The sequence below is a fragment of the Martes martes genome (assembly GCF_963455335.1).
Source record: "Martes martes genome assembly, chromosome: 10".
NCBI classification, from domain to species: Eukaryota; Metazoa; Chordata; class Mammalia; order Carnivora; family Mustelidae; genus Martes; species Martes martes.
The window spans coordinates 71,064,700-71,194,916 of NC_137898.1; the positions used below are offsets into that span (position 1 = coordinate 71,064,700).

General features: G+C 38.8%; 2 protein-coding genes across 3 annotated transcripts; both read left to right on the top strand.

Moving 5' to 3' along the window:
- The first annotated feature begins 12,522 nt into the window (after window positions 1-12,522).
- On the top strand, window positions 12,523-51,139 carry HIKESHI (heat shock protein nuclear import factor hikeshi). The gene is made up of 5 exons (XM_080817826.1): window positions 12,523-12,789; window positions 16,608-16,845; window positions 42,518-42,669; window positions 49,981-50,099; window positions 51,059-51,139. Exons 1-5 carry the CDS (start codon window positions 12,760-12,762, stop codon window positions 51,111-51,113), a joined length of 594 nt encoding a protein of 197 aa, XP_080673952.1. The 5' UTR covers window positions 12,523-12,759; the 3' UTR covers window positions 51,114-51,139.
- A 25,417-nt stretch (window positions 51,140-76,556) lies between these two features.
- CCDC81 (coiled-coil domain containing 81) lies at window positions 76,557-118,907 on the top strand (the record flags this gene model as incomplete). Of its 2 annotated transcripts, XM_080817514.1 has the most annotated exons (15): window positions 76,557-76,635; window positions 85,105-85,166; window positions 87,242-87,398; window positions 91,125-91,381; window positions 94,183-94,262; window positions 96,518-96,639; window positions 99,839-99,962; window positions 102,792-102,879; window positions 103,315-103,461; window positions 104,299-104,403; window positions 106,794-106,966; window positions 108,385-108,463; window positions 108,693-108,913; window positions 117,700-117,825; window positions 118,766-118,907. In XM_080817514.1, 15 exons carry the CDS (start codon window positions 76,557-76,559, stop codon window positions 118,905-118,907), a joined length of 1,962 nt encoding a protein of 653 aa, XP_080673640.1. The 2 variants fall into 2 exon arrangements, with proteins under 2 accessions (XP_080673640.1, XP_080673641.1); XM_080817515.1 differs by lacking the exon at window positions 91,125-91,381 and having other exon boundaries at window positions 87,242-87,385.
- Window positions 118,908-130,217: the final 11,310 nt, after the last annotated feature.

Consider the following 130,217-nt stretch of genomic DNA (forward strand, 5'->3'; position numbering starts at 1 on the left):
GTTTGGTTTTTTTGCTTTGTTTTGCTGGTATAACCCCAGCACTTAGAACACGCCTTGCACATAAGTACTCAATAAATACTTGAATGAATGAAATGAATAAAAGCTGAAATTACAAAAATAAGCAAGCAGTTAGAGAATACTAAGACTGACCAGGAGGGTTGTATAAAAGAAACAAGTAGAACTTTCAGAAGTGAAAAATGATTGAAGTAAAAGTGAATGTTAATTAGATTAGACACAACTGAATAGAGGTTAGTGAACTGGAAGAGATCCTGAGAAATTACTTGCAATGTGTTAAAGAAGGAAATGGAGAATATGAGGAGTTAAAAACTATAGTGCATAAAATGAAAAGGTCCAGAGGTAATTGCATATCCGAAAAAAAACAAGGCAATGTTTGAAGAAGTAATAATTAGACTTGGTACGAGTGGGTGGGGAGAGAGTTGGTGCTTTGGGCATGTTCTTTTTTCCCCCATTTTTCTTATTTTACTTTCCTAAATTATTTTTATTAACATACAATGTATTATTTGCCCCAGGGGTACAGGTATTTGAATCATCAGGCTTACACATTTCACAGCAGTCACCATAGCACATACCCTCCCCAATGTCCATAACCCAACCACCCTCTTCCTACCCCCCAGACCCCAACAGCCCTCAGTTTGTTTTGTGAAATTAAGAGTCTCTTATGGTTTATCTCCCTCCCAATCCCATCTTCTTTCATTTTTTCCTTCCTTAACCCCACAGCCCTCTGCCCTGCCTCTCAAATTCCTCATATCAGAGAGATCATATGATAAATGTCTTTCTCTGATTGACTTATTTCGCTCACCATAATACCCTCTAGTTCTATCTATGTCATTGCAAATGGCAAGATTTCATTTTCTTTTGATGGCTGTATAATATTCCATTGTATATATACACCACACCTTTATCCATTCATCTGTTGATGGACATCTAGGTTCTTTCCATACTTCGGTTATTGTGGACATTGCTGCTATAAATGGGTGCATGTGCCCCTTCGAATCACTACATTCATATCTTTAGGGTAAATACCCAGTAGTGCCATTGCTGGGTCGTAGGGTAGCTCTATTTTCAACTTTTTGAGGAAACTCCATGCTGTTTTCCAGAGTGGCTGTACCAGCTTGCATTCCCACCAACAGTGTAGGAAGGTTCCCTTTCTCCACACTGTTACCAACATCTGTCATTTCCTGACTTATTAATTTTAGCCATTCTGACTGGTTCCATTCTTCTGCATGTGGCTGTCCAAATTTTCCCAACATCGTTTGTTGAAGATACTGTCTTTTTTCCATTGGACAGTTTTTCCTGCTTTGTCGAAGATTAGTTGACCGTAGAGTTGAGGGTCCATTTTGAGTTATCTATTGTGTTCCATTGATTTGTGTGTGGGGTGTGTGTGTGAGTACCATACTGTCTTGATGATTACAGCTTTTGTAGTAGAGCTTGAAGTCCAGAATTGTGATGCCATCAGTTTTGGTTTTCTTTTTCAACATTCCTCTGGCTATTTGGGGTCTCTTCTGGTTCCATACAAATTTTATGATTATTTGTTCCATTTCTGTGAAAAAGGTTGATGATATTTTGATAGGAATTGCATTGAATGTGTAGACTACGTAGCATAGACATATTCAGAATATTTGTTCTTTCAATCCATGAGCATGGAACATTTTTTCCATTTCTTTTTTTTTTTTTCTTTTCATTTTTCCATTTCTTTGTGTCTTCCTCAATTTCTTGAGTACTTTATAGTTTTCTGAGTACAGATCCTTTGCCTCTTTGGTTAGATTTATTTCTAGGTATCTTATGGGTTTTGATGCAGTTATAAATGGGATCAACTTCTTAATTTCTTTCTTCTATCTCAGTGTATAGAAATGAAACTGATTTCTGTGCATTGATTTTACATCCTTCCACTTTACTGAGTTCCTGTATGAGTTCTAACAGTTTTGGGGTGAAGTCTTTTGGATTTTCTGTATAAAGTATCATATCTGCAAAGAGTGAGAGTTTGACTTCTTTGCCAATTCATATGCCTTTTATTTCTTTGTTGTCTGATTGCTGAGCCTGGGACTTCTACTATATGTTAAACAGAAGTGGTGAGAGTGGATGGTCCTGTTGCACTACTGACCTTAGGGAAAAAACTCTCAGTTTTTCCCCATTGAGAATGATATTCGCTGTGGGTTTTTCATAGGTGCAAGCTTCTTGCTTAAAAAGCAGGGAAAAGGGGCACCTGGGTGGCTCAGTGGGTTAAGCCTCTGCCCTCAGCTCAGGTCATGGTCTCAGGGTCCTGGGATCGAGCCCTGCATGGGGCTTTCTGCTCAGCGGGGAGCCTGCTTGCCCCCTCTCCTCTGCCTGCCTCTTTGCCTACTTGTGATCCCTGTCAAACAAATAAAATCTTAAAAAAAAAAAAAAAACAAAAAAAAAAAAACCAAGTTCTGGTTGAAATTGAAAGCACAGCTTCTTGGGGTTGTCAGGACCCCTGCCTACTCAATTTTAGATGAAACACACTTGCACTCATTTTGAATCTAATAATGGAATTCTTTGCTCATGAAGAATTGAAAATGCTACATATGAATAGAGAGGAAAGGAATGGAGGACAGATACGCGTATTGCATGAATCCCCTCTTCACATACATGCTGTCTTGTTCCACTGGACTTAGAAAATGCAAGTTCAAAGAAAACAAGAATGTGGAGATGGGAACAGAGGAGGCATTAAACTACGCATGGGGGGGGGGGCGCCTAGGTGGCTCAGTGGGTTAAAGCCTCTGCCTTCGGCTCAGGTCATGGTCTCAGGGTCCTGGGATCGAGCCCTGCATCGGGCTCTCTGCTTGGTAGAGAGCCTGCTTCCCTCTCTCTCTACCTGCCTCTCTGCCTACTTGTGATCTCTGTCTGTCAAATAAATAAATAAAATCTTTACAAAAAAAATAAAATTAAAAAAAAAATAAACTATGCATGGGTTCTTTCTGAACCCAGTGCCCTGTACTGCTTACTGCATTGATCACACACCTGTGAAGCTGATCCTGTCTGGGGCTGACCTGAGGTCCTGTGTCCCCCTTTTCTGGGAAGCTCCTTTGGGCACTGACCACTCTGTAAATGGGTTCTCATTTTTTCCCTAAACTATTTAGTCTTGTTATCGTCTCTTTCTGGCTCTATCTTGGTCTTCTTTGGTCCTTTCAAGTAAAATGAATAGAATGATTTTCCACCTTCTCCCCTTCTCCCCACATTTGCCCTCAAAAGAAAAATAACAAATTCAACTATAGGAACGAAGGCAGAGACTGGGAGCCATATTGTGCTCTGTGAGCAGGGACCTCAGTTTAAAGAAATCTATGATGCAGAGTAGATGGTTGCTGTTGCAGAGATGACAAGTACAATGGAGTCTTGGGGCCTTTAGAAGGAAAACAAAATTGGCTACGAAAGGACTGGGATGTGATTTTAGGTGTATCATCCTACAGAATATTGGAAAGGGGCTGGATAGAAATTAAATGATTTTAAAGTTGTTGTTTTTTAAGAAAATGCCTGAGAAGGGCAGAGGTATAAAGAACTGGTCGTCTGGTTGTCCAAAACTGCCCAAAGAATTAAAACTCTCACTTGAGCCAAAGGTGATAGACATTCTGCTTAATCGCATCATCTAGGATTTTTTAAAAAGATTTTAATTATTTGTCGGAGAGTGAGAGGGAGGAAGAGGGAGAAGCAGGCCCCCCGCTGAGCAAGGAACCTGATGCACAACTTGATCCCAGGACCCTGGGATCATGACCTGAGCCAAAGGCAGATGCTTAACTGTCTGTGTCACCCAGACATCCCCTAAGACAGTAGTTTAAAAAAAATTTTTTAATGAAACACACAGTAAGAAATAGACTATAGGGACCCCTGGGTGGCTCAGTTGTTAAGTGTCTGCCTTCTGCTCAGGTCATGATCCCAGGGTCCAGGGATCAAGCCTCACCTTGGGCTCCCTGCTCGGCAGGAAGCCTGCTTCTCCCTCTCCCACTCCCACTGTGTTCCTTCTCTCGCTGTGTGTCTCTCTGTCAAATAAATAAATAAAATCCTTTAAAAAATAGACTATAATATCCCAATCACACAAATATATATGTACATATATGTGTACGTATGTGTGTGTGTGTGTGTACACACACACACACACATATGTGTATATATATAACTAAAACAAAAAGTTCCGTGAAACTACACTTACCATGTATGACCAAGGAAATTGGGAGCAAGACTCGTATTAGGGGTTCCTGGCTGGCTCAGTCGGTAAAGCATGAACTCTTGATCTCAGGATCATGAGTGCAAGCCCCATGCTGGATGTAGAGCTTAGCTTAAAATTAAAAAAAAAAAAAATTGCTAGATGATCTCTTTAGCCATAAAATATAGCTCTAACACTATAAAATTTGTAACTTCGCCTACTTTCATTTGTTACCTGTAGGTTTCCCCTGTTAGGTAGAAAATGACTATCATTTTGTTATTGAACTGATGGATTTCTATAAAGATTCTTGGTATTTTGTGTTTTTTTTTCTGATACAGAATGAAACTTTAGATGAATGAAAGCAGATTCATTTCACTTTCCCTGCTTCAGTTACCCCAGGCTGATGTGAAATTTGACAAGTTGGGTGATTTCTGTTACATTGTGTGCAATGAGTTGAGGGAGTGTGTATGTGTTTAATTCTAAAACTATTACGTTGTAGGTTGTCAGAAAGTCATTGATTTTGAGTATTGGCCATTATTTGATTTTTTTTTTTATTTGAGGCTTTAAAACTAAAATTTTTAGAATTTAAGCTGGTAAAATTTTGTATAAAAAATTTTTTTAAAGATTTTATTTATTTATTTGACAGAGATCCCAATTGGGCAGAGAGGCAGGAAGAAAGAGAGGAAAGGAAACAGTCTCCCTGCTGAGCAGAGAGCCTGACGTGGGGCTCCATCCCAGGGCCCTGGGATCATAACCTGAGCCCAAGGCAGAGACTTTAACCCACTGAGCCACCCAGGTGCCCTTGTATAAAATTTTTTGCCAGGTTGTTTTCTTTGAAGTTTCAGGATGATTGATTACTACAACTTCAGATGTTATTTTCAGTTATGTCTATGTACAGAACGAAAAAATGATCATCTCTTCATGTGATTTTCTTAAGACCGAGAAACCTGTCCCAGCAACCACCAGCAGATTTCCTTTCAGTTTCACTGATCGGAATTGGGTTATGGGATTGATCCTAAACCACTTACTGCAAAAGGGCAGGAAAATAGATTAAGCAGGGCCTTCCTCTGGGGCTCTGAGCCTCCTGGGGAAGGGATGCATTCCTGAACAAAAATGGGGTTCTGTTAAAGAAGGGTGAAATGAGTGTTAAATAGATAACTACCAGTAATTGTTACAGGGAAGGAAAATTAATGAATAAAATGCAATCACAAATTGTGAATGAACTACATGGAAGCTAGCTTTTGCTGCATAACAAAACATTTCAGATTTTATTTAACTTCTGATTCTATTTTGGCTGAGCATGGCCAAGAGGTTCTTCTGGTCTTGACTGGGTTCATTAATTTCTGGTCTGCTGCCAATCAGCTTTGTAGCTCTGTTCCTAAGGTTTGACTGGTTGTTGGCAGAGGCAGGGGGTGCCAGGTGTCTTTCATTATCTAGCAAACTATCCTTGGCTTGGTCCTTTGTTAGATTGGCAAAGTTCCAAGAACTAGAGCCGATGCTTGCAAATATTTTTGAGGCGTAGGCTTGGAACTGGCACATAACTTCTGCATTCTTTCCATCAAATCAGGTAAGAAGTCCAGGAGGGTGAAGAAATAGACACCATCTTTGCATGTCAAAAGATGCAAAGTCTCATGCTGCAAAGCCCTAGACACAGGGAGAAGAAGAATTTGTGCTTTTTTTTTGGCATCTGCTATCTGTGATAAGATAGGCAACGGGAAAGCCACTCAGATCTCCCTTCAAGAGAGCTATCAAATAAACAATATGCCTCCGAGCTGAAATTCTTATACTGGTGTGATTTTTACTGATGATTTCCTGATAGGGTTTGTTTTAGGCATCAAAAGTTTGGAGGCTGTAATGGGGGTGATTTAAAACAACAATGTTAAGAGACATAAAACCATGGCATATTCAATGCAAGGAATTTTAGAGATTAGTCCAATTCCTTCATTTTCTTTCACTTTTATAAAATTAGATTTTATTATCAAAATAATATGGGCATATAGTTTAAAAAGTAAAACAGAGTAAAAAAGGCTTTTAAGCAAACAAACAAACAAACCACCAAAACCAAAAAACAAACAGTAGTTTTCTGCTCATGTTCTATACCACAGAAGCAAGCACTACGTTTTTAGCTATTTCTCCCTATGTTTACCTAATCATTCTAATATGTAGTTGCTGTTGTCTTTTGGTTCATTCATTCATTTTGATATATATTGAGTATGAGGAGGATTTCAGCTGTCCATACCTCTTCTTCCTCTTCTCTCATCTTAGTGTAGTTAAATAATGATTTTTATTTAATGCACATTTGGAGATTTTATTAAGATAGTGTAGTAGGCTGAATAATACCCTCCCCAAATAGGCCCCCATCCCTGGGACCTGTGACTGTTACTTTCTACGGAAAAAGAGGCTTTACAGGTATGATTGTTAAGGCTATTGAGATGGGGAGATTATTTTGAATTATTCTGGTGGATCTTAAATGTGATCACAAATATCTGTATAAGAGGAAGGCAGAGTGATATTTGACAGAGAAGAAGGCAATGTGAGGTCTGGAGCAGGATGTTACATTGTTTACTTTGAAGGTGAAAGAAGGGGGCTATAACCTAAGGTATGTAGCTCTAATATCTGAAAAGGCAAGAAAATATAATTTATTCTAGACCCTCTGGAAAAACTGTGGCCCTGCTGACATTTTGTTTGTGGCCAGTTGATGATTTCTGACTTCTGATCTCTAGAACAGTTAAAGAATGTGTGTTCTTTTAAGCGACCAAATTTGTGGCAATTTCTTATGGCAGCCATAGGGAACAATACATTCATGGGTATATGGTTTTGTGCTAAGTCACTTTATTGAACAATTTTATTTCTATTGGCCTAAATAATGGCCCCTTTTGATTATTCACCACGACCAAGTGGGCTTTATTCCAGAGCTGCAAGATTGGTTCAACATCTGCAAATCAATCAATGTGATACAATACAGTCATAAAAGAAAGAACAAGAACCATATGATACTCTTAATAGATGCTGAAAAAGCATTTGGCAAAGTACAGCATTCTTTCTGGATCAAAACTCTTCAAAGTGTAGGGATAGAGGGTACATACCTCAATATCATCAAAGCCATCTATGAAAAACCCACCGCAAATATCATTCTCAATGGAGAAACTGAGATCTTTTCCTCTAAGGTCAGGAACACGGCAGGGATGTCCATTATCACCATTGCTATTCAACATAGTACTAGAAGTCCTAGCCTCAGCAGTCAGACAACAAAAAGAAATTAAAGGCATCCAAATAGGCAAAGAAGTCAAACTATCACTCTTTGCAGATATGATACTTTATGTGGAAAACCCAAAAGATTCTACTCTAAATCTGCTAGAACTTGTACAGAAATTCAGTAAAGTGTCAGGATATAAAATCAATGCACAGAAATCAGTTGCATTTCTATACAACAACAACAAGACAGAAGAAAGAGAAATTAAGGAGTCAATCCCATTTACAATTGCACCCAAAACCATAAGATACCTAGAAATAAACCTAACCAAAGAGGCAAAGAATCTGTACTCAGAAAACTATAAAGTACTCATGAAAGAAATTGAGGAAGACACAAAGAAATGGAAAAATGTTCAGGATTTTTTTTTTAAAGATTTTTAATTTATTTACTTGACAGACAGAGATCACAAGTAGGCAGAGAGGCAGGCAGAGAGAGAAGGAGAAGCAGGCTCCCTGCTGAGCAGAGAGCCCGATGAGGGGCTCGATCCCAGGACCCTGGGATCATGACCTGAGCTGAAGGCAGAGGCTTTAACCCACTGAGCCACCCAGGTGCCCCCAGGATTTTTTTTTAAAGTTTCTTTATTTGTTTACATTTTGTTATACCCAAGGTGGGGCTCAAACTCAGGAACCCGAGATCAAGGGTTGCATGTTCTTTCAACTGAGCCAGCCAGATGCCCCAGGAAATTTCTTAAAATAGTATTTCTTTGATAATTTACTGTCTGCTGTTTTCTTTATTCTCCCAGGAATTCCCATATTGAACCTCCTGTACTGAATTTCTTATTTTATTCTCTCCTGTTTTCCATTTCTTTCTTTTTGCTTTCTTCTCTGAGATAGTTTCTTGACCTTATCTTACAACAAAACTAAAAACTGTCTCTTCAGTTCTCATACTTTTAAATTTCATGGGCTCTTTCTTGCTTTTTGATCTTCTGCTTTTATAGCATTCTAATTTTATTTTAATGGTACAATCTCTCTATTTCTTTCTCTCTCTCTTCCTGGATAATAGCATAGAGTTTTATTAATTTTTTTCTGCATCTTGTATTGTTTTTGTATTTACTAAATTCCTTCCCCCCCTCCATTTGTTTACTTTGGTCTCTCTCTCTTTTTTTAAATTTAAATTCAATCAATTAACATATAAGGTATTATTTGTTTCTGGGGTACAGGTCTGTGATTCATCAGTCTTATATAATACCCAGTGCTCATTACAACACATACCCTTCCCAATGTCCATCATCCAGTTACCCCATCCCCCAACCTTTCTCCCCAGTCACTCTCTTACTTGATAGTGATTTTCCTCAAATGTCTGATGATTCTTAGTGGCATGTTCTATTTATAAGCATAAAATATGGGGAGAGCCGTTAAGTGGAATGTTTCACTATAGTAGGATTAGGCAGCCTGTCAGTTTTGTCAACAAAGATTTCAAGATAATGGTATCTCCGGAGTGTTCAGTTTTTCCTGAGAAGGCTCTTCCTCAGGTCTTCTATCTGGGGGATATGAGCCTTGAAGGCAGTATTGAGGAGCTAGGAGTGGGAAGGCTTTCTTATAATTCCTCTCTCCCATTCCAGGATGGCCCATTTGCTCATAGGCACTTTTACATAAAAATTTTTTGATGCTATTATAAATAGTACTAATTTGAAAAACAGTTTAATTGAAATATAATTCGCATACCATACAATTTACCTATTTAAGATGTATAATTCAATGGTTTTTAGTATATTCAGTACATGAGCAACTATCACTACTGTCAATTTTAGCACATCTTCATCACCTAAAGAAGTCTGTGGGGGAGGGGAATATGGAAATTGTTTAATAGGCATAGTTTCAGTTTTGCAAGATAAAAAGAGCCACTCAGTTATTGGTAATTTGTTCTGGCAGCCCTAGGAAACTAATAAAAATCCTTTGTCCATTTTAAAATTGCTTTAAAAATTTTTTTTGAGCTGTAGGAACTCCTTCTATATTTTGTTTATGACTTCATTACCAGATATATAATTTGCAAATATTTTCTCCCATTCTGTGAGTTGTCTTTTTTTTTTAGATTTTATTTATTTATTTGAAATAGAGAGAGAGCGAGCATAAGCAGAGAGAGGGGCTTTGGGAGAGAGACAAGAGGACTCTCCACTGAGTGGGGAGCCTGATGCCGGCTTCTAGACCAGGACCCCAAGACCATGAGCTGAGCTGAAGTCAGATGTTTAAGCAACTTAGCCACCCAGGTGCTCCTAGTTCGGCCCTCTTTAGTTACAAAGAATTGTATGTAGAAATAATGGAGTTTGGTGAATAGAAGGCTGGATTTTATAATCTGGAGAAAAGGTATTACATTCACTGCTTCTAATTCTTTGTCCAGTGTTAGAACTAGAAATTCACCAGCAAAATGAAGAAAAAGCTGAAATCCCTCATAACAAAGACTGGCATAATTAATAAATAGCAACTTTAGTTCATAAAAATATTTCTAAGCTAGCCAGCTCTCAAACCAATAAATAAAATTGTTGTGTAAAATAATGTGTGACTAATAATCAGGTAGATCATGGAAAAATTCCTGAAGAAAATATTTTGGGGCACTTGGGCGGCTCAGTTGGTTAAGCATCTGCCTTTGGCTCAGGTCATGCGTCAGGTCCCCTGCTCAGCCTGGAGTCTGCTTCTCCCTCTCCCTCTGCACCTCCTTCTGCTCATGCTCTCTCATTCGCTCACTTTCTCTCCCTCAAATAAATAAAATCTTAAAAAAATATTTTGGGTCAAGGGGGAGGTTGCCAAGTGTCTATTACAGAAAGATAAGACAAGTGTGTAAGTATGAGTTGTTCAGACAATCAAATGCATAGTAAGAGTATGTGTAGAAAAAAACCTGGTCTTTCTTCTGTGTTTCTCCTCCACTTTCACACTACTACCACACTCACAACACCTCTGACACCAAATGTGTGGGTTTTTATTTTCTTTCCCCCACACCAAACAATTCTGTGATATAAGCTGGATGTCCTAACAATTAACTCAATCCCAGTACTACCTAGAGATAACACCAGATCCCATAGGTTAGGTCCCACAAGACTCAGTCTGTGGAGACTGCCCCAGACTTCAGATGCCAATTGCAAGTAATAGGTCCAGGTTACCCACAACTTCTGTCTGACATGACTACAAACTGGAGGTTCCCATGACCTCCTCCTCCTTGGATTCTATTATTTGCTAGAACAGCTCACCGACGTCAGGGAAACACTTATTTATGTTTACCAGTTTGTAAAAGGATATGATAAAGGATACAGATTAACAGCAGATGGAGAAATACAAAGGACAAGGTCTGGGAGGGTCCTAAGTGCAGGAGCTAATGTCCTTAAGGAATTGGGGTGATCACCCTCCTTATTATTGGCCTTTTATGGAGGTTTCGTCGCATGATCAAGTATTAACTCCATTTCCAGTCCTTCTTCCTTCTCTGGAGAATGGGGAGGGTGGGGCTGAAAATTCCTAGTCTTTAATCCTGGCTTGGTCTTTCTGGTGACCAGCTGCCAACCAGGAGTCTACCCAGAGTCAACTCATTAGAACAAAAGTTGTTCCTAGTGCTCTTACCACTTGGGAATTTACAAGGGTTTCAGTGCCCTGTGTTAGGAACAAGGGGCAGAGACCAATATATTTATTTCTTATTTCAATATTTTTATTTCTATGAAGACACAGAAAATCTGTCGGGAGAGGTTAATAATGCTAAATGCTAACATTTTATTAAGCCATATTCTGGCTGGTATTTAGAACTTTTCATGCAAGAACCTTCATAACAACCTTGTGATGCAGTTGCTATTATCCCATTTTACAGATGGGGAAATGGAGAAATGGGAGTGTTAGGTTAACTAGCCTAAGATTATATAGTTAATAAATGACAGAGATGGGCTCTGAACCCAGGCAGTGTATCTGCCTCTCATGAAGTGATCTTATCATAAATGTCTTTCTATTTTGAAGGTTCTAGGACTTTTTAGGTAGAAAGTTGGAGACATCTTCTATCTCTTCACCTTTGGCTCTAAAAGGAATATCTGAAAGAATATAAATGGTCGCAGTTTATGAAGCCAGAGTGGAGGACAGAGGATTGTTACAAACTTTTTGATCCTCCACGTGTAACCTGGGTTTGGAAGGACAGACCTGCTGATTGATGTCTGGTGCAGGACAGAGACCGTTGGGGAGGGGATATCCTACCTTTCTATCTAAGAAGATAAAGCTGTGAACGGAGAGTGAATATTGGTGTCAGTTAGTAATTGATGTCAGTTTCTTTGGGCTATTTTTTTTTTAATTTTATTTATTTGACAGAAATCAGAGCTAGTCAGAGAGGCAGACAAAGAGAGGGGGAAGCAGGCTCCTGCTGAGCAGAGAGCCCGATGCGGGGCTTGATCCCAGGACCCTGAGATCACGACCTGAGCCGAAGGCAGAGGCTTAAACCACTGAGCCACCCAGGCGCCCCTGGGCTATTTTTTATTTCCTACGAACCTTTACTGCAAATACATATAGAAAAGTAAGACATTTAAAAACCCCATAAATTAACTGCTGCCACTCCATTCTGTTTTATATATACCAATTCATTTTATCTTCTCAGCAACCCTATAAGATAGGTACAATTATTATTCTTATTTTACAAATGGGAACATTAAACCACAAATTTATAAAGTTATTATAGTATCTTGCTTACAGTTTTACAGAAAATAAATGGGGGAGTTAAGTGAAGCTGAAAAGAACTACAATAAAGTCAGTAAGTACTAAATGGCTGGTTAAAAATTAGTACTTTGAGACATTGTGTAGGAGAAAGAGCCCTGGATTTGGATCAGGACTTGGATTCAAGCTCCAACATTTAGTGCTGGGTAAAGACAGGGAACTGGTCATTCTAGGCAGTTTCTTTGCATACCTCATAAGGTTTTTGCCAGGACCTAGAGAAGTGATTATTGTAAAGCGCACTATAATTTCTAAAATGTTACACAAATGTGAGAAACACGTACTGCCACCGAATTTGAAAATCTGTGGTATAGATAGTCAATCCGGAAAGGAAAGTCCTCTTGACTCTCCTCCCGGAAGCCGGCGCAGGGCAATATGGGACTTGTAGTCTTGTTCTGGCTCCGGGCTGACTTTCTCCCTTAGGTGGGGAGGCTGGTGTAAGCCCCGGAAGTACTCGCTGTCTGAGACGCGTGCTGGTTAAGAAGTAGAGTCAGAGGTCGTGGGGCCAGAAGGCGTTCCTGCCGCTGGCCCGGTCGCTATGTAGCGGAGGGGCAGGCGTCCTCCTGCATGTTCTGGAAGGTTCTTGTGTTCAACTAGGGCAGTAGCCCCAAGACTTGTAGTCGCCGGCTTCGGGTCCCTGGCGGCTGAGCGGAGTCGCCGCCATGTTTGGCTGCTTGGTGGCAGGGAGGCTGGTGAGGATGGGGCCGGGTGGTATCAGGAAGGGGGCAGGACGCCCGAGGGCGAGGCCCCGGGAAGGGGAAGGTGCTCGGGTGCAGGAGAGGTGGGGAACCCCCCCTCCTACGTGTACTTTCCAGCTAAATGTGAGGGTGGAGCGTGGGTGCTGGGGTGATCTGTTTCTCAGCTCTTTTCAGTCATTTGAATAGTAGCCACATTAGCTACTCTTTATCGAGTGTGCATTATCTATATACGCAGGCGGTTCTCGCCTTTTGTCAATTTCTGGTAGTTTGAGCCTTCTAGGTAGCGCTTATTTAGCAACTCAAATTTAACCTAACTCGTGAGATGGTTATTATAATTCTTATATTGTAGTTGAGGAACTTAAGCTTAATCGTCAAATACTTGCCTGAGCTAGCTCATGCAGTAACTTAAGAGGTAAACCTGGCATTTGACTCTCGTGTGTAACGTACTGTTTCTAAAAGGTTAAGGTGCTGGGGCAGTGTATACATTTGGGGTCCTTTTGGAAGGACCCCAGTAAAAAAATATGCTTAAAGTAATCGGAAGTTGACTGATAGAAACGCCTAAACTTAAGTGTGAGTCATGGCCGAGATACCCCACAAGGGTATGAGCTGCGAAAATCTTTGTTGGTCAGAAGAGATAATCAGCCTTGCCAGATTATTAGAGTTAAATGGGATCAGCACCTGGAATTGTTTAGAAATGATTTAGAGGATGAATCTTGCTTACCTCCTTAGAAACCATCCAGAAATCCCTTTTAGACTTAACTCCTTTAACCCAGAGTTCTTTTTCTTTCTTTTTGCTCCCTGCTTTGTTAACTTTTGCAGCCCATTTGTTGAATTAAATTTTTCATCAACTTCTGGTAATGTATTCTGTACACAGTTCTAAGAAACCACAAAGATAAATTGGAGACTACTAGCCTCAGATTCTGTTTGTCTCTTGAATGACTGGGAGGCCGCTTTGGTGATGGTGGTAATTGGTAATTGATAATATTGGTGAGATAACTTTGGATTGCTCCTGCTGTTGGCGGGGAAAATGAAAAGACCGGCTGGGGATAAGTGTGGTACTCAAATGAGTGAGTGTCATCAATGAATGACATTTAAAATGTGTGTGTGTGTGTGTGTGTGTGTGTGTGTGTTTTATTTTACTTTATTTATTTATTTTTAAGTAATCTCTGTGCCCAGCGTGGGGATTGAGCTCACGACCCCGAGATCAGGAGTCTCGTATTTTGCAACTGAGCCAGCCAGGTGCCCCTGTGTGCATTTTTTAAAGAAAAGGCCACATGGATTCCATGTATCCCATGTTGTTAACTAATTTGGAAGAAAATTTAATTACAGCAATACCTGTGGCTACTTACCTAACACCTAACCTCTGTGATAGATATCCAGTAGAGGTTCTTTAAAGATAAGACTTTTAGGAGGTGTCTGGACTCTGTTAGTCAGAGAACATGTTCAAAATGAAGGGCAGATAGACCTGGAGATATCCAAAACTTAACTTCCTTATTCTCTAACTAGAAAAGTCCAGTCATCTAATGTTATGAGTTTAATTCCTCAGTTTAATTCCTTGAAAATTTTTTCTTAAATACAAGAGTTATCTTTTTCCCTAAGGTTAAGTATTAGTGTGTCATAATACACATTTATAGAATGTCTGGTGCTTGGTAGACTTGACATTTAACTGATACTTATTTTGCCTAATGGTTATTTCATGGCTTGTAAATATCATCATTTTATATGTTTTTTAGGATTATGTGCATGCCCAAAGCTGGTGAAACTGAATTTAATACTAATATAGGCAGTTTGGTTTTACATTTATGTTTTTCTTTTGTTTTATTCTCTGTTTGAAGTGGACAGTTTTGTTTTTTTTTTAAGATTTTATTTACTTATTTGACAGATCACAAGTAGGCAGAGAGGCAGGCAGAGAGAGAGAGGAGAAAGTAGGCTCCCCGCAAAGCAGAGAGCCCGATGTGGCTGGATCCCAGGACCCTGGGATCGTGATCTGAGCCGAAGGCAGAGGCTTTAACCCACTGAGCCACCCAGGTGCCCCATAAAGTGGACAGTTTTTAATGAGGTTGGAAAACTTCAGAAGAGAGAAGTAGAACTTGATTTTAAGAACATTCATTCTTGGTCTCTTGGGAATAAATTTAGGACAATTCATATTTATTGATAATACATAGCTATAAATTCTTTTAAGTTTCTTTGTAGTAGTAGAGCTAGGATGTTATAAAAGAAAAAAGTAAGCATTTTAGTAACAACAACAACTATTAGCGAAGGAAAAGAAATTGCATTCTAGGTAATAAGATTTGACCATTTAGAGTCTTAAAATACTGGTAGTAATTCAGATTTGGTGTTTTGGTGAATGGAGTGGCAATAGCAATTAAAAAGAAAACCAGAAAACTGTGTGATGTAAACTCTTGACAGCCTTTTGACCTGAGTGCCCTCAGAAGTAATACTTCATTTTTGTTAATGGATGTGATACAGCAATAATCAGTAATTTTCTGAAAGTGGAATAAAGAATTTTCTCTTTGGAAGTAGATTTCTCAAACTTCTCAAACTTCAAAATAAGATAAGATCTTATTCTAGAACTGACATTCAATTCTAGAACAGAAAATTAGATTATGAAATGAGTCAAGAGGAAACTTTCACAGGTTCCCACTTAGCACATTCAAGGTAGGATTTTTGCTTCTTACATACAGTTGATTCTTGTTATTCCTAGTAGTTCGGTTCTGTGAAGTCAGTGTGAATACTCAGTTCCTCAGTTAGTAAATACTGAATCATTGCTCTTAGGGGAAATACAGAGGTTTTTTTCAAGCCTCTGATGTCAGTTTTTATTAGCCTGTCAGTACATAACCTTGTTTTCTGTATGTTTCTGTTTAAGTACATCTTACTTAATATGTTTTGTTGATTCATTAACATTGAACTTAATAGCCGAACACCATAACTCATTTCTGAATGAAACTTACATAACATATTTTCTCAGTAAGGCACATAACAACTGTTTCAGACTTAGGATTACTAGCCAGCATTTCAGTTTGGCCATTTTAAACATCGGAATCACCAGCAAAAAGCACAAAATACAAACAAACATGGCACTAAATTGACTGCAGAAAAACACATTTGTTTACACTATGAGAGCTGAAAGAAAGAAGGCACAGCTAACTTCTCCATCTCAGCTAGGAACGTGTACATTAGGCAACCTAAAATTTTTGCTGCTCTGCACATGAACATGCCCATGAATGACCACCAAAGTGCAATGAATATTGATTTTGTGCATACAAATAAATTTTAGTGAGTAGGCAGATTAATAAATAGGGAATCTGCAAATGAGGATTAACTAATTCTTTCTGTATTGCTTACCCATTTTAATTTCCTGTACTTTGCATACTAGAGGATAAGGCTTTGGTGGTGTGGTATTTTGAACAACCTTTAATTTCTTTAATATTCTGAAGCCGTAGTGATTTACTTATGTAAGTAAATTCTTTTCAGGGCACTTCTGAAATAATTTAGTTCTATTTTTTAAAGGTTACATTCATTAAATGATTATTTTAAGGCTGAATAATATATATATAATATATATATTTTATATATATATAATATATATATTTTATATATATATATATATTTGGATTTTCTTTTATAAATTTAACACTGAAATATTTGGAAATTCCGTACAGACTATCAGATTAACCCAAAGTTATACTGGGTTTAATCATTATAATTGACTATAATATATATAATTGACTTGATAACAGCTTACAGAAATACTATAAGGGTTGTAGAAACTCCTCAAACTATTAAACTAAGACACGTCTCTTATTTTCTAGGTGCAAACAGCTGCACAGCAAGTGGCAGAGGATAAATTTGTTTTTGACTTGCCTGATTATGAAAGTATCAACCATGTTGTGGTTTTTATGCTGGGAACAATCCCATTTCCTGAGGGAATGGGAGGATCTGTCTACTTTTCCTATCCTGATTCAAACGGAATGCCTGTATGGCAGCTCCTAGGATTTGTCACAAATGGGAAACCAAGTGCCATCTTCAAAATTTCAGGTCTTAAATCTGGTAAGAAATAATATTAAAATGATTACGTAAATAAGCTCTTTTCTTAATAGCGTACATAGGATGTAGCTCTTTTTTTTTTTTTAACTTTCCATTGTTTTACTGGTTTCTAAAGTGATACATTATTTAAAAAAAAGTTCAGATGGTAAACTGATATAAACTGATAGACTTGAAAAGTAATAAGCAAAAGACCTCCTTGGCTCCTCACATTTCCACCCTCTGTCCCTGGAAAGAGTATTTACTTTAGGGATTTTGTATACTTCTGTAAAGGGATTTTATTATGTGTTTTAACAAATAATAACAAGGAATCTTCTCAGAATTTGTAATATGCACATCTGTGTATTAGATAATCATATAAAGCAAGTAGTCTTGTATAGGAATTAAAATGAGAGCCCCCCCCCTTTTTATCCCTCTGATGTTTTTCTCTTGGTTGTATTGACAGTGCAGGCGTCAGACCTATTGGGGTACAATTCTTGCTTTGATACTTTGAAGTATTTTGTGGAGAAATATGAGACAAAACTAGATAGATGGCCATTTACTGCCATTGAATCTCTAGTTCCCTTGAAAATCTACATGAAAACAGACATGATAATGTATCTACTATGAGGATTTAAAGATAACGATTAAGTTCTTGCTGGAGATAACTGATATTCTGATAAAGGAAGATAGTTTTGTAGACCACTAATTCGAAGGGTGAAAGGTCATAGTGGATGTTTGTACAAGATGCTGAGAGAGAATAGAAAGGGGAGCAACTAACTCAAGTGGGTTGAGGTTTCCTGGAGGAGGTGGTATTGGACCACTTGGGAAGAGAAGTTAATTAGGCCCGTGAGAGGCCTATTGGGCATTCTTTTCTAGGTGGAGGTGGTATGTGTACAGTGAAGAAATTTTGAAAGCATGGCCTGCATAGGATGGTGTAAGGGTAGGTTAGGCAGGCATGGATCAGGAAAAGCTTTATGTGCCATACCGACTCATTTGAATTTAAGTTAGTGATTTTTAATGGACTTATCTAATTGATTTCACAGACTTATTAGATGGTATTATAAAAAATAATTGTAACATAATGTAAATACTCAAAAATTTGCATGTCCTCTAAAGCCCATCCATGTATCCTTCCTCATAAAGAACTGCTCCTGTGGGTGTAGAGGAGCCAGTAAACAACGGTTTTGGGTAGCGGAGGTGATATGAACAAGTTTTGATTTTAGCCTGAGAGCTGTGTGAAGAATGAACTGGAGCAGTTCCGGCTGGATGATGGACTGTTAAGCATTGTTATGTTATGTAGTTGGAATTCCAGAAGAAGAAACAGGAGAGAGCAGTATTGAAAGCTAAATTCTGTTTCGACTTGATGAGAAATACTAATCTCTAGATTTAAGAAGCAGGACAAATCCCTGTGGTCCTTATCAACTGGGATTCCGTGAGGTAATTATCCCTAATCCCTGAGACAGTGTTTTTTGTTTTTTGTTTTTTTTCTTTTAAAGATTTAATTTATTCATTTGAGGGAGAGAAAATGAGGAAGAGAGAGCAAGCACAACTGGGGATAGAGCAGAGGGAGAGGGAGAAGACTCCCCACTGAGCAGGGAGCCTGACTCTGGGCTTGATCCAAGGACCCACATCATGACTTGAGGCAGATCATGACCTGATTGAAGGGCAGACACAATCAGCTGAGCCCCCCAGGTGCCCCACAACAGTGATTCTTAAAGCATGATTATGTGACCACCAGAATTAGCATTAGCATCCCCTGGGAACTTGTTAGAAATGCAGATTCATGGCAAGATGCCAGACCTACTGGATCAGAAACTGTGGGTGGAGTCCAGTTCCCCAGGTGTTTCGCGGGCTCAAGTTTGAGAACCACTACCCTAGGGCATCCACTGCATGTAATGAATTAATGTCTCACACATTTAATATGGAGTTAGTTTTGAATAATCTTTGGGAGAATTAAGAAAATAGTCATTCTCAGATCATGTTTTCTCTTTTAAGTGACTGTGCCTAAAAATAAAAAAATAAGCAATCTATAATTAGAAGGAATGTAAATGGACAATTCAGTACATTCTAGTGAAAATTCTGGGCATTTAATGTAAAGAGAGAGTAATAAAGGAGCCAGAGAGAAAGACAACCCAATTATAACTTGATGGCAGTTATACCATGAGGATGAATAGAGGTCAGAACCAATAGATTAATATCTTCAAGGAAAAATAAAAGATGATGGAGAAATAAATATATTTTCCAGATGGAGATGGGAAGTTTACTACTCATAGGCCATTACTGAAAGAACTACTGAAGGTAGTTATACTTTGTAAGAGGAAATTGAACTCAGGATATAGAAGAGCATGCAAGATGCAAAGTTAAAGAATTGGTAAACATGGGACACCTGGGTGGCTCAGTAGATGAAGCGTCTGCCTTTGGCTCAGGTCATGATTTCAGGGTTCTGGGATTGAGCTCCTCATTGAGGGGAGCCTACTTCTTCCTCTCCCCCTTCTTGTGCTCTCTCGCTCTCTCAAAAAAAAAAAAAAAACAAAACATGTATCCTAATCTGGCTATCTGCTTTATAAAAAACACAACAAATAAGTGCACACAATAAATAACTTAAATGCATAAGAATTAAATATTGTACTAGAAAATAATGCATAATTCAGGAATGGTACTGATCAGAGTTAAAGCTTTCTGAGATCTTAGTATTTAGAAAGAGAATAGTGATACTAATTCTACTTTCAGGTAATCTTGTTAAAAGTTTAAGGAAGAGTTAAAAAAAAAAGAAAGGAAAAGTAAAGTCATAGTATATAGGCATAGTATATTAAAAATAAAATGGTGAAAATAACTTCAACTATATCAGTTATCAGGAGAGATGTAAACAGAATACACTTGCCAGAGAAAACTCCAGGATAGGATTTCTTTAAAAGGGAGCAAATGAATAATTACATTGTTGCTTATGAGTAAGGGTCTAAAACATTTTAACACAAGCAACCAAAAAATAGCTGTTATAGGTATATTAGTTTTAAGAAAATTTAGACTAAGACAAAAACATTAACAGGGATTGAGAAATTCATTCAGACAATCCATTGGGAAAACAAGTATTTCTGGGAAAAGATAAGTCATGAATTTGTGTATATAACTTCAACATATATTTAAAATTGGCATTTAGAATGATAAATGCTCTTAATATTTACCTCTTGATAATACACTTAAGTAAATATTAGTAAAATGGAATTTGGATAAAAGAGTTAACAAGTTTGAGCCAATGGACATTCAGAGAACCTGCATCTAATTATTAGATCATACACATTTTTTAAACATTTATTTTATTTTATTTTTTAAGATTTTTATTTATTTGACAGCGAGAGAGAGCACACAAGCAGGGAAAGCAGCAGGCAGAGGGAGAAGCAAGGAACTGCTGAGCAGGGAACCTGATGCAGGACTTGATCCAGGACCCCGGGATCATGACCTGAGCCAAAGGCAGAGGCTTTAAGCCACTGAGCCACCCAGGCGCCCTGATCATATACATTTTTAAGTACACAGAACATTTATGACATTAGACCACATACCAAGTCATGAAGCAAGTTGCAGTAAATGGCAAATAATCAGTGTGCAGCCTGTGGTGCTGTGTAATTAAAAGTCAAAAGATAAAACGTTATTCTGTGTGGGAATCCTCCCTTCATCGTGTAGCTGTCAGGCCCAGATGGTTTAACAAAGTTCAACTAAACTTCTATGAAACAAATTGTTCATATCTTATCTAAACTTATAAAGAGTAGAAGACGGTTACCCAGATTATATTTCTAAACTAATACAATCTTCATATCAGAAAGGACAAGGACAATATAAGAGAAGAAAGTTGACCCATGCCAATTTTATTTATCTAGGATTTTTATATTGATGTACATAAAATAGTTACAAAGTAAATAAAACAAGGTATCTTATTTTTTATTACTTTTCATTATACAGAATTCAAGTATATACAAAAGCAGACCAAATGGAATATTAAACTGTTCTCTACTCTCACTCAAAATGACCAACTCATGGATAGTGCTATTTTTTAAAAACATTTTATTTCTCTCCTTAATTTTATTTATTTATTTTTAAAAGATTTTATTAGGGAGCTAGAGAGAGAAAGCACATTGGGGAGGGGCAGAGGGAGAGGAGGAAGCAGGGAGCCTGATGCGGGGCTCCATCCCAGGACTCTGAGATTATGACCTGAGTCCAAGGCAGAGGCTTAATTGACTGAGCCGCCCAGGCACCCCTGTTTATTTATTTTAGAGAGAATGAGCATATGCACAAGCAGGGGAGGGGCTGAGGGAGAGAGAATCCCAAGAAACTTTGAGCTATTGTGGAGCCCAAGGCAGGGCTCAGGACCCTGAGATCATGACCTGAGCTGAAATGAAGAGTCGGACAGTTAACTGACTGAGCCACCCAGGCATGCCAGTTTTACTTCTTTTATATTCCTACTCACTTCTCCCTTCTTGTATTATTTGGAAAGAGATTCCAGAATCATAACATGTAATTCATAAATACATTAGTGTCTTTAAAAGACGAGGCCTTTTTTTTTTTAAAGATGTTATTTATTTATTTATTTATTTGACAGAGATCACAAGTAGGCAGAGAGGCAGGCAGAGAGAGAGGAGGAAGCAGGCTCCCTGCTGAGCAGAGAGCACGATGGGGACTTGATCCCAGGACCCTGAGACCATGACCTGAGCTGAAGGCAGAGGCTTTAACCCGCTGAACCACCCAGGCACCCCTCTCTGCTTTTTTAAACATAACTATAATGTTGTTATCACATCAAAAAGCAAACAATAATTCCTTAGTAGGGAATTGAATGTCTAATTAGTGTTCAGATTTCCAGTAATCTGAATTTTTTGTTCATATATTTTAAAGTTGTAAGTACTTTCAGTCAACATTGCAGCTGATTGATGTCTCAAGTTTTCTTTCATAAAAATTAAAAGTATAGTGTATTCTCTGTTCTATTTCCAGTAAATTAGTTGGACTTAGAGATTTGGTCAGACTTCATTTGAGTTTATTTTGAAAAAAAAACAAAAACAAAAACAAAAACAAAAAAAAAAGTGGTGGGATTATTATAGGTAATGGTATGTTCTTTGATCAGGAAATATATATATTTGTCTCTTTTTGTGAAATTAGCAGCCATATATATGCCATGCCCATATTTGTTAATTCAGTAGGGATTTGAATGATCACATTCTAATTGTTATTTCATTTATTAGCTATAAAGAGACTCTTGAATATACTATTGGTCACCCAGAGGTAGGGTCATAGGAAAGGCATGATAATGCTTGATTGTTCATCTTCATATACCAAGGTTCAGAAAAGAGTTGATTTCCTAACATTTGCCTAAAGTAATAAGTTATTTTTAAAGGATTATAAAATCTTGGAGATATGTCTGTATATATTTGTTTACATTTGATGTGTTCTAACTATTTGTATACCCTCAGAATCCACTGGACCTAATTAAAAATTTTTTTTAAAGATTTTATTTATTTATTTGAGACAGAGAGAGGGAGAACACAGCAAGAATGAGAGGGAGAAGCAGACTCCCCACTAATCAGAGAGACCCACACGGGGCTCCATCCCAGGACCCTGGAATCAAGACCTGAGCCGAAGATAGACACTTAACTGACTGAGCCACCCCGGCACCCCTTAGATTTTTTTTTAAAGTAATCTCTACATCCAGTGTGGGGCTTAAACTTAGAACTCCAGCATCGAGTTGCATGTTGCACCTGCTGGGCTGCTCAGTGCCCCTAATACTAATTTTTTATTTTCTTTCTTAGGCAGATGCTGTTATTTTGTAATTTTTATCCTTTCTTAAGAAATCTTCTAAAGAACAGAAAATTTACTTTTTATTAACAATTTTAATAATTTATTGAGATACAATTAACATACAATAAATTGCACATATTTAAAAGGTGCAGTTTGATGAATTTTTATGTATGTATACACACCTGTGAAACTCCATTCTGAAGATAATGAACTTATCACCCCTGAAGTTTCCTAGTGTTCTGTTGTAATCCTTCCTCTTGTCTCCTCTCCTACCCTAGGCAACTACTGATCTAGTTTGTTTCACTAAAAAATAGTTTGCGTTTCTGGAGTTTCATATAAATGAAAACATACAGTGTGCTTTTTTGCCTAGCTTCTTTCATTCAGCTGAGTTACTGTTTTTAGAATCATCATGTTCAGTAGGGCCTGTCTTGTAGAATCATCATGTTGTAGTATTTATCAGTAGTTCATTCCTTTTTATTTCTGGGTAGTATTCCATTGTATGAACGTACCACTGTTTGTTTTTCCATTCACCTATTGATGGATATTTGGATTGTGTAGGAGTTTTGATTCATAAAAATAAAACTGATGTGTAAACATTTCTATGCAAGTCTTTGTGTGGACACACGCCCCCCTTTCTCTTGGGTAGGAGTGGAATGGCTAGATCATATGGTACTTGTATGTTGAACTTTTTAAAAAAATGACAAACTTATATTTGTCAGTTCTATTTTCTAATATGGATGTTCCATTTTACATTCAACAAGCCGTGTTTGAAAGTTCTAGTTTCTCCACATCCTTGCTAACGCTTAGTTTGGTCAGTTTTATGCATTCTAATAGGTGTGTAGAGGTAAACACTGTGTTTTAAATTTGTATTTCCCGGGGTGCCTGGGTGGCTCAGTGGGTTAAAGCCTCTGCCTTCGGCTCAGGTCATGATCTCAGGGTCCTGGGATCGAGCCCCACATCGGGCTCTCTGCTCCGTGGAGAGCCTGCTTTCTCCTCTCTCTATGCCTGCCTCTCTGCCTGCTTGTGATCTCTGTCTGTCAAATAAATAAATAAAGTCTTTAAAAAAAAAATTTTGCATTTCCCTAGTGACTAAGGATGTTGAGCATTTTTTTCATGTGGTTATTTGCATATCTATATGTTCCTTGTTGAAATGTTTAAGTCTTTTGTCTGTTTTTTTTTTTACTGGGTTGTTTCATTATTCAGTTTTGAGAGTTCTGTATATATTCTTTTTTTTTATTTTTTATTTTTTATTTTTTTTAAAAGATTTTATTTATTTATTTGACAGAGATCACAAGTAGTCAGGCAGGCAGAGAGAGAGAGGAGGAAGCAGGCTCCCCGCTGAGCAGAGAGCCCGATGTGGGGCTCGATCCCAGGGACCCTGAGACCCTGACCCGAGCCGAAGGCAGAGGCTTTAACCCACTGAGCTACCCAGGCGCCCCTTCTGTATATATTCTTGATACAAGTTCTTTATCAGATATGTTATTTGAAAATGTTTTTTCCCAGTCTTTGACTCATCTTTTCTGGTAACAGTATCTTTGATAGAGCAGAAGTTTTTAATTTTGATAAAGTTGACAGTTTTTCAATTTATTCTTTTATGGATTATGCTTTTGGTACTAAGCCTAAGAAATCTTTGCCTAATCCAAGGTCAGCAAGGTTTTCTCTTCCTTTTTAGTGTCAGATTTTATGCTTCTATCTGGGATCTGGTTTGAATTAATTTTGTACTTAGTGCAAGGTTCAGATTGGAGTTCAGTTTTTTGTTTTCAAATGGATAACCAGCTGTTCTAAAACCATTCGTTGAAAAGACAAAGTAATGGCACATTTTTCTGCATCTATTATCAAGGATGTTCACTTTGGTATTCAATTGGGGGCTCCCAAAGTACTCCATTTTAAAAAACAAGCATATATAAATGAATATTTATATATTGATTTAAAAAGATAAAGAGATGGAAATAGATACTTTTTTTTTTTTAAGCAACAAATTACTAGTTTGAAGACATGCTAGAAGATAAGATGGGTGCTGGTAAATATTTAGCAATATAGCTAATTGAGGGGAAGAGAGGTGATATTTTTGGTTTGGATTTGAGGAGCCTCTGGGCATGATAGCAGTGCCTCAAATACAAAGTGGTAGGTTTTGTTTGTATAGCAATAGGCTAGTAGCCAACTAACTGTTAACTGTTTGCATAGTTGTAGAGTGCAGGTTTATTTTGTACGCAGACTCTTATGCATTGATAAAGTAAATTTTAGCCACCAGCCAGTAGACCAGGACACATTGTTTATTTTGGAGACATACCAGTTATCTTGTCAATTTAATGCCCACCTTTTTCTCTCTTCTCTTTGCCCCAATTTTGCTAACATGCTGTGTTTTTTTTTTCATTTGTGACCGTCACTATATTCCTTGCAGGACATGGTTTTGGGAATAGAGAAGAGTGATTTCTTCTATCCTTTTCACATTGCCTTTGGCTTTCTTTTCCCTTTTCTCTTGTGATACCCAATGGGTTGGAGCTTGGGATGAGATTGGCATTTGGGGTCATAAGAACCCAGATATTTCCTTAATGTGTTATTTCATTGAATTTGGAGGATATTCAGCTGTCCAAAATGGGTTAATCCAATTGCTATAACTGGAACAATAATAACTCAGTGAGATATGTTTTCTGTTGTGTGGAGTTAGGTAAAATAGTCTAAAACTCAATCTCCGAGTAATACCTGATTCAGTACAAGAAAATGGATATATTTCCATTATGATAATAAGATTAGTTCTGTATTCTCCTGCCTTTTTAAAAATAAATGATTTGGTTCATTTCCATTATAACATGATTATTGATAATTTTATCCATTAAAACATTTTCAAGGCAGTATTTATGATGGGTAAAGCACAATGTTTTATTAAAGAAAAATAAAGCAGCTTAAAATGTTTAGAGACTTAGTGCATATCAGCATTAAGCAAATGATAAAATGTTAAGTGTTTTTGGTCGGTTTTTTATTACTAAGTTTGGAAAAGCACTTTTTGGATGTCTAAAGTATCAGAATTCTAATTTCTTTAATTACTGTTCTTTTAAATTAACATATAATGTATTATTTGATTCACGGGTACAGGTCTGTGATTCATCAGTCTTACAAAACACCCAGCGCTCATCACTACGCATACCCGCCAGTGTCTATCACCCAGCTACCCCATCCCTCCCACACCCTCCACTCGAGCAACCCTCAGTTTGTTTCCTGAGATTATTAAGAGTCTCATATGGTTTTGTTTCCTCCTCTGGTTTTGTCTTGTTTGATTTTTTCCTCTCTTCCCTTATGACCCTCTGCCTTGTTTCTTAAATTCCACATATCAGTGAAATCATATGATAATTGTATTTCTCTGATTGACTTATTTCACTTACTGTAATACCTCTAGTTCCATCCATGTCGTTGCAGATGGCAAGATTTCATTTTTTGATGAAAAATTTTAATGATGGCTGCATTATATTCCATTGTGTATGTATGTATGTGTACACACACATACACACACACACCCCACCCACCCACGTCTTTTTTATTCATTTATCTGTTGATGGACCTCTGGGCTCTTTCCATATTTTGAAAAGCCATGAATTCTGTGTGCTGTAATCCTCTAGTGCTGGAGTTTTGCAGTTCTCATTGATCGGTATTTGATCTTGACTGGATGTTCTTGCTGATCTTCTGGGGGAGGGGCATGTTGGGGTGATTCTCAAAGGTCTTTGCTCCTGGTGAAATTGCACTGCCCTTGCCAGAGGTCAGGCTAAGTAATATGCTCGGGTTTGCTCTATGTATCTTTTGTTCCCTGAAGGCTTCCTGAGCAGATTTAGAGGATGAGAATGAAATTGGTGGCCTCCCAATCTCTGGCCCGTAGCCGATAGCTTGGGGTCCCCCTCTGTAGTGTGCCTTCAGAGAAAAGCAGTCATTCACTCTGGTTTCCACCCACACTCTGTGCTCACCCAGCCTGTGACTGAGTGTTTCTCAGACACAGGACCCACTTTGGAGTTCCCAAACCCAGCAGATTCTTGTGTGCACCCACTCCATTCCTCCTGGGAGAGGAAGGGGAGTCTCTGTGGTTCTGCTGCTTTTTGGGTCCCTGCTCGAAGAGCAGTGGTCGGACTGCTGCGGGTCTCAGTTTTTGGCAGTCCCGTGCTGAGAGCCCACTCCTCAGCTCGCTCTTCCCAGCCAGCTTCCCTGCTCTGATACTTGGGAGCTCTGTGGCACTCAGGCACTCCCAGTCTTCCTATGACCCTGAGGGTTCTGAGATCACGGTGTCCCAGCGAAGGTTCTTCCCCCCAGCTTCGCAGTCTGTCTTCCTTATATTGCGTCGGATTCACTTCTCTGTACTTCCTACCTTGTGGAATGTGGTTGCTTTTCTGTTCATAGAGTTGCAGCTATTCTTTTCTTCAGTCTCTGGTTGAGTTCGCAGATGTTCAGAATGGTTTGATAAGCTGTCTAGTGAATTCCTGGGACCAGATGAAATCAAGGTCTCCTGCTCCTTTGCCATCTTGGACTCTTGTCAATCCTAAAGTATTAGAATTCTTACTTTATATATATAAATGTTAATATTAGAGAATAGTGTAATATTAAAGTATAGGAATAGGTTGACTTTCAATGGGTGTATATTTTTGAACCTTTGAGATGCCCTTTCAAGCCTAAGGATATGTTTTATTATGTTGGGCAAACCTAGCTAAGGAGCACCTGAGGGTGGGAGAGTGACTTGTTGAAGCAGCTCTGGGCAGTTGTGATTGAACTGAGAAGAAGTAGAATTGTATGGAAGCAAGGAGGGTAGAAAATTAGTTCAAGTGAAACAGATTTCATTTTAAGAACTTTTGGCAGTGTTTTAGCAGTTCTCTGCTAGATGATGAAAGATTACTTTCAAAGAACAGTTTTGGTTGGGGAAGATTAAGAGAGCTCTTTTGGGAGAATTGTGGTTGATAAGGGAGTCTTGAAGCCAGTTACTGAGAGTTTTATTTTGATTGAGAGAAGATTCTTTGTGACTTTTGGAACCTGAAAGGAGTTAGTTATATGGGGAATACATTTTTAAGCTGATGCCGGAACAATCTGGGGATGATGGTTAACAATTAGGATAGGACTAAACTTGAAAATAGGAAATGAAGGGTTTGGTGTTAAGAAACAAAAAGATTCTTCCTTTTCTTTCTTCCTCCTTTCATTCCTATCTACATGTGTTACAGAAATCCTGAAAAAAACCCACAGGCTTAGGAGATACAAGTTGGTGGTTGAAGAATTGGAGAATTTAAGAAGTTTATTTAAATGAGTCTATTGAAATTTTGTCTTCAGGTCCTATCCTTGGTCTTCATAATGTGGAAGAGATATTTAACCAAACAATTAGTAAAAATTATGAAATACTGGGAGTTCTGTGTAAAGAGATTCTTCTCTTTAGTAGGAAGTATATGTCCATTCAAACTAACACAAAGGAATATTAACAAAATTAAAACTTGATTTATGGAACTTGCATTAAAAGTGGGTAGCTATAGGGGGCCTGGATGGCTCAGTGGGTTAAGGCCTCTGCTTTCAGCTCAGGTCATGGTCCCAGGGTCCTGGGATCGAGCCCCGCATCTGGCTCTCTGCTCAGCAGGGAGCCTGCTTCCTCCTCTCTCTCTGCCTACTTGTGATCTCTGTCTGTCAGATAAATAAATAAAATCTTTAAAAAAAAAAAAGTGGGTAGCTATAGATATTAAAGGTCTTTAGCTATACCATGATTTTTTTTTTTTTTTTGTTAAGATTTTATTTATTTGACAGAGAGATCACAAACAGGCAGGCAGAGGTGGGGAGTGGGAGAAGCAGCCTCCCCGCTGAGCAGGGAGCCCAGTGCGGGGCTCGATCTCAGGACCCTGGGATCATGACCTGAGCTGAAGGCAGAGGCTTAACCCACTGAGCCACCCAGGCACCCCTGTACCATGATTTTTTTCCCTATTTCCATATATTGCTTTGAGGGTTCAATGAACTGTTGGTTATATATGTGCAATATAAACTTAAAAGCATTTCCTAGTGTTATTTTTTCTATTATTGTTCCTCTTTGGCACCTCCTCCTATCTCTTTAATCATGCCCCCCATCCCACCAGCAACACTGACTGAATAAAATATTTCAGATTGTGAACAGAATTTCCCTGGTGAACAGAAACCAAACACTGTAAATCAAACCAAAGCGTAACATCAAATGAAGTAGTGTTCTAACTAATCTAGACTGTTCACTCATCTTAGGGGTTGAATCAGTCTTTGCCCCTTTCCCCTTCAAACTTTATAGATGTCTAGGCTTAAGATAGCTGCTGCTCCTTTTGTTTCACATTTCACATTGTGGCTCTCAATTCCTTTTTCAGGGGCTGTCTTATATTCTTTTTTATCTTTTTATTGACTACTGTACTAGTTTTAGGTGTACAACTTAGTGATTTGACAATTCTACACACTACTCAGTATTCACCATAAGTGCAGTCACCATCTGTCACCATACAGTGTTACTACAGCTTTACTGACTATATTCCCTGTGCTGTACTTTTCATCTAGAAGCTTCTTATGGAAGCAACCCAAGTGTCCATCAATAGATAAAGATGTGTGTGTGTACACATACACGATGGAGTTATGCTCAGCTGTAAAAAAAAAAAAAAAGAGAGATCTTGCCATTTGTGACAACATGGATGAACCTAGAGGGTATTTTGCTAAGTGAAATAAGATTGAGAAAGACAAATACAATATGATTTCACTAGTATGTGGAATCTTAAAAAAAGCACACAACTGAACAAACAAAATGGTTTCTTAAATATAGAGAACAAAGTGGTGGTTACCAGAGAGGAGGTGGGTGGAGGGATATGCAAAACGGATAAAAGGGATTAAGAGGTACATACTTCCAGTATAAATTTAGGTAGGTCACAGAGATGAAAAGTACAGGGTAGGGACTATATTGTCAATAATTCTATACCATAATTTTCAACCTGTCTGTTTACATTGTGAAAGCTTGGGAAATACACCGGGGGTTATTTTAGGCATTTCTATTAAATGAATTACAGAAAAGTATCTGCTTATGTAGTTTAGACTTTGTTGTTTATCCCATTCTCAACTAATTACTGAAAATCGACTTCACTCTTAGCAGAGTGTCAAAGTCGATGAGTGTGTGTGTGCGTGTGTGTGTGTGTGTGTGTGTGCGCGCGCATGCGTGCATGTGTGAATATTAAAATCACTCCAAGACGGTATTTAAAGGGAACAGATTAGTAAACTGAGGTAATTTTAAAATGGCTTTGTGGGAAGTTAGTCTGCAGTATGTATTTGAAGTATGAATAGATTTGGATAGGCTGGCAGTGGGAGGATGAGAATTGCATTTGGAAATGATCAGAGTCATAAAGGTAATGTGCATTGTGTCTCTAAATGGCAGTGAGGAGGCAGACTTTTAAGGGTGGCATGATAAGCTCCTATTTGAGAGCTATGGAGGGATAAGGTTTTAAAAGTTAAATGGAGCTGTTGTGTGTTGGTTAAAAATTTTTCCTGGTAGGTAAGTTGTTTGAGCAAGAGAGTGATACTATTTAAAATGATGTTTTAGGAAAATTATTGTCCAGAATGGCTTGGAGAATCTGTTAAGATTAGAGCCAGAGAATCCAGTTAGGAAGATTTTATAATGATTGAAGGATAAAGGAAAGGGTAACATACACTGAATACTGAATATCTGCTTGTGCAGTGCATTGTACTAGGCTTTGATGTATTTAAATAGCTGATACACATGAAACCCTAGAAGAGGGTATTATTAATGTCTGGTATTTAAGAGTCTGGATTTCGGAGAAGTTACAATATTTTGCTCAGAGAAGAGAGTCTGTTAACTTTTATGTATTATGTGTAGGTCAGTTTCTTTGAAACAGTTGAGTGTTGCATGGCAATACCATTGTTTGTTTAATTCTCAGTTGATGGAAATATGTGTTGTTTCCATTGTTTTAAGTTGTTTTACTACCACTGCTACAATATATATTCTTACACATATCTTTGTACATATTTTCTAGCACTGTATTTCTGTAGAAGAAACTCCTAGAAGTGGAACTGAATTCCTGGATTAGAATGGCCTTTAAAACAAATGGGATAGGAGGCCTGGAGAAAGGGAACTGAATGTGGATAATGGATCATAATTTTCTGGCAGTTTTTAGAAAGTCATAATAAAGGTACAGTGTACTTGGTACTATATAAAAAAAAAAAACTAAGGGAACATATCCTGGCCAAGTATAGTAACAGTAAGCCATGGGGTCTTATAATGGAAGGCCCTAAAAATAATTTAATCTAGGGCGTCTGGGTGGCTTAATCAGTAAGCATCTGACTCTTGATCTCAGTTTAGGTCTTAATCTAGGGGTTGTGAATTCAGGCTCCTCATTGGGCTCCACACTGGGCATGGAGCCTGCTTAAAAAAAAAAAACTACTTAATTTTGCTGTTGAAAATTTTGAGATTTAGAAATTTTATAGTGTTTCTAAAACAGAAGAGGAATTAGGATCTAGATACTCAGGTTTTTAGTTCACTATTCTAAGCAAAATTAAGTCCTTTCTCTTCCCAAAGTAAATTTAGGGAGAAAAATACATTCAAATTTCCGTTGTCTTATGTGTATATAGTTCATATGCCTGTAACTACTGTTTTGTGCCATTTTTATTTACTGTTATTTCATAATGGGTTTTGAAATTTTGATGTATTCCAAAAGTATTAAGTATTTAGTTTTTCCTTCTTTTCCATTCTTTTTCCCCTAGTAACCAAGTAAAGTGAGAAACAGAGATATTCTGATCTTCAGATGGGCTGGACTGGTAACAAGATGAAATTTTTATGTTTCTTTAAAGGGATAAGGTGACATGAGTTAAAAGGCTCTCAGAAACACTGATGTAGAGGATATGGTTTTTTTTGTTTACGTGTCTTAAGTGATAGTATAGTATTTTGTTGATAAGTTATGGTTTGATTATTTATTATTACTTATTCCTTGTTGGACATTTTGCCGTTTTTTTTTATAAGCCTCTGAACATCCTGTAAATTTTCAGTTGTTTTATTGCTAGTATATGGAAGTACAGCTGACTTTTTAAAAAGACTTTTTTTTTAAAGATCTATTTATTTATTTATTTATTTATTTGACAGAGAGAGAGATAGAGATAGTGAGAGAGGGAACACAAGCAGGGTGAGTGGGAGAGAGAGAAGCAGTCCTCCCACAGAGCAGGGAGCCCGATGTGGGACTCGATCCCAGGACCTTGGGATCATGACCCGAGCCGAAGGCAGATGCTTAATGACTGAGCCACCCAGGTGTCCCAAGACTTCATTTTTTAGAGCAGTTCTAGGTTTACAACAAAATTGAGAGGAAGGTACGCTGATTTCCCATATACCCCTGTCCCACAGATGTAGCCTACCCCATTTCAACATCGTTCACCAGAATGTTGTTATTGTTGTTTTTCAAAAACCAAGGATGAACTTACACAGACAAATCATAATCACCATAATCACTCAAGTCCAGTTTACCTTAGGGTTCACTCTTGGTGTTGTACATTCTTTGGATTTAGATAAATGTTTAATGACCTGTATCTATAGTTATACTTTCACACATTTCACTACCTTGAAAATCTGCTTATTCTTCTCTGTGCCATCTTACACTCCCCCTAACCCCCAATCTTGGGAAGCCACTGAATTTTTATTGTGTCTCTGATTTTGCCTTTTCCTCAATGTCATGTAGTTGGCATCAGTACAGTATATAGCCTTTTCAGATTGGCTTCTTTCACTTAATAGCTCATTTCTTTGTAGTACTGAACGATACTCCATGGTCTGGATGTACCACAGTTTATTCATTTATCTACTGAGGGACATCTTGGTGCTTTCAATTTTCAGCGGTTATGAATAAAGCTGCTTAATTTAAACATCCATGTGTAGGTTTTTATGTGCATTGAAGTTTCCATCTCTTTTCATGAATACCAAAGAGTGTGATTGCTGGATCTTATGTTAAGAGTGTGTTTAGTTTTGTAAGAGACTGCTAAACTCTCTTCCAAAGTGGCTTTATGTGTTTACATTCCCACCAACAAGGAATGAGTTTCTGTTGCTCCTCATACTCAACAGCATTTCACATTGTCACACAACTGATTTTTGTACATTGACTTTGTATCCTGAAGAGGGAAGGAAAGGGTAACATATATTGACTATCTTGCTAAACTCCCTTATTCTAGTGCTGCCCAGGATTTTCTGTATAGATGATACCTTTGAAAAAGAGTTTTTATTTCTTTCCTTCCAATTTTGACACCTTTTATTTCTTTTTATTGCCTTGCTGCATTGCCCAGGCCTTTACGCACCATGTTAAATACAGGCAGTAAAGAGTGCAGCGAGACAAGAGAAAGAAATAAAAGATATAACAGTTGTTCTCTCTTCTTCTGTTTTATGAGTGTGTAAGATTGGTGAATTGGCTCTTATATATATAAAATATCCTTTATCTCTAGTAATGCTACTCTCTTGAGGTCTGTTTTGTCTAAAATTTATATAACTTTTCTGGCTTTCTCATGGTTAGTGTTCACATGCTTTATTTTTTTCGACATTTTTTACTTTTTGACATACATCTGCGTGCCCCTTGTAAAAGGTATATAGTTAGGTGCTGCTTTTTGAAAACTTGTTCTTACATTCTCTGCCTTTAAAATGAGATGCTTATAGGGCACCTGGGTGATTCAGTCATTAAGCATCTCTCTTCGGGTCAGGTCATGATCCCAGGGTCCTGGGATCGAGCCCTGCATAGGGCTCCCTGCTTCTCCCTCTCCCACTCGTCCTGCTTGTGTTTCCCCTCTCTTGCTGTTTCTCTCTTTCAAATAAATAATAATAAATAAAATCTTTAAAAAAATGAGATGCTTAGTCCATTAATATTTAATGTTACAGATATGCTAGGTTTAAATTTTTACCTTGCTCTTTGGAGTTTTTTTGGCCTTTTTTTTTTTTTAAATCCATATTTCTTATGTTGGTTTTTTGCAAAGGTGTATTAGTTTCTTTCTTTTTTTAAGATTTTATTTATTTATTGTGGGGGGGAGGTGGAGAGAGCATGAGAGGCAGGGAAGAGCAGAGGGAGAAGGAGAGACTCCCCACTGAGCAAGGAGCACGACATGGGCTTAGTCCCAGGACCCCAAGATCATGACCTGAGCTGAAGGCAGATGCTTAACTGACTGAGCCACCCAGGTGCCCCTACGTGTGTTAGTTTCTTTGTGCTTCCTTTAGGGATTATGATATGGGTTGTTAACTTTTCACAGTGTACCATAAATTAATATTAACAAAGTAAACATCTATAATTTGACAACTATGAAACTGGATCTGGCCATTTTTATAGGGCTTCATCTCCAGTTTTCCTTGCTATATTGGTCTAATTAGTGAAATTCTGAATATAATGATAAAAACCATATGGCAAAAATCATATTTTGGTGATTTTTTTTTTAAAGATTTTATTTACTTGGGCAGGGATTGCGGGGAAGGAAGGGGCAGAGGGAGAGAATGTCCAAGAAGACTCCTGCTGAGCGGGGCTCGATCCTTCAACCCATGAGATCAGGACCTGAGCCCAAGTCAGATGCTTAAATGACTGAGCCACTCAGGTGCCCCTTGGTGGTTTATTTTGAATTAAAGATATTTATCTCCCATTTTTATCATCTTCATACCACAGTTCAGCATTGCAACTTTTTTTTTAAGTTTTATTTATTTATTTGTCAGAGAGAGAAAACAGGAACAGGGCAGAGTGGCAGGCAGAGAAGCAGGCTCCCTCTGAGCAGGGAGCCTGATGCGGTATTCAGTCCCAGGACCCTGGGATCATGACCCGAGCCGAAGGCAGGTGCTTAACCAACTGAGCCACCCAGGCATCCCCAACATTGCAGCTCTTAATAGCATGTGAGTCAGATCTGGATAATTGGAAACCCAAAGGTCTGTTGTAAATACTCTGTACATTTCCCCCAGAGTGCAGAATTTTCACATTTTTCAGAGTTGAATAGCAGAGGCAAACAGGATTATTTATTCACCTTTGCTTGGACTTAATCTGGTTGAGAAAAGTATTTCATGATTAAGTCTAGGTTACACTGGGAAGTTTTTCTTTTTTTTTTGTTTTCCCTCCAGATTTGAAAAAAAAATTGTAGTTAGCATATAATGTAATATTGGAAAATTTTTCAGTAGACTTCATCTTTAATTTTCTCAGTGTAGTCTTTTGAGAGATAGGCTGTTTTAATTTTTATGTTTTTGATGTGTGTCCATTTCATTGGAAATCCCATTTTCCACATATACTAAAGTATTTCTTTCTAGTTCTATACTAATATTGTCAGATTTTACAGTGCTTTTTAGAATTTTCTTTTCTTAAATTGTTTTACTTTAATTCTGAAAGCATATCCTTAATAGGATCCTTAAACTGTAAGATGACTAAGAAAACTCAGCATTCACATAGTATGTGTTTGTGTCCATTTATAATGATTTAAACATCTGTTAAAACCTGTAACAAGTGTGAATAATGAAATGCCATGTAATGTTAACTTTAAGAAGTTTTGGTTCACGATATTTAAGGAACATGAGTACAGTGTTTAACTAAAGGTTTAAAATTTTGATTCCAAATTTAGAAGGTGAAAGCAGTTTTTCTTACCAAAAATATGTAACTGAAAGAACTTGTTTTATGCATATTTATGCACAGTTATATACATATGTCTGTCAAAGGTAAATATTTGTGGAGTTCATAGCTATTTGAAGAGTTTGTTTAGCCACATCCACGTACTCTCATACACACAGAGTTCAACTTAAAACCTTCCTTTTCTCTGTAGGTTAACTATTTGTAAAGTGTTTCACGAGACAATGAGGAAATGGTTCAATGCCTCAGTCAGGGAGAGTTCCAGTGACATCTGCAGTGGAGAATTATATGGAGAATGGGAAACAGAAGAGGCCAAGATTGGAAGAGCAGGTGGGGGAGTAGGACATTAGGTCAGATATAATAAAAACTTACATGGAACTTGACAAGTATTTTTTATTGTGTTTGTAGCACTTTAACATATGATTGTACTTAATAGAAGAATAAGAAATAGTTGTTCAAATCCCCTGTGGTCTAAAGAAGAGAGAGCATATATTTATATGAATAAAATAGAGTACCGAATGTAGTAGAACTTTGTAGAATACTCTTGTTAGGGAAAAAGGTAATTTAATGCTTCAGGCCTTCAGAGTAAATTGGGCACCTTACGGTAGGGTTTTATCCTCTTTCTTTCCTTCTCCCCCTTTCTTTCTTCTTTTTTTCCTTACCCTAGCCCTACTTTGAGGTATTGTTAGTTTGGAGTGAAATTCTAGAAGTATCCCTATTCAAATACTTAAAAATTCTCTTTAAAACAACTTTATTTTGAAATAATTTTATTTACTTATTTAGAAATAATTTTAAAATTAGAGAAAAATGACAAGAATAGTATGAAGAATTCTTAAATTCTCCGACATTCATCAATTTTGCTACATTTTATTTATTATTCTCCGAGATCTATATATGAGCACGCATGTGTGTGTGTGTGTGTGTGTGTGTGTATTTTTCCCTGAAACTTTGAGAATAAGTTGTAGACATTATGCTCCATGACTCCTAACTACATCAGAATATGTTTCCTTGAACAAAGATATTCTCGTGTATAATCGTAGTATCATTATCAAATTCAGCAAACTTAGTATTAATATAATACTCTTGTCTAATGTATAATATACATTAAAATTTTGCCAATTTTCTTAATAATGCCATTAGTAACAGGCATTATTCCCTCCATCCAGGATTGTTAGGATTGTGCATTACATTTAATCGTCTTTAGTCTTTAAATCTGGCATAGTTACTTAGCCTTTCTTTGTTATGACAGTGACATTAAAAATAACCATATAAAAAGGCTTAGCACCCAAGAAGAATTTTTAAGAAATGTTAAAATTAGAGTTTCTTATAAATCATCATTTGAATTTCTTCTATATACTTCTGCTCTTTTCTTTTTGGGCTTGCCGCCATATTTTAATGTCATCACTTCAGCTTTCTGTGCACATGACATATATAGTCTCCTCTAATTTCATGTAACTCAGTTGCCAGGAAGAAATTTTTAAACTTATTCTAGTTTTTGTTTTAAAATCGGGTTGAGCTTGTCAAGGGAATTAGGAAGGACAACAAGAGTTCAAGATGCTACTCAGCCTATTCACATGAAAATAGAGCTAGTGAGCCAGAATGGGAGGGAACCATTTACTTCCTGACATTTCTTGGCTTGCTTTCTTGAGTGGCTTGTTGTGAAGTAATGCATAAAAATCAGTGAAGAGTTCATATCATGGAATTTGGTATAAACAGGTGGGATGATGAACTAGATTGAGCTTCAGCTTTAGAGCTTGATAGACTCATTTTGAATCTCACTTACTAGCTGTGTAGTCTTGATTAAGTTATTTCACCTTGGGATTTCAGGTAAAATGGATTTCATACCTATAGTGCAAGTATTTTTTGCAAGCATTAGAAATAACAAATGCAAAATGTATAATAGTGCCTGGCATATAGTTTGTACTCAAGGAATAGTTAGTATGTTTTTGTAAAATCATAGAAAGATCTAGGAAAGATCTTATGAAGAAAATGAAGTCTACTCAGAAAGTTTAACTGTTACTTTTCCCATTAGAATGTAAGCTCCTTGAGAGTAGGGACTGTTTGTATCTTTTACTGTGTGTTCTTTAGAATGTATAGAGCACAGTGATGGACTTAGATACTTGGGAAATATTGCTTGTTTAAATACATTTTAGACATTCAAATTCAAGATGTATTGTAATGTCAGATACATTGGCAGCTTTATCTGGTTTAAAATATTTATTGTTGATAAACCTTTGGTAGTTACATTGCTCTTGAACTATGCATGAGTGAAAAATGTAATTTCAGGCTTGTCATGCTATCAATAGAAATGAAGTAAAGAGGTTTTAGAAATATATATTTGATTTCTAATTTAATACCAAGAAGCCTTTTATGCAGGCATAGTTAAGCTGTTTTATGTAGCTTTTTAGCATATGTCATGTTCAAATGCCACTTTATAGTGAATTACTTATTTTTGTCATAGTGTTTTCTTTAGTCATCTCTGTTGCCGTGCATACATACAATATCTTTCCAGTGGATTTCCTTTTAGTTTTTTAGTTTTATTCTTTTGTAGAAGTCTTTTAAAGAATAGAGACCACATTTGCTTGTATATTTTTAAGAAGTCATTCTATCTTGCAATTACTATATGAATCTGCCGGACCATCTTACAAATCTAAGATGCATTTGATGATACTGGTAATCTTGTTTTTCCTATATTGTGAAACATTTTGCTTTTTCATCCAAGGAATTATTTCATCATGACTCATCAATTGCTCTCAACCATGCAAAAAAAGAAAAAAAAAGTTTGAAATAATAAGAAAATGGATGAGTGATGGAATTACTTAGAGCAGAGGTTGGCACACTTAAAAAAAATATTTGAGAAAGCGTGAGCAAGAGAGAGCGAGCATGAGCTGGGTGGAGGGGAGTTTGAAGGGGAAGGGTCAAAGAGAGGGAGAAGCACACTCCCTTGAAGAGTAATTGAATAGACTTTCCTTTATCTCAGTAGAGTTGACAATCTGGGAGTATTTGTCAAAAATATTTACCTGCAAAAATACCTGTCATTGCTGCCTGATGCACTGACAACGAATGAGGCAAAAATAGGCTGACTACAAAGCTTGGGAGGAAAGGCTGGGAATAAAATACTTTGTGCTTTTTTTTTTTTTTTTAAAGGTTATTTATTTATTTGAGAGGGGGAGAGAGAGTACATGAGTAGGGGGGAGGGGCAGAGGGAGAAGCAGACCCATCATTGAGCAGGGAGCCCAATGTGGGACTTGATCCCAGGACCTTGAGATCATGACCCGAGCTGAAGGCAGATGTCTAACCGACTGAGCCACCCAGGAACCCTGGAATAAGATACTTTGGGGAATAAGGGCTTTGAGTTCTTGGACCTGGAAATTTTTGGAAACCTCACAGACAGTATATACAGTTAGGGCTGTGCACATGCTCAGGAAAGAGCTAAAAAGGTTCTAAGTTTTCACTTCTGGCTAACTTTGGGGCTATACATAAGCAGGCAGTGAAGGCTAATGCAGAGTTGAAAAACTACCTGGCTAGTATTAAGGGGATGTCCCAAACACAGAACTCATCTGCAAAGACTGGGAGAATTTTGGGGTTCCACGCTTTTAAGGAAATATCTTTCTAATCACCAGCTAACCACTAAGCCAATAGAAATGTCACTCACTTGTTGCACATGACAAAAAATACAGACTTCACAGTATTGGTTTAGAAGTTGTTAAGGAAACAACAAATATTAACAATAAACCCTGAGAGGGGGAACCTGATTTCTAGATTTGCTGAATTATAATATTCAGCATCCTGTTTTCAACAAAAAGGAAGTGTGCAAAGAAATAAGAATATATGGCCCTTTCAGAGAAGAAATGAACAGAATCTGTCCCTAGGAAAGTATAACATTGGATTTACTGAGAGTTAAAGGAAACCAGGAGAATAACATGCCATCAAATAGAAAATATTAATAGAGAAATTATAAAAAGGAACTAAACATAAGTGATAGAGCTGAAAAGTACAGTAGCAAATGGAGTTCACTACAGGTTTTCAATAGATTTGAGTAGGCTGATGAAAGAATCCGTGAACTTGAAGAACGTGAACTTTTCAACTTGAAAAGCTGAAAGAAAAAGAAGAAAAATGAGCAATCTCTGAGACATCGTCAAGTATACCAACATATGCACATTAGCAGTCCCAGAAGGAGGAGAGAGATGGGGTGGAAAGAGTACTTGAAGAAACAGTGCCCTAAAGCTTTCAGAATTTGATGAGAAACATTACACACTTAAGAATTTAAGTGAACTCCACGTAGGATAAGCTCCATACCAAAACATATCATAAAGAAAAAATGGCAAGAGAAGCAACTCATCAAATGACAAGATTCGTAGTAAGATTAACAGCTGGTTTCCATTAACAGTGGAGTCCAAAAACAGTGGGATGGTATAAAGCGCTGAAAGAAAAACTTGTCAAGAATTCTTTTGAAAGTATCCATCAGAAATGAGGAAGGGTTCCTGGGTGGCTCAGTCATTTAAACGTCCGATTCTTGATTTTGGCTCAGGTCATGATCTCAGGGTCATGAGATCCAGCCCTGAATTGAGCTCCATGCTTAACTCGGAGTCTGCTTGAGATTCTCTTTCCCTCTCTCTGCCCCTCCTGCCACATGTGCGTGTGTGCTCTCTCTCTCTCAAATAAAATCTTAAAAAAAGAAATGAAGACATTCTCAGATAAACTGTGAAAATCATTACTCCAAGACTTAGCCTATAAGAGAGACTAAAGACAGCCCTTCAGACTGAAAAGAGAGGGTATGAGACAGTATTTGAATTCCCATGAAGGCAAAAGGAACACAGGTAAAGGTAACTAGTTAATCATAAAAATCAGTATTGCACATTTTGTTTACAACTCTTTCCCTCCCTATTTGATGTAAAAAACAACTTCGTAAAATGGAAACTGTAGGGTGCCTGGGTGGCTCAATTGGTTAAGTGTCTGCCTTTGGCTCAAGTCATGATGCCAGGATCCTGGGATCAAGCCCGTCATTGGGCTCCCTCCTTGCGCAGTGGGGAGTCTGCTTCTCCCTCTGCTCCTCCCCCCATTCCTGCTCTCTCACTCTCGCTCACTGGCTCTGCTCTCTCTCAAATAAAACCTTAAAAAATGGAAACTGTAAACCTATGTTTATGGGCATGCTATGTATAAAGAAATAATTTATGACAACACATAGGGAGAGAAATTACATAGCAAAGTTTTTGCCTACTACTGATACTAAGTTGGCATTAATCCAAACTAGGTTGTTATAAGTAAGAAATTTATACTAATCCCTACTGTAGCCATTAAGGGGAAAACAAAAAGTAATATAGTAAAAGAAATGGTAGAATTAAAATGGTACACTAGCAAGTGTCTATTTAACACAAAACTAAATTCTACAATTAAAAGGCAGAAATTTGCAGAATGGATAAAAAAACATAATCCAACTATTGATTGAGACACAAAATAGTTGAAAGTAAAGGATGGAAAAAGATACATACAAACAGTAACTAAAAGAGCTTGAGTGGATGGACTAAAGTCAGACTAATAGATGTATGACAAAATTATTATGTGCAATAAAGACATTATATAATGATAAAAGGGTCAATCTATAAGAAAGTTAGTAACAGTTATAAACTTGTTTGCACCTACCAACAACAGAACCTCAAAATACATGAAGCAAAACTTGGCAGAATTGAAGGGAGAAAATAGTTGAACAATAATTGTTGGAAACTTCAATTCCCTACTTTCAGTAATGGATAGAACGACTGGACAGAAGGTCATCAAGGAAATAGAAGGCTTGAGGGGCACCTGGTGGCTCAGTCATTAAGTGTCTGCCTTTGGCTCAGGTGATCCCTGGGTCCTGGGACTGAGCTCTGCATAGGGCTCCCTGCCTGGCTCCCTCTCTCACTACCCCTGCTTGTGTTCCCTCTCTTGCTCTGTCTCTCTCTATCAAATAAATAAACACAATCTTAAAAAAAAAAAAATAGAAGACTTGAACACTGTAAACCACCCAGACCCAACAGACTTACATAGAACTTTCTACCCAACAACAGCAGAACACATTCTTAAATGCACATGGAGCATTTTCTTGGATAGACCATATGTTAGGTTACTGTAAAATAAGTCTCAGTATATTTAAAGACTGAAATCATACAAAGTATGTTCTCTAACCACAATGATAGAAATAACAAATCTGGAAAATTCATAAATATATGGAAATATAAAATATAATAAAACAGTTAATTTAAAAATACTGAAACTATTTTAAGCTAGTCCTATTTAGTGACAGGTGTGTGTGTATTTTTAAATCACAGAAGAATAAATAGTTTTTATTCATATGCTTGAAAATTTAAGGAGAGTTTTGATATTTGTAAAGAGTATTCTAGTTATTAGGAATATGTGTTGCTCCAGGTTTTTGTTCTTCTGTATTTGGTTAAACATTTTATAGTCCTATGAAAACAGCAGATAACCAAAAATCTATTGTATGATTTTTTTTTCCCTTCAGACTAACTTTTCTGATTGTCTTATGTAGATTAAAGAAATTGGCCTCTATTTTCCCCATAGAAATTAGATGGCATTTACAGGCTCAGGTGTATACTTAATGACACACTGATTTTTATTTTATTTTATTTTTTTTAGGATTTATTTATTTGACAGAGATCACAAGTAGGCAGAGAGGCGGGCAGAGAGAGGAAGGGAAGCAGGCTCCCCGCTGAAAAGAGAGCCCGATGCGGGGCTCGATCCTAGGACCCTGGGATCATGACCTGAGCCGAAGGCAGAGGCTTTAACCCACTGAGCCACCTAGGCGCTCCCACACTGATTTTTAAAGGGAAAAAGTTACTAAGTATTTTCTGTGATAAGCTTTTTTATTGCCTGTTTGATAACATCAGGTGTTATATGGGGTGATTCATGACATTCAGTAAAATATGCCATGTCATTTATCAGTAATAGTAGTAATTTAAGATCTTTCTTTAGTGGAATAATGAAGAAATGCTAAAACTAGTTTAAAAAATCTTTAAAAATATCCTTTCTTTGGAGTTAGCTTTGAGAATTTTTAAATGTAATTAATGCTTGCTTATTTTTCTTATTCTGTTACTTACTGTTTCTACCTACATTAATTGTAATACGTTTTTGAAAAGTAACAGCTGTTTTTCTGGTGGGGAAAATTTTACTTTTCTTATTCTTTGTTAATGTGATAAAAACTAGCCTTTTACATTTTTTTGAAAAGAGACAAATGTTCATATAACAATTTTTTAGTGAATGTAGATCAGAGGTTTTCCACATACTTACAAAGGAATTTTTATGGCTACAAGTTAAATTTGAAATTTGTGGTACATGTTAATTTTTTTCAGGAGAAGGAAGCCAACACCCTTTTGGAGCCATGAATATTGTCCGGACTCCATCTGTTGCTCAGATTGGAATTTCAGTGGAATTATTGGACAGTTTGGCTCAGCAGACTCCAGTAGGCAATGCTGCTGTATCCTCAGTTGACTCATTCACTCAGGTAACGCAGTACACATTATTTTCCAAAAAAATTTTTAAACCAAGTTCTATATATTTTTTTAAGATTTTTATTTATTTATTTGAGAGACAGAGCACGAGCAGGGGGAAGGGGCAGGAAGCAGGCTCCCCCTGATCAGGGAGCCTGATACAGGACTAATCTCAGGACCCTGGGATCATGACCTGAGTTGAAGGTAAACACCTTACCAGCTGAGCTACCCAGGTGCCGTCCAAATTCTGTACTTTAAAAACTAACCTGGTGGTTGAAAACAGGTAAAAATGAAGGTAAACATGTATGGTGTAAGTTACTGGCTTCCATGGATAATTTAAGTTTGCCTGCTTTCTTCTATAGGTATTTTAAAATTTGTAAATGCTTTGATGAGACTTGTTTTTATACTGATGAAATAGCTCAAAGTGATTTAAAAATGGGAATAAATATTAGCTTTTTCTTATTCCCTCCCAGTTAGTATGCTAGGCTGTGGGTATACAGTTGTGAACCAGATAAGCAAGATCCTTGTCTTCATGGAGCTTAAAGTGACATAATTCCGTGATGGCTGACTTTTAACCTCTTTAAGGCAAAGGCCTGAACAGCAGAATAATGGAGGTAGAGGTGTAGCTAATGCAGAGACTCTAAGGTAGAAATCTGAATGATAATATGAAGGTCTTTGTGGCTGGAGTAGAGTGAGCAAGGGTGAGAGATGGGAGATAATTGGGGGGGGGCTGCAGGATAAAATCATATGGTACCTCATTGGCTTTTATAAGGATTCTGATTAATTAATTTTTTAAAAAGATTTTATTTATTTATGAGAGAGAGGGAGCATGTGCACATGAAAGCAGGAGGGGGGCAAAGGGAGAGAGACAAGCAGCCTTCCCACTAAGCAGGGAACCAAATGCCGGGCTCGATCCCAGGACCCTGGGATCATGACCTGAGCCGAAGGCAGACATTTAACTGACTGAGCCACCCAGGGTCCCCTGTAAGAACTTTGACTCAAATTCTGTTTGGAAGAGAAGAAATAAGAGTTTTGAGCAGAACAGTAATAGGATCTAACTTACATTTCTAAAGGATGACTTTCGCATTTTGGGTAGACACTGTTGTGGGAAGGAAGAAGTCAGTTAGGAGGCTCTTGTGAACATTAGATGACAGATGATAATGACTTGAACCAGGGAAGTTTGGGGAGGTGGAAGTGAAGGTAATTAAAAGTACTGGCATACCTCGTTTTATTGCGCTTCACTTTATTGCGTGTTGCTGGTATTGTGTTTTTTACATACCGAAGGTTTGTGGCAACCCTGCATGGAGCAGATCTGTTGGTGCCATTTTTCCAGCAGCATTTGCCCACTTTGTGTCTCTGTGTCATGTTTTGGTAATTCTTGGAACATTTCAAACTCTTTCATTGTATTTGTAACGGTGATCTGTGATCAGTGATCTTTAGTACTATTGTAATTGTTTTGGGGCACCACAAACTGCCCATATAAGATGAAGAACTTAATCGATAAGTGCGTTTTCTGACTGCTCCACCTACCAACTGTTCTGCGTTTTTCTCCCTCTGCTTGGATCTCCCTATTTCCTGAGACACAACAGTATTGAAATTAGGCCAGTTAATTATCCTACAGTGGCCTCTAAGGGTTCAAGTAAAAGGAGGAGTCAATCCATGAGGCAAACTTCATTGTTGTCTTATTTTAAGAAATTGCCACAGCCACCCCAACCTTCAGAAACTACCACCCTGATCAGTCAGCAGCCATCAACATCAAGGCAAGACGCTCTACCAGCAAAAAGATTACGACTCGCTGAAATCTCAGATGATGTTTAGCATTTTTTAGCAATAAAGTATTTTTTAATGAAGGTATGTACATTTTTTAAAGACATAATGCTATTTACACACCTAATAGACTACAGTATAGTGTAAACAAAATTTTTATGTGCACTAGGAAACCAAAAAATTCATTTGACTCACTTTATTGCAGTGGTCTGGAACTGAACTGCAATATGTCCGAGGTATGCCTGTAATTGATTTCTGGAACTAATGTGAAGATGGAGCCAGTAGTGTTTCATGATATGGATCACACGAAAGGTCTGAGATTAAAGAGAGACATCAATTATAGCCCAAGGATATTGGCTTGAGGAATTTGAACACAGGAATATTATGAAAAGAGCAAGTATGGGCTGGGAGTGGAATCAGGAGTTGGATTTTGGTTGTACTATGTTTGGGATACCTGTTAGATATCCAGCTGGAGGTGACAAGTGTAGAGTTCAAGAGAGAGTTCTGGGATATGGATAAAAATGTGGGACTCATCAGTGTAACAATAATATCCGAAGTTTTGAAGGGTGTATGATTACTAGGGAAGTAATTAAATGGAAAAGTTGGCTATTGACTGAGCTCCAGGGCCATTTCAAATTTGAGAAGCTTAAGAGATGAAGACAAAGAAAAAGAGCAGCCTGAAGTAGAAAGAGACCCAGAAAGTGGTGTTTTGGAAGCCAAGCAAAGACTGGTTTTTAAGAAGAAGCCTCAATAGTATCACACTGTTGATGAGTTAAGATGAGGGCTAAGAAGTCTCCAGTGGACTCAGCAAGATGGAAGTCATTAAAAACTTAGAAAAGAGTTCAGAGAGTAGAAGGGGAGTTTGGAGTGAGTTGGAGAGGAGGTAGTGGGAACAGTGAATATAGATGACTCTTGATGAGTGTGGTTACATAGGGTAGCAGATAAATGGTTTGGTTGCTTGAGGGGGCAGTGGGACAAGGATTTTGTTTGTTTGTTTTTACTATTTTTAATGGGAGATATTACATCATATTTGATGAGAATGAAGCATGAAAGCTGATGTTGCAGGAGAGTGGAGAGAATTGCTGAACTCCTTGAATAGAAATGAGAGCACATTAGATTGGATAATGCATAGTATTCGTAGTAATGGCTATGTGAATACAGATGTGGGAGGGTTGTTAAATGTGATGAGAACTTGTGCACATTTTCTCTTGATACTTTCACTTTGCTCAGTGAAACAGGAAACAAGGTCATTAGCTAAGATTGAGGGGAAAGGAGTATTGGAAATTTAAGGAAAAGGATTATTAACCAAGTCCTCTAGGAGAGGAGGAGGGTGAATGGACTAGGGAACCCCTTATGACTTTGCTGGGCAGCATACTCTTGAGGGTTGTCGCCATGAATTTAAAGTCAGACTTCTCACATGATTTCTTCAGAACAGGCTGAGTTAAGAATGACAGAGTCTGGGTCTTAATTCTTTTTTCTCCCTAGTAATTAAAAAAATAAACTGCTATGCTGAATAAGCAAGTTGTAAAGCAGGAGTTAGTAGTATCCCATATAGACTGTATTAGAAAAATGTCTGAAAAATGTATTCCAAAGTGATGTTATCCCTGGAAAGGGGCAAGGAGACTTTTTATTTTATATATATGTAAGTTATTTGAGCTTTTAAAATCATACATATTTTTATTAAACATTTTATTATGAAATATTTTACATATGTAGGAAAGTACATTCCTCCAGTATTTATTGTATGCCTACTGCGTGCCAGGAGTTTTCTAAGCATGAACAAATACAAATAGCTAGACAAAATAATAGCTATCCTTGTAGAGCTCTCTTTATAATGCAATATATATGAAGACTTCTGAGTGTCTTCTACCTAGATTTAATTGATATTTGTCATATTTGCTACTAATGAAAAAAAAACCGAAAAGTATTTCTGATGCAGCTTGCTGGTGTGTTTCTCTTCTTCCAGTTCTTCCCCAGTTAGCTACTCTTCTAACCAAATTATCTTTGCCATCCTGTGTTACTACTTTAAAAGAAACATTCATAAGTATCCACAAAATATGTATGGCATTATTTGTTAAAACATGTTTCTAATATATACTCTTAGTTACTCTTGTTACTTCATTTAGTTTTTATTAATAGTACATGTACATGGCTTAAAACATCAGATGGTTTTACATGCAGAACAGTTGTCCTGTTAATACTTCTTATATTCTGCTCTTACTCTGTTCCTCAAAAGCAGTCACTTTCAGCCTCTCCCACTTTTTTTTTCTTTACCTATTTCTTCTTGTATTTACTTCCATGTGTCAGAAGAAACTTGCTTAATCTCTTTTTAACCAGTTTATTTGCTATAGGTGTTTTCCATCGACTTCCCCATACCTAATGTGATTTAGTGCTCTCACTCCTCTGCTTTCCAGCATTCAGAGTTGTCTTTTCTCCCCGCCTTTTTTTTTAAAGATCTTATTTTTTAAAAAGATTTTTAAATTTATTTTAGAGAATGATAGGGAGGGAGAGGGAAAAGAGAGACAGAATCTCAAGCAGTCCTAGGGCAGAGCCTGATAGGGAGCTCGGTGCCATGATCCCAAGGTCACAACCTGAGCTGAAACTGAGACTCGGACACCTGACTGACTGTGCCACCTCGGTGCCCCTAAAAGATTTTATTTTTAAGTAATCTCTAGACCCATTGTGATGCTTGAGCTCACAACCTGGAGTTGCATGTTCTACCGACTGAGCCAGCCAGGTGTCACCACACCTTTTTATTATAGATTTTCACTAAATTAATATTTAGAGTTTTCAGTATTATGATCAGGTAAATATTTTTCAGAACTGAACCAGGTGTAGTACTATGGTTACATTTCTAGAATGACTTTTTATTTTCCTTGGTTAATAAATGCTTCATTTTTTTCCTTTGTGTTGATTGCTATATCCACATCTCGTTTATGCCCAAACTCTGCTAAGTATAAATTCCTGTTTAGTATATTTTTAAAGATTTTATTTATTTATTTGACAGACAGATCACAAGTAGGCAGAGAGGTAGGCAGAGAGAGAAGGGAGGAAGCAGGCTCCCTGCTGAGCAGAGAGCCCGATGCGGGGCTCGATCCCAGGACGCTGGGATCATGACCTGAGCCGAAGGCAGCGGCTTTTAACCACTGAGCCACCCAGGCGCCCGCTGTTTAGTATATTTTTAAAAAGCAATTTTAAATTTGTTTTGGAAACATCGCTCTTGAAACTCTTCTTTGTTCTTCTGTGGATTGATTATTTTCTGGGTCTTTTGCGTAACTGTAGTCAAGGTATTCTTTTCTTTAACCATTATTGTAGAAATTCTTTTCATTTCTCTTCTCTGTTGCAGTCCTTTTTTTGTTTCTTCTATTTTCCATTCTTGTTGACTTACTACCCCTTTGCATGTTTTTAAAATGATTATAAATGGTATACTGTACAGATTTCTACAAGTTGGTATTGTTCACTCAGCATTATTTTTAAGACTTACCTGTCTTGATACATGGAATAAATCTAGTCTATTTTAATAGACTTGTATAGTTGTATAGTATGTCATTGTATGAATGAGACAGTTTTTTCATTTCCATATTAATAGATATTCTCAGAGACCTTAAATTTTTGCCAGACTGCTGGGTGAAATTTGAATGTCACTGTTGTTTTGGTTTGTATTTCTTGGTGACTGGTGAAGTTGAGCATCTTTTCTCATTTTGACCTCATTTGTAATTTTTTTTAATTGGAATTGACCATTTATGTATTTTGCCCAATTTTCTATTGTATTTTTTGGCACTTTTTCATTTTAACTTTCTGGAAAGAGGCCTTTATGTATTCTGGGTAATAGTCTTCTGTTCTAGATGTTGTAATTCTCCTAGCATGTTGCTTTTCTTTTAATGTCGGTTTTGGTATCTTTTGTATGCAGACATTATATTTTTGTGTAGACAATCAGTTGTTTCTTTTATTATTATTATTATTATTATTATTATTTTTTTTTGCATTGGCGAAGTTGTTCCTATGTTATACTAATGTGTGAAGGTGTTATGTTCTCATAGTTACTAAAGCTTTAATTGAAAGCTAGTCTTTTTTCTTTTTTAAACTCTGAGTTAATAGCATCTTTGTTATGTATCATGTTGTCACATATGTTTAGACTTGTTTCTGGTTTCTCTCTTCTGTTCCAATTAGTTTGCCTGTCCCTTTGCCAGTAAAAGTCTTACTAATATCTGCTAGGCCAACTCCCTCCTCTTACTTATGAACATAAGCTTATATATTCTGCATAATAATTTTAGTATCAGCTTATTGAGTTTCATTAAAAACTTTATTGGATTTTGTTGGAAATAACATTGGTCTTATAGTTGTTTTATTTTTTTGTAAAGATTTTATTTATTTATTTGACAGACAGAGATCACAAGTAGGCAGAAAGGCAGGCAGAGAGAGAGGGGGGAAGCAGGCTCCCTGCTGAGCAGAGAGCCCAGAGAGCCCGATGGAGGGCTCCATCCCAGGACCCTGGGATCATGACCTGAGCCGAAGACTGAGGCTTTAACCCACTGAGCCACCCAGGTGCCCCGAGGTCTTATAAGTTTAATTTGGGGAGAATTGCTTCCATTATGTATGTCTTCCCATCTGTGAACATGTATCTTTTCACTGAATGTGGTGTATAGGTCCTTTAGTTTGTTTTTCCTATCTCTCAAGATAGTCTTGAAATATTTTCCTAGGTATTTACAGATTTCGTTTTTATTCTGAATTGGATCTTTTAAAAGATTTTTATTTATTTGTCAGAGAGAGCGAGAGCGCACAAACAGGGGAAACAGCAGGCAGAGGGAGAAGCAGGCTCCCTGCTGAGCAAGGAGCCTGATTCAGAGCTCAGTCGCAGTACCCTGGGATCATGATCTGAGCTGAAGGCAGACGCTTCACTGACTGAGCCACCCAGGCATCCCTCTGAATTAAATCTTTTAAATAAAAAGTTGCATTTTAAAATTTTGTTGTTAGTGTTAAGGGTTGCTGTTGATTTTTTGTTCTTTCTGGTGCTGATTTTTTAGTTGGTGATTTTACTGAACTCTGGATTTTAGTCCAAGTAACTTAATGGTAGCTTCCTGGATTAAACTACCTTGATATGATTAAGCAAAAAGATAAAAGCTAATAAGGCATTTCCTCTCATTGTATTTAGGCTTTTATCTTTCTGGCAAGAAAAAGGCTTCTTACTATTTTATATGAGAAAGTAGGCTGGGATTTGAGGAGAGGGGCATAGTAGATGGTGAGGGAGAAAGAAAAGAGGATATTTGAAGGAAAAACATTTTTTTCCTTTTTTCCCCACCAAAGTGAATATCTTAGGAAATTAAAATTTTAAAACCACAGAAATTCTTTGAGATATGAAGAAAGTGCTAAAGGCAGGTTGTTAAGATTTTATGCCACAGTGTCATTTTATGATTTTCTTTAACTTACAGCATTAGACTGTTTAAAACTCATAGTATTTAAAACCAAGTACACTGCAGGGACATTTTTAATTAAAAATACTAAGGTATAAGTGGAATATTCAGTATAACTCATTAATCTATTCATTATTAACTTTCCAGTTCACACAAAAGATGTTGGACAACTTCTACAATTTTGCTTCATCATTTGCTGTCTCTCAGGCCCAGATGACACCAAGTCCATCTGAAATGTTCATTCCAGCAAATGTGGTTCTGAAATGGTATGGGACATTTTGTATCTCTAATATTAAGGTTTTTAGTAACCATGCATATTTTTTGGTGGTAAATGTATTTCTTTGACATTTAAACATACTCTTTTATTGTGAACATCAGCATACATTAACAGTGGCATGCCATTAAAAAATATACTATGGAATTCACATCAGGGAATGTTCTTAACCCTAAATACTCTGTTATGTAGTAGCTATTTTGAATTTATAAAGACAAGAAAATACAATTGCCTATGTGTAGGGACCACAATTAAGGCTGTAAATTTTAAAATATTTTTATTTATTAGTAACTATATATGAGTCTTGAAATACAAAGCAATTTTTTGGTAAGTTTAGAAAGTCTTGGTCTGAAGTAGATATGCATAAGGCGTCAGGATGATTTTTACTGCACCCTGTACTTAAATGGTTAAGAAAATTGATTTCCCTAGCTTTCCCATGATTCTGGTTTTTTTTTTTAATTTTATTTATTCATTTATTTGACAGAGAGATTACAAGTAGGCAGAGAGGCAGGCAGAGAGAGAAAGGGGGAAGCAGGCTCCCCGCTGAGCAGAGAGCCCGATGCAGGGCTCGATCCCAGGACCCTGAGACCATGACCCGAGCAGAAGGCAGAGGCTTTAACCCACTGAGCCACCCAGGCGCCCCTCCCATGATTCTGTTTTATAGGTATTCTTGTCACGTTGAATATCCCAGTGGTGGGCGATACGTGAGAATTTGTTGAGCAGTGGTAGCATGGTGTAGCATGGATAGCTCTGGAAGGTATTAGGTTTGAGCTTTGTTAAAATGTAGGTATGTGACCTTGAGCAAATTTCTCTCATCTAACTTTTTAGCTTTTTTATTTTTTATCTGAGCTTTTTAGAAGTGATACTTAAAGTTGTTTGCTTTTTGATAAGTCATTTGGTAGATTATGAAAGATATAATTTTCTTATAAAATATGTTTTTTTCTTTTGTAGGTATGAAAACTTTCAAAGACGACTAGCACAGAACCCTCTCTTTTGGAAAACATAATTTGAATAAAATAATTTTTAATGGATTCTGAAATTTGTCATGTTTTGAAGAGAAATGCCTCCATTTAAAAGTGCGAAGTCAAAAGGATCATGAAGCCTAAGTTTAAAAACTGTTTATTGACTGAAGCTTAATGAAAATCTTCATAAAAAATTAAAAACATGGAAAAATGAAAATACGTTCCTTATTAATGAGTTTTTCTCCCTTAAGCTTAAAATATTCAGAGGCAAAACACTTTGTTTTGGCTAGGATTCATTTTTTACTTAAAAATAAAGCATATTCACAACAATAGTGTGCCAAATGCCATTGCATTCATAATATTTCGTTTAGTATTATAGTGGTTTGCTAGAGTAATTAACTTAAAATCAGCTATATCAAAATTTGGGGGACTTTTTGAAAAACATCAAATATACATTTTTATGTACAGAAAGATTATTTTCAGTTTGTATTTCTTAAGATTACAAGTTTTTCCATTAACCCAGGTTGGCTGTCAGTTTTATATCTGCAAATTCATATATAATTACTTGTTTGACAAAATTACCATGGTTAAATACTGATGAGGTTTTATTTAATACTGGTAATGTGGTAATGTTCTGAGGCATTTGTGTGTAGAATATAGGATTTAGTACATTTGCTTATTAAGTTGAAGCCATTGTGTCTCATTCAGAAGGGAGTCCTTGACTCATTTATACTAGTGACATCCATTGACCAAAAAAACCAAGTAAGCAAAGCTAGGCTCATTAGCTTGCTGCACCAAGTGAGTACAAATACCAGAGGAACTGTGGGGTATCTCCAAAGGAAGGGTACATACAGGAGTTTGGGGCCTCTGGTTAGTTTTGAAACAATTTGGCAAGGATGGGTGAAAATTTGGAAACTAGAGAGTTGCTGGTGCAGTTAATGTCATTAAAACACATGAGCCTATGCAGAATTATCATTATATCAGTTTATGGTTTTATCTTGAAACATATCTGATTGAGCTAGCATTAAGAGTTTGAGCTTAGGCAATTTGTTGTGTTGTCAAAGTTTGGTAGACTTTGGCATTTTGCAAGCTGTACTTTTTTTTGCAAATTGTTTCTTTTTCACTTCTCAATTCTCTTCTGGTCTTTCTTCAGTCTGTGTTGAAGGATCGACCATTATCTTTTGGAGTTGTGATCAAGCCAGGTTAGTATTGCTCTTTACTGGGTTATAATTACATATCAAGTATCCAGTGGTAGTTCTAACATAGTCTCAGGTCTTCATGTTAATAATTGTTGACTGTTGTTGAATCATGTGACTTGGCAGTGGCTATACAACAGGATTTAAGGCTCAGAACAGAAAGCATGTGCCAACTGTAATAAAATTCTCAAGCAAAATGAGTATTCTACTAGAATGCAAAGCCAGGAGCCTAGGTTACAAAACCCAAGCTACAAAAACGTATCCCAAAGTCCAGGTGGGTCTGTTCTATAGAGTCCGTGAAAGACTTTAGCTTGGTCAAAGACTATTGTACCTGTCAAGTGACTTTTATAGACCTTTATATATAATATAATAAATGCGAACTGCCCTTTGACTTGCCAAGAGGAAATAGAAGACTATGTCATTGCCATGACAATGCTGGGTAGTGAATTTAAACTGGTTGTTGGGCTTAACACAGCATGCGTCAAAATTTGAACCACCTTTTCTAGTTGTATTCAAGAATTAACACTTTTGAGAACTCTCCTGTGTAGCCAATTCTGCTTCATTTTGGAAGTCTCTGGTTGTCCTTCCCAAGGAAACATGCTACAGGGAATAGAAACGGGCTTTAAATATCTGAAAGCTTCTTAACAATTATTCTGCACACAAGATAGGTTTGGATTTAGGAGGCAGGCAAAAGCCTGATGTAGACCTAAGTAATCCCTGGTGAGTTACAGATAATATTAGGAATATAAATGATATTATGACAGAAATGAGCCAGCAATTGTTTCCTTGAGTTGAGCACATTGCCAGTGGAGTTTAGTTCCTGCATAGAAGTTTGGGAGATCTTTGGAGAAAATGACTAGTGCAGTGAGAATAGCTCTGGCATTTGTTCTCTTCCCTGGTGAATCTGATTCTGGTGACAATGCTGTTATGATTATAGTAGAAGCATTTTGTTGACTTGGAGAAAACTTTTCAGTTTTTACACGAATGAAGGCTGGGGCTACTGATTAAGAGGAAAATTCAAATATCAGAAGAGAGATTTGGGAGGAAATTGGTCTCAGGAGTTTAAAGGGATAGATATTACATCTTTTATAGTGGAATTTGACAGTTTCAAAGGGTAGCTGTGGTCTGAGAAAATGGAAAAGTTTTGCATTTCTTAAGGTGACCAAAAAAGACCATAGAGGATTAAGAATAAAATCCTTTAATGATACAGGTATGTAAGAACATACTGAGAAACCTTTAGGGTTATCTCTAGGAGGTGCCAAGCTATAATAAAAAGGGGGTAAAGAGCAGAGGTATCAGAAAATTAATCATGTTTTTTGCCTTGGGCAGAGGCTGTTCATTTTCTGTTGTCATCAGCTCGACCTGTGGGTTTGAGTAGCTTCAAAGATAATGGCTTCTGTAAGGAGGACACTTATTATGAGCACTGAGTCTTATCTGTAAGTGATGAATCACTAAATTCTGCTCCTGAAACCAATTTTACACTATATGTTAACTAATTAGAATTTAAATAAAAATTTGGAAGAAAAAAAAGATAATGGCTTCTGGAGAATCCTTGAGAATCACTGGCTGAAAGTCTCCTGACAAGAGTGGTGGTCCAGCTGTTTGGAGAAGATCTTTGTCATTTAGTTGGGAAACATGAATCCAGGAGTCATTGTCTTGGACTTTCACTGCCATGCTAGTTACAGTATCTGATAAGCTTATTTTTCATTGAAGGCAATTTTCATTTCTCTGATGTCTCTTCCAGAAGACTCTATTTGCCAAAGATTGAGGATGTTACCAACATTGATGTTTTTGTAGGATGGAGGAGAGTTGAATTCACTGTTGAGGTATAGCACAATTATAAGATTATTATAAATTATTATTAGATGACAAAAGTATTATGGACAGTGACAATTTTCTAGGTCTGTAATTTATCCCATAAAGTATTTATTTTTTGGAGACAGTTATTATATTAGTCTTTCTGTAAGCAGAGTATATTTCTTTTTACCTGAAATGTACACAGTCATTTGCTATGGTCTGAATGTGTATGTTCTTACAAAATTTATATGTTGAAATCCTAATGCCCAGTGTGATGGTATTAGGGCCTTTGTCAAGTGCTTAGGTCATGAGATTAATGCCCTTATAAGAGAGATCCCAAAGAGCTATGTCCCATCCACTGTGTGAGGATATGTAGAAAAGTCTGTGACCTGCAAGAGGGCCTTCATCTGACTACACTGGGCACTTGATCTTGGGCTTCCAGCCTCCAGAACTGTGAGAAACAAATTTTTGTTGATAATAAGCTACCTAAACTCTGGTATTGTGTTACAGCAGCTTGAATGGAATAAGAAACATTGAAACATTTTTATTAACACATTTTACTTATGTATAATTTAATCTAGGCAGGCTGAACTTTTGATTTTCCAAGTTTTTTTTCTTTTGATTTTTAAAAACTCCTAACAACAGTTTTGAATTAATTAAAATTTGGAGAATGTCAAATAAAGTTAATTTTTCCTATTCTTCTATAAAGTGAAGGAAACCCAAAGATTTCAGACAAAAAAGACGTCTTAACAATCTTATTATGCCTCAATTTGGGAAGGGCAAAATCATAAAGAGATGTCAGAGGAGGCAAGATGTGAACATGAATCAAAAATAACCAAAGGCAAGAAATAATCTCAGCCAATATCTATATTCAGTATACTAGGAAAAAGAGTAACACCATTTACCATCTGTGCCCCATGGATCTGTTTTTTTTAAAAATGCTTCTAAGTCACTTGAACAAGTAAAAGAATGGTAAACAACTTAATCAGAATTTTAAGTAATGAGAAAGCAAACTATGTTTCATATTTTCATAGATTTGATGACATATGTACCTGATAAGAGCATTGTCTTCTAAATGTGATTATCAGTTGTCATGTATGAACCTGGAACGTTTCCATCTTGTAAATGTTGATTTTAGATTTCAAATGCATCTCTGATAGGGTCTACTTTAACATTACTTTCTGGTTCTTGTACTTAAATCCGCAAAATGCAAATACTTGAAGAATTAATTGAAAACTGACAGCAAATGATCTTGTTGAAAAGAGAGTGGCTGTCTTCTTAGCTCCATAGTTGTAAGACATTTTCATTTTTAGATTTATAACTACATGTTAGAATGATCAAATAATTTTTCATTCTGTGTCTTCTATTTCTTTCTGCACTTTTGTGGACACATCTACTTTCAGCATTTGCCTATTTTAAAAAAGCTTTATTGAGATATAATTCATGTACCATCAGATTCACTCAAAGTATGCAATTCAGTGTTTTATAGTATATTCACATATTTGTGCAACCACCATCAATCTAATTTTAGAACATTTTTATCTTCCTTAGAAGTTCCATACCCATCAGTAGATACGTCCATGTTATAGTATGTCAGTATTTATTTCCTTTTTATTGCTGATATTACTCCACTGTATGAATATACACTTTTAATCCATATGTCAATTGATGAACATTCCCTGCCACGTCCCCCTCCCTTCCATTTTTTGGCTATGAACAGTGCTGCTATGAACATTCATCTACCAAGTTTTTTTCCTTTTCTAAGATTTTATTTATTCGAGAGAGAGAGCACACAGAGGGTGCAGAGGCAGAGGGAGAAGCAGGCTTCCCACTGAGCAGAGAGCCTGAGATGGGGCTGGATCCCAGGACCCTGAGATGGGAACTTGAGCGCAGACACTTAACCAGTTGAGTCATCCAGGTGCCCTCATCTATAGTTCTTATGTGGATTTACGCTTTCATTTCTCTTGGGTATGGAGGAGTGGAGTAAAAAAAAAAAAAAGGAGTGGAGTTACTGGATTTTATGGTAACTTTGTTTAACTTTTTAAAGAGGACCTTTTTTAAAGGACCTTTTTTCAGAGCATTTGTACCATTTTACATTCCCATGAGCAATGTATAAGGATTTTGATATCTCTACATCCTGTCAACACTGTTATTATCTCTTTTGATTGTGGCCATTCTAGTGGGTGTGAAGTGGTATCCCATTTTGGTTTTGATTTGCAATTTTCTAATGACTAATGGTGTTGAGTATTTTCCTGTGCTTAGGGTATTTGTTTATGTTCTTTGAAAAAAATATATTCAAATTCCTTGCCCATTTTTAAATTGGATTATTTGCTTTCTTACTGTTGAGTTATATATTCTGGACACAAATCCCTTGTCAGATATATGATTTGCATAAATCACCTCCCATTTTATGAATTGTCTTCATTTTCTTGATGAGAATATTAGTTGCAGCACAGAAGCTTTTAGTTTTGATATAGACCGATTTATCTTTTTTTCTTTTGTCACTTATGCTTTTGGTGTAATATTGAAGAAACCAGTGCCTTACCCACGGTTGTAATGATTTATTCCTCTGTTTTCTTATAAGAGTTGTGTAGTTTCAGTTCTTCAGTTAGGTCTTTGAACCCTTTTTGAGTTAATATTTATGAATGGTGTTGCTTAGGGCTCCAAGTTCTCTCTTTTGCAGGTGAATATCCATTTGTCCTAATACTGCTGTTTACTTTTGCTAATTTTGGTGCACAAGCATAAAAGATGGAAAAAATATGTAATTAGGATTATCAGGAACTTTTATTCTTTTCAAAAGTGGGTAGCTTTTTCCAAAAATGACTTAACAGTGTATATCAAAATGCTTATAGAATATTTAGATAAAAGAAACCTCATTAATCTCAGCACAGTGATAGCTTTGGTGTTTTACAAGAAATATAATCCAAATTATAGTTTTACTCATTTTATTATTATTTTTAAACAACACCTAGTAATGGCTTCATGAGCCTGTTGTGAAGAATTTTTGTGGGGGTTGGTGCCTGGGTGGTTCCATCAGTTGAACACCTGCTTTCCCCTCAGGTCATGATCCCAGGGTCCTGGGATCAAGTCCTGCATCAGGCTCCCTGGGAGCCTGCTTCTCCCTCTGCCTGCCACTCCCCCTGTTTGTGCTCTCTCTGTCTTGGACAAATAAATAAATAAAATCTTTTAAAAAACCATAAGAGGGCGCCTGGTGGCTCAGTGGGTTAAAGCCTCTGCCTTCAGCTCAGGTCATGATCCCAGGGTCCTGGGATCGAGTTCCACATCGGGCTCTCTGCTTGGCGGGGAACCTGCTTCCTCCTCTGCCTGCCTCTCTGCCTACTTGTGATCTCTGTCAGGTAAATAAAATCTTTAAAAAAAAAAAAACCATAAGAATTTGTGTAGGTAAGAGAATGTACATGTAGAGTAGTAATGAATAATTTTTCTACCTAGATAAAAAAATTATTTTGTCTTAAAAAGTGGTTGTGTGAGGTTATAAAAGAGTACTTTTTGGGGGCACCAGGGTGGCTTAGATGGTTGAGTGTCTGCCTTTTGGCTCAGGTCGTGATCTCTAGGTCTTGGGATTGAACCCCATGTTGGGCTCCCTGCTCAGCAGGGAGTCTGCTCCCTCTCCCTCTGCCTTGTCTCCCTGCTTGTATGCTTTCTCCCTCTCTCTCCCTCTCAAATGAAAAAATAAAAAATCTGAAGAAAAAAGAATACTTTTTTGAAAGACAAATTTAAAAGTGTACAGAACGTGCAGAAGGTTTGAGGGGTAAATTTAATCTGAGTTTATAATAAGGTACAAGTAATAGTTTGGAAAGGATCAATGCCTGTTAAAACTTTTGATAAAGTTGGTTAAATGTAATGGATGTATTCACAAGCCTGGGATCATGACCTGAGCATCCCCGCTACACAAATTCTATTACATTCCTTCACAATGAACGTGCATACCAACATAATCTAAAGGCTTCTACTCCATTTATTAAGTAAAAGCACATGTAGGGCACCTGGCTGGCTCAGTTGGTTGGGCGGCTGACTCTTGGTTTTGGCTCAGGTCATGATCTCAGGTTCATGGGATTGAGCCCTGCTTTGGACTCCATGCTTGGTGCAGAGTCTGCTTGATACTCTAACCCCCCAACGTCACTATTCTGCTCCTCCCCCCACCCCACTGCTTGAGTACTCTCTTTCAAATAAATAAGTAAATAAATTTATAAACAAGAGCACATGTTTGGCATAATTATATTGCCTAGTTGCTAAAGATTACTTATTAAATAAATGTTTATATTCTTAACCGTGGAAATCACAAATTTTAAGCTACTGGAGGAAGTCCTTTTGGTTGTAGTGTAAGAATTCCATAAACTTAAAATCTCTAAAAAGATTTTTATTATATAATTTCATTTTATTAGTCACAACTTAAGTTTTTTGTAACTTAAGTGACTTGTGGAAGCCATGTTAACCCATATAACCTGTTTAATAAATTTATAAATAATATGTATAAATAATAAACCCATATAATAAATATAATAGGCACTTTAAACTACGGGGGGGGGGACCCTAAGCTTGTACCAACTAGAATACATTTTTTAAAGATTTTATTTATTTGAGAGAGAGTGAGAACGAGCATGAGCAGGGGAGGGGCAGAGGGAGAAGCAGATTCCCTGCTGAGGAGGGAGCTCAACTCAGGACTCCATCCCAGAACCCTGAGACCATGACCTCAGTCCCTTAACCAACTGAGCCATCCCAGCGCTCCCCCGCCCCAACTAGAATATTTTTACATTGTGGTAAAGTAAGGGAGAAAAGTGATATTATTAACTCATAAATCAATTAGCACAGGAGCTTCTGTAGATTATTTAAAAAATCCCTTATTATCTGATTCATTCCTCTTCTGATTTAGGATGCTTCCGAAACAATTTTGTTCATGTCAAAACTCTAAGTGGCCATTTATAGTTCCAAATTGCCTATGAATTTGTCTTTGAGAAAGGTATGTGCAAAAATGAGAAAATTAAAAAAGAATGAGAAAATAGAGGTCAGAATTCTGCCAAGAGGTAGCCTACCCAAGTGTTTTGCAGATGAGCGATTAGACAACCACGCTGACTTAGGTTGAAAGGGAAAGTGTTGCTTGTGTGAGTCTCTAGGGTCATTACTCAACAGCTTCCTGACAAATGGAATATTAAGAGAATGTCTTTCCTAAAGCCAATTTTTCATACACAGACAAGACTTAATTAGAGCATTCTTATATGGGCTTAAAAGGGTTAAATTTTAAAAAGTTTGCCTAGATGATGCCAGATTATTAAGACCTTGGGAATTCATGAGTCCTTTGGAGGGAAGTTTGGAAGACAGATTTAATGGGTCTTTAACTGACCTCTGTAAACTTCTCTTTTGGACATGCAGCAGAACTATAGACAATAGACAGGCAAAATGGCTAATGGGAAATCAAGGATTTGTCAGACCTTTACCAAGAAAAATGATTAAATACCTAATTAGCTAGCCAAGGATTCCCAGGAGAATTTCTTCCCAGCACAAAACCCAAAAACCCAATGCTGAAGAACTCATTGAAATAATGGAATGCAATTTCAGCACAAGATTGACTCTGAGCACGTGGAAGGTAAAGAGGATTCAGTGGATTCGCTGTTATCCCGTTGATAGTCCACATCACGATACCGAAGATCTCAGGGGAACTCTAAACCCATTAAAGTCTAGAATATAAAGACCACTAGGCATAAACTCTGATTCAAACAAACTTAGGTTTATTAGGGTGCTGTAGTAAGGAAGAGTGCACACTAAGGGAACAGTAGTGCATCTCAAATGGGAAGAATTGGGAAGGGGTTTTGGCAGCTGGAATTAGTCTTGGATTATCTTGGCAAGAACACATTGTTGAAACAGTCAGTGGTCTTTAGAGTGTTGTATGTAAGTGATGAATCACAAAACTCTACCCCTGAAACTAATAATACTGTATGTTAACTAACTGTAATTTAAATACAAATTTGGAGGAAGAAAAAGTCAGTGGTCTTTAGAATACATGAACCCAGTTATAGTTAATGTTACACCAGTTTGAGGTCTTACCTTAGAATATATAGGTCTGTATAAGCTTAGGTGGTTTGTTTTGCATGTTAAGTTTTGATACAGTTTATCTCTTGAGAATCATGTATATATGTTTTGCAAGTTGAAGTTTCTGTTTGAATTCTCAGTACTCCCAAGAAAATATCCGTAGTTTAAAAAGATGACATTTATAGACTAATACATTTATTGTGTAAGTTAGGGTGGTGGTCTTTAGCGTATTTTGTTGGGTATTATTTTAGTCTTAGTTTGGATTTTTAGTAGTATCTTAATGATGCATCAGGTCATGGAATTGTAAGCATTTGTTGGTGACATTTGAAGATACCTCCTTTGGTTTCATTATGTGCACTTTTCCCTTTATAGATTATATTTTTCTTAACTGAGATTGGTTTTGTTATTGAAGCTAGTTCATATTGATTTCAGGCTTTTTCCTGTGATCATTACAATAGTCGTCATGTATTAAATCTAGACTAAAAGCATGTGAAATTTGTTGGGCTTATGTACTTTATCTTCTTTACTTGATACCTGGCCTGCATTAATGGACATGGAGAGAAGGACTATTACTCAATGGTGGCTATGTTTAAAGAGGCTTATTATGCTGGCAGAATTGTCATGTCTGCTGCTTACCAATTTTTGTATGGCTTAAAAGATCCTTTCATCACTTAAATATTGAAATCAGTGTAAACTCTTCAATTAGTCTTTGGAAAAACCACAGACTGTTATCTTCCTTCACTATTTACCATGTATTGCATCCTTTTTTGCTCAGCATTAAAAAGAAATAAAAAAAATTAATCTCACTAAAAATACTGTTTCTTGAAAGTATAGTGGGATAATAGTTTGCATTACATTTGTAGCCTGTAGAGTTAGATATTTTCAGACATTTTTTACTTCAACTGATCATTTGGCATATTCAGGATCTAAGTACTGTCATTCCATTCCTTTTCTCTCACCTTCTATCACCTGTCAACCTGAATTCTGAATAAGTCCAATATATGTGCCTTTCTTTCTTTTTTTTTTTTTTAAGTGTTGCATAAGAAAACCTGTAACTAGGGGCGCCTGGGTGGCTCAGTCGTTAAGCGTCTGCCTTCGGCTCAGGTCATGATCCCGGGGTCCTGGGATCGAGCTCCACATCGGGCTACCTGCTCCACAGGAGGCCTGCTTCCCCCTCTCCTACTCCCTCTGCTGTGTTCCCTCTCTCTCTGTGTCTCTGCCAAATAAATAAATAAAATCTTTAAAAAAAAAAGAAAAAAAGAAAACCTGTAACTACAATCTCAAACTTAACATTTTTTGATAAACTCTTACCTCATTCACCACAACCATTATTTTATCCTCTGGCTGCTTTTAAGATTTTCTGTTGGTCTTTTGTTTATAACAGTTTGCAAATGGTTTGCCTAAGTTGTTTTTTATTTTGTTTTTTCATCCTGCTTAGTGTTTCTGAGCATCTTGAATCTGTGATTTGATGTCTGTAATTAATTTTGGAAAATTCTTGGTCGTTATTGGTTTCCAAATTTTTCTGTCTTGTTCTTTCTTTCTTTTCTTTTTTTAAAAAGATTTTATTTATTTATTTGTCAGAGAGAGAGAGAACACAGGCAGGGGGAATGGTGGGCAGAGAGAGAAGCAGGCTCCCTGCTGAGTAGGGAGACAGATATGGGACTCAATTCCAGGACCGTGGGATCATGACCAAAGGCAGATGCTTAAGCAGCTGTGCCATCCAGACATCCCTGTCTCATTCTTTCTATGATTCTAGCTGTGTGTGTGTTAGATCACTGATACTGTCTCATAGCCCTTTTCTGTTTATTTTCACGTTTTTCTCTCTTTGTGTTTCAATTTGGTTGTTTTCAACAGACCTGTGTTCATGTTCGCTAAATTTTTCCTTGGCTTGTCAAGGAAGCTGGTGAAGGCATTCTTCATCTCTATGACTGAGTTTTAAATTTCTAGTATTTTCTTTTTTAAAGATTTATGTACTTGTTTTAGAGAGAGCATTGTGAGAGCAGATGGTTGGGGCAAAGGGAGAGGGAGAAAGAATCTCAAGTGGACTCCCTGCTGAGCATGGAGCCCTACATATGGCTCAGTCTCACAACTCTGAGCTCACAACTGGAGCCAAAACCAAGAGTTGGACGCTTAACCAACTCTGCCATCCAGGGCCCCTTTCTAGTATTTTCATTCAGTTTTTTCCTTTAGTTTCCATCTCTCTGTTGAAATTACCTATCTGATCTTGTATGTTGTCCATCTCTTCTGTTGGAGACTTAACATATTAATCATACTTACTTTTTTTTTTAAAGATTTTATTTATTTATTTGACAGACAAGAGATCACAAGTAGGCAGAGAGGCAGGCAGAGAGAGAGGAAGGGAAGCAGGCTCCCTGCTGAGCAGAGAGCCAGACACGGGCATTGATCCCAGGACCCTGAGATCATGACCTGAGCCGAAGGCAGAGGCTTTAACCCACTGAGCCAGCCAGGAGCCCCTAATCATACTTACTTTTAATTCCCTATCAGTTCCAACATATATGTCATATCTGACTCTAGTTCTTTTTTAAAAATTAACATATAATGTATTATTTGTTTCAGGGGTGCAGGTCTGTGATTCGTCAGCCTTACATAATACCCAGTGCTTATTACAACACATACCCTCCCCAGTGTCCATCACCTATCCCTTCACCGCCTTCCTCTCCAGCAACCCTCAGTTTGTTTCCTAAGGTTAAGAATTGCTTATGATTTGTCTCCTTCTCTGGTTTCTTCTTGTTTCATTTTTTCCTCTCTTCCTCAACGATCCTCTGCCTTATTAAATTCCACATATCAGTGAGATCATAAGATAATTGTCCTTCTCTGATTGACTTATTTCACTTTGCGTAATATCCTCTAGTTTTGTCCACGTCGTTGCAAGTGGCAAGATTTCTTTTTTGATGGCTGCATAATATTCCATTATACATGTATATATATGTCAGTCATTCCCTTTATATATATTCCATCTATCTATCTATCTAATCTGTATATCACATTTTCTTTATCCATTCCTCCGTCTTGACACTAGTTCTAATGATTACTTTGTCTCTTAGGAAGGTATTGTTTTTTTCTTCACCTTTTGTATTCTTTGTCATTTTTTAATTGAAAGCCAGACATCTTCTGTAGGACTAGAGACTGAGATAAATAATTTGTGAGCCTGGGAATAGGGACACCTGTCCTTCTACTAGACATATAGTGTAGAGTTAGTAGTTGGGCTGGGTTTGAGATTACTGTCAGTGTACCACAAGCTTAAAATTTCTCTAGCCCTACTTTGTGTTATGGGTGGGGTAGTTTACCAGAGGTTTACTTTCCTCAATTCTTAGATTTAGATTTTCAGTTTCTGTTGCACCGCCAAGAAAGTCTTACAGGTTACTTATTGCTTGAGGCTAGTTAACTGACAGTGGGGATGAGGAGTTGGGGTGGAGAAGTTCTCTGTTCTAATTAAGACTCAATCTCAGGCAGTCACCATCCCTAACTCTTGGGTATGTGGCTTTCTCAGTGCTCCTGCCTCCACTGACATAGTTCTGAGCCCAACACATTTTTCTGCCTCTGTATCTGGGATAGAATTTTTTTTCCCCTCCTATTCTCGTCTCTTGGCTGCAGTGGGCTTTTACAAGTGTCCTAAGAGTGACAGTTTTTGTCTGCCACAAATTAAGGCTTTTGTTCCCTCAAAAGAGTGGGAAGTCCTATCAAGCTATTGCAGCAAGGCCCCCAGCAGGGGCTGCTGTTCCCTCTCTCAAGTTTTGCACGATAAGGAGACTTTCCCAGTATTCTCCAAATCTTTTGTGTGACTGCCCAGTGTAGTTCATGGAGGCAAAACTCGTAACAGTATTGAGATTCCCCGTGTTTGCAGCTCCAGAGGCTTTACCCTTTCCAACCAATCATCTTAGCTGAACTTCACTTCTTGTTCAGCTTTGTCTAGATAAGCCAGTACCACGTCTCTCTGTTGGTTACCCTGCAACCTCAGCACTCGGATGGATTAAAGAAAGTTCTGAATTTGTTGTTTGTTGTTTGCTCATGGTAAATTTGGTAGCATCTCTTTGTCCAGGTTTCTGCATCCCTAAAAGGACAAGAGAAGTCCCATGACAATTTTTTTTTCCATGACAATTTTAAAAATTCTCCTGCTCTCTATGCATATTTCCTACTCATTACACCCCTCTCATTAGCTGACAACTGTTCACTTTTCAGAGAAAGTAGATGTTATCAGACGAGAATGGTTGCTACTTTCCGCAGCCCAACGTCTGTACCTATCCTTTTCTCCATTCTTCTATCACTGTGGATGGAGGTATTCTCTCTACCTGTCCAAGGCTCATCTTCATTCCAAAGCCCATCCTGATTTAACGTCTCAGGGATTCTCTCTGTATCAGTGTTCCCTTTAAATAGCATATCTTACCCCTTTTGGTCTCTTCCCAATAATAATTAAATAGATCACATCTTTCCTCTCTCACACACCTTTTTTTTTTCTTTTTTTTTTTAAGGATTTATTTATTAGCATGAGCACAAGCAAGGGGAGCAGCAGGCAGGGTGAGAGGGAGACGCAAACTCCCCACTAAGCAAGGAGCCCAATGTAGGACTCAATCCCAGGACCCTGGGATCATGAACCTGTGCCAAAGGCAGACACTTAACTGACTTAGCTGCCCAGGTGCCCCACGTCTTTCCTCTCTTAAACAAAAAGCCCTTCTATAACCTGCCCTGCCCTCTCTTGGGCCACTCTTCTTCATAGATTTCTCAGTGGAATTGTTGTCTCCACTTCCTTATAATTTATTAACTCCTCAGCCTTTCCAATCTGACTTGAGTCTGCACATTTAATTTAAACTAATCTATGAAGTCATCTTTGGCTTCTTTGGAACTTCAATCTTTCTATTACTTAGCATTGCATGTTCAATCATAGTCCTCTTAAAATGATTGAGCTTTGTCTTGACTACCATAATGTGCCATATGACTTTCTCTGCCTCTCTTTTTAAGGGCATGTCTATCTATGGCATCCCATGAAATGTTATCCTAGCCCCTCTGTTTCTCACTGCATACTTCTAAAGCAGTGCTTTCCCGTATAAATATAATGTGAGCCATATATATAATTAATTTTTTTTCTAGTAGCCACATTAAAAAAATTTAAAAGCAGGTAAAGCTAATTTTAATAATATGTTTTAACCCAGTATATGTAAAATATTATCATTTCAACATGTAATTAATTAAAAAATAATGAAATATTCTACTTTTAGGGGCGCCTGGGTGGCTCAGTCAGTTAAGCGTCTACCTTTAGCTCAGGTCATGATCTCAGGATCTTGGGATCAAGCCCAGCATCAGGCTCCTTACTCAGAGGGGAGTCTGCTTCTCCCTCTCCCTCTGCAGCTCCCCCTGCTTATACTCTTTCTCTCTCAAATAAATAAATAAAATCTTTAAAAAAAAGGAAATACTCTACTTTTTTTGTACTAAGTCTTCAAAATCTGGTTTTTACACTTACAGCTCATCTCAATTTGGATGTAAATTTATTTTTATTTTTTAAATATTTATTTATTAAAGATTTTATTTATTTATTTGACAGACAGAGATCACAAGTAGGCAGAGAGGCAGGCAGAGAGAGAGGAAGGGAAGCAGGCTCCCTGCTGAGCAGGGAGCTCAATGTGGGCCTCCATTCCAGGACCCTGGGATTATGACCTGAGCTGAAGGCAGAGGCTTCTAACCCACTTCTAACCCACTTCTAACCCACTGAGCCACCCAGCCACCCCTATTTATTTGAGAGGGAGAGAGAAGGCAAGCCACAGACAGAGGGAGAAGCAGGCTCCCCACTGAGGAAGGAGCCTGACTTGGGACTTGATCTCATGACCCCGAGATCTTGACCTAAGCTGAAACCAAGAGTCAGATGCTTAACTGACTGTGCTACCCAGGTGCCCCAACTTTTAAATTTAAATTAATTAAAAATAAATAAAAGTTTAAGATTGAGTTTCTTAGTCACAGTAATCCCATTTCATGTCCTCACATGAAGCTAGAGGCTGCCATATTAGAAAGTGCCACTCTAGAATGATCTAATCTATTTCAACACATTTTGATGACTCCAGGTCTCTTTTCTCAACACCAGAGTTTTATTTCCAGCCGTTTCCCGAAAAGCTTCATGTCCTATAGGAACTTAAGAATCAGTAGATAGTTGACCCTGGAATAATGTAGGGGTTAGGGGTGTCAGACACCCCTCCCTTCGGTCAAATATAAGCCAAAAACTTAACTACCAATAGCCTACTATTGACTGGAAGCCTTACTGTCAACAATTGACTAACACGTATTTTGTTTGTTATCTGTATTATATACTATATTCTTAGAGTAAGCTAGAGAAAAGAAAATTTATCAAGAAAATCATGAGAAAATCATAGGGAAATTAGATTTATGGCACTGTACTCTTTATATTTTAAAAATCTATATATAAATGGATCTGCACAGTGAAAACACATGTTGTTCAAGAATCAACTATATACAAAAAAGAACTCATCTCTTCCCTCTGCCTCTCTGTTCACAGTATCCCTTATCTTAGGAAATTGCATTAATTTCTATCAGGCTGCTTTACCCTTATTTTTTTTTTTTAAAGATTTTATTTATTTATTTGACAGAGACACAGCAAGAGAGGGAACACAAGCAGGGAGAGTGGGAGAGTGGGAGAGGGAGAAGCAGACTCCCCACTGAGGAGGGAGCCCACTGTGGGGCTTGATCCCAGAACCCTGGGATTGTGACCTGAGCTGAAGGCAGATACTTAACCACTGAGCCACCCAGGTGTCCCCTTCTTTACCTTTATTGATTTCTCTTTCCTCCCTGCCCTAGCCAATCAATGGTTATGTTAAGTACTATCCCATCTTCCTCCAAATAGTTCTGAATTGTGTTTACTTCTTTAGTTTTGCATTTACTCTACAGTTTAGGCCATTGCTTCTCAAACTCTCCTGTACCAACAAAACTTCTGGGGACCTTATAAATATAGATTTTGATTCAGTAGGTCTGGGATGGGTTTGCGCTTCCAAGCTTCTGGGTGATGCTGCCATTGCAGCTGCTGCTGCTGTTCCGTTGACAACATTTTGGACTCTCTTTTTTTTTTTTTTTAAGATTTTATTTATTTGACAGAGATCACAAGTAGGCAGAGAGGCAGGCAGAGAGAGAGGGAAGCAGGCTCCCTGCTGAGCAGAGAGCCAGATGTGGGGCTCGATCCCAGGACCCTGGGACCATGACCTGAACTGAAAGCAGAGGCTTTAACTCACTAAGCCACCCAGGTTCCCCTGGTTGCCCCCGGTTGGCAACATTTTCAATAGAAGAGTTTAGTCCTTCCTTGAAAGAGTCTCTGAAAGAGTCCCTTTGCTGCTTTTAATCCTTCCTTGCTCTAATCTTTTTGCCACACTGCAGTTGGAGGGATCTTTTTGATATGTAAATCTGATCATCTCAATCCCTGGCTTAATATACTTCAATTTCTTGATTTCGGAACGAAGTAGGGAATCCTTACAGATCCTCTTTACCCCTTCAGCTTTATTTCCTAATACTCGTCTTCGCCACATCAACCTGCTCATATTCCGTGTCTATGTGATTTGAAGAGGTCTTTGTGTTTGTTTTCTGTTCTGCATGGTATGCTCTTCTTCCACTCCTTTTGTTCCTGTAGTCCCTCTTTAGGTCTCAGCTTTGATCTCCCTTCCCCCTGAGAAGCCCTCTCAAGAATAGATAGTTTTTCCCTCTCTTTTCTCCTATTGCATTCTGTGGCACCCAATCATGCTAAATCGTTATTGCCTATTTACTTGTCTTTTTAACCTGATAGTCAACTTCTGAGGTCAGGGACTATTTTTTTAATTGTTAGCAAATAGTAGATGCTCAATAGAATTTTTTTTTTTTGAAAGGCTGAACAAGATATGAGAGCACTATACTTTGTGGAGATGTTAAGTGCTTCCCTGATTAAGCTTTCCTTGTAGCTTCCAACTTAAGAGTTTCAGAGGATCCACAAAGGAAGAAATTGAGGTATGAGAGGTGTTTGGAGCTTTGTTTTACTAGGGAATGACACTTTCCAAGACCTCAGTTTATTCCCAGTTTCTTGAATATGATATATGAGTATCATATGAAATATGAATATGAATTTATTGAATATGGCATCATATGTTTTTCAATATGCATGCCATAAAACACTAAGTCTGCTAGATGCCGTGAAGAAAAGCTTCTGTGATAAAATAGTTCAAGAAACACAGCATAATCTTCCCACCTCTAAAAATTCATGGTACTATGTATTTACATATTGAAGTCTCTGCAAAATCCTCAGTAAAGAAACCTTTTAAAATTTGTTTAACTTGATGTTTTTCTAGCTTATTTGACTATAAAACTCCATTTAATTTCCCTTTGGCAAATGCAAAGATGAGAGAGAAATTTAATTGCCACTGTCAGGCAATAAGTTTAAATGTGAAATAAAATACATATATACATGTTCTAGCTTAAACACTCATTGAAACAGTTTCAGGACTTACTGTTCCTTTTTTTCCGTTTAGAAACCATTGTGGACTAATATGTATTAGACGTGTGAGCCATCACTAGATTTAACTTTTCTGTATTTGGTTGATAAAAACCTAATATTTTCCAACCAGGAAACACAGTTTTCTTAGATCACAACTAGCAGTTGACTTTCTTTTCCCAAAGACACAAAGTTGTGTTTTTGTTTTCTGTTTTGTTTTTGCAAGAGCGCATAGAGAAGAGTAAAACTGAATCACATAAAGTGGTCAAGGTAAGGCCTCTAGAGCCACATAACTGGGGTTCCAAACCTGGCTTTACCATTTACTTACTGATGTGATTTTATCAACTTGCTTTGCCTCTCTGTGTCTTAGTTTTCTCATCTCTAAAGTGAAGTGACGATGGTATCTACCTGAGAGGCTCATTGCAAGGTACAAGTGAGTTAATTTACACAAAACTCATATACTAAATGTTCACTTAGTTTCAGAATCAGATTATTAAAATCTACCAGGTGGAATATTAGCCAGGGTCACACACTGATGAAGTGACCTACCATCATATCACAGCTTCAAAGAACAATCAAATTGTCATACCTTTTGGTCTTCTTTTGGATGCTGAAATGACTGATAACTATTTGAATACTAGGTATGTATTGTACTTTTAAAGGAAAATTGCATAAATAATGAGGTTGCTTAGGATAACTATAATATGTATTTCTTGTTTGGAATTTTATTTCCTTCATGTGGTATGTGTACTTGGGGTTTGAGAAAAATGGAAAAGATAGTGGTAGATAAAAACCCTTCAAAACTTGGGAGTTAATTTGGAGAAAAACAGAAGGAAGAAAAGATAGTCTGTATAGGTCTGTATCTATTAAAGAAAGTAAATTATTAATAATCTTCCAAAACAGAAAGTACCAGGCCTACTGAGTTCACTGGTGAGTTCTGCAACAGAATAGTTAATGAAGAAATTATACTGATTATCTACAGTCTCTTAAAGAAAATAGAAGCAGGGGGATACTTCCTCCTTCTGAGGCCAGCATCATCCTAACACCAGACAAAGACATCAAAAGAAACTACAGATCAACATCTCTCATGAACACAGATATAAAAATCCTCAAAACATAATAGCAAATGAATTCAACAATGTATAAAAAGAATTATATGCCATGACCAGGTGGGATTTAAGCCAGGTATTTAAGGCTGGTTAATATTTGAAAATCAGGTGATATAAAACCATCACATCAATAGGCTAAAGAAGAAAAAAATCACAATGATTTCAGTAGGTATAGAAAAAAATTTGACAAAATTTGACACCCATTCATAATAATAATTCTCAACAAACTAAGAATAGAGAGGAACATCCTCAGTTTGATAAAGAACACCTATGAAGACCCTACAGTTAGCATCATACTTAATGGTAGAAAACCAGAAGTATTCCTGCTAAGATTAGGAATAAGACAAGATGTCTTCTCTCACCACTCCTTTTTCAATTGTACTGGAAGTCCTAGTTAATGTAATAAGACAAAAAATGGAAATAGGATGGAAACAGGATATTCATGGATGGGATGACACAATGTTGCCAAGATGTCAGCTCTTCCTAACTTGATCTGTTGATTTAATGCAATCCCATTAAAATACTAACAGGTAATTTTGTGGATATGAACAAACTGATTCTAAAGTCCATATGAAGAGGCAAAAGACCCAGAAGAGCCAATTCAATATAAAAAAAGAACAAAGTTGGAGGACCAATAGTGTCCAACTCTAAGACTTAACTATAAAGCTATAGCAATCAAGACAGTGATATGGGGCAAAGAACAGACAAATAGATCAGTGAGACAGAATAGAGAGCCCAGAAGTAGACCCACATAAACACAGTCAACTGATCTTTGGCAAAGGAGCGAAGGCAATACAATGTAGCAAAGATAGTTTCTTCAGCAAATGGTGCCAAAACAACTACTCTTTCACCCACAAAAAATAATCTAGACACAGACTTTATACACAATACAAAAATTAACCTAAAATGGATAATAGATATGAATATAAAGTATGAAACTATGAAATTTCTAGAAGACAACATAGGAGAAAATCTCAATAACCTTAGGTATGGCAATAACTTTTTAGATATACCAAAAGCATGATCCATGAAGGAAAGCCTTGATAAACTGTCAGCAGTCATGGAGTAGTGTCCCGTTTCCTTATACCAAATACACTCTTCTCTCTGAGTACACATTAGACCTTTGCAGAACTTTACTAAGTTCTTTACTAACAGGTCAATTTACTGTTTCAAAGTCATATGGAATCCATAGGCAGGGAGCAGGCATTAGGCTTTTGGTCTAGTTAACTCTTTCCCTTGGCCTATATAAAAGCAGAGCTAAACCTAACTGCATAAGCCATAAAGTGACAGAATATCTGAGGAGAGATTATCCTTGTTTCTTTGTCTTTTGAACAAGCCACTCTTCAATCCACAGAATAAAGAAGTTTTAAGCCCTAGTTTCTTTTGTGTCTCATAAATGCTCTTGCATAATCTACTCACTGGATGCATACATGTGGTCCTACTTTTCTCTGCCATTTGTCTCTGCAGGCAGAGAGGTTCTGTAAAGTGGGGAAGAGCAGGGGAATCCATTGAGTGCTTCCCAGCTGCAGCTGGGTTTCTCCTAAAATGCCTTAAATTAGTATGCTATTATGAGGATTGATTTCTATTCTAGGACTACCGAATCTAATCTACATTAGAAACATCTAATCTTCCTACTGACATTTGCCCCTTTCTTTTTCTGGTTTTCATTTCGGGGACCCTCAGGTTAATTACTCATGTGGCTCTGCTTAAGCCACATGACTAACTAAAGCTAGGATTTAAATGTTTCTCCTTAACGCTCAAGTATATTCTCTGATAATGGGATGGGAGGATGTATAGTTTCATTTTCTGACACCACGCTAGTCTGACTTAATTGTTTTACAAAGTTGTAAGCAGACAGGACCACAGATATTGACTTGAGCTATCTTAAGGAGAAGGGAATTATTGGAAGATGGTTAGGAAGCATACAGACTAATGGGAGCTGGGAGACAGAGACTTGGAAATGGCCAGGAATCAAGGGGGTTGTGGAGCGCTGGGCATTAGGAATCCTGGCACTTATCATAAAGTAGAACAGTGAGGAGGGAACACCATCCTTGCAGTATACATCTTCCAGACTTTGCTGTTGTTTCTGCCATGGGTTCAACAATCTTGAGTCCAAGAAAGAGCACCTGATAATTATGCTTGGGTCACATGCCTGGCTCCTGGCCCTGCTGAGTCAAGGAAGGCAAGGATTTTTTTTCCTTCAGCTTCAGTAATGGAATGGGTCACCAGGAATTACTGCCTTACAGAGATTACACACAGTCTGAATGTGTGAATTTCAAAAGGAAATCTGGATGCTCATAGGGCAGCCAAAACAAAACAAATGCCAACCGGAACTGTGTTTTCAATGGACCAACTGAAATGTAGGAGAAGGGGATTGAAAAGCGATGATGGGAGGTAATGGGGAAGAGAGTTAAAAAAAAAAAGCAGTAGGTAAAAGAACAGGAAACATTCATTCAAGAAATATTATTTTTTGGCAACAGGTACATCTACAAACAAGTCATCACGGCTTTTGTACATGATCTTTAAAGCTCTGAAAGCTCAGTATGGAAAGCACATCTTAGTGACATAGAAGTATAGTAACCCTCTTTCACCACCAGGGGGTACTTCCTGTGTAAATAATATGTTGTGGATTCTGGGGTTATTCTCAAACACTTGCTGTTGACAAAGTGCTTTCATGTAACAATCACTCAAGAAATACTGAGGTCCTATTGAGGGGGAGAAATGTGAGCCCAGATGAGAGATACCAACCAATCTGTACAGATAGGGAGGCCAAAGTTTCCTAAAAACAGCTGAGATTTGGGCACAAGGACCTGTTAGAAATTAAGAGGGGAATTCCAACTTAAGAAAGAACCACCAAAGAGGTAGAGATGCTTGAGAAAGCACAGTGCCTTACAGGAACCACAGGAGATGGGTTGGGAATGGAGAGAGAGAGAGTATTTTAGGAAGAGGAAACAAGATGAACAAAGGTGTCCAATGTATATGCATCAGTTTAGATTCAACTGTTTAATTGTTTAGCTTGTTATCTGGCTCTTCTCAATTCTGCATCCATGACCTAACTTGGAAAAGTGAACTGTTTAGAATAACTACTCTGAATCTATCCCCTGGTATTCCCTCTGTTTTCTGTAGCCAATTCTTTATTCCCTAGCTTCCTCATTTTCCCATCTTTTCTTTTTCTGTGCTAGAGCTGTCTTGGAAGAGACGCATTTCAAAACAGGTGTATTCGAATACACAGAACCCCAAATGCTTATGGAATACCTACACTGTATATATAGAAGAGTAAAAAAAAGCCTATCTCCTGTAGTCCTGATGCATTCATTCTGTTTCTATCTTATTCAGTGATTTAGGCAATTATTTATTGTCTCCATATGATACACGTCAAATACTGTGTTAGCACTTTACATCATTATCTCATTCAATCCTTAATGTAACATGGAGTTATTATTATTATTATTATTATTATTTTTAACATGGAGTTATTATGATCCTTACTTTACTGATGATAAAACTAAGACTCAAGGAAATCAAACAGTTTGCCCAATGTTTCCAGAATAGAAAATTAAATGTCTAGTACTTACCGTTCCATTAAATATTCCCATGTCTGGCTTCTTTACGTCATTCAGCTCTCTGCTCAAATGTCAGCTCAGAGAAGACTTTCTAAGTAGCCTCCTCACTCTGTGTCCAATTGTCCTGCCCTATTTCCCTTTGCAGTACTTACAGTGTTTATATTTTGTTATTTGTGTCTTCCACTAGTCTATGATCTCTGTGATGGTGGGCTCTTGGCTGTGTTACTGTTTATTATACCACTGTGCATAGTACAGCCTGGCACATAATAAGGAGCTCAACAAATTTTAGTTGAAGAATTGATTCTTAAACCCAAGCTCTTAACCACTATTCTATATGGTGTTTCTAATGGGTTAGGAAGTTGGTATCTTTTTTTTTTTTTTAAAGATTTTATTTATTTATTCAACACAGAGAGAGATCACAAGTAGGCAGAGAGGCAGGCAGAGAGAGGGGGAAGCAGGCCCGCTGCTGAGCAGAGAGCCTGATGTGGGGCTCGATCCCAGGACCCTGAGATCATGACCTGAGCTGAAAGCAGAGGCTTAACCCACTGAGTCACCCAGGCGCCCCATGGGTTAGGAAGTTTTAATTTTTAAATGCCCGAATGTGGTGCACAGAGCTTGTGAACGCAATGTGCTAAAGGCAATGAGCTAAAGGCAGAGGCTTTAACCCACTGAGCCATCCAGACACCCGAGCCTGTCATTTTTTATTTATTTTATTATATTTTAAAAAAGATTTTATTTATTTATCACAGAGAGAGAGAGATCACAAGTAGGCAGAACAGCAGGCAGAGAGAGAGGGGGAAGCAGGCTCCCTGCTGAGCAGAGAGCGCAATGTGGGGCTTGATCCCAGGACCCTGAGATCATGACCTGAGCCAAAGGCAGAGGCTTAACCCAACTGAGCCACCCAGGCGCCTTGAGCTTATCATTTTTTAGCACAGATTTTCTCAGTCCTATTAGACACAATGATTCTTTTCTGTAACAAATATTTTGCCTGAATGCCTTGTTACTATCCTGAAGTGAGGTTTGTAGATAATACAGCTTATTTACCTATACCATTTAAAAGTGAATATAAAGGGAGCACCTGGATGGCTCTGTAGGTTAAACATCTGACTCTTGATCTCAGCTCAGGTCTCAACATCAGGATCATGCGTTCAAGCCCCACCTTGGGCTCCATGTTGGGCGTGGAGCCTCCTTAAAAATAAATGACTATAAAGTCCAAATTCTAGTATAATGTAAGTAATGTATAGTAAAATAATATATATTTTAATATACATGTGTCTAGGCATGATTATGCTGGAAGGCCAGTGAAGTTGCCACATGCTTTTACCCACAGAAGGGATCACCGTGAATGCCACAACAGCAAATGCAGTCTGGCTCTGCTGTGTTGGCTACTCAGATGCCACCAGCCTCATCGATCATAATGATTATAGTTTTCCTAAATAGGAAGAATTCTTCTAAATTCCTGAAAAAGAAAAGGCATAATCTTAAATCCTGAAAAAAAGGGCATAATTCCCCAGTTTCCTTGGATTTTGGATTTCTAGGAAATTAAGTGATATTGAAATTAAGGAAAAACTTCTTTGTATTTGCACTTTAAGTGTTTTTTTCCCCCTAGGTTCATAAGCAGCCCCCTTTTTTCTTACATGGGGACATCTGATGAGATATTTCAACATAGTGCAGAATGTGGGACAGTCTTCACTGTATAGGACTGTCCTGTACATTGCAGGCCATCAGGCCTCCCTAGTTTCTGTTCACACTAAGTGCCAGAAGTTTCTCCCTCCCACCACCATTGCAACAGTCACTTTGAAAATCTTCTTGGCATGTGTTAAAATCTGCACTTCCTATGACCCAGCAGTCTACTCCTAATTGTCTACACATCAGAAATGAGTATGTATGTGCATCACAGTTTTGTTCAAGAATATTTGCAGCATAGAGAAATGTACCTCTGAAACAAGTAATACATTATATGTTAATTAAAAAGATTTACAGCAACATTGTTCCTATTAGCCCCAAATGGAAGTAACTCAGATGTTCCCTCAGCAGTGGAATGGATGAATTGTGCCATATTCACACACAGGAATAATATGCAACAGTGAAGATGAACAAATTGCTCCTACAGAAGCCGTGGGGAATCTCACGAACATAATGTTGAATGACAGAGCCACACACAAAATAATAATACTATATGATTCCAAAAGTTCAAACACAGGCAAATAAATTTATAGTGTTTGTGGAATAATGCCTGGAGGGGAAATGAGGTGTTTCTGTGGTGATAGAGCTTCCTTCCTCTCCTTCCCTTCCTTTTTCCACTTATCATTTATTTGTACCATAAGAAGTTAGTATTCTGTGGAACACTTTGGGAAAATAATTCTGTGTGACTTCTGTTTTATTAACTCTGTTTTCATAGAGAATCTCAGGTGGGGTAGCTTGCCTAATTTTGAGTAGTGAGTGATGGATGCAAGAGTTGTTTCTTGACCTGGGTGGGGCTTATGTGTGTGTTCACTTTGGGATAATTCGTTCTCGGCAGAGGGAAGAGTATTAAAACAAGTCTGTAGGATGACATTCGTGCAGTGTAAAGGAAATTAAAAAAGAGAAACGTCGGTCCTCTGTCCATCTCCTCTGGAGAGAGCCCAGGGCAAACCAAACGCGAGGAAAAAAGTCCAGTTCAAACTGCAGTCCTCGCACAGATCTGGAGACTCAAATGTCCACCACTAGGGTTAAAAGGTATTCCCAAACTGGTCCAAGGTGGTTACAAAAGCGAGGAAGTCTCGTCGCTGTTCAGGGTAAGAAGGGAAAGAAAAAACGTGAAGTTACTCCCCAACCTCGCTGTTGGAAGCTCCGGAATCACCAGGGCAACTTGGAGCGACCCATCATAGGAGGCGGGGCCAAGGCCATTCTTTGACATCCTAGCAACGCAGCAAGCCTTTGTCGCGTCCTAGCAACACACCTCTCCCTCCCTGTGGCCTTCGTCCTCCTTGCCGGCTCTAGGCTCCCGCTCACCCTCTCATGGTACCTCTCGGTGGCCCGGAGGGAGGGCTTGGATTTGCATACTGGTTCGGGACAGCTCTTGGGTTCCTGTGGTGGGAGTCACTCAGGGAAAGTCAGCACATGGAGGAATAGACAGTGAGAAACAGCGTTTAAGAAAGAAAAAAAAAAATCAAGATTTGGTAATTTTTATTTTTAAGGCACATCCAAAGCTCTGAGGAGAGGAGATTGGAGGGTGGGAAAATCAATTTTGTACAAACTCCGTATAAAGAAGGAAGAAGAGACCCATTGAGGACTGAGCACCAAGCCAACTGGAGACAGACCTGCAATGTTGGACACCATCGTCCCTTCCATGCAAGACCTGGGCAGACAGGTGCTGCCTACGCTGCTGTCGCTGAGCCAAGAGGGTAAGCGATGTGGGGTGAGGGCCCTGGGAGCTGAATCTTAACCCGATTAGGGAAAGGCAGAGAATCTCCTTCCTTATCCTCTGGAGTGACCAGGTTGTCTTGGCAACCAGCTGGCAATCACAGCAGGCTTACACTGGATGCCCAGAGACAGTTTCTTTATTGACTGCCTTAATGAGAGAAAGGGGCCAGGTGAGGATTTTGATTAAAAGAGATAATGTCTTAACTTGGGGACTAGCACAAAGTAAGTGCTCAATAAATGTTAGCTAAAAACAACCACCCCAAATGGCTCCTTCCTAGACTTCATGAAAGAAAAGGCTACTTTTGTTGCCCTTGATGTTTTGGGGTTAAGTGAGAGGACCATAAAAGGAACAGGGTGGTTGGAAGAAGACATGGCAACGTCTTACAGAAAGCTTACTAGGCTTGATCAAAAACATACTTTCTTGGAAGAATCCCCCTAAAGTGACACTGAGATGTCTGGAAGCAATGGGAGCCCTTGGTTTTCTGGAAATGGACACTATTGTTACTATCAAGTCATTGTAACTTAGGGACGTTGCCTATGCTTTAACCAAATGACTTAAGAAGACAAAAATAAATAGGAGTAGATGCCTCTTTTCTTTCCCCTGCATCACTCCTATTTTTTCCCATTATAATAATTCTAAAAGAAGCATTAAATATAATGGTTTTATGGATTAAAAATATTTGCCATATTTATAAATTTATATAGAATTTATTTATGTGAGTGATTTTGAGAACCTACTATGTGTTAGGTACTAGAGAACTGATGGTGAGCAAAAACCTTGGAATTCATAGTCTATTGAGGGAAGAGATACACATTAACCAAATAATCACAGAAATAAATACTACTTTACAATTAGTAAGTGCTATGGGTGCAGGTGCATGGTACACTGGGAACTTTTACTCAGGGGGAGGATGGGGATATGTGTCAAGATTTGCTGAAGAAGAGAACATTCGAGCTGAGATGTGAAGAAGGAGTTGCTGTGAAATAGATGAAACGGATCAGGGGAGTGGGGAGTGCAGGGAGGCGGCAGTGTGCGTGGCAGGGGGGGTAACAAGAGATGTTGACAAGAGGGAGCCTGGTGTGACTGCGGGGCTGAAGGGAAGTCAAGATGGCTTCTCTGTAAGTGTGGGAGGTGCGTGTGTTCTAAAGGAGGCTGGAGAGAAATGGAGGGGTCAGGCGATGCATGTAAATCATATTAAGGATAGTGGTCCTTATTTTAAGCCTGATTAAAGGCCCCTACGTGTTTTGCATGAAGCTAAAGGAGGGGTTGAATGACATGATCAAGTTTGTGGGGTTTCTTGTTTTGTTTTGTTTTAAAGATTTTATTTATTCGACAGAGATCACAAGTAGGCAGAGAGGCAGGCAGAGAGATGGGGTGGGGGGGAAGCAGGCTCCCTGCTGAGCAGAGAGCCCGATGTGGGGCTCCATCCTGGGACTCGGGGATCAAGACCTGAGCTGAAGGCAGAGGTTTTAACCCACTGAGCCACCCGGGCACCACGATCAAGTTTGTGTTTTGAAAAAGATTGCTCTTGTTGCCAGTGAATGAATTGGAGGGTTAAGAACGCCTAGAACAGTCACTTAAGTGGGAATAAAGGGTAGCGTGGTCTAAACTGGTAGCAGTAAAAGTGGAGAAAAGAAGACAGACTGTAAGGCTCTTTAGAGACAAAATTTACAGATTGCGGTGGTGGGCTGGGTAGGAGGGTGAGAGAGAAAGGAAGTCTCAAGGATGAGTTCTGAGTTCTTGGCTTATATAATTGAATAGATGGTGATGACAGTCATTGAGATTGAAACCTTGGATATAGGGCAAGATTTAAGGGAAGGAAGATGCTGGGTTTTTGTTTGTTTGCTATGTTTTTTTAAAAAATGTATTTATTTGAGAGAGAGAGAGAGAGAGAGAATCAAAGGGAGAGAGAGAGCATGAGAGGGTAGAGGGTCAGAGGGAGAAGCAGATTCCCTGCTGAGCAGGGAGCCCTATGTGGGACCCGATCCTGGGACTCCAGGATCATGACCCAAGCTGAAGGCAGTCACTCAACCAACTGAGCCACCCAGGGACCCAGAAGATGCTGGTTTTGAGCACATGAAGTGTCTCAGTGACATACCCAAAGAGGCAGTGGGATACATGTGTCTAGAACCTAAAAATGGGGAGAGTTTCTGGGCTTCTAAAAAAACACTTGGGAGTCATCAGCATTTTGGTGATGATTAAAGCCCTGAGCATGGATGTGACTGCTTAAGAAGAGTCTGGAGTGAAGAAAGAAGGTCGAGGGCTGTACCTTTGAAAATGTCAACATTTTATTTATTTATTTATAAGATTTTATTTATCCATTTTTTAAAAGATTTTATTTATTTATTTGACAGAGACATCACAAGTAGGCAGAGAGAGAAAGGGGGAAGCAGGCTCCCCGCTGAGCAGAGAGCCCGATGCGGGGCTTGATCCCAGGACCCTGAGACCATGACCTAAGCTGAAAGCAGAGGCTTAACCCACTGAGCCACCCAGGCGCCCCTTATTTATCCATTTGAGAGAGAGAGAGACAGCATGAGCAGGGTGGGAGGGGAGGGGAGGGGCAGAGGGAGAGGGAGAAGCAGACTTCTTGCTTAGTAGGGGCCCCCATTCGGGACTCGATCCCAGGACCCTGGGGTATGACCTGAACTGAAGGCAGACGCTTAACCAACTGAGCCACCCAGGTGCCCCAAAATTCCAGCATTTAATGGCTGAGTTGAGGAAGATGAGCTTTCAAAGGAGAATGGGAGAAAATGGTTATACAGGTAGGCAGAAAACCCAGGAGACGGTAGTTGTCACAAAAGCTAACAGGAGAGGTGTTTAAAGGAGGACAGAGTGGTCATCAGCGTTAAATATGACTGAGGGGTCAGAGAGGTGAAAATTAAACATATCTATTTAATCTGTTGACAAGGAGACCATTGGTGACCTCAGTAAGAACTTTATTGGTTGAAGGACAGAAATAGAAGTCAAATAACTACTTATTAACATTCACAAATGACCCATTGTGAAGGAGATAAGGATAAAATTCCAATTTCAGGAAAACAAAAAAATTAATTTTTCATCATTGTACATATTAAGTCCTGTTGTTTCCATATGTTTCACCGAAGTTTAGTATTACATAGTTATGATACTTCAAAGGTCCTGTCATCATTTTATGGATATGAACTGAGTCAAACTTGTGAAGACTACATAGTTAGCAGTCGTCGGAGGCAGGAAGGCTGTAGGTCTTCAGTGTGACACACTGATCTTTTCACTGCACTTTGCTCTGGAAATATGTTTCTTTGTTCAGATCACTCTTGAATATTTTGCTTTGTGTGTCAGTATTTTAATTTTAGAAGATGTCTTATGAAGTCAGGGAGCTTATCTTTTATATTTGGTATTAATATCTATTTCTAGCATATATTATTCTATAATTTACATAATGGACACAGTTCTTTTTTTATAATGATCATATATAAAACAGAGAATTCCTGCTACTTGGCACTGTGTTTAAAAATATGGTTTTGAATGCATAAAGTGTTTAGAATTTGAAGTCAAATGATGGTTGAACTGAGTACAGAAAGTACATCCAGCGATTATTTCTTTATAATAGTGATTCATGGGATTTCAGTATTTGATTAAAATAAATAATTACCCCAGCTTTCTCTAAAATATAAAAGTAGCATATTCTTTAACTTGCTTCATAGACTGGATTACAATTCTTTTTGTTTTGAGATTAAATGATGCCCTCTCTGATTTTGGGATGCCAGAAAAATCAAAGTTAAAAATCATAGTTTGTAAGATATTAGAATCTACCTATTTCAGCCGAAGGGCAGGACCCTAAAGCTTCCTAAAGGGGATGATGTGCAAGCTTTCTTTTTTCTTCAGTAAGAAATAGCAAATTTCAGGGGCACCTGGGTGGCTCAGTGGGTTAAGCCTCTGCCTTCGGCTCAGGTCATGATCCCAGGGTCCTGGGATGGAGCCCCGCATCGGGCTCTCTGCTCAGCGGGGAACCTGCTTCCCCCTCTCTCTGCCTGCCTCTCTGCCTACTTGTGATCTCTGTCAAATAAATAAATAAAATTTTAAAAAAAATATCAAATTTCAATTTTAAATAATAAACTGCTCTTGTATAACTTTGCCCATTAGATTGTATAGAGTGAAACAACGTGACTTGAATATATCATCCAAATGAAGAAAGGTGATCCTCAAATTTCCAGTTAAGCTCGGTCAAGTCTTTTCATTAGTTTGGTTGCAAGCTATATAGTTTCTCCTGGCTCTAATTAAATCATTTCCTTTTGGTATAGATTGTTTTCCTGAAATTTGAGCTGCATATCATGAGTCTAGGTGAAAGACTTAATAGTTTTGACTTAAAAACTTTGAAAGGTCTCCCTGTAAATGTGGGTATTATGAAGATTCTGTATTGTTAGTAAATTAATGACGTTTTTGGTCATGAAGAAAATTTTAATTCAGCATACAATTGGGATCAGTTGAAAGACCTTCTTAGTTCTTAGCTGCCAGAAGTAGAATTCTTTTGTCTATGGTGGTGGGCAAGAGGGAGGAATACAGGAGGATGAAGCAGAGTGGAGGGAAAACTTGGTTATGATCTTGTCACTTGGTTCGCTATAGCATGCAACCCTAGTTTTCTTGGTGGGTGAGTGAATTTCCATGACCCAGCTTGCTCCCTGATGCCTATGAGAATCACTACTACTTCTCATTGCCTAACCTATTCCTCCTCTCGCATATTTTTTTTTAAGATTTTTTTTTATTTATTTGCCAGAGAGAGAGAGAGAGTAAGTACACACAAGCAGGCAGAGAGGCAGGCAGAGGCAGTGAGAGAAGCAGGCTCCCTGCTGAGCAAGGAGCCCGATGCAGGACTCGATCCCAGGATCCTGGGATCATGACCTGAGCCAAAGGCAGTGGCTTAACCAACTGAGCCACCCAGGCGTCCCCTCCTCTCTCATATTAATAAAAATACTTATAATCCTGATATATTGGAATTAAAAGATTGCAATTTCCCTGCTTTAGCTAGTGGTTTAAGCCATTAGAAATAAAAGTTGTATATTATGCTAAGCAAAATATGTCCAATCAGAGAAAACCAATTATCATATGATCTCACTGATATCTGGGATTTAAGAAACAAAGCAGAGGATCGTAGGGGAAGAGAGGAAAAATGAAACAAGATGAAACCAGAGAGGGAGATAAACCATAAGAGGCTCTTAATCATAGGAAATGAACTGAGGGTTGCTGGAGCGGGGGCAGGTGGAGGGAGAGGGTAACTGGGTGATGGACATTAAGGAGGACATGTGATGGAATGAGCACTGATATTACACAAGACTGATGAATCACAGACCAGTGCCCCTGAGACAAATAATCCATTATATGTTAATTAATTGAATTTAAATTTTTAAAAAGGAAAAAAAGTAATAAAAGGTATAGCAATAAATCAAGCAGTTTCCAAAGTGGAAAGAGAATTGGTCTTTTATCACCAACTGTGCCCATATCCCAAAGTGGCAACCTGGTAAATGTTACTGTTCTTGATCTTTTATTTTGAGAATTAAAACTCAACACTCTTGATTTGCAAAGAGTTCCTCAATGAAAAGTATCTTTTTTTTTTTTAAAGATTTTATTTATTTATTTGACAGACAGAGATCACAAGTAGGCAGAGAGAGAGGAAGGGAAACAGGCTCCCCGCTGAGCAGAGAGCCCGATGCGGGGCTTGATCCTAGGACCCTGAGATCATGACCTGAGCTGAAGGCAGAGGCTTTAAACCACTGAGCCACCCAGGTGCCCCTCTTTTTTTTTTTTTTTTAAAGATTTTATTTATTTACTTGAGAGAGCACGCATGCACAAGCTGGGGGAGGGGCAGAAGGAGAGAGAATCTGAGCGCAGAACCCAAGAGGCTGGATCCCACAACCATGGGATCTTGACTGGAGCTGAAATTGAGAGTCAGATGCTCAATGAACTGAGTCACTCAGGTGCCCCTGGAAAGTATCTTTAATACGCATCATTGGGTTTGGAATGGAGATGTCAACACAGACTTAATTTTCTGTATTTCTTTTTCTTTTCCAGGTTTAAAATTTTTTAATTTGCATATTTAAAAATGGTGCATTCCCATGATTAAAATTGTTGAACAAAAAAATGGCACTCTGATTAAACTGCATCTTACAGCCTGCAGGACACCTTGACCAGCTGCATTTTTACTCTAGATTTCACTGTCCTCCGACCCAGCTTCTTCCTTCACCAACATGCGAGTTCTTTTCCTTGCCTGCCAGCCAGACAGGCAGATGGCAGAGGCAAGCGCAGCTTTCACTGTCAGTAGTTCTTGATTCTTTGATGTGAAAAGGGGCAGCACAGCCGTTTAAACTTGATCCAATGTGTTTGCCTCTGACAAAGTTAAACAGCTGAAAAGAAGTAAGAAAGCAATGCTTGTGGAACGTGCCGTGCATATTGGCTGCGCATGCCTCATTAAGATTCCCTGCTTGCTTCTCCTGTTCAGTCGTTTCTCTTGAAGGCAGTGGATTTTTCTTCTGTGTTTCTGCCTTGTTCAATTTCACCTTACTGAATTTCTCTAAGTCCTGTCCGGGCTGTCAGACTTGGTTGCAGAGAAAATGGAGTGAGGTACACAAGCCAGCGAAGTCCATCCTACACAGTGGCGGCCGCCAAGTCTCTGTATTTCTAAATATTGGTTATACCTAGAGTATATCCTCATATCCCATATTTAACACTAGTTATTGGCAACTACTTATTTTTCTGCCACATTTTTTTTGGGAACATATCTCAGAACAAGAAAAACATGGAAGACCTCTCTCCGATCATTCAAAGCAGATAGGGAGAAGTCTATGCACTGATTCAAGACCTTGGGTCCCTACCCTAAGTTCTGTTGTTAAAAATTATTGTTTTAGAGATAGTATTAGTATATTTGTTACAGTAAATTAGGTACATTTGAAGCAGTAATTTAGGATTAGGCAGGAGGTCTGCAGAGCCCTCGCAGCAGAGCGGTGACAGTTTGTCTTAAGAGTAACAAATGAGAATGAAAAGCAAGTCAAAAATTAAGCAAAAACATGGTGATGATTTTGCAATATAGACAAATATCAAATAATGTTGTATACTTGAAACTAGTATAATATTATATGTCAATTGAATCTCCATTAAAAAAAGAATATATATTTTTATAGGTTTAGTAATGATGTTTTATGGGCATAACACATTTAAAAAATATGGAAGGCTACTGCAGGCTACTGTTGATGGTACACAAAGACTCAGTGCACCAAAGAACTTAGGTCCCAGCTGTCATGGAGTTTATTGTCTGGGCAAGGTTGTGCAGAAAGATCACACACACACACACCATTTGGGAGTACTCCCCCCCCAAAAGAATTAAGCAAAACAGAAGTATAGGGACACTTAATATATAGACAACAGCCTTTCATGCCTCAGTGGTGCTTGGCTTTATTCCTGTGTTATAGGATGGTATACGAATGAAGGTTTATCAGATGGCACAGAGAAGACGCTCCATAAATGCTTTTTGAATGTCATCAAAACAAGGAGAGGGTGAAATAGGTGATAGGGATAAGGGGGTGAACTTGTGATGAGCACCGAATGTTGTAGGGAAGTGTTGAATCACTAAATTGTACACCAGAAACTAACATTACACTGTACATTAACTAACTGGAATTTTTTTTTAAGATTTTTTTAATTTATTTGACAGACAGAGATCACAAGTAGGCAGAGAGGCAGGCAGAGAGAGAGGAGAAAGCAGGCTCTCCACGGAGCAGAGAGCCCGATGTGGGGCTCGATCCCAGGACCCTGGGATCATGACCTGAGCCGAAGGCAGAGGCTTTAACCCACTGAGCCACCCAGGCACCCCAACTAACTGGAATTTAAATAAAAGCTTTATTATTTTTAAAAAGATTTTTATTTATTTATTTATTTGACAGAGAGAGAGATCACAAGTAGGCAGAGAGAGGGGGGAAGCAGGATTCCCGCCGAGCAGAGAGCCCGATGCAGGGCTCTATCCCAGGACCCTGAGATGATGACCTGAGCCAAAGGCAGAGGCTTAACCCACTGAGCCACCCAGGCACCCCTAAATAAAAACTTAAAAAAAGTCTAGATTATACTTGGCTAGCTCTATTTATAGGATAAAAGGAACTCTGTCACACTTCTATAGAATTTATAGAATTTCCTTTATAGAATTAAAAAGAAGTGTGTGATAGAGTTCCCTTTATCCTAGAAAGATTTTACTCAAAAGTTTATTGTATTATTATTATTATTAAGCACATTTTTAGAACTTAAAATGGTGAGCTTTAGCTATTAGGAAAATTAACTTTGAGGAATGACCTTACTTTCTTCTAATTCTAAATTAATTAGGAATTACTATTATTTGATTTTGCATTTCATATTTACTTTTTTATACTAGCACCAGATACTATCACATGAATGCTTAAATAAATTATTTTTAATTTCCTTTGAATTTCAGAAGTCTCTGCTATCTGGGCAAATGTGTCAGAGTTTGTGGAACGGCAGCTATCCCTGCACAAGGTAAGATTTATACTTTGAGTTTAATGCAAGAGTCCAAAGGATCTTTCCTCCTTAGTCTTGTATAATTTTGCTGTGAGCAAGATAGCAGACTTTACGGCCATCCGAATTTAACTTTCAGTCTTGTGATTTTATGATGCTCCCACTTTTGACTTATGGATAGTAGATTTAACAAACACGGATTTTATTCTTAGGTAATGAATTTGTAGAAGTTCTACTCTTCTAGTGATACCGAGCACTGACTAGCCTGGCTATGTGTAGAGGAACTAGATGAATTCTATTTATCTGTGACCAGATAGCTCCTGGCGTAGCTATAAAAGGATATATTGCTTCCTGTCTTGCCTCCTTGCAGGGAATGGCTTTTCATTGAAATACAAGAAGACAATGAGGGACTGAACTCAACTTGCCAAAAATGAGAAATCTTGGCCTGCCTTGAGTTTGGATGCCGTAGAACTGGTCAGAGCTTTGAGGAGTTTGGAGGGGAGTTGGGAAGTTGTGGAACATTTATATGCTACTCAGAGGTCTCAATATGGCAGCCCTTGGGCCGAATTCATCCTTCATACTTTTTTTTTTTTTTCAAAGATTTTATTTATTTATTTGACAGAGAGAGATCACAAGTAGGCAGAGAGGCAGGCAGAGAGAGAGAGAGGGAAGCAGGCTCCCTGCTGAGCAGAGAGCCCGATGCGGGACTCGATCCCAGGACCCCGAGATCATGACCTGAGCTGAAGGCAGCGGCCTAACCCACTGAGCCACCCAGGCGCCCCTTTCATACTTTTTTTTGTTCTGATAATTTGAATTAGTCATCACCACCTAAAATTTGGAGAGTTTATATAAAGTTTTGCATCTGTTTCTCTCTTTTCTTGAAAAATCAGCAGATTTAACAATACCAGTTTTTCCATGCCTGCATGCTGACATTTGACTGGAGCCAACAATGGGCTCTAGCCTTTGGATGGGATTTGTACTTTCTAGCCACTGCAGTTTCTGGTTGGCTACCTTCACTCCCCTGCATTCTTTCATGGTGTATGTAGACATTTGTAACCCTTGAGATATGATATTTTCAGGGAGACAGAGACCCAGTTTGAGAGCCAAAAGCATTAGCTTCTACATAGCAGCCAAGATCATTCCACTGCAGCATATGCCTTGGATACTGGATTGTCTGATTTTAAATAAGAGACAAAACCTAAAAGATGGAATGAGAAAGCAGAGATTCTTATGGCCTCTTAAATCATTTGCCTTTCTAATGGCAAATGATTAAAATTTGGAATTTCACACAATTTAGGACAAGAGGAATCTTTAAAAAATTTTTTATTAATTATTTTTATTAATATATAATGTATTATTTGACCCAGGGGGTACAGGTCTGTGAATCATCAGGCTTACACATTTCACAGCACTCACCATATCATATACCCTCCCCAATGTCCATAACCCAACCACCGTCTCCCTACCCCGTCCCCCAGCAACCCTCAGTTTGTTTTGTGAGATTAAGAGTCTCTTATGGTTTGTCTCCCTCCCAATCCCATCTTGTTTCATTTTTTCCTTCCCTACCCTCAAGCCCCCTGCTCTGCCTCTCAAAGTCCTCCTATCAGAGAGAGAGAGAGAGAGAGAGAGTGTGTGTGTGAGTGGGGGTGTGCGAGGGGGATGGAGAGGCAGATGGAGAGGGAGAAGAAGACTCCTTGATGAGCAGGGAGCCCCATGTGGGGCTCCATTGGAGGACCCTGGGGTCATGACCTGGGCCAAAGGCAGACTCTTAACTGAGCCACCCAGGTGCCCTGGACAAGAGGACTCTTAAATATAGATTAAAAGTAGCAATGGCATCCATACAAGTTTTCTCAGTCCTCACAGCCTTTGAATGATAATGGAGATGGGAGATCTGATATCAGAAGAATTGGAGATCAATGTATTACATTTATATTTATATGAAAACTTAAAGTCATAACGTGCTATAGCTGTAGGAGATTGTAGAGATCATTGACTATTTAATGGTTAATTCTTTCCATGTTTTTTTGGATAATGGTACTAAGGCTTATTTTTCTGATTGTCATCCTTTTCTTCCCCCCCTTCCTTTTTTCTTGCAGGGGGTTCAGATTCCAGGACTTGGAACTTTCACTTTCATGAGACAAAAACTTGAAGTGGGAAACAACAAGTTTATTCTGATTCAGAGACCCATGTTTATCATGGCAGAGAAGTTAGTGCAGATTCATGGACTCAAGCAAAACAAAATATATATTCCTGGTAAACTTCTTCAATATTTAAGACTTTCTCAGAAAGTAACTGGCCTGGGGATGAAAATGAAAGGGCAAAGTGTGTTCGCTTGCTACCTTACAGGTTTCTGATTTGAGGAGCTCAGTTTTCATGTGGAACCTTTGGGGGGAGGGGGACAACACAGGAAATAATAGACAGTCTTCCTGCAGGCCATTCAAACCTCAGTGGCTTAAGAGGCAGGCCTGGGAAGACTTGAAGTGACGTCAAGGCAAATTTATATAAATACCACATTACAGAGTTGTGCAGACTTTATTCATTTTTTTAGGCTCTAAGAAGTTAAATGTGGCTATTGAAAAAGTTAATTAGGGTCTCTGGTTAGAATTATAGTCCATGTTAGCTATGAAAAAAGACCTCTAACTGTTTCTATCATACATAATCTAAGTTATTAAAATTTAAAAGTGAGGTTAATAATTCCACAGACTTAATGAACATCTTGTATACCTCTCACACCCTAAAATCTTCCTTCCTCCCTCCCTCCCTCCTTCCTCCTCCCTTCCTTTCTTCCCTCTTACCACAGATATTTACTGAGGGCCAACTATATATCAGGCCTTGTTCTAGGACCTTGAAATACAGTGGTAGGCAAAACAGGCATGCCACCTGACACAGGATGCTTGCTTATGCTCCAGCTTTGGTGTGTGGACTTAGTGATGCCTACTCTGGCTCCTTAGGGGTCTTTGGGGGCTTCCTTCCTGATTTCTGGGCTGTGTTCCTTTTGACCTTCCTTACTATCGGCTCCTGCATCAGACTGAGAGATGGACAAAGAGAAACAGTCTACCCTTGAAGTCAGCAGGTAAAAAGGCTAAAACTTGCCTTTTGTAACTTCCCTGAAAGTTAATCTTCAGACAAACTTCCCATCAAAAAAGGAAAGATTGGAAAAACAAATACCAACAAATTATATTTAGAATTCATTATGCATATAATCTGTATGATAGATTTGATGGACTGTTCAGACATTTTTACCTAGAGTTTTATGGACATATAATATCCAAATTCATCAAAAACCTAGCAAAAAAAGTGAAAATATAGTCAACTTTTTTTTTTTACAAAAACATTTGCTCCTTAGAATTAGTTTACCATCATAGTTTGCTTCAAAAAAGTAGTTTAGATCCGTAGTTTTTTTTTTTTTTTACAAGACTGGGGAGTTAATTATTTTTTTTTACAAGTTTGAAGAAATTTCAGAATTAAATATATATGCTTGAATTAATTCACAAGAACAGTTCTGTTTAGAGTTTACCTTTGGGGTTATGATTCTTCATCATTAATTAACTACCTAACTAAACATTATACAGTGAGTCTTAAAGATTGTCAAGACATAATCCTTCCTTTGAAGAGCTCAGAATTTAGCATGGGAAATAAATATGAAAGCAAATGTTGCAACATGATTAAATGCTGTGAAAGCAGCATTGATGGATCAAGTGTTAGGGGAGCTGAGAGGAGAGCATGCCCAACTTTGCTCAGGGAGAGTTAGGAAGATGACATATACGGGAGGTCTTAAAGGATGATAGGACTTTGCTGGCAGAGAAGCTATGGAAAATATTTTGGGAACGGTTTGAATGATTCAAGAATAAGAGAAGGAGTAAAGCCTATGAAAGGAGTAATGGGTACTTCTGTGTGGCCAGGGCATATGATGTGGAAGCAAGTGGAGGGAGGTAAGACAAAAATGGTTGGTAGTGGTCAAATTGTGAGGGGCCTTTGGCAGTATGATAAGGACTTCAGAATTCATCCTATAGACAAAGAAGAGCCATTGAAAATTTTTGAGCAGAGACTTGAATGTTCTAACCCAGTTTTTAGTTTAGGAAAATAGTTCTTTTAATTACAGTAGTTTTAGGGCACCTGGGTGTCTCAGTTGGTTAAGTGTCTGCCTTCTGCTCAGGTGGTGATCCCAGGGTTCTGGGATTGAGCTCCCCAGGGGGCTCCCTACTCAGCAGGGAGTCTGCTTCTCCCTCTCCCTCTACCCCTTCCCCCTGCTCGTGCTTTCTCTCTGTCTCTATCTCAAATAAATAAATAAATAAATAAATAAATAAAATCTTTAATTACAGTAGTTTGGTGAAATATGATAGAAGCCTGAATGAAGGCATTGGCAATCGGGAGGAAGATGAAGGAGTCAATTCATGACATATTTTATATGGAGAACTAATGGGATTTGGCTGCCCATTTAGAGCGGTAGGTAGCAAGAAGCAGGGAGGTATTTAGCATGACTCAGATTTCTTGGAAAATAGATGTATGTTCTTGTCATTAGTGCCACAGGGAATGAAGGGGCAGGCAGGTTGGGGTGGCAGGTAAAATAATGAGTTCACTTTTGTATAAGTTAAATTTGAAATTCCTGTAGGGATACTTAGGTAGAGAGAATCCAGAGCTCAGGAGAGGGATGGAATCTAGAGGTCAAGATTTGAATTAATTTACCTAGGAGAGGATTTGAAATAAGGGGAAGAGACAGACAAGGACAAAGCCTTGTTTAAAACACACACACAGGGGCACCTGGGTGGCTCAGTGGGTTAAGCCTCTGACTTCGGCTCGGGTCATGATCCCAGAGTCCTGGGATCGAGCCCCACATCGGGCTCTCTGCTCAGCAGGGAGCCTTCTTCCCCTTCTCTCTCTGCCTGCCTCTCTGCCTACTTGTGATCTCCCTCTCTGTCAAATAAATAAAAATAAAATCTAAAAACACACACACACACACACACACACACACACACACACAAACAACAATAAAACACCATCTTATCAGAAGTAGAAGAAGAAGGAATCAGCAAAGGAGACCAAGGAAGAGGAAATTGGAGAAAATCTAGGAAAATCTAGAGGCAGGCATTAGAGACTTTTCTTTCAAGACATTTAGAAAAAATAAAAAATAAAAATAGAGGTTGTGATATAGAAGCATCATTAAGTTGTGCAGAAGACTATGGGCTGATACATGTCTCATAGTTATATTAATCCTCATCAGCCAGCACTATCAGACAGAAAAGCTGTAGAGTAATGCTTGCTGAATGAAGGTTTAGAATGTTCTTATCTTATTCCTATCCTGTTCCTCTGTTAGTGGATCTTGTTTACTGCCTCTTTCTGGATTTATCTTGATCATCTTTGTTATTTACCCCCTTTTCTGACTATTGTTCTAGTGGAACAGACCCTGTGCTTATTTTTATGCTAGATATAACCATATTCCTCTGCAGTATCATTTATGGACTTATTAGGGAGGAGAAGCAAGTTATCCAGTCTGGTGCCCTCTGATAAGACAAACTTTCATTTGAAGGTAACTTCTACCGAAGATGACTATCTTTTCAAAACACTTGGCATAAAGTGTATATATAAATATAGATATTTAGAAATATTTCAAAATGGTGTGATAACTGGAGGAGATAGGCAAATATTGCTACAGTATGTCCTAAGAGAGAAGAAGGCTGACAACTTCAGAAAAAACTCTGATGAAGCGATGCAGTTAGTTATTACTGTGTCTCCAAGATAAAATCAAAAGCTTGTCTGCAGTACTGCTTAGAAAGCTAATTGTTCTTATTCTAAGAAAAAAATATACTTTTAGGGAAAATTGTGCCTATTACTGTCTATTGGTAGCGTACATCTAAGGGGTTCACATGGACAAGTCTATTTTTGAGTACTGAGAATCAAATAATTACTTGTGAGTGTATTATGATATATCCTTGTTGTAATTTCTACTTTTTCCCCCCACCCTGTCTTTTACTCCTCTAGGTGATATCCCCGTTGTTCCACTTAATTTTGTCACGATATCCCTGGAGGGTCCATTTAGTAGGGATACAGTGGAAGGATGTGTGAAGGAGACATTGCTTTTTTTATCGCGATCCATTTCCATCAAACAAAATGTGGAATTTACTTTCAAAGGAATCGGGGTCCTTGTGATTAAAGGCAACAAAGTGAAGATGAGATTTTACAAGGACTTCCTTTGTTCTGTGGATGGAAGTGGGACTTTGGCGAAAGCCCTAGCAAATGTAAATTAATGTTTTCCTTCTCCAAACCCCTCTCCCAATCATAGCTTTGAATTAAGTGTGTGTCATTATTAAGAAAAATTCAGGTGGAGTTGGGCCTGGGTGGCTCAGTCAGTTAAGTTACTGACCCTTGATTTCAGCTTAGGTCATGATCTCAAGGTCACGAGACTGAGTCCCACATTGGGCTCCATGCTCAGTAGGGAGTCTGAGATTCTCTCTCTCCCTCTCCCTCTGCTCTTCCTCCGGCTTGCATGCACACACTCTCTCTCTTAAATAAATAAATCAATCTTTAAGGAAAAAAAAAAAAGAAAAATTCAGGTTGGCATATTTTAAATGGCACTTACCCCAAGTAAGAAGAAGTCCTTGTTTATAGATGACTAATTCTTTGACAAAGTTTAGAAGGACAAAGAAACTTTAAAATAAGTTTTGAGTCAATGCCAATTGAAAAACATAAATAGTAATAGAAACACTCATAATTCTGAATGTTTTATAGCACCTTATAGTTTAAAAATTCTTCCACATGTATTATGTCATTTGCGGTTCAAAACTTTATCAAACTGGCATTATCATCATCCTGATTTTATAAATGAGAAAAATGGAGGTCAGATTATGTGGGGAGACTGAAGTCAGGGTGCTAATATGTGGTAGAACCAGATTTTATAATCATTCTATTTTTTTTCTTTTTGCTGGTTATAGCATTTTAATGAAAACCTACAGTGAATTGAGTCATGGAAATGTATCTTTCTTTAACTTTTTTAAAAAAGATTTTATTTATTTGACAGAGAGAGAGAGATCACAACTAGGCAGAGAGGCAGGCAGAGAGAGAGGCGGAAGCAGGCTCCCTGCTGAGCAGAGAGCCCGACGTGGGGCTCGATCCTAGGACCCCAGGATCGTGACCCGAGCGGAAGGCAGAGGCTTTACCCACTGAGTCACCCAGGTGCCCCTTTCTTTAGCTTTTAATTTGCCATATTGTGGAACAAATTTCTAACTGACTCCATCATTGTTAACTGTTCAGTAACTGGTATGATCTTCATGCTAAGTTGGACGTAGCAGAATTTAAGGAGCTGGTGAACTAGTCAATCAGTGGGACTAACTGGATGCTTAATGTGCCCTAGATTCACCTCTGGGAACCAACAAAGCTGGTATAAGTGAATTAGATTATCATAGAATATTAGATAATCCTGTGTCCCAAAGAGTAAAAGCCTGATTTTTTAAAAAAAGATTTTATTTATTTATTTGACAGACATATCACAAGTAGGCAGAGAGGCAGGCAGAGAGAGAAGGGAGGAAGCAGGCTCCCCTCTGAGCAGAGAGCTCGATCCCAGGACGCTGGGATCATGACCTGAGCCGAAGGCAGAGGCTTTAACCCACTGAGCCACCCAGGCGCCCCTAAAAGCCTGATTTTTAAGTGAAAAGGTAATAAAATGAAATTCTATAAATATGGTCAAATTCTACCCTTTAATTTATTCTCTCATGGAGCTCTGTTATAGAGTTGTGCAAAATAAGGCTGTTGGTGTTTTCTCTACAATCTGGTTTCATGCAGGTTCTTAAAGAGAGGTACTGACCCTGTGTGTGTAAAGTGGAAACACACACAGGTATAACCCTCTTTTTCCATGAAAACCCACCAGAAACAAGGCCAAAGCACTCACCCATCTCTAATCTTCAGGGATACTAGGGAACTCTGTAGCTTTAATAATGCATTTCTAAGAGGGGACAGCATTTTAATTGTCCTGCTGTACTCTAAGACATAACTTTTAAGGAGCGTTTTCCAGAAAGTAGTCCTGAGAGAGATCCTATGAAAAGAGGATCTGGAGGCCAAAGCCAATGGAGGACTGCTGCATATATCAACCTCATGCACAGAAGCACAAAGCACACAGGCCTGTTCAAGGGTCTGAGAAGTCTGGCTACAGAGAAGCCACTTTAACTGCCTGAATCATGAATCATGGAACTTCAGGTTAATCCAATACTTGTTAACATCTATGAAACACATTTTGGGAACTTGCTGTAAAGTGGTGAGAGTGATTGTTTTCCCCCAAAATGTCCCAGAACTTAAACCTGAGTGCTGTCCTGCAGAATGGTTCTCTTAGGAAGCTGTGGGTTTATTTCAATGATGCTGCTTTTGGTGGAAACATATTTAAAACCTCTTTTTGGAAATTCCTTTCAAAGCCTTGTAAACTGTGTCATTAATCCCAAAGTAATTTTGTTTATTATTCTATACTAGTATAATAAAATAATGTGATTACTATCTAATGTAATAGTAATGATAATAGCTGCTAGTTGTTGACTGCTTATCCTGTGCCAGCCACTTACATACAGTACCCCAAAATCCCGTGAATTAGAACCCATTGTTAGCCCCAGATGCCCAGGGTCTAAGGCTACATAACTTTAACAATATGGAGATGTGAATATGAACACATCAACTTCAAGCTCTTCTCTTAACCACCCAGTTTTAGAGTTATTTGGGTCAAATGTGAAATTAGCTTGCTTGTTCATTTTCCTGATAGTTTATATTAAGTTGGCTCTCCTCTCAACGATGTTTAAAGGAAGCCACAAACTCCGAAGGCAATTTCCAAAGAGGCGATGGTTTGAGAAAAGGCAGCATCAGTGACGTTGGTATGGGACTACCCAGGTGGTAAATGAAATAATTCCTCATTGGCTTTTTAAGCTCTAGACTTTAAGCACTCAAAAAAGTAACAATAGAGAGTACCAGGGTAGACTTGCCTCTGAGACGGCCGGTACTTTGGTTGTGTCTGTGTCTTGGACCACTGCCCCAGGTATAAGCCTTTTCTGTCTCTGTCCTTCAGAGGCCTGACACTGTGGACTCCGTGTTGTCTAGCAGAGAGATCTCAGGGAAGCGACCCAACAGTGTGCTTGCATTTCCAAGGTCAGTGCTTTGCTCCACAGGTTCCTCCAGGACAGCAATCTTTGTTGATTTATTAATGTGATTGGGTTGTGTTTCTCACCTTTTTCTAGCTCATGCTGCTTTCAGTGTTCTCTCTCTCTCAGTGCTCCAGCAAAGAAGAATTTTATGCATTCTTTCCATAGCTAAGATAGAAAACAACGCACAGACTATTCCTTTTTTATTTTATATTATTTTTTTTCTGAGGTTTCAACAGTTCTAAACACCACTTTGTGCTCAACATGACAACTATACTCTTAATCTTCTTTATCTCACCATCCCCCCCATCCACCTCCCCTCTGGAAACCACCAGTTTATTCTCTGTATTTAAGAATCTGCTTTTTTTTTTTTTTTTGTCTCTTATTTTCTTTGTTTGTTTGTGCAACTCCTGAGTTCCACATATGAGTGGAATGATTTGGTATTTGTCTTTCTCTGTCTCACTTATTTTACTTAGTATTATAACTTCTAGGTCCATATGGACTATTCATTTTTTAAACTACTCATAGTTCCCTGGAAATTCTGATACTACCTCCCATTACCTTTAGTCCCTGCAATATAAGTGCAATTTTTCTCATCTGCGGCGCTTTCTTCTACCTTCTATCACTTCCTCTACCTGGCTGCTTCTTTCTGCAGTCTAGCCCACCTCCTGTCTACACTCTGATTTTTACCCCTCAAGCTGTTAGAGAGACAGGTAGAATAAAGGAACAACTTTATCTCAAGAGTGCCGTGGGCATTACTGATGACTGCTGCTGACATGATTATAATAATGATAATGATAGTAATAATAATAGTTGTCATCAATGGAACACTTACTACTGTAAATGTCAGATACTTTTAAGCATTTTTTCAGTATTATTGTACTGAATCTTCACTACAGCTATGTAGGGTATGTATTATAATTTTATCCATTTTATAGAGGTACAAAATTAATTGTAATTTTAATTCTTTTTTCCCACCTCCTTTTAACGTGTGAAACAACATGGTACAGTATTGAGAACACTGGAACAGGGGTCAGGAGACGGCTTTTATTTCCAATGACTGGCTATCACTCACTCATTGCATGCCCTTAACCATGTTCTTCATCTTTATTGCTGCCCAACTGACTACTATGCATTTCAGGTGGAGGAAGTTTGGGGAATAACACCCAGCTTTCCAGAGTGTTATTTTCTCATGGTTTTTGAGTGTGTGACATTCTCTTATGTTCATTGGATTGCTGATGAAAGGACTGTATGACATATACCTCAGCAAAACCAGTATGAGGGCCAGAATAAGCATTAGAGAAGAGTTAGTCCAACCTGTTCACCTTGTAGATGAAATGGCCAAACAACTGACTGGTCACGTCAGAAATAAAACTACGGCTCCTCACTGCTGCACTGTCCTTTCCATTGCATCATGTTGCCTTACTCATTAAAAAGAAATCAATGAATTCAAATAATTTTATTTTGATTGTATTTGGGAAGGCAAATCCAGCTGCCCTGCTAGGACATATTTTGGCTTAAGCACTCCAGGAGGGAAATAACTGAATTGATTCAAGACCAGAGACTGACAGGCTCTCCTGTTAATTACAGATCCTAGACATGGACATGAGGACTCAAATAGTCAAAACAGTTATAGACGTTGTATTTACGTGAAGTTTGGCCCCTCAGTCTACTGGAAGTACCACCTCTCCCCCATTCTCATCTCTCCTGCTTGCAACTCTAACCCAGAACTCCATACTGGAGACCATAGAGAATCTACAATTACACACACCAACTGAACAAACCCATTCCCACACTGTGCCTTTGTAAGTCCCTCTCTTTTGCCTGGGGAAGGGGTGGAGATGTGGGGAGGAGAAAGAAAGAGGAGAGAAATGGTTATTTCCAGACATACTCTGCCTACAGACTATGAATCTGCCCTCAAGCCATCCAACTGCCACCTTTCACTGTATCACTCCTAATGGCATCTGGGTATAGAACTAGAAAAGACAGACAAATTCAAACTGAAACTAAACCCAAAAGCTTAAATCCCACAGTTTATCTGTATAAGAGCTGTTTTTGAGCCCCCCGTGTTGAGGGGGAAGGTCTTGGTCAGCTCTCAGACTTAGACTCAAAGAAAGCCTCAGCAATTCAAAGCACTTGGTCCCTTGAGGGAATTGGGCTTACTTCAGAATCAGAGAGCTAGCTGGCTTGCTTCTCAGGATTGAAAGTTCACATGGTCACCTATTCAGGTCCAGTGCAGTAAACATTGTGGCTTATTTCTAGGATTGAGCTCAAGGAGATGGAGAACAAACCACCTATGGAGACCATTGTAGAAGAAGGTAGAAAGAATAGACAAAGGAAGTGCAAATTAAAAGACCAGCCAGACAAAGAAGAAGGCATCAGAGGTAGGCCAATGATTCTGGGCATCATCTGTCATGCTTTATTGCTTATGGGTCCAGCCATATTTCTTAGTGACTTCTGTGCCCCAAATAAAATTAGTTAGATTCATGAATAATCACTGTATTCTTCTTTCTAACAAATACATTCTTTTATTTAGATCATGGTTTTTAAAGTTATTTTTATTATATAAATCCTATAATCTCTTTCATAAACATCTGGGGGAAAAACTACCTATGTTTATATGTTTTCTAAAAACTTATATTTCTTTATTCTAGAGATATAAGAAAGTTCTAGAACAACATTACCAAAAATTATATAAATGTAATTGTATAATGTAGCATGTATGGTAAACATCTAAATATTTCTTAATCCAAAAGGAAGTAAATTGGCTATGGCTAATAATTACAGAATATCTGCTAAATACTATGACCATGCTGATATTTTATATATGTTAATTAAACTCATAAGCCTCAGGATTTTTTCAAGTAGAATTTTTTTTTTCATGGTAGCCAGCAATGTAGAGATCATTTGGCATCAGGAAATGTATTTAAATTATACAGTTCATCAATAAGAAAAGTAAATCACCCAAATCTAGATTCTGAAAAGCATTTGATACAATTCCACATCTGGGGTCCCTGGGTGGCTCAGTGGGTTAAAGCCTCTGCCCTCGGCTCAGGTCATGGTCTCAGGGTCCTCGGTCCTGGGATCGAGCACTGCATCGGGCTCTCTGCTTGGCAGGGAGCCTGCTCCCCCCTCTCTCTGCCTGCCTCTCTGACTGCTTGTGATCTCTGTCTGTCAAATAAATAAATAAATAAAATCTTCAGAAAAAAAAAAAAAAAAGAATTCCACATCTGTTTCTGTTTTTTTTTAACTTTTAAAATTATAGAAAGAGTAGGATAATTTCTCTTTTTTAAAATACTATTATTTAAAAATTTTTAAATTATTAACACATAATGTATTATTTGTTTCATGGGTACAGGTCTGTGATTCCTCAGTCTTACACAATTCACAGTGCTCACCCCAACACATACTCTCCCCAGTGGACATCACCCTACCACCCCATCCCTCCCCCCTCCCTCCACTCCATCTAACAAATATCTTCTATTCCTGGAATCTTATATCTCATCTTGACCACTTTCTGACTCTCAGGCTTTTAGACTATGATCTCTTTGTTGGTTCCCCATTACTTAAAGAGGCCAAAACTCAGATGCCTATGGGGTCCAGGCATGAAGTGTGTTCCATGTAACATGATAGGGTGATACGTTAGCATAAATACTAATTTTATAAAAAATTAGAGAATGATAATTTTGCATCTTTGGTATTTGACTGAATAGAAGATAGCTGGATTTTTATATCTATGTCTTTACCTGATCTGTTATGATGTATTGTTTGGTTGAAGCATATGAAGAAAGTCCTAGGACTTCAAAGACTTTTTGAAAGGGTCCTAGAGATCCTTAGGGGTTTCCGGACTACTCTCAGAAGACTTCCTCTGGAGGACTGTTGCTCTGTGGGCAACACACTAATTGACACTGAAGCAAAAAATGCTGATTGGGCCAAACAAATAATATCAGTGGGTGAACACTGGTTTGTGGTCTTAGTTTTGCAACGTGAGGTCTACATGATTACATGTAAGCTTTTAGCCTAATATTCCTATGCTTTTGTGTTTTTAGCCTCATCTGTCACTGTTCCCCATAGACTCCTTCTCTGAGCAAAAGTATCCATATTCTTCGAACATGTCTTGCTCTTCCCTGCCTTCATGCTTTTGCTTATAATTTTTCTCCTGACTACAATGTCCTTCCTTTTCTTACAGTCTCTCCCAATCCTCCTCACCTCTCAGCATCCTTTTTACATCTCACTTCTCTCATCACTGGACTCTGAAGTGTCTTCTGTCTTCTCTGAACATGGCAGACCCTTGAAGATGGCACCATCATTTGGGATTTAGACATTTTTTTTCATCATTGTCCTGAGTTGTTATTTATGCAATGTATGTAAAGAACTTAGCATTGTTGACATGTAATAAGATCTCAACAAATGAGAGCTCTCATGTTTTTTCTTTTTCTCTTATTTTTCTATCCAGCTATTGATCTCCCCCTGTTTAATGAGCATGTTATATCCAGATTAACCCATCATATGTTGAAACTATCATATTAATACACATAACCTACTGAATAGTATAGCTAGCCTATCTTAAATGTGACATCTAGCCTACATCAGCCTACAGTTGGGCAAAATCATCCAACACAAAGTCTATTTTATAAAGTATTGAATATCTTGTGTGATTTATTGACCACTGAAAGTGAAAAACAGACTGGTTGTCCGGGTACAGAATAGTTGTAAATGCACTGCTTGCTTGCTTCTGTTATTGTGTGGCTGACTGGTAGATGTATCTTGCTGCTCTGCCCAGCATCCCAAGGGAGTACTCTGCCACATATCCCTAGGTATGTGAAGATCACGCTTCAAAATTCAAAGTACAATTTCTGTTGGATGCATATTGCTTTTGCACCAACATAAAGTCAAAAAATTCACAAGTCGAACCATTTTTTTTTTAAAGATTTTATTTATTTGACAGAGAGAAATCAGAGCTAGGCAGAGAAGCAGACAGAGAGAGGGGGAAGCAGGCTCCTGCTGAGCAGAGAGCCCGATGCGGGGCTCGATCCCAGGACCCTGAGATCATGACCTGAGCCGAAGGCAGAGGCTTAAACCACTGAGCCACCCAGGCACCCCACCATTTTTTTTTTTAAAGATTTTATTTATTTATTTGACAGAGACAGCGGGAGAGGGAACCCAAGCAGGTGGAGTGGGAGAGGGAGAAGCAGGCTTCCCACTGAACAGGGAGCCTGATGCAGGGCTCGATGCAGGGCTTGATCCCAGGACCCTGGGATCATGACCCAAGCCGAAGGCAGACGCTTAACGCCCCAAGTTGAACCATCATTAAGGGAACCGTCTATACATCTACTGAAAGATCTTTAAGGGCAAAGACTTGCCTCTTTGCATTTTCTAAAGTGACCAGTCAGCTTTGCACATAAGAAGTACACAGCAAAAATATTTGTTTTAACTACACTAGGGCAAGGGACAATAATTTAAGATAAGAAATGTTTCTTATATAAAAATTTTTCCTGATAAAATAATGAGTTTTAAAAATCAGTTAGGTATAAAACCACCCATTTAAATTTGGAAGGAAACTTGGTTTCATTCATTCTACAGAGATCTTATCACCCAAGAGACTTCAGGATAAACAAGCCATATCCCCTCCCAAAATGACAAGCACCAACTTGCTGAACAAGTTAGAGCGGAATGGGAGTGGCGGGAAGATTATGGACCCTGAAAGGTAATGTGTTGGTATTTTATCTGTTATATGTTACTAGATGTATTTTTGAGTTCTACCTTGATGCAGGGCATTAAAATGAATGTCCATTCATTCCTTCATCCAGGATTCTTGAGTACATTCTACCTGTTAGGTGATTGAGATAATAGATACAGTCAGGGCTTACCATCCAGTGGGGAACCCAGACATACATAGAATAATTAGTTGTGATTCAGTAGGATACTTGCTATGACAGAGGTGGAAACAAAATAGCACAGAGGAGGGAACATCTAAATCTCTTTGTGGATTTACGAATACTTCCCTTTTCTTTTTTTTTTTTTTTTTTGAGATTTTAGTTATTTATTTGTTAGAGAGAGAGTGAGAGAGCAAGAGAGAGAGTGAGAGAGCTCATGAGCAGGGGGAGCAGAGGGAGAAGAAGAAGCAGACTCCCCACTGAGCAGGGAGCTCCATGTCGAGCTCGATTCCAGGACCCTGGGATCGTGACCTGAGCTGAAGGGAGATGCTTAACGGACTGAGCCACCCAGGCTTCCCCCTGTTGTTTCCTGTGCTTGGATAGTACAATATGACACAGTTTCATATTTAGATAAAATTGGAAAGCAGCTTTGCTAAACATGGTTGGCACTTAATAAATGTTCTTTGAATCAATGGATATATTACAAATCATCATGGCCATATCTTCTAACAATGTTACATCAAAAGATTTCTATAATCTTTTTTTCCTCTTTGAGGAGGACGCTTTTTAAGACCTCCAATCAGTCAGCTGTATGCAAGTATTTATTGAGCGTCTGCTATGTACCTTGCACTGTGCTGTCAACTTTGAATTTATTAATGTGTCACAATGTATCAGCTATCATATGTCTGATTTATGCACTTTCTTGGATACTAAGGTCATGTTCAAAACACTAGGCACAATTTTTTTTTTAAGATTTTGTTTATTTGACAGAGATCTTGTTTATTTATTTGACAGAGATCGCAAGTAGGCAGAGAGGCAGGAAAAGAGAGAGAGGGGGAAGCAGGCTCCCTGCTGAGCAGAGAGCCCAATGCATGGCTCCATCCCAGGACCCTGAGATCATGATCTGAGCTGAAGGCAGAGGCTTAACCCACTTAGCCACCCAGGCACCCCAGCACACTTGTTTTAAATAATCTCACTGTTATGAAAGAGAATTCAGAATTAAATGTCTTGTTCTTTGGAATTCAGTTCAATCCAACAGACACTGAGCACCACTGCATGCCCAACATTATTCTAGATACTGAAGATACAGAGCCATACAACGTATAAAAGACCATATAAACTTGCTTTCATAAAAGAGTCTTTTAGGGAGACTGATGCTGAAAAAGTAATACTCATGACAAAGACAACAGAAGAAAGTATGGAAGTTGCAAAGAGGAGGGAGTAATTAATTGTTAGTGATTATTAATGAAGGCTTCCTATTGGTGTGGACCAAAAAATGGTTTTTGTGCTGATCATTAAAGTAATATCTGTTTACACAGAAATTTTAAAAAAATGAGAAAAGCAAAAGATACAAAAAATCATAAAAAGATACAAAAAATAACCCCATAAGTAGATGAAACTTTCTGCTAATATTGTGGTATATATTCTTCATTTTAATGCATATGCAATATATACATATATTTATACTTGAAACTTGTACACATTTTAAGTACAACTGAGATCATATCATATGAAGCTTTGTTTATCACAATAAGTGGTAAACATTTCCCCATGGCTTTAAATATCTCAGGATATAAACAAATAATTGCATATCATTTCAGTGATTTAACCTTTTGTTTGACCAGTCTGCTTTTATATATTCAGATGATATTTAGTTTTTTAAATATTATAAATAATATTGGGATAATATAACTACACAGAAGTCTCTGCACACATTTGAATATTCTATAGGATAAAAACTTTAATATAAAATTTTTGAGATAAGAGATGAGCTCATTTTTCATGTCTTTGATACATGTTAGCAATTATTTTCAGGAAGGTTGTATCAAATTATCTTCCCAGGAGCAGGAATATGAGGGAGGGCTATCTTCTCCATAGTTTTGTTAATGCTGGACATTGTTCCCTCCAATGGATTCCTACTATTACCCAGGTTCAAGATCCTGCCTGATCTCTGATCTCCCTCCTACTTTTTGTCTATGGTCTCATCCCCCTCTGGCCACATTGAGCACAGGCACACTCCCACACCAAGGACTTTGCACTCATTCACTCTGCCTGGAATACTTTTTCCATTGGATATCTGATTATTGTTACTCCCTCACCTTATTCAAATGTCATCTTAGTGGAGCATCCCTGGGGATTCTGCTTATGGTTTAATACATTCTGTTCCTCCAGCACTGCAAGACATTTATCACCATCATACATACTATTGAATTTATTCATTTATCTTGTTTATCAACTGGCTGTCAGTTCCTATCAGAATATCAATTCCATTAGGCCCAGGATTTCTCTTTCTTTCTTTTTTCCTATGTTTTGTTGCTCACTGCGTCTCCCATGCATGCCCAAAACAGTGCATATAATAAGCACAATTCATTTTATAGAATGAATAAATTTTATCTCAGTTTCACAGAATTGGTAACTGAGGCTTTGCAAGATGACCCAGCCTGCCTAATGGCAGTCAGCTTATAAGCAAAAAAGCGGGATTCAAACCCAAGTTTATTTGCTATGAAGCATGGGTTCTTAACCTCTATACATAGAGATTCTCTGCAAAAAAAAAAAAAAAAGATATCTTTATTTCTTTTATATTTATACTTGCCTCTAAAATTATCATTGCTCATGTTAGACTGTTTTAAACATTAATTAGTGTTGCACTGTTTTTATAGTTTGTCATCTCCAGGTTGTTTGAAAAGTGAAATGAAGCCTAAACTTTCTCCAGTCCCCACCTGCCAGGATCATAATAAGGCAGGACAGGTACAGTGTTTTCAAACAAACAAAAAAAAAATCCAATCAGAATCTTCCTCTGACTTCTGTTTCTCAATGAGAGTTTGGGAATTGCTCTTTTTTTCAATGTATGGATTTGGCTCATGTACTCAGCACTCCAAATTGGACTTTAATAAATCTTTCTACTAGTCAAAATCTGCTAGGGTTAACAGAAGTAGTGTTGGGATATCTTTTTCTAATTTTGCGTTGCTATAAATGCTTCTGATCAAATGAGAGTTCAGTATATCCTCCTGGGTATTTTGGGAGCCCACTCTACAAATCTCATTTTACTAATTGTCATTAATACATCCTTTTATGAAGTATGTTGCTTTTGACATACTCAATCTTTGGAGAGCTTATGAAGGGATTGTGAAGGCAAAAAAGTAAAAGGCAAGAATTAATACGTCTTCAAACCTGGTATTGTAGGAGATGTGTTATGTGTGTTTGCAACGAGCACAGCGCAATTCCCCATTGTGCTACAGTGAGGAAAGGAAGAGGAGAGAGATAGAAGATGAGCGACTCATTCAGCAGTATCAAATTCTGAAGGATCAAGAGGCTCTCTTACAACAGCAGGTAGTTCAACACCTTGATTAAAGGTGCTTAACATGGGACAGTAGAACATGATTATAAAGTGCCATTTAAAATGCTCCATTAGGTGCTTGGGTGGCTCAGTTGGTTGGGTGTCTGACTCTTGATTTCTGCTCAGGGCTTGATCTCAAGGTTGTGAGTTCAAGCCCCATATTGGGCTCCAAGCTGGGCATAGAGCCTACTTAAAAAACAAAACAAACAAAAAAATCCCCCCAAACCAACTTAAATATGTCTGTTCTGTAACATATTTGATCATTTACTTACTGCGGGATTACAACTTAGGTTGTATCCAAGTTTTCAATAATAACGAGCAACATTGGGATGAACACCCAAGCAGCTGAATGTTTGCACCTGTTGCTGATTTCTCCCTCTCCCCCACCCCCAAGGATTGAATTTTAAAGGTAGAATTCCTGGATTGATATGGTTTTAATTGTGATTTCTAATAAGACATAATCAAGGCTTTCCCCTTCAAAATCATGGCCTACCTAAGCAAGGAAAGAGAGAATGGCATGTTCACATTTGCACTATCCAGATTTCTGAGGTCTCCAATAATTGACCCTACTTCTTTTTCTTGCATTTGTGATATCAGGTAACTACTTATGAAATCTTCCATTCCCTCTTATGATTCCCATAGAGGTGATGCCTAAAGCTCCAAAACAGGAAATTAAAAAACCTTCCCCAACCTACTTTTATAGATCTAAGAAGACATCAGAAAGTGCCATTGCCTCCAAAAGGCAAGTTTCTACCTTGGTTAGATAATTACAATGTAATAGAATTAAAATTTTAAAGGCTCTATGTCAATATGTGATTTTTTTCTCAAAGATGAGAAGTCTGGCTAATAGAGAACAAAATCAGAAAAATGCTGCCTACAACCTTGGAGTTGCCGAAGCTATAAGAATCCACAAGAATGAGAAACCTGAATTTTATGTGAGTCTTTCCAAAATTTCTGTTGCCAATACCTGCCCCATCGAGGAGTGTTTGGATCCATTCTCTGTGCTGCAGGCTGTACCATTGTGTAGGTGGCCGAGGTGAAAGGTGGGTTGTGCAAGTTTGTAGCTGTGTTCTAGGTCAGGAGTTGTCCAGCGTCTGTGTCCAGACTCTTCACATCTGTAGTACAGTCTCTGTTCGATACTATGGTACTTGTTAATGGTAGTAATTCTCAGCCAGGCCCTGGGACGGGTTGGGGGGGGGCAGTGTACTACAGTAATGCCCCAGGAGCCGTGGATCTAGAGAGCCAGTATGACCTGGGAGCTTGCTGGAAGTGCAGAGTTGAGGGGCCCTATCCCTCCAGAGTGGGACTCTACATTTGAATAAGGTCCTCCTGCGATTTGTAGGTGCAAGTTAAGTTTGAACAACCCAGCTCTTCTGTGGAGGTGAGCCACCTGCCTCACCACTGATTTAATGTTATCAATAACTCTGTATCTACCTTTGTTTTGCTGAGTCTTTCTCCCTTCACACCACTGTCTAGGTGGTCTGACACACTGGACATAACTCTAATAAAATACCTTTTCTTTATTCATCACCAAACATTTATTGGATTCCTATGTGCTGGCCACCGTGCTCATGGCTAGGAATACAAAGAGGAATAAGACAAGGTCCCTCCCAGAAGAGGTTTCAGGCTACTGGAGGAGACAGGTTTGAAGTGCTAAGAGTGTGGTATCATAAATGCTGTGATAAATCTTTGAACAGGGCAGTGTGTGAGCAAAGAGTCACTTGACCCAGACCAGAGATGTGGGGGGACTTCCTTGTATAAAGGAGTTGGGTAAAGGAGGGGATGGTTGGAGAACCTTCCAGGGAGGGGCAACAGGGAGGGAGGAAGAAGACATGATACTTTGAGATTCAAGCCTGATTCTTTTTTCTTCTTATACATAAGTTCCGGATTATGGTTATTGCTATCTACCTTGTGTATCCTCTTTGATGTATCTGCAGACATCTTAAAAAGACCAAAACAGAATTTATTTATTTATTAAACATTTTAAAATTTAGATTCAATTAATTAACATATAATGTATTATTGGTTTCAGAGGTACAGGCTTGTGATTCATCAGACTTATATAATGCCTAGTGCTCATTACATCACATGCCCTCCTTAATGTCCATCACCCAGTTACCCCATCCCTCCACGCTCCTCCCCAAATCAGAACTTTTGATCCCTCTCCTCACCTGTCCTTCTCTTAGCCTCCCCATTTCAGTAAGTGGCATCACCTGGCAGACAGTTGCACAAACCCCAAACCAAGGAGTGATCTCAGATTGCTCCTCCCCTGTCTCCCCCATCCAGCCATCCTCAAGCACAGTTGCCTTTACTGCCCAAATGCATCCCAGCTCTTCACATCCCTTCATCTCCAGGGTTACCGTGCATCCTAGTACAAGCCACATTATAAGGCTCAGCTTCTGAAACACTTCCCTGGTTAGGTTTGCTGCTGGCCTTCTTCCCCTTTACAATCTATTCTCCACACTGCAGTCAAGTGATCTTTTAAAACTTAACCCAAACATAACATTCTCCTGTTTAAAACCTCTAACAGTCTCCCAGTGAGTTAAAACAAAATCTAAACTCTTTACCTTGAACCATCAGGTCCATATGGCCCTGCCTTCCTCTTTGAGCTCGCCTACTTCTTTCCTCTTGCTCACTGTGCTTCAGCCATGTAGACCTTCCTTCTGCTCCTTAAACATGCCTCACTCATTCTCATCTAGTGCCTTTGCACTTGCTGTTCTTTCTGTAGGGGACGCAGGTCACCTGATATTTGCAGTGGAGGTGGTTCACCCAACTTTACTGAAAGGACTTCTCTAATAACCAACTGCTTTAGCCCTGTTCCCACCCACTTGCTATGATAAGGGCTTCACAGCACTTAATCCCTACCTTAAATGATGATATATCGTTCATTTGTTCTCTGTCTCCTGTACCAGAAGGCAGGCTCCGTGCGCCAGGCTCTCTGGATCTCCGTCAGTGTCTAGAATGGCCAGGCCCGAGTGGGTGTTCAGTTCTCCCTCTTCCCGCATCTGCTCAGTCCTTGCTCATGCTTTTGCTCTCTATCAGAACTCCTCCTTTCCACCTGTGTGTTGTACGAGCTCAGGACCTCCTCCATGATATCCTGTTTCATTTCTCTCCCAGGTATGAGGTTTTGTCAGTTCTGCTCAGGTTTGTCCTTGGGCACACTCCCATTGTTCTGCGGGTTGCCTCAACACTAGCTGGTCAGTGTGTTGACAACTGGGCAAATATTGTAAATCAATAATTGACTTTAATCTTCTGAATTACTACCTTTATTCTTTGTTGATTTTTGGTATTTTAGAGTAAATGCATTGCTTCTCCTTCATTCCAGAAATCATTCCTCTTTGATAAACGGCCCCTCAGTCCTGAGATTAATGCTCTAAAACAAGAAGAATATTCCCAAAGTCTCCTGAAACAAATCGATAACAGACGGGAAAAAGAAATAAAGCAAAGACAAAACAGAGAGCTGATGGACCGCCTAGAACAAGTACAACTCACAGAGGAGTGAGTCTAGCTGACAGGCCCTGAAAAATGGGTTCAGAATTTTCCTGTGAAGCTTATTTCCATGTGGGATTGAATCAGCCTCGGTAGTTTCATTAGCATAGCTCTAACCGACTGAGCAAACCAACCCAGCTAGCAGCCAGCGTGAAGTTTCTTTAGAAAAATGAAAAGGCTGTCATTATTATGATGATCATTAGAATAAGGATTAGCAATCTGTAATTCGTGATAGGGGATCCTTTTGTATTGTGTTGTGATCGCTAATACTGGCGGGTGCAGGAAGGGACTTGTCTTGAACAAGCAGCAACCCCAGCTACTCCCCACTGATCTCAAGGCAAAGCTGGCGTTTTGTTGTAAGTAGGGGTGTCTCTACTTTTGGTGTACATAGGTGTAGGACGAAGTAGCAGGGGTAGGAGTGTATGGGGGACATAAGCAGGGTAGAACCAGGCATATGTAAGAAATGCTTCCCCTCTGCTTGCACCCACAGCTCCTTGGTTGACGTCGTCTTTTTTTTCAGCCCGAACTTGGGGGAATATTAGTCCCAATTACAAATTTTCAGGAATGAGAATCTGATTGGTCTTGCTTAGGTCACCTGAGGCCTGGGATAGGGTTAGAGTTGCCTAAGGGGGTTCCACTTCTACAACTGAGGTCAGGAGAACAATTAAAGAGGTTACTGTAGTGGGAAAGAGGCTCTTAAAACAAAGAGTAAGCTGGTTTTTAGGACCAAAGATTTATTTTTCTATAAAATGTATATGTTCCATTATACTCACTTTATGGATCATGTGGGTTCCCTGTGGGTTGCCTGTAACAGAATCATAATTTATAATAGGAAAGATGACTTTTCTTAAAAAGGAATCATATGGTGAATCATTTTATAGAATGAATAGACACTTCCTGCTTTCCTATCTAGGTTTCTGTTTTATTTATTTATTTTTAAGATTTTATTTATTTATTTGACAGGCAGAGATCACAAGTAGGTAGAGAGGCAGGCAGAGAGAGGAGGATGCAGGCTCCCCGCCGAGCAGAGAGCCCGATGCGAGGCTCAATCCCAGGACCCTGGGATCATGACCCGAGCCGAAGGCAGAGGCTTTTAACCCACTGAGCCACCCAGATGCCCCTAGGTTTTTGTTTTAAAGCATGGTGGGTGGAGGGCTACCTGTCTCAGGGGTAGTGAGTTTGAACAAAATGGTCAATCTCCTGCTTACATCTGTCCTGTCTGTCCTGTATTCAACACACTGTCCACTAGCCTTTGGATCTGTTACTCTTTTCTTCATTAAAATGAAAGGTCTAGGAAGAAATACCACTTCTTATTTACCAGTCTCTCACTCCTATTGATACTTAGGAAGCAGGTTTTAATGCTGTTAGTCTCTATTACCAGAGACAGTAACACACTGTGCCCCCCTTCTCTTATTCCTAACTGCCAGACTCGCTGCACAAAGAGCCCAGTATATAAAAGATAAGACGGAAGAAACACAGTGTTACAAGAGAGCTTTGGATGCGCAGGTAAGGGGACAACTGTTATCTTAAAAATTATGCTGTGCTTCAGTAGCATTCTAAAAATCTGTATAAGAGCTCTCATGTGGTGAGTAGCCTTGTATGTTACCCATTTTGTGGTTTTGGGGGCCCTGGTTCCTTCCTCTAAGGGGTTGGTCTTTTACCATGCTACGGTGTTGTGCGTACGGTTTATTGCCTGGTAGAATTCTGGTCTGCACGATGTGTGTCCCTGTTTCAGATAAAGAACAAACCCCTGCAACTTCCCATGTTTGAGCCGGACTCTAGTGAGCCCATCTTTGGTAAGGACGAGGGTGAGCTGATGGTGGAAAAGCGAAAGCGAGAACAGAATTACATGAAGCACCAGCTGGAGGCCGCTGCCAGCCACAGGAGGAGAACCATCCTGCAGCAGCTGGTGGAACAGAAGCGGGATTTGCAGATGCTTCGGAGGACACAGAGAGAGTGAGAGAGCCCAGATCTTCCTCCCTCCCCCCTCCTCCTCCTCTCCCGCTCCCCTTTCCATCTTCCTGTTCTTTCTCGCTCTCTCTTCTTCCTACAACAGCAAGAAGCAAAAATAATAGTGAACACACTGAGGAGTGACTGTGTGCAAAATATTGTTCTAAGCTTATCAAATCCTTCGTCTTGGTTTGTCCTTACAATTCACCCTTTGAAGAAAAGTTATTGATCAGAAAACCCAACCAACCAGACCCGATCCTCCTCCTCCCTCCAGTTACCACTCCATGTTTTCCCTTCCCTTTGCAGTACAGCTTCTTAAAAGAGTTGTCCAGATCAGCACGATCCATTGGAAGTACAAATGTGAGTGACAAACGTGCTGCTCTGCTCCACTAGACACCGACCTGAAACTTGGGCTCTTTCTCAACCTCCAATAAGTCCCCTTCCTTCAAAGAACTGTTGATGTAGTGAGCTGTACTTATGGCGGGCGAGGTGTGGTGAAGGTGGCAGGGTGGGCAAGGCAGGACTTGATGTCCTATCAGTGAAAATATATGAAAATTCAACCATCAGACACCCAGTTTCTTTTTTCCTTTCTTTTTGACTTGATGAGTCTATACATCCTACTATGCTCACCACAAGCGTAGCGACCGTCTGTCCTGGTACATTGCTCTTACGATGTCTTTGACCCTATTCCTTATGCTGTGCCTTTTATTGCTTTATTCATTCCATAACTAGAAGCCTATATGTCCCACTCCCCTTCACCCATTTGCCTGACCCTCCATACCCCTCCCTTTTGGCAAGCTTCCAGTTTGTTCTCTGTTGAGTCTGCTTTTTGTTTGTTTATTCATATTTTTTACAGTCATGTGGTGTTTGTCTTTCTCACTCTGACTTGTTATTTCACTTAGCATGAAACCCTTTAGGTCCATCCATGTCGTCTCAAATGGCATGAATTCATCCTTTTTAATGGCAGTGTAATATTCCATGGTGTGCGTGCGTGTGTGTGTGTGTGTGTGTGTGTGTGTGTGTGTGAATGGATGGATAGATGGATAGATAGACAGATAGATAGATACCACACTTTTCCTACCCATTTGTCTATTGATGGATACTTAGGTTGCTTCCTTATCTGGGCTACTGTAAACAATGCTGCAGTAAATGTGGGGGTACAGATGTCTTTTTGCATTAATGTTTTCATTTTCTTTGGGTAAATACCCAAAGGTAGAACTACTAGATCGTATGGTAGTTCTATTTTTAATTTTTTTGTGGAACGTCCATACTGTTTTCACAGTGCCCGCACAAATTTTTATTCCTACCAATACTCCATGAGGGTTCCTTTTTATCCACATCCTTGCCAACACTTGTTTCTTGTCATTTTGATTTTAGTTATTCTAACTGGTGTAAAGTGATATCTCATTGTAGTTTTGATTTGCATTTCTCTGATGACGAGTCGTGTTAAACCCTGTCATTTCCAAGCTGTATGACCTGGGCCAAAACACACGTGGGGTCTTTGAGCCCTCTTTTCCTCACATGAAAATAAGAATAATAATATCTGTTGAACCTGCCCTACCTATCCCTACTGTGAGAAGAACGTGAGAGTATGTATTCGAGAACATTTTTGGAAACTGCAGAGGTCTGAACAAACACGAACTGTGGTGTTGGTTATCTCTCTTGTTGAAGCTCTGGTCACAGACCAGCTCCCCCGCCCCTTTTCTGTATGGGTCAGATCCTTGTCTTCCATTTCTATATCCTTCACATGGTATCCCAGAGTCTCTCACTTCTCTCCCTCCCTCTCTCTCTCTCTCTTTTTAAGATTTTATTTATTTATTTGACAGAGAGATAGAGCCAGAGAGCGTAAGTGAGGGGTTGGGGGTTGGGGGATGGCAGAGGGAGAAGGAAAAGCAGGCAGAGCCCAATGTGGGGCTCGATCCCAGGACTCTGGGATCATGACCTGAGGTGAAGGCAGACACTGAACCAGCTAAGCCACCCAGGGGTCCCTCTCACTCATCTCTTTAACAACTTCCCTGTCTCTCGTTCATCTCAAGATGTCATCTTAAAGCCTCCTGTGGCAAGTAGAGGGTCACTTTCAGAGGGGATAATTTAGTCAGTGTGATCTAAACAGGCCTGCTAAAGTATTTTTTTTCTCAAAGATTTTATCTATGTATTTGACAGACAGACATCACAAGTAGGCAGAGAGGCAGGCAGAGAGAGGGGGAGGAAGCAGTCTCCCCACCGAGCAGAGAGCCCGATGCGGGGCTCGATCCCAGGACCCCGGGATCATGACCTGAGCCGAAGGCAGAGGCTTAACCCACTGAGCTACCCAGGTGTCCCTAAAGTATTCTTTTTCTTTAAACTTTTCTGCTTTTGTTTATAAAGAATAGAACAATTCATGTTCATTAAAATAAGTCAACTGGTAGAGAGATTAAAACAAGGTTAATAGTCTCCCCCAGGCTTTTTTTTTTTTTCCTACTCTTTTCAAATATATTCACACAATACCCATATATATATTTTCCTTCTACTTTTGTAAATGAAAATAAGACGTATGAGATCATATACATTACTCTGCAGCCCAACTTTTCTTTAACCTAATAATGCATCATTAATTTATACTTAGGTCAGTACACAGAAGCAAAATTTATTCTTCTTTATTGGCAGCATAACATCTATAACATGGATTACTATAATTTAATCATAATAAAAAATTTAATTAATTTAATTATTGTAATTTAACTTTTACACTATTGATGAAAATTCACTCAGCTTCCAGTTGGTTTGCTATTACAACAACTTTTGCATTTAACATTTTAAATACATATCTTTATACTGGTTCTTTTGTTTCTGTTGGATAAAATCCTAAAAGCGGAGTTGCTGGATCAAGCGTATGGCACATTTTAAATATTACCAGATACCAGCTGTTTGCTTTCTAAAAAGGTAAGGCGAGTTCCCTCCACCAGCAGTCTTGTGAGAATCCTCGTGGTCTCCCCTGTGGCCCAGTTCATTTTCTCACTTGCTTGGCATCTAAATTAAACTGACTTTTAAAATTCTCCTTTTACAAAGAATACAATAGTAGCTGAAAAGCATATGCAAAGATGGTCAACATCCCTAATCACTAAGGAAAAGAACATCAAAACCACGGTGAGGTAGCTGCTCGCTAACAAATGATCTCCACACTCTGAAACGTGTGCAGGTGAGCCTTCTTCGGCCGCCAGATGCCCTCCTTTGTCCTGTTTGGAATAGACACCATTTAGCATTTAATTAGATTTTTGCCTCTGTAAGGCAAGAAGTAGTTCATGTTTCCTTGACTATTTGCTTATCTGAACCTGAGAGACAGGGATTCTCCACTCCAGTGAATAAAGGCACCCAAGTAGGATGGCAATATTGCAAATGTAGCTGTGGTTTGTATCACGCAATTTAATAACTTGGTTCCGATCACATATCTATCCTGGAGTGCCAAGTCTATGGCAGCTGAATGAAGTAAGCAGTTAGCAAACTCTTCACTCTTCCCTTTGCAACTCATTCATGCAGATGCAGGAAAACATCTTTTGCTGTTTAAGATGTATATATCCCTGTAACGTAGACGGATAAGATGGCTCTCTTTTCTTCCCCCTAGGGCTTTATGAAAAGAAAACATACATTTGTGAACAGTGTCATAAGGTTTCACAAGTGCAAAGATGAAATGTGCTCTCATTTATCTTGTATTATAATACTGTGCTTTGATTCTTTGTGAAATGTCCAAATCAAGAATAATTATAGATTTTTCCTTTATTTTTTTTAAAGATTTTATTTATTAGAGAGAGAGAGTACAAGCAGGGGGAGCAACAGGCAGAGAGAGAAGCAGGATCCCCACTGAGCAAGGAGCCCAATACGGGACTCAATACCAGGACCCCTGGGATCGTGACCTGAGCTGAAGGCAGATGCTTAACCAACTGAGCCACCCAAGGTGTCCCTAATTATAGATTTTTCTTATACCACATGCACTGTCAAACATTTAAAGTACTTCTTTTAGACTATTCAAAAGATTAGAAAGGAAGAAAACTCTATTTACTGGTAGACAAAACCATTAAGATGCTATTATATTGTAAAAGGAAAGAGAAAACCAAACCAAAACTAAACAAACAAAAGAAAGAAAACACAGAGAGAAAGATACTACCTCCTACCTGCTAGGATGGCTATTATCAAAAACCCAGAAAATAATAGGTGTTGGCGAGGATGTAGAGAAATAGAAACGCTGTGCACTGTTGGTGGGAATGTAAAATGGTGCAGCCACTGTGGAAAACGACATGGCAGTTCGTCAAAAAATTAAAAATAGAATTACCATATGATTCACTAATTCCACTTCTATGTATATATCCAAAAGATTTGAAGCAGGATTTTTTAAAATTAAAGTTTCTATTTTATTTTTAAAATTTGCATTCCAGTGTAGTTAACATGCGGTGTTATATTAGTTTCAGGTGTGCCATGTAGTAATTCAATGCCTCTGTGCATTACTCAGTGCTTATCAAGATAATCCCCTTTACCTACTTCACCCATCTCCCACCTCCCCCGCTCTGGTAACCATTTGTTTGTTCTTTATAGCTAAGAGTCTGTTCTTTGTTTTTGTTTTTGTTTTGTTTTGTTTTGTTTTTGGCTTGTCTATCTTTTTTTGCTCCTTTGTTCATTTTTTTTTTTAAGATTTATTTATTTGACAGAGAGAAAAATCACAAGTAGGGAGAGAGGCAGACAGAGAGAGAGATGGGGAAGCAGGCTCCCTGCTGAGCAGAGAGCCCGACTCAATCCCGGGACCCTGAGCCCATGACCTGAACCAAAGGCAGAGGCCCAACCCACTGAGCCACTCCCACACCCATTTGTTTTGTTTCTTAAATTCCACATATGAGTGAAATCATCGGGTATTTGTCTTTCTCTGCTGGCTTATTTTGCTTAGCATAATACTCTCTAGACCGATCCATGTTATTGCAAATGGCATGATTTCATTCTTTTTTATGGCTGAATAATATCCACTGTGGGTGTGTGTATATATACACCTATATACACCACATCTTCTTTATCCATTCATCAATAGACACTTGGGGTGTTTTCATAATTGGCTAATATAATTGCAGTAAATACAGGGATGCATATATCCCTTCAAAGTAGTGTTGTTTTTTCCCCCCCCTTTGGGTAAATACCCAGTAATGTGATTACTTGGATTGTAAGGTAGTTCTATTTTTAATTTTTTGAGGAACCTTCATATTGTTTTCCACAGTGGCTGCACCAGTTTGCATTCCCACCCATTGGTGCCCAATGGTGCCTTTTTATCCACATCCTCACCAGCATTTGTTGTTTCCTGTGTTTTTGATTTTAGCCATTCTGACAGGTGTGAGGTGATACCTCATTGTGGTTTTGATTTGCATTCCCTGATGATGAGTGATATTGAGCATCTTTTCGTGTCTGTTAGCCATCTGTAGGTCTTCTTTGGAGAAATGTCGTTCATATCTTCTGCCCATTTTTTTACTTGGATAATTTTTGTGTGTGTGTGTTGAGTTGTTTAAGTTCTTTATATATATTTTATTTTGATATAGTACCAATAGTTTAGTTTTGCTTTTGTTTCCCTTGCCTCAGGAGATATATCTAGAAATATGTCATAGCCAATGTCAGAGAATTACTGCCTGTGCTCTCTTCTAGGATTTTATGGTTTCAGGTCTCACATTTAGGTCTTTAATCCATTTGCAGTTTATTTTTGTGTGTGGTTTTATGAAGGTGGTCCAGTTTCATTCTTCTGCATGTTGTTGTCCGGTTTTCCCAACACCATTTGAAGAAACTTTTTCCCATTGGATATTCTTCCCTGCTATGTTAAAGATTAATTGACCATATAGTTATGGATTTATTGCTGGGCTCTCTATTCTGTTTCACTGATCTATGTGTCTATTCTTGTGCTAGTTCCATACTGTTTTGATCACTACAGCTTTGTAATATAACTTAAAGTCTAAAATAGTGACATCTCCAGCTTTGTTTTTCTTTTTCTTTTTTTTTAATCTTTTTTTTTGTTTAATATTTTATTCATTTATTTGACAGACAGAGAGATCACAAGTAGGCAGAGAGGCAGGCAGAGAAGAGAGGAGGAAGCAGGCCCCCTGCTGAGCAGAGAGCCCGATGTGGGGCTCGAACCCAGGACCCTGGGATCATGACCTGAGCCAAAGGCAGAGGCTTTAACCCACTGAGCCACCCAGGCGCCCCTGTTTTTCTTTTTCAAGGTTGCTTTAGCTATTCAGAGTCTTTTGTGGTTTCCATAAAAATTTTAGTCTTATTTGTTCTGGTTCTGTAAAAAATGTTGTTGGTATTTTGATAGGGATTGCAGTAAATCTGTAGATGGATTTGGGTAGCATGGACATTTAAACAATATTTGTTCTTCCAATCCATAAGCATGGAATATCTTTCCATTTGTTTATGTTCAATTTCTTTCATTCTTTTCTTTCTTTTTAAGGTATTATTTATTGATTGATTGATTTGAGAGAGAAAGAGAGAGCATGAGCAGGAGGGGGGCAGGGACAAAGGCTCCCCACTAAGCAGGGTCCATCCCAGGACCCTGAAATCATGATCTGAGCTGAAGGCAGACATTTAACCAACTGAGCCACCCAAGAACCCAGAAATTCAATTTCTTTAATCAATGTTTTATAGTTTTTGGTGTACAGATCTTCCACCTCTTTCATTGCTTATTCTCAGGTATTTTATTCTTTTTGGTGCAATTGAAAATGGGATTGTTTTCTCTTTCCTTTTTTTAAGTAGGCTCCATGCCCAGTGTGGAGCCCAACATGGGGCTTGAACTCATGACACTGAGATCAAGACCTGAGCTGAGATCAAGAGTGGGACACTTAACTGACTGAGCCACCCAGGTGCCCCAATGGGATTGTTTTCTTAATTTCTCTTTCTGCTGCTTCATTATTAGTGTATAGAAATGGAACACATTTCTGCACATTGATTTTGTATCCTGTGACCTTACTGAATTAATTGATCAGTTCAGGTAGTTTGTTTAGTTTAGTTTTTTTTTTTTTTTTGGTGGAGTTGAAAGCAGGATCTTGAGATATTTGCACTCCCATGTTTGTAACAGCATTCAGCAACCAAGAAATGGAAGCAATACAAATACCTAGTCACAGAGGGATGAATAAACAAGACATGTTATATATATGCAATGGACTGTTACTCAGCTTTCAGAAGGAAGGAAATTACAACACATGCTGAACATGGATGAACAGTGATGACATCATGCTAAGTAAAATAAGCCAGTCATAATAAGACAAATGTATGATTCCATTTCTGTACGGTATTCAGAGTGGTCAGATTCATGGAAACAAAGTAGAATGGTGGCTGCCAGGGGCTAGGGGGAGGGAGGAATGGGGAGTTGTTTAATGAGCACAGAGTTTCAGTTTTGCAAGATGGAAAGAGTTCTAGATATTGGTTGCACAACCGTGTAAATATACTATGTATCTGTACACTTAGAAATGTTTAAGATGGTCAATTTTATGTTATGTGGTTTTACTATTTTTTTTAGATTTTATTTATTTTTTTTCTTGAGAAAGAGAAAGTATGAGGGGGTGAGAGGGGAGGTGCAGAGGGACGAGAAGACTCCCTGCCGAGCAGGGAGCCTGACTCGGGGCTCCATTCCAGGACCCTGAGATCATGACCTGAGCCCAAGTCAGGCTCTTAATGGACTGAGCCACCTAAGCACCCCTGTTTTGTTTTTACTTTTAAAAAAACACAATGAAAAGGGAAAAAAGTTTATATGGCAGGTACCATTTGGTCATTGAGCTCCCACTGTGTGATAGGCATTGGCATTCTGTGTATATTATCTCATTTAATCTTTGTAATGACCATACAGTAGCTGAACTGTTGAATCATGCTCATCAGAGGAAAACGTGGCTGTGCTCTCAGGACACGCAAACCAGCGGCAGAGTACTTTACCGATTTTTATCAGAGGGTCCTGACACCTAGTGGCAGTTGCTGCCTATAACACAGAGCCCTGAGAGCAGGCTAACTCAATGGTCCTATTTAGTGAAGTCCTTTCTAGACTTTAATGAGAAATGAAGGTAGGAGTTTCAGCTGCGCAAGAAATAGACACATATAAATAATTTGAGCCAGGTTTAAGATGATTCATAACAGCAGGGGCTGAGCGTCTGGAGACCAGTAATAGAGACACTTAGCCCTGGGAATTCTGGGGCATGGTACTTGAAGAGAGAGACTCTGCAATTACTTCTCTGATATTGTGACCTTCACCAGACTCTCTTTCTCTCTTTTCTTACCTTCTTCACAGTGTTAAGTATTTTTTTGATTTTATTTTCCTTTGCCTAGTCACTTGTTTCTTTTCCCCTCTCTAGCCATTCATTTACTTGAATTCCTCTCTATTCTGCCTTGTAACATGCCTGTGGCAACTCGTGGGCTGATTACTGACAGCTGAGAGACTGGAATAAAAGGAAAGAAACCTAAAGTATCCATTTGAAATGATTCTTCAGTTTAGTTAAATTAGCCTCAAAGGAAATTAATGGCTTTAAAAGGCTGCATTTGTTAACTTGAAAAAGGTTTCAATTCTGCTAATTTAAACCAGGATTGAAGATGAAAGGTCCTAGACCCATACACTATTTGAGAGCTATAATATTTTTAGTGTTTTTCCTCGTTCTGTGTTCATGCCTTTTAGTATATTTCAAAGAGTAGTGAACAAAACCAGAATGTTTCTGTTTAATCTACCATAAAGGGAATGGGGCTCCCAAGGTTGGTGCCTGCCCTTCCCTATGTTGTGAATAGAAAGAAGCAGACCATGCTGTTCTCTCCAGGCGCCTGGCAGACAGAAATGCTGAGCTGGAGCGGGTGAGCAGAATCAACCAGAGCTTGCAGGAGGACTGGAAAAGCAGTGCTGCAATGAAGAGGCAGCGGGACCTGGAGGAGAAGGCTTTCGAGAGGTGATTCCCGATTGGAACCTCAAGGGCCCTGTTTGTGGAGAAACCCCCTCTGCTCCTCCTTGACTTTCCTGAGACGCTGGGATGGCAGACAGGTTTCCAGGGCCAACTTCAGTTCATAAGTTGTGGCCGCCTAGCACACCTGGTGGAGAAGAGAATCCTGGTTTCAGTGGGAGCTGCTGCTCTGGTGTATTAGAAATGCCTGTGATGGAGACGGGCTTGGAGAATGCCGTGATGTATGTTACACGCTTCCCATTTCACCCCGATCTTAGCCTCCATGTAGGGTGATTTTATTGTCATTTTGCGGAGGGTAAGGAGGTATGGGGGAGGAGAGCAGGAATTCTCCTTGGAAACAACTAGTTGGAAATAGGGAGACAGACTCCCTCTGAACACATCCAAGGCTGACAGAACAGTCATTTAAGAGCAGAGTCAGGGGGTTGTCCGTAAGACTGGCAACTGGGAAACGAGATGTCCGTGATGGAACCAACCAAGAACATCTTGCCACGTTTCAGACTCGTGCCGCCTCTCCCCAGCTATCCACGAACCATCTAGAGTTAGGGAGTCTAGTCATGGTTTTGAGAATTAACACTAACTTTGAAGAGGCAGCTAAACTTTTTGTCTTACTTTTTTTCATTTGTAAAATGAGGAAGCAAACACCGGCCTGACTTAAGCTAACAGAGGAGTTTTTGTGATCAAATAAAGGGAGGTTTGGAAGCAGGAGATGCCCAGCTGGCTTGAGCTGCAGGGAGCAGCGTGGGGGGTGGGAGGGAGTGCAGGGGGGCCATCACAGGTGGGTGGTAAGCCCCTGGAGGGTGGGGAGTGGGTGTGACTTCTCTTTCTGCCTCTCTTCTGGCCCAGTGCCCCCCCCCATCACCACCTCCCCCACCCTGGCGCAGACTCAGGGGGCGCCTAATGATGGCTGCTCGTCCTCCCCTCTCCTCAGGGCGTCAGACAAGCTCTTCCTCTTGGACCAGTGTGAGAAGTACCGGCGCTGCAAACAGTGCCAGAGGCGCACCTCCAACGTGGGTGAGAGCAACCTTTGGCCCCTCAACAAGCACCTGCATGGCTCCCGGTTGTTCGTATAATATCTGAAGTTTGGATCCGCGCTTTCCTGGGGACAATTTTTCTTTTTTTAGTATTTAGGTATGATGGTGAAACTACCTATTTTTACTTTAGAGGGAAAAGTTATCATGCTGTTTTGGTGCTTTCAGGAGAAGATTGCTTTTTCACCCCTAATGAAGTCACATAGGGAGGGTCTCCCCTTGTCTTCCTCCTGCCCCTACAGAATCCTGCTGACACTGGGGGCTGGAAATGGGGGACCCAGCCTCCTCCCGGCTCCCGAGGTGCTGCTGATCCAGCCCAGCTACTCATTGACGTTGTGTAAGAAACTTGGTCTTTTCTTCATCTGTAATGAATAGTGTCCTAATAAACATTTTCTACGTACCTGCCTGTGCCTCGTGGTGAATTTTGCCATCCCTTCCCAGAGAACTGTATATGTGAACATTCCAGAGGTAGATCATTCCAGAGGTAAATCAGGTTATTGCCACAAGTGGTCAGAGCAATGCTTTCTGAGTTTTCTAGTTGAAGACACACCCAGGACTTTGTTGGCACCTTGGGGGATCTCATTGGTGCCCTTCCTTTTTTTTTTTTTTAAGATTTTATTTATTTATTTGAGAGAGAGAGAGAGAGAGCATGAGTGGGGGTGAGGGGGTGAGGGGGTGGGGTAGGGCTAGGGGGCAGAGGGAGAAGCAGGCTCCCTGCTGAGCAGGGAGCCTGATGACCACGTGGGGCTGGATACTGACCTGAGCCAAAGCAGATACTTAACCGACTGAGCCCCCCAGGAGCCCCCCAGCTTGGTGCCCTTCTGGCCAACCATTCTGGTATAGGTTTACTGTTGGGCCGAGTGTGTGCTGTGAGAGGAGTCTGGCTGGACCACCAGGGCGCCGCTGCCTTCTCTCGTTGCTTCACCGGCATTCATGCTTAAACTGTCTGTACTGTGGAAGAGGAATGTGTTTCTGCTAAAGGACTGATTTTCAGTCAAGGTAGGGGGGTGTTCTAAACCCAAAACCTCACTCCTTTATCTTCATCCTTTCCCTTTGCTCCACCTGCCCTGTCTTTCCACCTTGGGTAAACCAATGAACAAGGCAGAGTGAAGTCTAGGTTTCCGAAATACAAAAGTTAGGAATGCTGTCCCTTAGACTACTTGCTTTCTGTCTGCCACATCTTTCTTAGGAAATGGGGAAAAGTGTATATGGGTGAGACATCCAAAACATTGTTTCTCTCACAGATACAAAATAAGAATATTTGGAGCCCTGAATAGTTAAGGGGAAGGTATTTAGTCAAAGTGATATTAAGCAAATTTTGTCCCTAATGTTGTCTTTTTCTATGGAAACCAATATGCTTCCTGGGGACCGAGATTGTCTGTAAACTCTCCTCACAAGCTTCCTACAGTGCCACTTCCATTTTCTCAGATCACTGTGTGGAGGACCAGTCATCACCAACCAGTATTTACAACCATAACCCTTCCCCAGTACCGCTTGACTCACCTAGAGTCCATACCTGCTACACCCTGGGAGTACTTCTCGGTCTCAAGTATCTAACAAATTACGAAAATAGTTTTGTATTAAGATATTAAAAAAAAACACATACTGCTTTGTTAGATAAAAAAAGACTTTAGGCAATTTTTTATAAGTTTAGGTGAAAAGATTTAACCTCATAGGCAATTTACACTGTAGGAACTAAACTTATAATTTGTAGCGGGTACTGACTTAGTGTGTGCCAAGCACCCAGCTAATTTTTGGTGACCTGGAGATTAAGGCTCTTCTGTCCCTGCCTGCCTTCAGAGCACTGACTGTGCAATGCAGAGGCAGGACGTGTAGCAAGGTAAGTACTAAGAGTGCTGCGAGTTGGTTGTTACAGAAGAGCAAGGTGGCGCTCTTGGAGTCAGTTGAGCCGTGGCATGGAGACTGAAAGCTCTTGGAAGAGATGAGGCCTAAAATTAATCTGTAAGGATAAATAGGATACAGCTGGGTGAGGAACGACAAGGGGTCATGGCAAGAGATGACAACACCCTGTGTTGTCAAGGCTACGATGGAGACGCAGTTATATAAGTTCAGTTACAAAACCAATTTTTTTTTTTATCAGCTACTTTAAGAATCAACTTGTATTATGGCCCGTCATTAACACAACTGATTTCATATAATAAAGAAAAGGCAGTCTTTTTTAAAGAAAAAGTCTTCACAATTTGGTATCTTCTTTACGGATATCGACTGCTAGTCTTGTATTAGTCCAACCATGTTATTAGGCAGGACTCAATCAGAATGTCTTTTCCTAAATCAATTTGAATTACTATCATCAATATATGCCATTCCCAGAATTATGGCACTGCCAGACAAGATTAATATATCAAAATTTGTGGACTCTCGGGTATCTCATGAAAAATACAGACCCATTCCTAAAAATATGTCCATTTTCACCTACAACATTTTGCATGCAATCAGAGGTTTCCTAGACCACCTGGACACAAGTTAAGACCTCTTGCTCTGGATAGCTTTCCTTCAATAGCATTTCAAGCTCAAGTTATTAAAAATGAGTTAAGTGAAGATTTTGTTTATTGAAAATGCCCTTTCAGCTTTAGAGAATTATGTCCATTTTTGTCTTTCTCTTTGACTTTTCATAAGAACAGTGAGATGAGAGTTGGAATAGCCATTTGAAAACATATACTCCAGTATTTTTCAAACCCTCCAAGACTCAGTAAAAGAAATATATTTTATATTGCAACACAGAACCTGTGCTCACACATATGATTGAGACCAAAGATTTATAGAGCTATGCTTACCCATCCATCTGCAATGCATTCTGGTAATTTCTATTTTATTTCATTAAAAATTCTGATTAGACCAAACAAAACTGATTTAAAAATCCACTAATGTAAATAGATTGCATTCAGCCTGGTAAACACACTTTTAATAAATTCTTCCTTCCACTGTGCTCTCACAGTAATGTGAGGGTTGTTGGAATTCATTAGTGGTTAAGATGGTATTATAAAGACATTCAGCCAGGAGACTGAGGAATGTTTGGGCCTTATCTTGGCATAATCTGACCTCCTCCTTCTGAGGTACCCCAAGAAAAGCAGGTAACTATTTGCCAACCCTCCCCAAAAAAGCTTAGTTCTAGAACTTCTACTTCCAGTGCATTTGAGGACCAGAGAGAAAGGAGCCAGAGATAGAACGAGTCAAAACCTATGTCCCAATGCCTAGATTGCAGGCTGGGGGAGGTCTTAGAAATTTAAGAAAGAAGAAATGTTAACTAGTTGCAGACTCTGTCTTAATTTACTAGTCTGTGGGTAGAAGAGGAAGAAGTGGACTATGCACAGGCCATCTTGAACAGCCGTGTGGTTTGGGCTGTCTACTAAGGTGCCCAGTTCCCAGTTTTCTGTTGTTGCTGTAACAGATTACCACAAACCTAGTGGCTTAAAACAACATAAATTTATTCTCTTACAGTTGTAGAGGTCAGAAATCTGCAATCACTTTCATGGGGCTAAAGTCAAAGTGTTGGCAGGGTTCCTCTAAAGGTTTGGAGATAAGAACGCTTTTCCTTGCCTTTTCTAGCTTCTAGAGCCCTTCTTTACCTTCCTTGACTCCTGGCTCTTCCTCTATCCTCAAAGCTAGCAGTGGAGCATCTCCCAATCTCTCTCTGCTTCTGTTGTTACATGGCCTTCACTTCTCCTCCAGCCACATTTCCCCCTGCCTCTCTCTCAGCAATAGTTTTGATTACCTTTAGGGCTCACCTGATTCTACAGGATAACTTGCCCATCTCAAGATCCTTAATCACATTTGTGAAATCCTATTTGTCATAGGTGACAGGCACATGTTCCAGGGGTCAGGATATGGGTGTTTAGGGGAACCAGTATTCAGCCTACCACAGGGTGGATGGGATCTAAAATTCAGCCCCAGCTCCACTCCATGCATCACGCCCTGCATCAGAAGGTAGGTGGTAAGATGCTTGCAGTGCTGCCGTTTTCCCTTGGGTCTAGGCTGCATAGCTGTACCTGAGGGCTTTCTTAGGGGTTTGGTTGGATTATGGAGGATTATGTTGGGGAGAAGGAAGGACATTCCACAGTTCACGTGCTAAAGGCTTATTATGGTTTGTTTGTGATGTTCTAGTCATATTTTGTAATGTTCTTTTGGTTTTTGTAGAGTCTTAAGTTTTGATATCAGGGTAGTAATGACCTCATAAAATGAGTTGAGAAATGTTTCCTTCTCTTCTATCTTCTGAAAGACACCGTATATAATTGGTATTATTTTTTTCTTACATATTTGGTAGAACTGAGTAATGAAAATTACTTCCGGTCTTCTTTGCTGGAAGGGTTTAAGTGATGAATTCAATTTTGGTAGGTTGCATTAAGGACTCTCAGCTATTCCTGAATTTAAGGGCATAGAGTTGTTAGTCGTGTTCCCTTAAAATTTTTAAAAAATATTCTATTCATTTAGAGAGACAGAGAACATGAACCAGGGGGAAAGGCAGAAGCAGACTCTTCATTGAGCAGGGAGCCCAACACAGGACTCCATCCCAGGACCCTGGGATCATAACCTGAGTCAAAGGCAGATGCTTAACAGACTGAGCCACTCAGGTGCCCTAAAGCTTTTTTTTTTTTTTTTTTTTTAAGATTTTATTTATTTCAGACAGAGAGCAAGTGAGAGAGAGAGAGCTCGCACACAAACCGGGGGGAGGGGCAGAGGGAGAATCAGATTCCCCACTGAACAGGGAGCCCAGTGCAGAACTCAATCCCAGGACCTTGAGATCATGACCTGAGCTGAAGGCAGATGCTTAACTGACTGAGCCACCCAGATGCCCCTCCCTTATTTATTTATTTATTTTTTAAGATTTTATTTATTTATTTGAGAGAGAGAGAGAGAGAGAGAGAGGGTACACAAGCAGGGGGAGTGGAAAGGAAGAAGCAGACTTCCTGCCAAGCAGGGAGCCCAATGTGGGGCTTGATCCCAGGACCCCGGGATCATGACCTGAGGGGAAGACAGACACTCAACAACTGAGCCACCCAGGCACCCCTTCCTTATTCTTTTAATTTCTGTGGCGTCTATAGGGAAATCTCTTCTTTGGTTCTCAATATAAGTAATTTTTGTCTTCTTTTTTTCTTGGTCAGTCTAACTAGAAGTTTTAAGAACTATATTGGTCTTTCAAAGAACCAGTTTTGTTTTTTTTTTAAAGATTTTATTTATTTATTTGACAGAGAGATCACAAGTAGGCAGAGAGAGAGAGAGAGGGAGGGAAGCAGGCTCCCCACTGAGCAGAGAGCCTGATGCGGGACTCGATCCCAGGACGCTGAGATCATGACCTGAGCCGAAGGCAGCGGCTTAACCCACTGAGCCACCCAGGTGCCCTCAAAGAATCAGCTTTTGGTTCCATTAATTTTTCCCTATTCTTTTCTTCTCAATGTGATTAATTTCTACTCTTTATTATTTTCTATCTTTTGCTTGTCTTGAGTTTGTATCTGTGTCCTAATTTTCATCTCTTATGAGGATATCAGTTCTACTGGATTAGGGCCCGCTCTACTGCCCTCATTTTAACTTAATTTAACTTGACCTCTTTATTATTATTTTAAAAAATATTTTTATTTATTTGACAGAGAGAAAACAAGCAGGAGGAGAGGTAGGCAGAGGCAGAGAGGGAGGGAGAAGCTGGCTTTCTGCCGAGCAGGAAGCCTAATGCAGAACTAGATCCGAGGACCCTGGGATCATGACCTGAGTCAAAGGCAGAAGCTTAAGGGCACCTGGGTGGTTCAGTGGGTTAAAGCCTCTGCCTTCGGCTCAGGTCATGTTCCTGGGGTCCTGGGATCGAGTCCCGCATCGGGCTCTCTCCTCGGCGGGGAGCCTGCTTCCTTCTCTCTCTCTGTCTGCCTCTCTGCCTACTTGTGATCTCTGTCAAATAAATAAATAAAAATCTTAAAAAAAAAAAAAGGCAAAGCTTAAAAGACTGAGCCACCAAGGTGCCATAACTTAACCTCTTTAAAGGCTCTATGTCTAAAACAGTCACATTCTGGGGGTGCATGGGTGGCTCAGTCGTTAAGTGTCTGCCTTCGGCTCAGGTCATGATCCCAGGGTCCTGGGATCGAGCCCCTCAGCGGGAAGCCTGCTTCTCCCTCTCCCACTCCTCCTGCTTGTGTTCCCTCTCGCTGTGTCTCTCTCTGCCAAATAAATAAATAAAATCTTTAAAAGAGTCACATTCGGAAACACTGGATGTTAGGACTTCAATAAACAAATTTTGAGGTATTACAATTCAGTCTATAACAGTGTATATTTTAGTCTTCATTCATCTGACAATGTCTTTATCTTGCTATTATACCTGAAGGGCATTTTTGCTGGAAATAACATTTTGAATGGACTTTATTCTACTGTTTTGGTTCCATAATTTTTGATGAAAAATTCAGCCTTTTGAATCATTGTTACTCTATATGTAATAATGTGTCTTTATCTGGTTGTTTCAAGATTTATTTATTTTGATTGTCAGTAGTTTATGATGTATCTTTGGTGTGGTCCGTGGGGTTTATTATTTTTAGTGTTTACTGAATTTCTTGAATTTAAAAATTTTGTCTTTTACCAAATTTGGGAAGGTTTTTTTCCATTATTCACATATTTGTTCTGCACTTCTCTCTTCTCCTTTTGGGAACCCAATGAGATGCATGTTAAACCTATTGATATATTCCCACAGGTCTCGAAGGCTTTCTGTAATTTATCTTCAAATTCACTGATTCTTTCCTCCATTGTCTATGTTCTGTTGTTGAACTCAATGAATTTTGCATTGTATTTTTTCAGTTCCAAAATTTCCTTTTAAAAATAGTTTCTAGTTCTCTTCTGAGAACATCTAACTTTTCATTCATTTCATAGTTTTTAATCTCATGGATTATGGTTATAATATTTGCTTTAAGGTCTTTATCTGAGAATTCCAATATTGAGGTGATCTCAGGTTGGCATTTGTTGTCTTTTTCCTTGTAAAGAAGTTAAGTTTTCTTGGTTCTTTGTGTGTTGAATAATTTTGCATTGTATCTTGGACATTTTGAATATTATGTTGTGAAACTCTGGGTCCTCTTAAAATCCTAAGGAAAATTTTGATTTTTTTTTTTTTTTTTTGTATTTTAGTTTTGTTTTGTTTTGAGCAAGCAAAATCTTGAAGTTCAGGATCAAGTTCTATCTTACTTTCTTTTTTTCTTCTTCTTTTTAAGTTTCAGAGGTAGAATTTAGTGATTCATCAGTTGTGTATAACAGTCGGTGCTCACTATATCAAGTGTCCTCTTTAATACCCATCACCCAATTATCACTTCCCCCCACCCACCTCCCGGTCCAGCCACCTGTTTGTTTCCTAGAATTCAATGTTTCTTATGGTTTGCCTCCCTTTCAATTTTCATCTTGTTATAATTTCATTCCCTTCCCTATGGTCATCTGTTTTGTTTCTTAAATCCTACATATAAGTAACATCATATGGTATTTGTTTTTCTCTGACTGACTTATTTCGTTTAGCATAATACCCTCCAGTTCCATCCATGTTATTGCAAATGAGAAGATTGCATTCTTTTTGATGGCTGAGTAATATTCCATTGTTTATATGTACCAAATTTTCTTTATCCATTCATCTGTCAATGGTCATCTGGGCTCTTTCTATAGTTCGGCTATTGTGGACATTGCTACTATAAACATTGGGGTGCATGTGATTCTTCCATTCACTGTGTTTGCAACTGTGTCCTCTGCTGGGCAAAAGCTTTTTGTCTTCATAAAGTCCCAGTAGTTCATTTTTGCTTTTCCTTCCCTTGCCTTTTTCTTCCCTAGAGGAGTTGTGTCTAGCAAGAAGTTGCTGTGGCTGAGGTCAAAGAGGTTGCTGCCTGTGTTCGCCTCTAGGATTTTGATGAATTTCTGTCTCACATTTAGACCTTTCAGCCATTTTGAGTTTATTTTTGTGTATGGTGTAAAAGAAAAGATCCAGTTTCATTCTTCTACATGAGGCTGTCCAATTTTCCCAGCACCATTTATTGAAGAGACTTTTTTTTCATTGGATATTCTTTCCTGCTTTGTCAACGATTAGTTGACCATAGAGTTGAGGGTCCATTTCTGGGTTTTCTATTCTGTTCTATTGATCTATGTGTCTGTTTTTGTGTCAATACCATATTGTCTTGCTGATTACAGATTTGTAAATCAGCTTGAAGTCCAGAATTGTGATGCCACCAGCTTTGGTTTTCTTTTTCAACATTCCTCTGGCTATTCAGGGTCTTTTCTGGTTCCATACAAATTTTAGGATTATTTCTTCCAACTCTATGAAAAATGCTGATGGTGTTTTGATAGGAATTGCATTGAATGTATAGATTGCTTTGGGTAGCATAGACATTTTAACAGTATTGGTTCTTCCAATCCATGAGCATGGGATGTTTTTCCATTCCCACTATACTGATATAGTGTCCTTCATCTCTTATTTTTGTCTGATATAAGAATTACTACTCTAGTTTTCTTTTAATGTCTATTAGCATGTTAGTTCTCCCCCACTCACTTTCAATGTATAGGTGTCTTTGTGACTAAATGAGTCTCCTATAGAGAAAATATTGATGGGTCTTTTTTTTTTTTAACCCACCCTGATACCCTATGTCTTTTGATTGAAGCATTTAGTCCATTTACATTCAGAGTAATTATTGAAAGATATGAATTTAGTGCCATTGTATTTCCTGCAACATTACTGTTTCTGTAGAATGTCTCTCTTCCTTTCTAGTCTTGGTTACTTTTGGGCCCTCTCTTTGCTCAAAGGATCCCCTTTATTATTTCTTGCAGGGCTAGTTTACTGTTCATAAATTCCTTTAGTTTTTATTTGTCCTCTTTATCTCTCTATTCCGAATAACAACCTTGCTGGATAGAGTGTCCTTTGGCTGCATATTTTTCCCATTTAGCACCTTGAATATATCATGCCAGTCCTTTCTGGCCTGCCAGCTGTCTGTGGACAGGTCTGCAGCCAGCCTTATGTTTCTACTCTTAAGGTTAAAGACCTCTTATCCCAAGTGGCTTTCAGGATTTCCTCTGTATCTCTGAAATTTGTAAGCTTCACTATTATATGTTGAGGTGTTGATCTATTTTTATTGATTTTGAGGGGACTTCTCTGTGCCTCCTGGTCTTGGATGCCTGTTTCCTTCCCCAGATTAAGGAAGTTTCATCTATAAATTGTTCAAATAAACCTTCAGCGCCCCCTCTCTCTTTAATTTCTGGGGTTCCCTATTATCTGGATATTATTTTGCTTTACGGAATCACTGAGTTGTTGAAGTCTCCCTTTGTGATCCAGTAGTTGTCTTTCTCTCTTCTTCTTTTCTTCCTTATTTTCCATCATTTTGTCTTCTATATCACTGACTCTCTCTTCTATCTTGTTTATTCTTGCTGTTAGAGCCTTCATTTGTGACTGCATCTCAGTAATAGCATTTTAGATTTTGAACTGATTAGATTTTAGTTCTTTTATTTCTCCAGTAAGGGATTCTCTAGTATCTTCTGTGCTTTTTACAAGCCCAGCTAGTATCTTTATAATTATTGTTTTAAATTCTAGTTCAGACATCTTACTTATATCGGTATTAATTAAGTCCCTGACAGTGAGTACTTCCTCCTGTTCTTTCTTTTGGAGTAAGTCTCATCATTATGTCAAGAAAAGAACAGAAAAAAGAGAAGACAACAGTAACAACAATAGAAAAAAACAAACAAAATAAACCAGAAGAAAACAAAAACAAAACTCAATAAGAGAAAAAAAAAAATAAAGCAGAACAAAACAATGGACAACATAGAGTATTGTTTATTTTATAAACAATTTATACAGAATAAACAATAAACTAGATTCTCAGTGTATTTTGGTCTGTTTGTTAAAGGAAACTAGATCCCAAAATAAGAAAAACAAACATATATATATATATATATATATATATGAAACAAAAAATATGGGGAGCCTGCGTGGCTCAGTCATTCAGCGTCTGCCTTTGGCTTGGGTCATGATCCCTGGGTCCTGGGATTGAGCCCTGTGTCAGGCTCCCTGCTTGGGGTGGGGGTGGGGCTGCTTTTCCTTCTTCCACTCCCCCTGCTTGTGTTTCCTCTCTCGCTGTGTTTCTCTCTCTCAAATAAATAAAACCTTAAAAAATACATATATACCATATAAAAAAGGATTAAAAATGGAAAAAATAAGAATATAGCTGAAAACACCAGAAAGACTAAAGAATAATGACCCCCTCCCCCCATGCTATATACTCTTTTCCCCAAGAGTGGAAGATTCACAGCCCTCTATGTAATCAGTAAACCTGGTGTGAGTGAGCTGTTTGTGCTGGTCTTCTGGGAGAGGGCCTGTTGAACTGATTTTCAGGTGCCCTTGCACTTGTGGAAATGCGCCGTCCTTATAAGGGGCCCTGGATTCCACTACGCAGTGCTGTTTTGCTCCCTGAAGGCTTTCAGCACCGGTGGACAGGATGAAAATGGCGGCGCCCAGCTCTCCAGCCCCAGAACTGTAAGTTTGCATCCTCCACTCTTCAGTGAATCATCACAAAAAAGCAGTCAGTCCCTTTTGTCTCCCTGGTCTCTGTCCGCAGTCTGTGTTCACCCAACCTTCGACTGAGAATTTTTATCTGAAGCACTGCACTAAGTTTCAAGGCGCCAAATTTTATAGACTGCGGCACTGTTCCTCTCCAGGGGAGGGGGTAGGGGCCTCACAAGGGGAGGGAGGGGAGTCTCGCAAGGGGACGGAGGGGGTTCTTGCTTTTTGCTGGGTGCTGCTCAGAGAGTGGTTGCTTGACTGTGTAGTGGGTTCATCATTTATGGCAACACCGAGCAAAAAGCCAGTGCTTAGACTCACTGTTTGCAGCCAGTTTCCCCACTCCAGTGCCTGGGAATTCCGCTGCACTCAGGCACCCTCATTCTTCTTATGACCCTGGGGACTCTGAGACCACACTGTCCCACCTGGGATTCTGCCTCTTCACCTCCTGAGCACCTTTTGTGCAGGGACGTCCCTCACTGGAGCAGACCTCTAAAAGTTGTAGTTTTGCGCTCTACTGCTTACAATACTTTGCAGTAGTCCCCTTAAGCTCCCTCCTGCTGCCATATCCTCTGATATATTACCCCAGTTCAAGGCTCCTCACCTCCTACCTTCCAAAAAGTGGTTGCTTTTCTGTTTGTAGAATTGCAGCATTTCTTTTCTCAGATCTCTGATTGACTTTACAGGTGTTCAGAATGATTTGATAACTATCTAGCTGAATTCTAGAGACCAGACAAACTTAGGGTCCCCTACTCCTTCACCATCTTAACTCCCCTCCCTCTATCTCACTTTCTGTGGATAATAGTTATAATGTTAGTTCAGTTCTGAAAGCCTGTGTTTTCACAGGT

Bases quoted from the DNA above. Each gene is read 5' to 3' on its own strand.
- HIKESHI (XM_080817826.1), top strand. From the start codon at position 12,760: ATGTTTGGCTGCTTGGTGGCAGGGAGGCTG. The intron at 16,846-42,517 runs GTAAGAAATAAT...AATTTTTTTCAG, and splicing joins AATTTCAGGTCTTAAATCTG to GAGAAGGAAGCCAACACCCT. The intron at 50,100-51,058 runs GTATGGGACATT...TTTCTTTTGTAG, and splicing joins GCAAATGTGGTTCTGAAATG to GTATGAAAACTTTCAAAGAC.